This window comes from Typopeltis vanoorti, chromosome 12, assembly GCF_054136105.1.
Source record: "Typopeltis vanoorti isolate ZY-2024b chromosome 12, IOZ_Tvanoo_1.0, whole genome shotgun sequence".
NCBI classification, from domain to species: domain Eukaryota; kingdom Metazoa; phylum Arthropoda; class Arachnida; order Uropygi; family Thelyphonidae; genus Typopeltis; species Typopeltis vanoorti.
In genome coordinates this window covers 67098673-67237118 of record NC_143560.1, presented here as the reverse complement: position 1 = coordinate 67237118, position 138446 = coordinate 67098673, and the positions used below count along the sequence as shown (strand labels likewise).

The 138446-nt window shown below is 36.3% G+C and overlaps 1 protein-coding gene and 1 long non-coding RNA gene across 3 annotated transcripts; both read right to left on the bottom strand.

The window, feature by feature from the left end:
- Nucleotides 1-19280: 19280 nt before the first annotated feature.
- LOC150100861 (uncharacterized) lies at nt 19281-91703 on the bottom strand. 2 transcript variants are annotated; one of them, XR_016549178.1, is made up of 5 exons: nt 91279-91703; nt 82983-83135; nt 64435-64658; nt 27907-28025; nt 19281-19697 (listed from the first exon to the last, which is right to left on the bottom strand). It is a non-coding gene; the product is annotated as an uncharacterized LOC150100861 (long non-coding RNA). The 2 variants fall into 2 exon arrangements; XR_016549177.1 differs by lacking the exon at nt 82983-83135 and having other exon boundaries at nt 91279-91675.
- Nucleotides 91704-111674: 19971 nt separating this feature from the next.
- Nucleotides 111675-128166, bottom strand: LOC150100860 (uncharacterized). The gene is made up of 3 exons (XM_090402118.1): nt 128097-128166; nt 117723-118257; nt 111675-112079 (listed from the first exon to the last, which is right to left on the bottom strand). The coding sequence occupies exons 1-3, from the start codon at nt 128148-128150 to the stop codon at nt 111775-111777; spliced, it is 894 nt and encodes a 297-aa protein (XP_090258244.1). The 5' UTR covers nt 128151-128166; the 3' UTR covers nt 111675-111774.
- Between the last annotated feature and the right edge of the window lie 10280 nt (nt 128167-138446).

The window sequence follows — 138446 nt, the reverse complement described above, 5'->3', positions numbered from 1 at the left end:
GCAGGAAGTTTACATGCTCATTGATTCTTGAAATAAGGTATTTATTACATTCTAATAATAGTCATACGACAACTTTACACATTACATGTAAATGAAAATTATCATAAGATGATATTTGCAACTTACAATATTACAAATTTACATAAGAGTAACAGTTATATAACCATAATTCACACGTCCTACTCAGTAAGAAGTCAATTCTGTTTATTCCAGTTTTGGTGAAAAATATCTAAGGTGTTATTCTTCCTGTGATGATGAAGCTCGTGTAGGATACTTCTGACTTCCAGTTTAAAGGCTGTGAGGAGATTGTCAGCTGCCTTTCCCAGTGAAATTGTTGTGCTGTCTGGTCTTGTGTGTCGGAGATAGAAACTGTATATCACTGCTTTCGTAGTGATGAAGAAATAGTTGCAGACCGAATGGTTTTTCTGACTGTGCGTGTACAAAATTGAGGTGTTCCTCTTCTGAATGAAGATAACCACAGTTTAAGGCTGCCACCTCATGAGACGAACGGATTAATTTGTTGTTAATGGGGAATTCTAAGTAGATATGCCGGAATGTTCCTTCTCGATATTAAAAGAGAGAGCCATCCGGGTTGAATTTCTGTAATATACCATGAGTGGGCAGGGCATTGTGCCACATTCTCCATTAATTATCGGTGTCGGATTTAGTGGCTCTAGTGCAATATGATGGACCCCAGTCAAATCGTGTTTGACGAGATGTTACGGTTTAATCCAGTGAAGTTCTTTGATCAGACTCTTGTATTAATTTGCTATAGATTTTGTTTAGATTGAAGATGTAAGTCTTACATATTGCCAATTTTTTATCAAAAAGATAAGCACTGGATCTTCTGTCTTGAGAGGCCTGAGCCCCACTTCCGTTATGCTATCAGGCATAGCTGCTTGAAAAGCAGTTTCACAGTATGTAGCAAATCGACATGGAGCTTGAGAACCTCATGCCGCGCTAGCTCCATGGAGAAAAGAAAATTTTTCTCTGAGTGATGAGTTTTCCTTCCCATCGTTTTGTGGAAGATGGATTCCATGAGAAATTCAGGAAGGGATGATATTTTTACTTTGTGCTGGATGTGTAAATTCTTTCATCTTTGAAAGATATTTGTTGGACTCATTGGCACGTCGGTGTTATTATTCTTAAGGTGGAGAAAGAGAGAAACCTCTAGTGGCAGAAATGAAAATATATTCAGTGGTGCTGCAATTTCCTGTTGTTGGATATTAAAAAAAAGCGGCTGAGAAATATTATCCTGTGGTGAATGGATATCAAGCTTGGAATAGGAAAGCCAGTTTTTTTGGTGGCATATGATTCGATAGATGGTTGACTGTATTCGTTTGGTAAATTGCACTGGTGGCATGAAAAGCTTTAATGTATGCCACAGGCACTGGTAGCTATTTGATTAACAATCACTGCTCTCTCTCTCTTCTGGAAGCAGAGGCACATATTGGTACCCATTTTTCTTTCTAATACTTGTTTAACGAGTGTATCTGTTTTCTCATCCACGTAAGAGGACGTGTTTTCCTAGGCAAACTCCCAAATATTTCTTTTCCTCTGCCGACCAGTGACCAGACATAGGGAGTCGTTTCGGTTTTTTACACCACACCACAATCCTGTGATATGATGTAAAAAGTTTGGCTCCTGAAGCTGCTTGGTATTATAGAAATATACGCTTGTGTACGCTGTTTATGTATTATAGAAATTCTTCACTTTGTGGGCTATAACTGTAACATGAGCATATGATGTCAGGTTTATGGCATGGTAAGAAAGTTTAGGACGGCATGCTCTAAGGAACATGTTTACTCAATGCAAAAAAGGTTCTATAGCAATTGTGTCAAGAGGACTAGAAAGCGAAAAGCCTTGTTTAATACCTCTACTGTGTGATAGAGATATAGTGAGCCTATTGTTTATTTTCATGCAAGGGTGTGCTTTAGCACATAACATCTTAATTGCTTAAATGATGCCATGTTCAAAACCGAAGCCTTTCAAGCAGGTGGATGGGTAGGTGTGTTCTATGCGGTCGAAAGCGTCTTCCTGATCTTGTGTTACAAAACCCATTTTATCACCATTGGAATTAGCTATGTCTATCAGATCCCTTATGAGATGTAGATCTCATAGATAGATAACTCTGGTCAGGGCCTTAGAAAGGAATTATATCAAGGGTACAAAGTTTCTTTTGGTTCCCTCACCTTCTCCATTAGTTATTCTGTTTTTATGGCTCCTGGACCCACATTTTGACTGCAGGTCCAGGTAAGATGTACTCCCTTTAAGACCTATTATCATTCTTTTTTGCGTACTCAATCACAATACGCTTAAATGCAATCGTATGACTACGTCTGTCATTGGTAGAATCTATGGGTTATAAAAATTTAAGTATAATAATAATCGATTACTAGTTTAAATGCGTGACCGTTAATGACTGTGCAGCTATACAAACTGATCACGCATCACCGAAACGATGACGCATCGTACGACTGTACCGGTTTATAAGACGCATTCTAATATTCAGATAAATTTTAGGCACAAAAACGCGCTTCTTATAACGCGTAAAATACGATAATCTTTTGGAAAAGAAATGCAGGCAATTGTTAATGTTTACAGCGTGATGGAAAGTTCTGTTTTATACTACATCGGTGGTGAGAGTTTTTTTCACATCAGAGAGGATTATATCAGTCGCATCGATGGATGTTGGGTTAGCTTGGTATAAGTTTCTATAGTACTGCGAGGCATATAAGAGGATTTCATCATGATCTTCTATAATCCTTCCACTATCTGTAGCTATAGCAGAAATGGTGGTGCATTCTTTTGAGGGGTTTTTCAGGTGAAAAAGAATAATTTGTGGGTGCATTTATGAAGTTAATGTGCCTGCATCGTGCTCTTAGACTGCGAAAAGATGGCGGTTCGTGTATTAGTGTTTAGTGTCGTGTATTTTTGATGATGATTTATGAATCGGTTTGCTATGTTTTTAGCGATTTATAGTTATGCTTATTCATTAGTGATAGTAGTTAATTGCTCGCTACCATAAACAGTTACTTTATTTTCCATTGTGCTTTATCCAGGTAAGTAATTTGTAATTACTAGCGCGATTCGCTAGGCCTACATTGCTAGTAGACTAACTCAGTCTACAGGACATTTGCTGGCAGGCTTCAAGCCCTGCGGGATCATATATTGCTAGTAGTCCATTTAGGTCTACAGGAAACTTTGCTGGCAGGCCCCCGGCCCTGCAGGATTATTATACTGCTTTTAACCCATCTCTGCTGGCAGGAAATAGCCACTTTGAGATGGACAACATCAAAGATCATATCCAGTTCCTTAACAAGGAGCAGTCTCTAGAAGTGCTCAAACTTATAATAAGCAAATTAGAAACTGACTGGCCAGGATTCATAAAAGAGTACATTCACTCTAATGATGGAGAGGAGGAGGAGAATGAGATCTCTCAAGAGGATCTCATTGCTGCTGTCACCAAACCCCCCCTGTCAAAACATCTCTCAAGGGGAGCACACTTACAAAAGAAGAAGTATCACAGAAGACCAGATGGATGAAGACTCAAGTACATTAGAAGTCCCAAAGAACACCGAAAAGGTACCACCAGTAATACTTAGGGACAAGGACAAATGGACCACTGTCACCACAGCCCTTAGAGAACACAAAATTGCATATTCCTGGGCCAAAAATCAAGATGAAGGTGTCAAAATCCAACCAGCCTCAGTCACCGACTACAGACAGCTAACAAGACTAATGGATAACAAAAGTTTCCCATATCATACTTTTGCTTTACCCAGCGAGAAAAATCTCAAGGTTGTGCTTCGCGGAGTGACCGAGGGGGGTCACCTGTGAAGAAGTCACCACTGATCTCATGAGTCGGAACCTAACACCAGTGAAAGTGAGCAGGATGACCAGGGCAGATAAAAAACCAATGCCACTAATACTCGTAGAAATTGATAAGACACAGAAAGAGATATATGAATTAACAACGATATGTTCCCTCAGAATTTCTACTGAGCCACTGAGGAGGAAGTTGATGGCTGGGCAGTGCCATAGGTGTCAAAGATTTGGCCATGCCCAAAAACTCTGCAAAGCAAATTACAGATGTTTAAAATGTGGCGAGGGCCACCAGACAGTCATGTGCACAAAACCAAGATCCGCTCCAGCTAAATGCGCAAATGGTGGAGGACCTCACCCTGCAAACTACAAGGGATGCATTACACATCCAAATAACCGAGAGTTACAAAAAACTACCCCTCCAACACAATTCAGCGATGCTCAAGCCAGCCGTGCTAGTTATACCCCAGCTCAAACTATCAGTAACCCAACAACTCAAGAAAGGAAACAAATGCCTAAAACTTATGCAGTGGCAGCACGAACAAAGACTACTCCAACTCATGACCATGTAGGCTCAAATCTTACTTCAGTACTAATTGCCTCACTAGCTACCATGTTACAAGAATTCAGTTTGACGAATCCTTCACCTTCCTCCACGAAAAGATTCCTACAAGGTACCCATTCAATTCTGACAGCCCTCAGCAATGAATAGAAGAAAATTCCATCCCAACTCTCTCATGATCACGGCATGGAATGCCAACGGACTCAGCAATAAAATCCTAGAACTACAAGAGTTCTCTCACAGGCATAATCCTGACATAATACTGGTAAACGAAACACATCTCAGGCCAGCTAACAATCCCAAATTACGGAACTATACCATGTATAAAACAGATAGACTAACTGGAAGTGGAGGAGGAACTGCTATATACATTAAAAACTATCTAAGCACAATGTTCTGACCAATCCCCAAACCAAGAACCTAGAGATAACTGGCAGAGAAGTTAATACCATCAACGCTGGAAATATCAAAATCTACGATGTATATAATCCACCCAGCATTTCATTGCTGGTATCCGATTTGGACCCCATTCTCGGCTTCTCCGATTCCATCATCATGGCTGGTGACTTTAATGCCAAACATACAGCCTGGCATAGCTCCATAATTAATGATAAAGGTCGAATTCTAAACCATTATGCAACACAAAATTCTATTGTTGTAACCGGACCTACAGAGCCCACCCATCATAGCCCAACTGGAAGTTCAGATGTACTTGACATAGTTGTCCTCAAAAACATCAGATACCAATACCAGCTGGAAGCAATAAATGAACTTTCATCAGATCACAACCCTATTCTGCTTAAACTTGGCACACAAGAACAATTCTCCCCTCCCCACTCTTTCATATCTTGGGACAAACTCACCAGAATCTTACCTGATCACATTGGCCCAGTTCCTACTATTCACACTAAAGAGGAGATAGAAATGGCTGTAAACAACTTTACCATCCAAATCAAAAATGCAATAAAGGCAGTTACCCAAACCACAGTTTCTCACCCTAGTGGACGGATCCCCGAAGAAATTATGGATTTAATTAGACTGAAAAACAAAGCCAGAAAGCGGTATCATAACACAAGAGCCCCTCAAGATAAAGCAAACTTGAACAAATTAAACAGACAAGTACGGGAAGCCCTCCAGACACATCGAAACCAACAGTGGGAATCTAAGCTAACAAATTTAAACCCTGAGGACAACTCCATATGGAAGTTTATGAGAACCTTCCGCACCAAAAGGCAACTTTTACCCCCAATTCAAACCTCGAAAGGAATAGCTCACAATGATGGGGAAAAAGCAGAGGCTCTAGCCGACAGCTTGGAAAGTCAATGCAACCCCTCATATGAAAATTTGAACATCAATCTCATCTACAAGATTCACCGCCGAGTCAGGCAGGCCATAACAGAACAAAAAGATGATCTAGAATCTCTCACACCCACTTCTCCAACAGAAGTTATAAATATTATAACCCACCTGAACAACAATAAAGCTCCAGGCCCATATGGAATTACGAACAGAATAATCAAACTACTCCCCAGAAAAGCCATTGTATATCTAGTCAACATAATTAATGCCATCCTCAGACTCCAGTATTTCCCTTTAACATGGAAAATAGCAGATATCACACCAATTAAAAAGAGTGGAAAAAACACTCAACTCTCTGAAAACTACAGACCTATCAGTCTTTTGTCTAACCTTGGAAAGATAGCAGAAAAAGTAGTCCTTACTAGACTTCAATCACAAACGGACCAACTACATATAATCCCAAATGAGCAATTTGGATTTAGAAAAAACCATTCCACCGTTCAGCAGATCCACAGGTTGATCGAGTACATTTCCGAAGGCTTCAATCGGAATCTTCATACAGTTGCAGTCTTTTTAGATGCTGCAAAGGCTTTTGATAAGGTGTGGCACCAAGGTCTTCTCTACAAGCTTATCGCATTCAATATACCTATTCAGCTAGTTAAAATAATTCACTCTTACCTCAGAGACAGATACATGCAAGTCAAAATAAATGAAACTGTATCAACCAGACGCAAGGTTCTGGCAGGAGTACCGCAGGGCTCACTCTTGGCCCCCTTGCTGTTTTCTATCTATATTGCTGATATCCCTCAAAACCCAAGCTCAACAATCACTGCATTATATGCTGATGACACTGCATTATTAGCTAGATCTCTCAGCCCAAAACTGGCTATTAAGAGACTCCAAAACATTCACACATTGGAAAGATGGCTAATGGACTGGAGAATTCAAGCCAATCCACAGAAGAGCTCAGCCATACTGTTCACCAGAAAAAAGCCTCAAATCAAGGAAGATATACATTTACTAGGTGTTAAAGTCCCATGGCAGAATACAGTCAAATATCTTGGAGTAATTCTGGATAAAAAAAACTACAATTCACCGACCATATAGAACACATAAGTTCAAAGACGTCTAAAGCAATAGCTGCGCTATTGCTTTAGACGTCTTTGATCAACAGAAAAAGTAAATTAGATACTCAGAACAAACTGCTCATATATACAAGATGGTAATACGCCCAGTCATAACTTATGCATCTCCTGCGTGGAGTCACACTTCGAAGGCAAATATTCAGAAGCTGCAGAGATTGCAAAACAAATGTCTGAGAATGAGTTTAGATGCTCCATGGTTTATCAGAAACTCCCAAATTCACAGAGACGTCAACATTCCCTACATCACAACTCTTCTTCATGAACTAGCTGAAAAGTTCTTCAATAAGACGATTAATCATCCGAACCCACTGATCAAACAAGCATCAGACTACAACGAAGCAGATTTCTACAAATACAAGAGACCCATGTCAATTCTATGCTCGGCTGAAAACAGTTAATCTCGCTGCCCTTTCAGGGCGAGCTTAAAGCTCAATAATTCTCCACCCAAAGAACTTTCTTTTTCAGATGAAGGGGAATATGAAAAGCATTTATGCTTCACCCATCAAGTCAGTACCGTTATGCGCTATGCGTTATCGTGCTCTTATTAGACCTCCTCTAGATGTGAACGTATGGTGGCTTCTTGGACGTTTCAAAACCTCCAAAAACTATATCGCTACTCTCTGATGACAGTAGCGATATAGTTTATGAAGGTTTTGAAATATTCTCTGTCCAGTAGTAAGCTGTTATTAAAAATCCGGTATGTTCCTCCTTTGTTTCCAGGTATGCATACATGCTCAAGAATCAAAATCCAGCTAACAATACTACCGACCTTAACGGATTAGAAAACTCGAAAAATGAAGCATACAACCCCCCCCCCCCCTCTTCACCCTCCAAAAAGAGAATTCCCAGCAGGGGAAGCTGTGCATAGGCACTGCGGAACTGCAGTACCCCCAATTTTTCTCGATATATAAATATATTTATTAATTTATTTATATTTGCTTGTAATATTTAATTTTATCATCAACACTCCTATACAATTGTCTTATTTTGTATAAAAATCCGTCTTGTAGCACTTAGGAGGACGAAGGACGCTAGTAGCACTGTGTTTACCACAGTGTCATATTGCTAGTATTTGCTACGCGCGCATATGCACGTCATAGTGAGATGCGAGCTATTAGCGTAATGCGACACTGTCCTTCGCTAAGTTCCACTATTGTTTATATGCAGTTTGCGCCAATAGTAGCGTTCGTAGTGTTTACTCCGCGCTTTAAATATTTGGACATTACAATTAAAGATATAACATTTGTTATAGTATTTATTTTAGAACATTATTGGGTTATGATAATGACTTTTATTTTTAAGTAATTTTGAATTATACCAAACTGTATAATTTTATCGATAATAAACAATATTTTTTCATGTTTAATTTTTTTTTTTTTAATTTTTACCATAATTTTGATATTTTATCCAAACAGGTATATACTGTACTTACAGTGTGTATGTATATTTCGAAAGTTGCAGCACCCCCACAATTTCAAGCCACGAGCCACCACTGACCACCCCAGTGAACAACAGACATCTTAAGTACAAAGCTTTCAGCAAATACTGAGGATCCAAAATCCAGTACAGCTAACGAAACTCGGCTTTCATAAGAATATATACCTACATCATTTAAAAGCTATCCTAGGGGGAAAAAAAAATGGAAATAGACAAATACCAAACTCACATGAAAAAAATAACGAAGAGCGACAAAATAATACAATAACAAAAGCAGAATCCAGCCAAAGATAAACCAACGGAGTTGCACTAGAGACTCTCTGCCTCCGAACATTCCGAAACCCTCCCGACAGTCAGAGGGGGATGAGGAAATCAAGCTTCCCGAATCTTCAGTTCATGATGAAGATGAAGAAACTGAAAATGTAGGTCTCCCTGACGTTGACGGCCCACTAACAAATGAGCAGCTTCAGTGCATTCTTAAGAAAGTTCCAGGCAAATTAAGAAAACTGTGACAGCAAACGGCTACACTGTCGATATCAATGGTCTTAATACTCAGCAGGAACAACTAAGAATCCTTCTGGAAGGGGAAAAAAAAGGAAGAAATACCAGCTCGGAACAAGAATATACTACCTGATAAACGGATTTGAGATCCAGCGGCGGCGTACATTTAAAAAAAAATTCAATAAAAATTAAGTATAGACTCTGGGGAAAAACCCCATGTTACTCCTCTTAAAACTATTATTATAAATTCGACTATTATAGCCTGTTTTTGTTTAGCAATAATGCCCTATATATATATATATATATACCCCTTGAGTACTGATAGCTAATGTATTTAAATAAGGGTCACTCCTAAACAAAAACAGCCGAATTTATAATAATAATTCAATATAAATTTATCTAACTTCACGAATTTAGAAATCTAATTCTATAGAGCGATAGATCGGTTGGAGAATACGTTATGATATATTCTCCAATGCAAGTGTGTTCTAGTCTCTAAATTTCTTAAGATTTCTGTAATTTCTTGTGTATTTTACGTGCGAGATGTGATAATTAATTTGCAGCAATGAAAGGAAATGTTGTTTATCCGAAGTATCTTCTCCTTGCATGGAATGTATTATTATTATAAGGTGCCTCCATGGAGTTAAAAGATTCATCGCAGTATGTCCATAGTCTTCTAGGTCAGCGTTTCCCAAACTTTTCCGACGGAACACTTCACAAATCCTGAAATTTTCACTGAACACCTTGGTTATCTTGGAATGTATTAATTAATAATTAATCATTAATTAATAATCAATTAAACATAAACATCATTAAATAAATTTGTGCTGATTTTCATTGACATATCCCATTCTGATCACCAAAAATGTATATTATTATAAATACTTATGAGTGAAATGCAGACTTTTTCTCCTGTGTGCTGGTAGTTTTCCCCTCCTTTTGTACATCCTGGAGATCGCTTTGTAGGCTGGAGGTGGATGACTCATTCAGTGCCATAACGAGGGCGTGGCGAAAGAGGCGCCCACCACAGGTGCAACTAGGTCTGGGACGCAAAACGTTAAAAATAAATAAATAGAAATAAAAGTCCACTATTTTATATTGTATTTTTAAATTTTCGGCAATACGCCGCTTTAGACACACAAATTCTGCAACACACTGCAACTCATTTTGATGAGGTCAATAGTAAGTATTTAACATATTGCGTTTAGTAAAATTTAACTTGTTACATTTAAATTTTTCAAAATTTTTGTCATTTTTGGGTTGGGGCACAAGTTAGACACTTGCCACAAGCGCTTCATACCCTCGTTACTGTACTGGACTCACTATCTGTTGCGTTACAAACACCTTCAATAAGAGATTTCTTAATACCAAAATTAAACAAAGTCCCTTGTCTCTTATTCATATTAAAATATAAATCTGCAAGCCTATTACTTTTAAAAAAATAACGGCACTACGATTTCGAAACTTTCACCACACAATACGAACAATTTCTACAATTGCGAAGAAAGTATTCAGTATTACTAGATTTGAGAACCGGATACAGACTACCTTGTTCTTCGATTTTAGTGAAAAATTTTCTTTATACTTCTTTGCTGATTGGTCACTAACATCTGTAACACAGACGTTATTTCATTCAGTTTTGAGAACAGAGGATACGCTGCTCATTGTTATAATCCACTTGAGAGCAATTTTTATGACCGGTCATAAACAGCGGTATTCCCTTTCCCAAATGTTGCAAGGTTTCGATGTGTGAAAATTAACGATAATTCATGAATACTTCCACGTTTAAAAATACACAGCTTGGCCACTAACATTTGCTACACAGATGTTATTAGGCGTTTTGGGTCTGAACTTTTTGACATATTCAAGATTATTATTAATACTCCTCAGAATATTGCCACTATAAAACATTTATTCATGAAAAATGCTTAGAAAACTAAAATGACAAATTCCAAGAGAACTTCTCGCGGAACACTTATTCCCCTTCCACAGAACACACAGTTTGAGAAAAAATTTTCTTTATACTTCTTTGTTCTAGGTAATATCTCTGACTGCAAGTAGCAGAGTGAGAGTAACAGGTATGTTGCTGTACACTTAAAATCTGAATCAATAATTTGGACCTTATGGATGTTTGTAGCGTGTTTACAGAATATGGTACCATAACTTCTCCTGTATATCTTCTGGTTTAGTGCATTTCTTTTGTACAAAAAATTCCATTTTTTGTACAAAATATATATATATATATATGAATATGGTTATGAATAATGGTTATGAATATGTGGATGCAGAAATACAAGGAAGTGATTTGTATGATTTGTTGTGGTTGTGCAGCAGTGTTTCTCAAAGTGTGGTACGCGTACCCCGGGGGTACGCGAAAGGTCTTCAGGGGGTACGTGGCAATTTTCAGCAATGCATAATTAAAGGAGTCATTATATTTTACAATAAACAGTGCAATTAGAGATGACTGGGATAAAACGGCACTAACTAATGAATCACATTAGTTAGTGCCGTTGTACTAACTCTCCAACAGAAACTGCTCTATATAGACCAAGCAAAAGCATATGTTGCCGGTGGAACGTATGGTTTTGCTTGACACCACCCCCGTCGTTAACGTGTTAAAACTAAGAAATATATAGTGAATGTGTTTCGGATATTATGGAATTCGATTGAAGAGAATTAGCATTTCAACTCAACTGCTGAAATGCTAATTTGTCTTTGGTTCGCGCGATCTTTTGTTAATACCACAAATCATATGCAGTTCTTCTCTGCGCTACGTATCTCAAGTCTTGTAAATTACGAAATAATGGGAAAGAAGATGATGCTATTTGGGTAGATGACTTTGACGATGCATACAAAGTAACTGTTCTCGATGCCAAAAGTAGTGATAGCGAGTAGGAGCTTCTTGGTAAGTCGCACCATTTTCAGTTTTTTTCTGAAAACTTTAGTTTCCGAAAATTCCCGCACGTATCTCGCAAAACGATTTTTTAGCTTTACTTTTGGGAAAAAAGTTAGAGTTATATTCGAGTAAATACAGTATTTTTTTAGCTTTCAAATTCTTATGTATGGATCATTGGTTAAAGACTGGATTCATAAAACCCCCAAAAGAGAGCAATATAGCAAATACAAGTAGCTGTAAGCAACAAGAAAACGTTGATATTGCATCTGGATCAAATGAAATTGATGAGTGTCGTCTGACATCTCTAGAGAACCAAAATTTAAAAATAAATCATATTTTTTGTTTACATGAACATATAAATTCAAATAAAATAGATATTTAATTTTAATTAATATTTTAAATTAATTTATTTTTTAATTAATTAGGGGTACTTGGTAATAATGACAATTTAAGAAGGGGTATGCAGATATCTGAAGTTTGAGAAACACTGCTCTACAGGATAGTCTGAAAAGATTGAAAGGTATCAGGTGATATGAGTTAGAGAAGGGTGAGGTTCACTGGAATTTATCAAGAGATATGAATATATCTCGCTATTCTGAGGTTTATAAAAGCTTTTTTATTGCTAATTTTAGTGATTGGCATTATTTGGCTTTTATTTAAATTGGTCTTGCTGACTTCTTATAGAGAATAAAAGGAGTTAGATTATTATTTTTTTAATTTATTTATTTATTGGTATATTTTGGAGGACTTTGTACTGGAGGTTCCAGATTAGAATCACTCTTTCTATTTGTTTCCTATTTAAAGAAAGTGCTGAATTAATTGGTTTCTTGCTTATGACCATGAATTCAGTTTTGCTGATATTTATTCTTAATCCCATTTTTTCATTCTCTTCATTAACTAGTTCGAGATTTTGAAAATCCTGAATAGCAGGGTGCTTTGATTCCTACTGAGTTCCATTCAGGAAAAGATGTCAGGTTCTGGATTAGAACCACTCTTTCTATTTGTTTCCTATTTAAAGGAAGTGCTGAATTAATTGGTTTCTTTCTTATGATCATGAATTCAGTTTTGATGATATTTATTCTTGATCCCGTTTTTTCATTCTCATTAACTAGTTCGAAGAGATTTTGAAAATCCTGAATATGTCAGTGGGGTGCTTTGATTCCTACCGAGTTCCATTCAGGAAAAGATGTCACTTTTGGCTTAGCTATATTCGATTAGAAAAGGCCTCAGTTCGATTCTTGTCATGACTGGAGGAATTTTTATATGTACTTTTTGAATTGAAGGCGAGTTAGCCAATCTCATACGGAGGTAGCAGGATTTTTCTCCAGGAAACTAAGGTTTTTCATCCCGTATACAGACAAATCGGCCCTTCAGAACACACAATTTACAGACAAAAAATACTAGCTGTGGTGGTGGTTGTGGGCAGTAGATGGCGTTGATTGGTAGTAGAGGTTCTGTGTAGTAGTGGAGATGGAGAATTGTACAGTAGGTGTCCTCCCACAATGAGTCTTCGGACTCCTTGGAGGTGTCACGAAAAAAAAAAAAATAATATCTATTCGTGAACAGTGGCTTTTTAGGTCCAGCTAGGAGTGATGTTCCTTTCAGCATGTAATACAGTACTTAAGTCATTCCAATGATTGATAACATATCAGTAAATGTTAGATATCTGGGAATGCATTGTTCATTCTGAGGACATTGTGGATAGAATTTTTTTTTTCAGAATATATTCAGATTACTTGAGTAGGGATTTGTAATCAGAAGATTCTTGAACAATGTGATGATTCTAAAGAATGAAATAGATTGATTGGAGACTGTTAGATACAATTTCCTTTTTTTTGTTGTTCCAGAGCTCTGAGCAGAGCTGAGACTGTCCTTTCTTTTTTTATCAGTTGTCTTTCATAAACTGTAGGATTTTTATTGAAGAATTGCACACATCCTGCAGCAGTATGCAAAATATTGAAATGTTAAAATATTTATTTTAGATCAGCATGTAAAGCACGGCTTGATACTTTTACAATCTAAGTTTTCTGAGATTCGTGAAAGCTAAATATAGTTACCATTGCTATGTGATGCTGTCAAGTAGAAGATTGATGGAATTCAGAGTACCATTCCACTCATCTTGCAGAAATTTTAGACATTGACCTAATGTTAGTTTTCGAAGATGATTGGGTGTCAATGTGCATAATGACATAAGTTATGTCACAAAGTTTCTGTCACAAGTTGCTTAGTACATAAGCACTTATCTAATATCAGCCTCTTATGAGTGGATGAGGAACTTAAAGAGGGGTTTAATATTATTGTTATATTATTATTATATCACACCTCCAGGGAGTCCAAAGACTCATCGAGTGAGGGCACCAACTCCACAACTCTCTGTCTCCACCTACAACGAACCACTCTACTTTCATCATCTACACCAACGGCATCTACCACTGACCACCACCACTAGTATTTTCACAGACAATCAGAAACATCCATGCCCATAGCGGGATTCGAACCCGCAGCCTTTGGGCTGGAGAGCAGATACACTAACCACTCAGCCAACCAGGCCACTCCACTACTCAGTAATATTATTATTATTACTTTTATCAGCACTAGTGGAGGGGCTTCTAAATTATTGTCATGTGCTATCTCAAAAGAGTCCAATGATTCATCATAGGAGTACATCCCACATCACACAATCCACTGTCTACACTACTCAATTCTCCAACTACGTTCCATGCGACTATCCATCATCTACACACCATGCCACCTACTGTCCACATGCAATAGTTTTGTTCTAAAAATTGTGTGATAGAACATACATCAAAGCTTTGCAACTCTATTTCCATAAATATGATGAAAAATTATTTTCATATCTTATATGCTTTTATCATGTCTCCTCTATTCGCCTATCAGATTTTTGAAGCCTATAGATCCTCAATCTATTCTCACAATGAGCATTCCACAGACCTGCCACAATCTTTGTCACTTGCCTCTAGATCCTTTCCACAACTTCATCCCACAGAATCTGGGAGTACTTATCTACTCATCTGTGCATTGTTCAACCACCAAGTAATTTGATATGTTTTGGCTATCTTCGGAATATGCTCTCTAAACTTCAGTTCCCCATACACAATCATCCACAAAACCATCATCTCATCAGTTTCATCAAGATAGTACAGTACACAGGGCCACATTAAACTGACAGCTATTTGCTTTTCCCATATGCTAGTCTGTTTAAGTCTTCCTGCAGGATTTGAGCATCATCATTCTTACCTGTTTACCATCATCAGCAGATAACTGAATATTTCCTATATCATTGAAGTATAAATTAAAACAACAGAGGACCAAGTACTGGGCCCTGTGGTAAATCACTGGTCATCTGACTTCTCCAGACACAACTCCTCCATAAACAACTGTTTAATATCTGTTCATCAGCAGCCATCGAATCCAAATCACCAGGCTCACCATTTGCTGTAATTTATGCAACAGTTCTATATGGAATCCTGTCAAATGCCTTTCCAAATCTATCTAGTATCACTGAATAGCCATTTCTCTTACTCAACTCAGTTTTCATTTTATTATTTAAAAAAAATAAGCAAATTATTAAAGTAAGACCCATCCTTCATAAACCCATGTTGTCCCTTGTACATTATATTCCTATTCACACGGTCCTGGAATCTGTCTTTCAACAATTTCACCAATATCTTAACCACTCCTGAGATGCTGATTGGCCTAGAATTTTTTACTCCTGTTTTTGGATCTCCTTTATGAATTTATAAACTCTTTCCATGCCACTGGAACCTTCCCAGCAATAAGACTTAAAGTTTAGTCAGAAAGCTAATATTCCCTTGCATATTCTCATAATATGGGCCGATATTCTATCTAATCCCATGATTGTTTCCATTGAGGTTTTGCAATATTTTAAGCACCTCAATTTCTTCAACCTCTATTCTCTTATCAGACAATGTTACACTGGCATTGCAACATCTTCCCTTGTATGGTGGTACATCCCTGCAAAAGGCTCACTCAATACTTCAACTATTTCGTTTACTTCTATTACCTCATTACCATCAGCACTCTCCAGTCATTCTCCTGTAGTTATTCCTCCTTTTGCTTTCCACAAAGTGAAAGAACTCATTTCATTTGGCTTAATCAGCTAGCTTTCTTTAATAATTAATTTTGGCCCTCCCTACCATACTGGTCACCCTTTTTTGCATGTGCCTGGTACTGCTCATGGGTATAAACCATAAAGATCCCCTTTTTTTTTCTTTACATTCCCTCTGCAACTCTTGCTTAATGGTACTATTCGTCCATTTAATTGTTACCTGATTTATTCTTCTATGGGTACACATTCTGATACTATTTTCTTCAACCACCCCTGGATTATCTTCCATGCACCACCACTATCTCTTGCATTTGCTGCTATATTAGCAGAATCTAAAGTTACTGACCTGGTTTCTGTTTCCAAAGCAGGTTGCTAGTTTTTGTATATAGCTACAATACAATGTAGCAATTGCTATATGTTTTTTTATGCAGGTTTTGAAAACCTAAGGACCAACACTATTTCTGAAGATTACAATCACAAATTCAGACAAATCAGCTTGTGACAATTTGTACAACTGATGATTTCAAGTAGAAAGCGGGTATATTTTCAAATTTTCGAATCATGTGCAAAGGGGTGATGTCATAGCGCTCAGCAAGATAAAAGGCAAAAGTTTGTACAAATTGAATTGCATCTGAAAGAAGCGCTTTACGTGAAGGAATAAAGTTGCAAACGTAGACGTCTTGTAATTCTCCAAGACATCATCGATGTGATTTAATGTTGGGAAGAATTATTGGAAAACTTGATGAAAGCTGCAGAATTTGAAATCTCACATAATGTTGCATCCAGGCTCTGAGCAACATTTCAGACAAATAGAATGTGTTCCAGATGTTTGCCCTCATAGAAAGCAAGGAAGACACATGAGAGCAGATTTTTGGTTATAACAGCAAAACGTAATCGCTGAACTACAGCAGGTCAGCTTGCAAGTCATCTTCATTCAAGCATAGGTACGCAGATATCTTGACAAAGTGTGGCAAGACGTCTGTGATAAGTAGGCCTATAAGCTTAAAAGACTGTTGGCTGCATCCCTTCATCCACAGCTCATGTTTCCAGTGGTGTTGGACAGGATACCAATGGGCTAATGTTGCAGATGATAGTCATTTTTGTCTTTCCTCTGATTATAGATGACAGTTGATCTGGCATAAAAGTGGTACTGCTTGTCATTACAAGAATATTCTTGAAAGGGATAGCTATGGCAGGGCTGTGGTCTTGGTGTGGGAAGGCATTATGCTTAACATCCTTAGAAATTTGTAACTTTTGCCAGAAATGTATTGCAATGTAATTTATAGGAAATTTAAAACACATTTTTTGTATAATATAATTTATTAGTATGCTGGAAACAAATTAATGTCCATGTTTAGCTATAGTCATGAAAATTTTTTCATATACTGTGAAAATACAGTCCATCCTCAGCTTTTGGACACCAGTGTATATAGCTATATTCAGTCTTCCAAAAGCTATCCTTTCTTAAAACCCAAGTGTATTTATAACAAGGAAGTCTGTCTTGGAACAGTTTTCAGCTTATATGTATAATAATGTTAAGCTGCCTATTAGCTCTAACATCATTGCTTTCTTCGCTTTCTGAACTTCTTCGAGAACACCAAATGTTTGCTTATACTGCAAAGCTAGGAGCAAACAATCCAAATGCCTTTAAAGAATTAAGTTCTGAGGGGAGGGGTCAGAGGTATGGAACACAATGGTGTAGAACTAACAGGTAGGCTAACATTATTATATATTAATAGCACTAAGCTGCCTAACCAACAAATCCAGGAACAAACAGCACAGTACCCTTGAAGATTAAGTTAAGGGAGAAGGAAGTTGGAGACTTTCCTTCATCTATATATACACATCGGTTTTAAGAAAGGACAGTTTATAGTTTACTGAATATAGCAATAAAAAGCTTGATTCTCTATAATAATCAAAAAAAAAAAAAGTGGGGGAAGGAGTTAGGAAAGGTATATATATATATACATGACGTGTTTGACAGTGTTAGCCAGCAGGTAGTCCAGTGATTTTTTTGGTATTCATTTACCCAGCATATAACGGATACTACATTCATGGGCAGAGAATAGACATCCTTCTTATTTTTTTAAAAAAAAAAGGTAATACTAAAAGAGTTAATGAAACAGACATTTAAAGATTTTATTCATTAAAAATGTTTTGTGTGAAAATTCTTAAAATTTGCCAATTCTTCCTCCCTCCCTCCAAAAAAATTGTAATCATTCAACAATATTTGTCACTTACCTGCCTCAAAAACATCTGAACCTTCTCCTAATATAATTAGAATAACACTGCCTTGTTCATGTTCAGAAGCATTTCTTAAAATTATTTAATTACTCTGGATTTAGAGAAAGATGTTGGAAGTTTATTTTGCACTTGGTTAGACTATAATAAATTTAGTTTAATTCTTTATCCAAGTGTAAGCAAACAAAGTTTGTGCCTGAAAATATCTTCAGGACTGAGGTAAGGTGGTACATCCCTTTGCAACTCGTAGCAAAGGTGGACCAAGCTTCGAGTAGGCCAAGCTTCAGGCAATTCATAGCAAGCTCCTTTGCTACAAGTTGCCAAGGGATGTACCACCTTACCTCAGTCCTGAAGATATTTTCAGGCACAAACTTTGTTTGCTTACACTTGGATAAAGGATTAAACTAAATTCATTATAGTCTAACCAAGTGCAAAATAAACTTCCAACATCTTTCTCTAAATCCAGAGTAATTTAATAATAAGGTGGTACACTGGTTGGCAACGTGTATAGGTAAGTATGACTTTCCATTGCTTCTGCCTTGGTATCACCACTCTGGGCCTGCCTCCCACTGACGAGACCTCAATAAAGGTCGAAACCGGTCTGGGTAGTGGTAGTGGCCCTTCCCTTAATGCACAGCGGTAAACATGTCCACAAGGAGATGTGCTTTGCATTATGGGAGATACTGAGACAAGGAGTGATGAGATCTTGGTCCACCTTTGCTACGAGTTGCCAAGGGATGTACCACCTTACCTCAGTCCTGAAAATATTTTAAGGCGCAAATTTTGTTTCCTTACACTTGGATAAAGGATTAAACTAAATTTATTATAATCTAACCAAGTGCAAAATAAACTTCCAATATCTTTGATAATACCAGAACAGTTTGTGAAATGTCAGTTTTTATTTCAGAAACATCAACATGAATCATTAAAACAGCTACGGAAGTCTGAATATGGAAAAGGAAAATTAGCAGGTTTAATCGTTGACTGGCTTCACAAAATGAAAGATGATCTTTTTTAAACAAATGAGAGTGATCTGAGTGCAGGGAATTAATGAAGTCTCCCTTTTAATAAAAGTCTTGTCCAGGTAGTTTTCACAAGACACCAGTAATGTATGTGTAAAATATTTCAACATAAGCATGTTTATTTTTTTAAAAAAGGTAAACATTTTGAGTTATGTGCTGTTATTTCTCACAATATATAAACATAATGACCAACTCGGGAAAATATGTAAAGCTATATACCCAACCAATACTTATTAGCAATGATTAACTTTTATGAAATCAATAACACAGAAATATGTTTTTATTTGGAAATCAACTAATATACATATCGGTATATTAGTTGATCTGTTGTAATCTACACTCCAAGTAAATAATCTAAAATGATTGTTCGAAGCACTGTTTTCAAACGATAGAGTTTTCGAAGCATTTTTACTTTTTCTCCTTTACTGAGGAAAAGTAGAAATCGTTTTGGAGAGTTAGGTACACGAAACGCAACGACGTTCACTTCAGCTCCACTTGAATGTGAGGAGTTATTACCTAGGTTGTTTTTTTTGATCAATTGCTGTTGCTGATCCTAAATCAGTATCTGAAGATATATTGCTGCATGAGGGACCATTTGTTTCTCAAATGCTAAGTTGATCATCCTGTGGTGTGGAAACTTTCAACGTTTTCTTTGTTCACTGTGGTGTTTCTTGATGATCTGAACAAAAGAAAAGTAGCTATCAGCATCACATTTAGAGACATAATGCAACATATAGTAATCCACAATTTACAGTTTTCTTATATCAACCCCATTCACAAACCTTAACACATCAGTGTTAAATGGGCCAAAGTGTAGATTTGCAAGCCAGGTTGTATGGGTGGAGAGCATTTCCAGTTGTCCAATTAACAAACTGTGGATTTGAATTGCACAAACTGTGACACAGATGTGTTCAAATACCTTTTAAATGGCAGATTAATTTTAATGTCCCAAAAGAGATAAATAAACTTCTTATTGAAGGCTGGAAGTGAATTAAAAAAAAAAAAGAATTTAAAAAAAAAAGTGCATGTTTGATCTCTGTAGAGCAGGGTTTCTACATGATGTCAACACTTAGTTCACCCAGTATACTATGCACTAAGTTTGCAGTCTTTCTTTGATTGATTTATCATAAAAAAATAAGCCAGGAATCTCACTCTAAAGAACAAACATGATGTGTCAATTAAATTCAGGATCAAGTATTCGTTTTACAGGGCAATGATCTGACGATGGGCTATGAAACTAATTCACCATATGCAATCAAAAATTGAAACAAGGCATCAAGTATAAATACAGAACTATCATAATAAATGAGGTCAGCATGCACCTTACTCTTACATCTTTAATTATTTTTTTTATCAAAGTACAATTAAATGTATATGATTACTAGCGAGTTTGGAAAATGCACACTGAAATCAATGAATAAATGACATTGGAAAGGGCTTAAATGGCAGATGCAAAGCTGCAGAGAGTTATGAGAAGTAGAGCAGAAGTGTTAGTTTTGCAAAAAGTCCTAAATAGACTGTCTGAATAGGCAAGTGCGTGTGGGGATGTCAGTTTAATGTTGCACAGTGTAAGGTTTTAAAATTTGAGAAGCAAAGATGGGATGCAGAGTACAGGATTAGTGGTGATATTTTAGATGAGGTGGAGGAGATGAAAGAATTGGTGGATAGACACCTGAGATGTCGTGGACATATTTGCTAAAATTGTGAGGACAACATAGTGAATTATGAGAATGATGTGGAGAATACTGATGTGTAGAGATAAGAATGTTTTGATTCCACTGTACAAGGTTTTGATCAGGCCACATGTGCACACATTTGGTCACCAGATTTTCAAAAGAATGATAAGATGTTGAAGAGGATCCAGAGATGACTAAGTTGGTTTTTGGTCTCTGAAATGTGGAATATGAGAACAGATTGAGAGAATGCAAATTACAGAGCCTAATGGATAAAAATTAAGAGGGGAGACATTATCGAGACATATAAGTTGGTAAGGGGTGAGCTGAGATATATCACAGAATATCTGGAGATGGGGAGAATGAGAGGCCATCTCTGGATGTTGTATAACATGGGTGTGAGCATGGGGTTGAGGAGTATATTTTTTGCTGGAATGCGCTGCCTAAGAGTCTGGGGACAGTGAATGCATTTAAATCCAGGTATGATGAGCTGTGCATGTGAGAGGAGAACCTCCTGTGATGAATCTTTTGACTCCATGGAGGTCTGCTGATGATGATCATAATAACAATAATATAAATGAATCAGTCAATGTTTTCTTCATAGTTTGCCAGTCACTCCGAGTTTTCATTCTTGTTTTAAAACTCTTGTATTTTTTTTTTTTTTCTTGAACAACATTTATATAGTTTAACGTACAGTTCATCTCTAAAGGCTGCTCATTTAAAACATTCGTGAAATTTATGAAATCAAAATACAGGAAGTGTATTAAGGATACAATACTTGAACAAATAAAAATTGCAATAACAAATATCTATATTAAGGTAAAAGAACCTGGAGTTCAGCAGATTAATCTACATGCTCCCATTAAATAACTGACTTACTGTTTTGATACTGTAATAAACAGATTTATTTTGGACAAATGATAATGCCACATCTATTTTAAATATATTTATTAATAAATATTCTTGAAACAAATATTGCTAGAAAATAATTTTCCTTCAGTTTATGTACACACACATGCACACAGGGTTTCCATAATTAAAGAGGAGGTGTCGAGCCCTGCAGCAAAAAATGTACTTGACGAAATTCAACAAAACTTGGTGTACACTCTGGAACATGGGGTTTTTATTTACAGAAGATAAAAAATAGTAATAGACGATAAATAGTAAGGGGCTTAAGGGTCAAAACTGTATAACTGAGAGGAGACCTCGACATAGCCTTTAAAGGAATGCAGAGAACCGACTAGGGATTCTGACCTAATGTTCAATCCTCACCTTCTCATGGTGCACCCTGTTGGGTATCTACCTGGATACTGAACGAACAAGGATGGGCTGGCAATTTGGGATTTAGCCGACCAAACTGTATTCTTATTGGCTTAAACCAATATAGAAAATAATGTCAGCTCATTGCTTTATGCGGACGATGTTATCCTACTAAATAAATCCGCTACAAGTTTGCAAGATTCCCTGACTAAATTGAATAACTGTTGTAATAGATATGGTATGAAGGATCAGCATTAAAAAGACAAAGACAATGAAAAGAGGTAGAATGGTTGAAAATGTCACCTGTGTTGTGAATGGGGAACCTGTGGAACAAGTAAAACATTTCAGCTATTTAGGCACGATTTTCACTGAAGATGGTAAATTAAATATGGAAATAGACAGCAGAATCAACAAAGCTGGTATGGTAGGCAGTCAATTGAATAAATTCATATGGAATAAGAGAGAAATTAGTCAGCACACTACATTAGCTGTATACAAGACAGTGTTCAAACCAGTTTTAACTTATGGATCTGAGAGCTGGGTCAGAAGTAAAACACTTGACCAAAGACTAGAAACTGCAGATATAAGAGTCCTGAGAAAGATTAGAGGCATGAACAGATGGCATCAATGGCAATATCATATTAAAAACGAGGATATTAGGAAAGAACTTGACATTGTCAGCTTCCAGGAATGCGTTAGCAGAACTAATCTCAGGTGGTATGGTCACTTAAACAGAATGGGCGAAGAAAGATTAGCAAAACAAGTGTCCTCTGCCAGGTTGGCAGGAAAATGACCCAGAGGAAGACCAAGATATAGGTGGATTGATACGGTACAAAGTGCTTTAGACGATAGAAATATAAGATCTGATAATGTTGGAATCTTGACAAGTAACAGACTGATTTGCAGGAAAATTGTAGATAGGAAGTTAGTAATGATGTATATTTTTCATGTAGTACTATCATATCCTGTACACCCCCTTGAGGGTACATGTCAGGAATTTGATGATGATAATGATGATGAAAAAATAGTATAAAATTCTGCCACCAGGGAACATTTGGAACTATAAGCAGAGGTAGTTTGAGATTAATTAAACTGTAATGGCTAGAAGAGACAAATCATTTTTCGTGTTTGTATAACTTACAGATGTGGTACAATATGTCCTCCTTTAAGATGTTCTAAGAACTGCATTCTGTGAATGACATTTTCTACAGCAATAGACCTGCACTGATTTGCCTCACATGTTGCATTATTCTGTCTTTCAAGGTTGCTAAATCAGGAACATGTCCTTCATACACCATGCATTTCAGATGGCTCCACAACCAAAAGTCAGAGGGGTTGAGATAGGCAAACGAGGTGGCCATGCTGTGGGAAATGTACTACTAATCATTCTGTGTTCTGTGAAGTGTTTTCGTAACATTCACTGTACCGACAATCCAATGCGAGATGGTGCTCCATCCTGCATGTTCAATGAAACAAACTCGACTTGACATCTTCTAAATGATGCAGCAAAAAACCACAATCACACTGTGACTTTTGGCGAGTGTAAAGGGGTCTGATGGAACATAGGAGGATTTTTCACAGCCAAATGCAGCAATTGGGTGAGTTAACTGTTCAAATAAACATGTGCCTCATCACTCCACAAGATCTTTCATGGCCATGCATCATCCACCTCCATTCGAGCTAAGAACATCGGGCAAACTGCAGTTGAGTTTCTGCATCACCATGAAGCAAAGTTTCAGTATGGAAGATCTTCTAGAGGAAAAACTACAACATTTGATGCAGGATTTCCACACAATTGAGAATGGCATGTCCGGTTGCCTTGAATTGCCTGAGCGCTGCTGGACCCATGTGGGTTCCACAATGGCAGTTGCAACTTTGTCAACTAGTTGAGGAATAATTTATTTGCATCCTCGTCCTGGCCTCACTGCTAAAGATCTACTATTTTCAAATTATTAAATCATTTTCTAAGATTTGTTATTGTCACTGGACTTTTTTTTCATATCCCAAATGCTGGAATTCTTGAAGTACGGTATTTGTGTTACACCTTTGTGGACAGTAAAGCTTGAAAAGCAACACACATTCCAGTAAGGTGAGATCCATAGCACTTCAATCTTATCAGAATAATGCAAATCCATATCCACCAACTTGTCAGTAGAAACAGAGAGATTATGCAAACATCAAGTGATTCAAGCGCCAAGCAAAATTTTGTACTTTTTTTTTTTTTTCTGCAAATCAAAATCTCAAGTTCTAGAGTGTACTTACATCAAGTTTGGTTGAATTTTGTCCATTACATTTTTTTGCTACAGGGCTCTGAACAGCTCCTCTTTAATTATGGCCACTCTGTATGTATGCATGTATTTATTTGAAATTTCTTCTTCTTCTTCTTCCTTTCCAGGCTTATAGGCCAAGTGGCCTGTTCCGGACTCAATTCCATCTTTTTAAGGGTCTTCCTCTGCATCGAGTACCTTTTGGGTGGTAATTTAGAATTTGTTTAGGAATTCTGCTTATATTCATTCTTAGTATGAATTATTTGAAATTTGAAAAACAAATAAGGTCTTTGCCTTACACATGGTAAGACAGCAATGATCTATATGTATGACATTGTGAAGAAAATGAATTCAACCTGATATCAAAACTGCAGATGTTAATCTCGCCTCTTTATTTGATTCAGATGTTATGTTCTTAAATAAATCGAGAACAAATCTTCAAGACTAATTAAACTGAATAACTGATTTTAAAAAATTGGCATGAAGATTCAGCAATAAAAAAAAAACAGGAAACAAACGATGAAATTAGGTGCTATTCTCAATAGCAAACGTATAAAAGAAGTAAAATATTTCAACCATTTAGATACTTGTCATGTTTTAGTAATGATAGCAAATTAAATTTGTGGGGAACCACGTGAATAGATTTATGAAAAAGGAGAGAAATCATTCAAAACACTAAACTGCTCAAATTTATTTTAACTTACAGATCTAAAAATTGTAGAAATAAAACATCTGACCAGAAACTAGAAACAACATATGTAAGTTCTGAGAAAAATTAAAAGAGCAAAGAATTTCGTATCAATGGTAGTATCAATGGTAGAATTTTATTATGGAGTAAGATATATGAAACAAACTCGACATTGGTATAGTCATTTAAACAGAATGGGACAGGAAAGGTTAGAAGAACAGGTGTTATAACAGAGCAGCAGGAAAAAGACCCAGGAGAAGGCCATGATTTGAATGGACTGATGCAGTTAACTGAAAGAAAAGATATAATACAGGGTGGCCATAAAATAACTTTCCCTCTTTGGAGGCATCTGTAGCTAAAACCAATAAACGGAATGAGACCAAATTTTATATTAAGACTTTTGAACGAGATGATTTCAGCAAAAAAAAGTATTTAGTACCAAAAGTCACCAATAGGGAAAATTTTAGTGCTGGCAGAGCCGTACGCAGTCAAATATTTGCAGTAAACGCAGGTAAAAAGGATTATGCAAATTTTACTGTGCGTATATGACAGCTGACAGCAGCGCCCCCAATTCCACTTAAAAAAGGGGATTGGAAACGTTCAGGTAGTTATTCGAATGACTGACGAATTGTGCTCAATATGCATCCTACCTTGCCTCAGCATGCTTTACTTGTTGTTTTACCTTAAACAGTGCAATGCCATAGCAGCCCTTTGGAAATTTTGAAGGCTTCAGAACCTGCGTACAGGTCCTATGTCAGCTGTAGCACTAAGAGCTATGAATAAGAAGTTTGAAGAAACTGGATCACTAGGAGTTACACCTGGCAGAGGACGGAAAGCAGTGCAAGAAGAGACAGTAACAGACGTTGCTACTGTGGTGTTTGACGACACAGGGACCAGTACTTGTCCCTGTGTCGTCGAACACAAGAAAGGTCAGCACACTGAAAATCATGTATGTGGTGCAGGGGACCCTGATTCTGATGAATAAAACATTATTTTCTGTGAGTTCAATTATTAAATTAATTTCTGTCTCTCGCAAGTTGTTTTAGTTTAATTATTATTATTATTATCATTGTAATGCGCCACATATCCAGCTGGAATGAGTGATGTGGCTTTCACTTACACCATCGAAATGTTATTATTCCATTTTATCTGCCTTTAATGTAATTATCCACTTGTTTTCGGCTCCGCCAGCACTAAAATTTCACCTATCGGCGACTTTTGGTACTAAATCTTTTTTCGTGGAAATCATCTCCTCATGCCTTCAAAATCTCAATATAAAATTTGGTCTCATTCCGTTTATTAGTTTTAGCTAAAGAGGGAAAGTTATTTTATGGCCACCCTATATAATAGTGGAGTTGTGAAAAATAACATATTAATTTGTAGGAACATTTTGGTAGGAAGCTAATGAAAATGCAAACTTAATAATGTAGTATCACAGTACTGTATAAAGGTGACTGGAATGCATGAAATTCCAATCACCATTCATCATCATCAATTTCCTAACCTTAGTATATGCCCTTTCTTGATCAACAAAACATAATACATATTCATTATAATCCATGATTTCTCAATTATCTGTAAAAGCAAAAGTGCTCATGATAATCCTTATTTGGCTTAAATGCAAATTGTTTTTCTCTCTTAGTTTTTTTTTCTCTTCAGTTTTTTTAAGTCTCTTCTCTTGTATGATTGCATAAATCCCATCTGTAAACACTCAGCAGGGAAATTCATCTATCTCACACTAAGTTATATTTTCTTAGTTTGTACATTGATATAATCATAAATCTACTCTCATTTGGAATGCTTAATTTCAGATGGAACTCACATGGTTCTGACAAGTACTTTTGAATTATGCACCTGACCATTTCTGGTCAAATATTTTCTACTCCAGCTGCCTCGATTAATGATTTGGTTATTATTAATTTCACTTGCCTTACTGTGTTTTATCTCCAATTATCATTACAGCGAAGAATATAAGTGTATGGTAAAGAACAATTGTGTATTTAGGCTTAAGTGCTGATTATAGCTCATATTATGGAATGAAGAATGGGTTAATGGAATGAAGAAATGAATAGAAGGTTTAATGGTTCCAGTATTTCATCTCTGTCACAGATATCATCTGATACACAATATAAGAATGGTAATACACACACACACACACACACACACACAAAAAAAAAATAAGTTGAAGATGTTAGACCACAAGACTAAAGTCCTAAGAGGAGCATCCTCTGAGGTTCTAGTAGATAGCCTGGGCTGTTGAGCAGGAGGTCTAAGAATTACTGTTTCTCTAATCTTAGGAAGTTTCACATAACCATGTTTATTGAAGTTTGGTTAGTTTTTTAAATCTGATGCTGATTAAAAAAAAAAAAAGCATTCATGTTTGTATTTACTGTGATGATATATAGTTGTTTACCCATTTGATTTTGTGCAAAGTAACATCAGGTAAACCTGAATGACCATAACTGAAGTTTGGTTAGTTTTTTTAACTAATCAAACATAACAAGTATATTCTTCACAGTGAATGTTGGAAGATCTTCCAATTTGTCCATAATATGACAAGGTTTGTGTGTGTGTTATTACAATCCTTATACTGTATTCCAGATGAGGTCTCTGTGATAGAGAAAGGTTTCAACCTTTAATTCATTTTTTTGTGCTGTCTTCATTCCATTACACAATAATATGTGGTAAAAAAATATGATACATAAAATATAAGTAATCATTATTTTTGCATCTAAAATTCTGTTTTTACTTTCTTTTTATTACAATATTAATGAAATAAGACAATCATAGGCATTCCACTGAAATTATAATCCCTAAGTGTTGCATTAACAATAGGAATTTTTACCTCCTTTTACAGATAAAACTACTAATTTCATTTATTGCTGATTAAATAATTTAAATGCATGATCTTTTTTTCAGAACTGCTCCTATACGAAAGAGGAATCAAAGCAATTAGAAATTCTCATACAAGACTACTATAATAGTTACGAGCATTCTTACCTACACATAGAGCATGATTTTTTCATCACTATTATCTCCGCAGTGGTTAACACCATCACATGTTAAATCTTGTGATATGCAAAAACTATTCAAAGAGCGAAATTCTTGGCATCCAACAGCTGAAAAAAATGTCAATGCAGTTAATGCTTAATTTAAGAAAAATATATAATACTTTGAGCTAAAGCTATAGAATAACTTCCTGTTTTTTTTTTCAATGAAAAAAAAATCTTTTTTTTTTATTTTTTATTTTTTTTTTTTAGATGGGAGGGGAGAAGACTGTTCCAAAAGACAAAAATAGATGGGATGAAGGAGGAGGCAGTGAAGTTGATTTGGTGAGTTTCAAGATGAACTGTAAAGAGGGTTGTGGTTAGCAGTGGCACTTGTTTTAATGAGTTTGGAGCAAAGTGAAGGAATAATAATGACCAATTAAGCAGAGCATAGTCCATGAAAGTATCTGTAGAAGTGGCAAGGCAGAAACTGAACATCTGTGTGTGAGAGAGGGATCATTAATTAGTTGGAATGCCCTCTTCTGGAAAGAATTGAGCAATCTTAGAGAGGATTTTGGCACCACACCAAATATGGGAGCAAAATTCCATGGTTGGGTGGATTTGGGCTTTGTATAGAGTTAGCAGCTGTGAAGATATGAAGTAGTGTCTTGTGCCAAAAAGTACACTAAGTTTTTTAGCAGCTGCAGAAGCTATAGTTGAAATATGGTTGTGCCAGGAAAGATGGGAGGTGTAAGTCAGTCGAAGAAGAGAAATCTGATCGTGTTTGAAAATCTCAGTATTACTGAGGGTGATAGGGAGGAATATGAGCTCTTTCTTGGGAGAGACAGACAGGACTAAGTTTTGGTGGCACCGAAGTTTACAAGGTTGTCCTTGCCCCACTGGGATATAGCTAGGAGATATGAGTTTAGATCATGGTCATGGTAGATCTTGAGGATTCTAATACTTGAGTACTATTAGTACTCAAGTATTAGAATACTCAAGTACTCCTTGTCATACAAGGTAGAGATGCAAGAGGGAAATGGAGTCAGTGGTTTTGAGGCAGTACGGTGTGAGATAGAGGTGAATAGAATCAAATACTTGGTGGGATGTTGTTATAGACCTGGTAATGTGGATGGTGGTGATAGTGAAATGTATAGTCAAATAAGCCAAGCAAATAAGAAAAGGGTGATCATTATGGGTGATTTTAATTATGGCAATATAGACTGGAATGAAGAGATAGCAACTGGAAGTAAAGAAAATGAGTTTCTTGAGTTTTTGAGGGATAACTACCTCAGACAGTATGTAACAGACGGCACAAGAGGATTAAGGGTCTTGGATTTGGTCATCTCATCGGAGGATGTAATTATCAATGAGGTATCAAATCATCCACCAATTGGTGAAAGTGACCATGAGGTGATTACTTGGGTGGTTGCCAGCAGTGCAAGGACCCCTGTGAAAAAAGGGTATACGTGGAACTACAAGGGGGGGAGCTCAGGAGACAGCTTGCAGGTGTAGCATGGAATGAGGAGTTAGCTGGGAAAGAGATCAATGCAGCTTGGGGGATTTTCAAAAATATTTAGTGGATGCAATGTCTAAATCTATACCACGGGTGAGAAGGTTAAATAAGTTAGGTGTGAGATGGATGAATAAAGAGATTAAGCATGCAATACAGAGAAAAAGGGCATTGTGGAGGCAGCATAAGAGAAGTGGAAGTAACCAATTTCATGAGTTCTACAAAGACCAGGCAAGGAGAGTGACTTGGTTGGTGAGAGTAGCTAAAGAGAGGTATGAACAGCAGTTAGTTAATGAAGCTAAAAAGAATCCTAGGGAGTTCTTTCGATATGTAGCCAGCAAAAGAAAGAATGATTATGGAAGGATGAGATTGATTGGAGGAAATGGTATAAAGACAGCTGTTGCAGAATGTGTGGTGGAGATACTTAATGAGCAGTTCATAAAGATCTTTCAATCTTGTGAATGTGACTTCATGGAGAGATTAAGAGCAGTTGATGATGGGGAGGAGAGACTGACTAAGTGAGCAAGAGGTGTTTGGGGAGTTGAGTAAACTAGATGTAAATAAGGCTGTGGGACTTGATAATATATCACCGCGTATTCTGAAGGAATGTGCCAGAGAGTTGACACCTGCCTTGACATATTTTTTTAATACGAGTCTTGCACTTGGTCAAGTCCCTAAAGAGTGGAAGGAGGGCAAGATTGTGCCACTTCATAAAGGAGGTGATCGAACTCAAGCATCAAACTATAGGCCTATCTCGGTGTCAGGTGTTGTGGTTAAGTTGTTGGAGAAGCTTGTGAGAACTGGGATCCAGAGTTGGGTTGACAGCAATGGTATAATCTTTGATGGACAGCATGGATTTGCTAAAGGGAGGTCGTGTTTTAGTAATCTACTTACTTATTACAATAAAGTGACTGCTTCCTTGGACGGAGGAGAGGGATGCACAGTGGTATACTTGGATTTTGCAAAAGCTTTTGATAGAGTACCTCATGATAAGTTGATAGTCAAACTAGAGCAGATGGGGTTGGATATTAGATTAGTGCATTGGATTGGAGACTGGCTATCTGATAGGTATCAACAAGTTGTGTATGGGAGTGCAATATCCAGGAAAAGGAAGGTCACTAGTGGAGTGGCTCAGGGATCTGTTTTAGGGCCATTACTATTTAATTTGTATATTAATGATATTGGCGAAGATTTGGATGGAGATATTCAGTTGTTTGCAGATGATGCAGAGTTGGGACGAACCATAAAGAGTAGTGAAGATGTTGTGGCCTTGCAAGAAGACTTGAATAAATTGAGTGATTGGGCAAGCAAATGGGGATGTGAGTTCAATGTTGCAAAATGTAAGGTTTTAAAATTTGGAAAACAAAGATGGGATGCAGAATTTATGCTTGGTGAGAATATATTGTTGGAAGTAGAGGAAATAAGAGATCTGGGAGTGATAGTGGATAAGGATCTAAAATTTAGGGGACACATCGCCAAAATTGTGAAGACAACACAAAGACTTCTGGGAATGATGAGGAGGACACTGACGTGTAGAAGTAGGGAGATTCTTGTTCCATTGTATAAGGCTTTGATTAGGCCACACATGGACTATTGTGCCCAGATTTGGTCACCTGGTTTTCAGAAGGATGAAGAGATGTTGGAAAGGGTCCAAAGGCGACTGACTAAGGTAGTTTCTGACCTCTGGAATGTCGAGTATGAGGAAAGATTGAAAAGATGTAATTTGCAGAGTCTAGTGGAGAGAAGGAAGAGGGGAGATATGATAGAGACCTACAAGTTGGTAAGGGGTTGTTATAGGATCAATGGTGGAGAAGTTCTACAGAGAATAGTGGGAGATCAGGGGAGAACCAGAGGTCATACCTGGAACTGTATAAAGAGGGTGTGAGTAGGGGAGTGAGAGGCAGGTTTTTTTCGTGCAGAGTTGTGAATGATTGGAATGCCTTGCCTGAGAGTGTGGTGTCTGCAAGGAGTTTGAATGTGTTTAAGACCCAGTATGATGAGATGTGTGTGAGATAAAAGGACCTCCTAGATGAGTCTTTGACTCCATGAGGTCTTGTTTAATAATAATAATTTGACTATTATAGGTTAGTCAAATGACAAGGCGGAATGGAGTGTATTGTCTTCAGCAAAGCTATGGATAAGATTGAAAGTCTGAGAGAGCAGGTCATTTATATACAAACAGAAGAGAATGGTTAATTAACAGAACCCTGAGGACCCGTGGACATCCTTTCTGGATGTCCATGGGTCACACAGCACAGCAAACACAGCAGCAGGGCATTGGATCCCAGCGATTGTGGTCTGGAAAAAAAAATTGTAAAAAAGATTCAGGAGACGTAAAGCAAAGAATGTGGAAAGAAAAGTAAGGAAAAAGAGGAAGAATGAAACAGGTCAGTACCATCACTGGGAGGTCCCCTCCACAAAGAGGTGTCCCACATGCAGGGGACCAAAGAGGCACATCATTGTCAAGATGTCAGTAAGGATGAAGGTATAAAAATTTCACAGTGGATGCACTCATGGCTTCAGAAATCCTTGCCATAGGAGAGTTATTGTAGGCAAGTGGAAAGTGAATTTTCAGCCTTATTCTAATTGCATTCAAAATGCGTCATCTTATTTTTCCTTGCAAAATTTACATATTATTTCATTTTAAAACATCATCTCATTCAAGTTATTTGATCCCAGGTGGCCACCCAATTAATATAATAAAGAAATTTAATTATTTTCAACCAAGAGATAGTATCTTATATAATCAATTAAGTTAATTACTTCACAGATTGTTTGCTCCTCCAAAAAAAAAAGTTAGTTTGAACAGAGACATGCTCAAAGATATCTTGTAGCTGTTTCCAAAATGTGAAGTAATTTCTATCTATGACAACAGGTCACACTATTTATCTATCACCCTTGTTATAAACTAAAACAAACCTACCCTGCTTTGCAGATTAATTTTGAAATAGTCAAGTATTCTCAAACATTTTATTTTGCATAACTTACAAGTCATCACCATTCTTATAAAAATCAGATACCTTAAATAAAAAAATTTAACAACAGAGAGTTTCATTTATATCACTACCAATTGTAATTATCCCAACACCCTCTTTAACCCTTAAGTAGGTATGCAGTTGTAATGCAGTATGGGCATATGCTTATTTTCACAGTTTACAATGTGAATTAACTTGGTGTAATTATATATTGTAAGTCCATGTGGTTAGCCGAGTGGTTATACGCTCCGCAACCATATGCCTGGGAAAGGGGTGTCCTGCATTCGATTCTTGTCGCTGACGTGAGGAGCTAAGGATCTTTCTCAGACATAGCCAAGTTAGCCGGTCTTGGGCATGGACTGCAGGGTTTTCTCCCCAGTTTATATGGGGTTTTTCCTCCCGCAAAGCAGGCAAGAGTCTTAAGAACACAACGCTTCACAGACAATTACACATGCTTGAGCATGGGGGTAACGACCTGCCTCGTAGTGAGTTATGAAACCCAAAAAATGGGAGGCCAAGGCCCTACATAGGGATGTAGTGTCAAAGAAGAAGAATTATATAGTGAAACATAAATGATGAAAAGGTTTTTTAATAGTGTTATTTAAGAACATTATTTATTGTAAAAACAATTATCTTGCAAGAGTCGAAGACCAGATCACATTATTGACATTGCATGATGAAAAGTAAGTCTGGTTCCATTCCAATTGTTGACCATTTTCTGTTGTTTTCATAAACTTATTTATCCTTCCTATTGAATTATTTTATGGATATTTGATATAAATTCACCCTTTATTATGAACAATAAATTAAAGGAAATGAATGCAAACAACACCTTTTAGTTTCATGAAGTGCAAAACTGAAGGCAGAAGTCAGGGAACAGAATATACTAAAAACGCTGCAGAAAAGAGTTCTGTTAAAAAGAAATCAGGGTGTGTGCTTTCAATGCAGATGGCTCAAGGAATTTGACTGGTGTCTACAAAGACCAAGCTGCATTTTGTAACACAAAAATATCCTTGAATGCTGACAGAAATTCAAGATTACTACAAAGTTTTTAATGCCTTTTTAAAGTCTCATCATGAGACTTCAATTCTCACAAAAAAATGCTGTGACATAGATGTAGTTAAAAATCATCTAGGAAACCAACCTCTAGCTGCTTTCCTAAAGAAGGATGGATTCTAAAATGTTTCAATGCCTGAAGTGTCATTTTTAATATAGCCTATTATAAAGCTAAATTCAATACATCATTTGCTGACTTCAAAAACTTACATGCCTGGTACATGAACAGTATCAAAATGCCATGAATTGTAAAGAATTTTTCAGTTACTGCTGATGTTGTTAAAGAAAAATTAATTAAGGAAATCAGACATTCCATTTGTGAGCCATATTCTAGATGCTGATTCAGATATTTCAAATGAGGAGAAACTCATCATTATATGAGATGCATAGATAAAAATCAGAAGTAACATTTGCTTACCTAATTCCTCTCAAACTCAGCTGCAGTGTACTTTGATAGATGAGAGAGTGAAATGAACAAGTTCTTCTTGTCATGGAAAAACCACTAATTAATTAGCAGATAGTGGAACAGAAGTAATATGTAACATGTTGAAAGTTTTTTTTTTCACTTGGTTAAATTATAAATTAAAGATGCTAAGAAATTATATTCTTAGTTTAATCCTTTATCTAAGTGTAAGCAAACAAAGTTTGCATGTGAAGTATCTTCACGACTGGGCTACTTGTATGTAGAGGCTAATGGCTTAACATTAATTGCTAAGTATCCCATAATGCAATGCACACACATCCTTTAGGGGGGGTGTAATGCTATGCATAATGAGAAGCACCACTACCCAGGCTGGTTTCAATCTTTAATGATATCTCATCAGTGGGAGCCAGACACTTACTTTGCTTATACTTAGACAACGATTAAACCAAAAATATAATTGCTTGGCATCTTTAATTTATAGTTTAACCAAGGGAAAAAACTTTCATCATCTATCTCTTATCCAGAGTAATTTAATAATAAGGTGATAAACCTTTTCACTACTGTATATGGGAAATACACGACTCCTGTATTACTTCAACTTTGGTATCCCTTCTGGATCTGACTTCCACTGATGAGACTGCAGAGTTCAAAAGCGATCTTTTAAGGTCATTCAGTGAGATTAAGAGTGATATTGATAATCATTTGGAGTTTTTCAAGAGGTATCCCTTCACTCTTTAAAATGCCTCAATAAAGGTTGAAACCAGCCTGGATAGTGGCCCTTCCCATAATGCAGATCTTTATACAACCCTAAAGGATGTGTGTTTTGCATTATGGGATACTAAGGCAAATGATGTGAAGTCATTAGCTTCTATATACAAGTAGCCCAGTCATAAAGATACTTCAAACTGTTTGCTTACACTTGGACAAAGGATTAAACCAAAATATAATTTCTTAGCATTTTTAATTTATAACATGCTTGGGAAAAAAAACACAGTAGCTAAATTAAAAAGAGATATGTAGATCTTACAAATTATTGCACATAATTTGAATCTGGTTGTTCTAGATTCTATTATTAGACATATATCCATTTGTTGAAACAGCGGTAAATACATTATGGTGCAAAAAACAGTAACAATAACTACAACAATATATGCAGTACAGATAAAGTTCAGTACTTTTTTTGGAAAAAATTCAAAGGACATTCCCATGGACGAGGTGCATCATGCCATGTAACAAATCACATCTTTGTAGCTGGCATAAATTGGATGAATATGATGCTGCCAAGTCGGTGCAATTGTGCCTAGGTGAAATGGCTATGTGAGGGAACTGAAGGAGATTGAGAGCCATTGTGATAAGATGCCATGTTACAGGCCTATCTGTACAGCAAATTGTTGATAAATTGGGCCATCCCAAGTCAACAATCAGCGATACCATACTGAGATGGAAGTGTTACAAGTGCTAATCACAATGGATGATCCAACACATTCACTAAACATGAATATAGGGTGCTATGAAGGATGATATGTAAAAACTGCCATTCATCAGACATGGTGAATGGCAGTTTTTAGAATGGAACATTAATCTATAAATTAAAGATACCAAGAAATTATATACTTGGTTTAATCCTTTATCTAAGTGTAAGCAAACAAAGTTTGCACCTGAAATATAATCAGGACTGGGGCAACTCCTATGTATAGAAGCTAATGACTTCACATCGCTTGCCTCGGTATCCAATAATGCAAAGCACATATCTTTACGGGTATGTATAATGCTATGAATTATGGGAAGGGTCACTACCCAGACTGGTTTCGACCTTTATTGAGGTCTCATCAGTGGGAGTCAGACCCAAAGGTGATACTAAGGTTGAATGCTGAAGTCATATTTTCACATACGAGTAGCCAAAAGATGTCACACCTTATTATTAAAATTCTCTGGATTAGAGATAGTTGTTGGAAGTTTTTCCACTTGGTTATACTATAAATTAAAGATACCAAGTATATAATTTCTTGGTATCTTTAATTTATAGTCTAACTAAGGGGGAAAAACTTGGAACATGAATCTGCAAAGAAACATTCTGAATCGAGGCTCACAACATTGGTTTCCATGGTAGGACTGCAATATGTAAGTCTCACATTACTCAAACCAACATGTAGTGTCATCTTCAAAGGTACAAAGAAGGTGTATAGTGGGACATGATAGCTTGGAAAGCTGAGTTATGGAGCAACAGATCACACTACACCCTATACTGAAAGATGGACAGCTGTGGATATGGCAGATGCCTGTGTTGGATTCTAATTATGTAGAAAATAGAATAAATGTTGTTTGATTCAGAATCCAACATGATTTTCCGTCATAGGAACTGTGTTTGTAGATATTATTTGTTGTAAATAACATAAATTATAATTGATATTATATAACTACCTTAATTATGTCAAATATTTAATTGCTTAATCAAAGAAATGTGTTAATGGTAAATAGATTCTGTATTAAATGTTATTAAGCTGTTTTATTTATTGTTTTGTCAATATTCTAAGAATTTATATTTGTGATTTAACTACGCATTTATTGAAATGCGATCATTCTATTTATTCCTTTTGTGAAAGCTTAATGTTATGTAATAACTCAATATAGTTGTATAGCGTAATGTAACTTTCGCGAGAATGTTTACGTCTATCGGTTGTCATGGAGACGCGTGAAAATAAACGGGCGCGTGTGAAGGGAGCGTTTGTGGAGAAGAGAGAAAAGAGATACGTAGTTGTAAGTGGAGAGTCGGAACGGAACTTTGGAACTATAAGGTAGCAAGGAAGTAAACTAAAGAAGTAGAAGTAATTAAAAGATTCCTAAGGATAGGAGTTGAGTAGATATTTTTTTATAAGTGAATCTTATAGTTGGCTGAAAGCAAAATCAGCCGTAGTAATAAAAGGAAATTATTGCCGTAATCGGATAATTAGAGAACTGGACATTCAAAGAAGAATACTGAATAAATCCAGTCAGTCTACAATTACGACTTATTTCTATACTACGAAAAAAGGAATTGTACGGAGTTAAACTAGTTGATGAATGAAAAATAAGAATAATTAATGTACCTTATAGTTTTTATCTGGAGTTTTGAAGCGCGATTAATAAGGCTTAGTTATAACCTTGGAGAATTTTTATAAATGTGTTTCGCAAGTATGATAAATACAAATTGAAAGTGTGCTCACAAAATATTGGAAGTACTGAAGATTATTTCTGGTAAGGACAGTCACATTAGTTTATTTCAGTGTATGAAGATTTAAGTATTAGTTCCGTTGCGCTGTTTGTAACATTAACTGTAGCTTACCATCGAGGCTGAGAGTTGAAACTATAGACATTGAAATGATATCTACCGTGGTTAGTGCCTGTTATGAGTTAATCGTAGAGTGTAGCTAAGAGATACATGGAAACTGAATAAATAAGAAATTCTATTGTAATAATTTGAGTAAAGAAACTTTGTGATTCTGAAACTGTGAATTTGTTTGAGAAAGTTTGAAAGATTGGATTAATATGAATGACTTGACTTGATATGCTAACTTGACTGGTTTGTCAGATTTAGAAGTGGAATTTATGTAATTGTTATATAACCATATATTAAATGTTTTGTTTGTTAATTTAAATATTGTGTTTGCCTGAATTTCTTTTTACTGCACCGTTCACAAAAATTCGGATCTAGCGGGAATCCCAGAAGGAAAGAAAATAAATACCATCGGCCTGAATGAGTGAAAAGACTGTTAACTAATTTTGAATTAATCTTACTAATTCATATAGACTTATCTAAGGATAGAGTGGCGCAGTATAATAGAAATTTCTCTACCCTTAGATCAGTGATTAATTTGCAATTAGTTTTCCTTATTTGATGAAAGTGACTTTTAGCAAGATGGCGGATTTAGAACATAACATGAAAATAGAACGTCACGACAAATGGCGCAGTCGGCAGGATGTGATTTAATTGATAGAAAGTAATTTAACAGCTGTAGATTAACAGATTTAACTTGGTAATAATAATTGTGAAATTGCTCCCTGAAAATTTAAAAGGTAAATTGAATAGATCACAATGAACTGGTTGTAATCAGAAATCAGGCAAAGATAAAGTTTTTTTTTGAAATTAAAGGATTATATTATTTGAATTAATACTCCATTTATCACAATGGCTGTTACTTCAATTTCCGAGATGGAAGACAGTGAATTTTTTAGAAGTGTGAATCCCCAACAAGTAGTTCCCCAATTTTCAGGAGAAGACTCTGATGATGTGTTATCTGTTTTTACTTATATTGAGAAACTTAGAGAAACAGCAAGTTGGACAGACTTTCAGTTGTTGGTATTACTTAGAAACAAACTAATTGGTAAAGCTAAAACATATTTTCTTTCATCTCCTGTACTTAAGGAAACATTTGAATACAAGAAGTTTAAGGAAGTCTTGCTATCTCAATTTTGTAAACGGAGGAGTGTTGGATCAAATTTGTGGAAACTACAGAGGATTATACAAAAGGACAAAGAATGTGTTGGTGACTTCTACAATCGATTACTAACTCTCTCTGAAAGTTTAAATGTATCCAATGAAGACAAACCTCATTTGGATTGGGCAGTTTATCAACAATTTAGACAAGGTGTCAGACAAGAACTGAGGGAGACAGCCTATAAGAAGAAGATAACCTCACTAGAGGAATGTCTTATAGCTGTCAAAGAAAAGGAACAGATGATTGGAGACCTTTGCCTTTCATCTAATATTGGCCTTGTAAACATAGTAGAAACAACTGATTGTTCCATAGGAGTAAATAAATCCTCAAAAGAGAGCAGAAAGAAAGAAGATGAAAGGAAAATCATTAGAGAGAATCCTATTGATCAAAACTGTATGTCCGACACAAAAGAACAAACCAACAAGAAATTATTCAAGGAAGTAAAAGACATTGTTCACCAGGAAGTAGAAAAATTGCAACAGCCAATGAAGAATAAATTAGATGAAGTAATGAAAAAATTGACAGAAATGACTGTAGGATTTCAAGAAAATTTCAATCCCACAGCAGAACATATTAGTAAAGTTGTCAAACTGGAGGTTGAGAAGCAAAATAAACCAATATTGGCTAAATTGGATAGAGTAGTGGAAGCCCTGGAGAATGTTCGACAGCAAATTCCCATTGATCCTCAAGCTCAGACAAGGAGAAAATTTCTCAGAGATGATGGAGATCCTCCCAAATGTTTTAATTGCAACAAGATTGGTCACATCGCTAGGAATTGCTACTTTAATAAAAGAAACTACTCTAACAGCAGAAGAAACTCTAATTTTGGACATATTTCTAACAGAACATATAATAAAGCTCAAAATTTCCCTAGATCAAGAGAATTAATGATGAAGGTTACAGGATGTGTCAAAGGTCATAATTGTAACATTCTATTTGACACAGGTTGTAATGCCTCAATCATCAGTAAGCATTATTTCCTAAAGTTAAAAGATAGATTATGGAAGGATGTCACCAATTTAAGGAGACCTGTAAGAATTTCCACTCTTTCTAATTCGAGATCTACAGCATATGAAAAAGTTCGTGCACAAATTTATATACCTGACATCAACCTCTGTGTATATCAAGATCTATTGATAGTCCCTTTCTCTCCTAGCTTAAATGCTCACATAATATTAGGAACAAATTTTATGGAGAAGCATCACTTCTCTTGTGACTTTTCCACAGGTCAAATATCCATATTGAATAGAAGAATACGTGTTAAAAAAAACATTAACTCTGAGTGCACAGGAACAAGGCAACTAACAAGAAGATTTTGTGTGCCTAATCAAGAAGAACAACCTGATAAGATGCAATCATCTATAGACAAACAAGCTGTGAAAAATACTGATTTAAGCTCTACTATACTTGATCAGCCTGTTATTCAACTTGACACTGACTTGACATCAAAACTTCAAGTATCTAATTCTGAGCAAGAGATTTGTACTGAGAATCAATTACCAGCTGAGATTAATTTTACTGAGATATCAGCTTTGCATATCAGAACTAAGAATATGAGAAGAGGAGACAATTATAAGGACTTAAATAATTACAGAAGGAAAACCACAAGAATCAGTCACCAAAATAGAAGTTATACTACAGTCAAATGTAATGACAGTAAGAATCTAAGTAAAGACCGAGAAGTTGTAGAAGATAGTACATGCGTTGTAGAAAACACAGCACGGAGTTTCATCCAAACAAGGTATAACCTAAGACCCCCCCCCAAAAAAAAAAAGGAGAGTAGTAGAAATCTGATTCCACCACCTAAAGTCTTAGAGTGAAAAATTTTTCTTTAAGGAAAAATTTTTCAGAGGAAGAGTAAGCCTTTGTTGGATTCTAATTATGTAGAAAATAGAATAAATGTTGTTTGATTCAGAATCCAACATGATTTTCCGTCATAGGAACTGTGTTTGTAGATATTATTTGTTGTAAATAACATAAATTATAATTGATATTATATAACTACCTTAATTATGTCAAATATTTAATTGCTTAATCAAAGAAATGTGTTAATGGTAAATAGATTCTGTATTAAATGTTATTAAGCTGTTTTATTTATTGTTTTGTCAATATTCTAAGAATTTATATTTGTGATTTAACTACGCATTTATTGAAATGCGATCATTCTATTTATTCCTTTTGTGAAAGCTTAATGTTATGTAATAACTCAATATAGTTGTATAGCGTAATGTAACTTTCGCGAGAATGTTTACGTCTATCGGTTGTCATGGAGACGCGTGAAAATAAACGGGCGCGTGTGAAGGGAGCGTTTGTGGAGAAGAGAGAAAAGAGATACGTAGTTGTAAGTGGAGAGTCGGAACGGAACTTTGGAACTATAAGGTAGCAAGGAAGTAAACTAAAGAAGTAGAAGTAATTAAAAGATTCCTAAGGATAGGAGTTGAGTAGATATTTTTTTATAAGTGAATCTTATAGTTGGCTGAAAGCAAAATCAGCCGTAGTAATAAAAGGAAATTATTGCCGTAATCGGATAATTAGAGAACTGGACATTCAAAGAAGAATACTGAATAAATCCAGTCAGTCTACAATTACGACTTATTTCTATACTACGAAAAAAGGAATTGTACGGAGTTAAACTAGTTGATGAATGAAAAATAAGAATAATTAATGTACCTTATAGTTTTTATCTGGAGTTTTGAAGCGCGATTAATAAGGCTTAGTTATAACCTTGGAGAATTTTTATAAATGTGTTTCGCAAGTATGATAAATACAAATTGAAAGTGTGCTCACAAAATATTGGAAGTACTGAAGATTATTTCTGGTAAGGACAGTCACATTAGTTTATTTCAGTGTATGAAGATTTAAGTATTAGTTCCGTTGCGCTGTTTGTAACATTAACTGTAGCTTACCATCGAGGCTGAGAGTTGAAACTATAGACATTGAAATGATATCTACCGTGGTTAGTGCCTGTTATGAGTTAATCGTAGAGTGTAGCTGAGAGATACATGGAAACTGAATAAATAAGAAATTCTATTGTAATAATTTGAGTAAAGAAACTTTGTGATTCTGAAACTGTGAATTTGTTTGAGAAAGTTTGAAAGATTGGATTAATATGAATGACTTGACTTGATATGCTAACTTGACTGGTTTGTCAGATTTAGAAGTGGAATTTATGTAATTGTTATATAACCATATATTAAATGTTTTGTTTGTTAATTTAAATATTGTGTTTGCCTGAATTTCTTTTTACTGCACCGTTCACAAAAATTCGGATCTAGCGGGAATCCCAGAAGGAAAGAAAATAAATACCATCGGCCTGAATGAGTGAAAAGACTGTTAACTAATTTTGAATTAATCTTACTAATTCATATAGACTTATCTAAGGATAGAGTGGCGCAGTATAATAGAAATTTCTCTACCCTTAGATCAGTGATTAATTTGCAATTAGTTTTCCTTATTTGATGAAAGTGACTTTTAGCAAGATGGCGGATTTAGAACATAACATGAAAATAGAACGTCACGACACCTGGTGAACATCTCTTACCAGAGTGCATAATCCCAACTATCAAATTTGTAGATGGTAGTGTGATGGTATGGTCCTGTTTTTCTTGGTTTGGCTTTGGACCTCTGTTTATGGTTCCATGTATTTCGAAAGCCGAGAGGTATCTGAACATTCTGGACAATGCAATGCTTCCTACTTTGTGGCATTTCATTTCTACAGAGCTAAACATTGTCTCTTTCAGGAAGACAATCATAAGGCTGATGCTTTAACTGCTTTGACTGGGTGAGGTCAAGGGACATCTGTCCCACAACAGTCCAAGACCTCATTACATGCTTACAGGAAGAATGGTCCAAAATTCCCATTGATCACTATTGTGCACTTGTGGAAAGTATGCTCCATAAGATTGCTGCATCATCATCAGAGGAAAAGGAGGCCCTACATCTTATTAAGGTGAGTGCCATGGCTGTTTGTTCCACACACACTATGGTCTCTGTTGATCACTTTCCAAGTAGTGTGTGTGTGTACACAGTCCAAGTGTGTGTATGTGCGTGTGTGTGTACACAGTCCAAGTGTGTGTATGTGCGTGCATGCGCACATGCACTTGAACTGTACACACACACGTCTTTTACCACAATTCATACTATGGGTGAGTAATTTTTTTTTTTTTTTTGTGACCAGTAGATTTAAATGATATTTTTTGGGGGCCTGGTCAGAAGATAAAATTCCAAATGATTGTAGTACAGCTTTCATAGTACCCATCTACATAAGCAGAAATAAACCTGAATGTGATAATTACAGAGAAATTTCGCTGAGTGTTTCACAAGTTTTTTTTTTTTTGCTTGCAGAAGATTTATGCAGGAATATCTGAGAAGAGACTAGAAAAAATTGTGAAAGATATATGGGGAAATGGTGTGACATAAAATCAGGTATAAGACTACAGGAGCTGCCTCCACAGTTATTATCTAAATGGGTCTCATTATGAAAAAAAGTAGTATTAAATCTGATATCAAAAGTGAAGAAGATAATGAGATGATGTTATTCTCCTATATAAATTCTATACAAGTTTGCAGGATTCCTACACTGAATAACTGCTGTAGTAGCAAATTTAGAATTAAAATCAAAAAGAATATAAAAATGGGTAGAACACTGAAAACATTAGCGACAACAAAAGAACTTATAGAGCAAGTAAATCATTTCAACTACTTAAAATTTTTAGTGAATATGGCAAATTAAATATGGAAATAGATAACAGAATAAGCAAAGCTGGTAGAGCTGAGAATCAACTGAATACATTTATAAGGAATAAGACAGAAATTTGCCAAAACAGGAAACTAAATATATATAAGACAGTTTTTAAATCAATTTTAAGTTGCAGATCTGAGACTCGAGTTAAAAATAAAAGAGTCAATCACAGACTGGAGACTACACCACTGCTACGAACGGCTGTATTTTGTGATGCAAACTGATGACATTTAAGAGGAAATTCAGTTCACTATAGTGAAGGATTTTGTGCTTTTACTATTAGCAACATCAAGCTCAAAATAACATTGGTTCTGTGAGCCTTTTCCATAATTCATTATAGCACATCATTTTAATTATACTGGTTCTCACCATAGTGCATGTCTACTGTTACATGCAATATAAACACTGCACTACATAAAGCAAGATAACTGATAGAATATCTTCAACTATTATTCTAGAGCAGGGGTCTTCAACCTTTCAGACAGTGCGGGACACATTAAAAATTTCAACGAAGCCCATGGGCCACTAAGCTATACTGCGGTATTTAGAATTGTAAGATGCTTTCCAGATTCAAAACAAATGCTATGCATTTGATACTTTACATAAAATTCTATAAAATTAAGCAAACTCAGCTTTAAAAGCGTAAGTAGGAGTCGGGTTCATGATAAGTAAATACAATCAATACTTGGAAAAAGATAATTTAATGAAGAAAACATTTATTTTTTACCATGTCAATGGGCAACTTGGCAATGTTTTTCCTTGACCAGCTTGTCGATGTTGGCATCAATGTTGGAAGTTGCTATGCACAGAGTATTCTCGAGATGTGGGTCCGTAATCTAAGTTCTTGTCTTGGACTTCATATGGTTCATTCTGGAGAACTGCTCACATAAGTATGTGTTTCCTAACAAAATGCACATCTTCAAAGCATGCTGCCAAAGATTAGGGAATGCATCCTCAGAAATACAGTTTTTGTTAAATGTAAGCAAGGGCACATTGAATAATTTTTCTCTCAAAGAAGAGTTGTTTTAGAGTTCAAGCAGCTCCATTTATACTGAGCCTGGCATTTCAGCAGCATTGACACTGAATGGCATTGAAAATAAATCTAAAGAAGACTGTTGGTTACGAAAATCACTAAATTTCTATTCGAACACACTTCACAACATTGTCAGTAACAATTCTATTGTTACTGACAATGAGGGAAATGCAAATATATACATATTTCCTATAATAAATAATTTGTTGCTCAATGAAATATTAGTCTGTCTTTTTATATCATTTTAATCATAACATGAAACTTCGCATAAATGGGGCAGCAGCATAATTGGACCAAATTTTTCTAGTCTTGATGTATTAATTAATCAGAATCTGCTGTTTGATGGCTCTGAGGCAATTTTGTGGATATAATGAACATTCCCATGCCTATAACAACATTCTAATAGAATACCACGTTTAGACAAGGTGCTGGGAATGTAAAATGAGTGATCCTAATGGAATTTTCAATAATAGGAGCAAGGATCAAAAAGATGAGCGACAGTGTATGGAAACAGAACGAATTTAAAGAATTTCTATGGGATAAGTACCTCGGTTGGTATGATGGAAGCAACACAAGTTTCGGATGGCTGGATGTGGTTATATTTTCATATGATATTAAGATATCAGCAATGCTCCTCCTGAGTTTAGGGTTATCAACCAGGGAAGGAGTCACAACAGAGAGGAGATATACAGAATTACAAGGTGGGTGACTATGAAAAGCTTCATAATCCACTACGATCAATAACATGAGTTGATGAGCTGTGGGGAAAAGAGGGGGAACTAATTTTCCATCATTTTCATTTACCATTATAAATTTAAAATGAGGATGTAAGTTACTGATTTTTTCTAGAAAGGGAATCTGATCATTTTTTGGATGTAACCAGATTGCAAATACATCATCAATGGAACATACCCTATAAAGAAGGCTGAGGATTACATGAAGAGAACAGAGTTTTCTAGCTGTTCTAAACAGTAGCTGGCTGAGGTAGGTAAGAGAAGAAGGAGCTTTTTTTTTTCCCCTAGCCATTCAGAAAACAGCTAGAAACTGTTCTTTTCATCTGCGCTCAACTTTTTTTTATGCATGTACCACATTGATGATACCAACCATGGGCATCTGCAGAGGGGGCAAATGGGAAAACACACCCCGGATCATGGGATGCTTTGTCTGTCTTAAAATTTTATTACGGGTTGGCCAGATTCGGCCCTCAGCGGGGTAACCATAGAACACGTGTTTCATCTATTGCAGCAATAAAACGTGTTCCTGTTTTTGGTTCATCTTTTTTTGATTTGTGAAAAAAATGTTCATTACTGTTGTGAACAAAGACCAGTCCGTTTTCCCTCTTATCTAGTGAGTCACTGAGTGAAGTGTGAATTGTAAATTTATATAATAAATTTAGTTTAATCCTTTATCCAAGTGTGAGCAAACAAAGTTTGCACCTGAAAGTATCTTCAGGACTGGGGTTAGGTGGTGCAACACCAGAGGGACTCCTTGCAAAGGTGGAGCAAGCTACTATCACTCTTATCTCAGTATCTCCCATAATGCAAAACACATCTCCTTGCGGATATGTGAGCAAACAAAGTTTGCGCCTGAAAGTATCTTCAGGACTGGGGTTAGGTGGTGCAACACCAGGGCAACTCCTTGCAAAGGTGGAGAAAGCTACTATCACTCCTATCTCAGTATCTCCCATAATGCAAAACACATCTCCTTGCGGATATGTCTAATGTTATGCATTAAGGGAAGGGCCACTACCCAGACTAGTTTCGACCTTTATTGAGGTCTCTTCAGTGGGAGCCAGGCCCAAGTGGAGATACCAGCCAGAAGCATTAGCAAGGTCATCTCTACCTATAGGAGTTGCCAAATGGTGTGCCACCTTTTTAATAAATTACTCTGGATTTAGAGAAAGATGGTGAAAGTTTATTTTTCACTTGGTTAGAATATAATAAATTTAGTTTAATCCTTTATCCAAGTATGAGCAAACAAAGTTTGCGTTTGAAAGTATCTTCAGGACTGGGGTTAGGTGGTGCAACACCAGGGAAACTCCTTGCAAAGGTGGAGAAAGGTACTATCACTCCTATCTCAGTATCTCCCATTATGCAAAACACATCTCCTTGCGGATATGTCTAATGTTATGCATTAAGGGAAGGGCCACTACCCAGACTAGTTTCGACCTTTATTGAGGTCTCTTCAGTGGGAGCCAGGCCCAAGTTGAAATACCAGCCAGAAGCATTAGCAAGGTCATCTCTACCTAGAGGAGTTGCCAAATGGTGTGCCACCTTTTTAATAAATTACTCTGGATTTAGAGAAAGATGTTGAAAGTTTATTTTGCACTTGGTTAGAATATAATAAATTTAGTTTAATCCTTTATCCAAGTGTGAACAAACAAAGTTTGCGCCTGAAAGTATCTTCAGGATTGGGGTTATTATAAAATTGTATTATGTATGTTATGTATGTATGTAATATATAAAATATATTATGTATGTGTTTTAGTACTGATGTAATACTATATTCTATAATCTAATTCTAAAAAAAAAAATTTTTTTATTCATATGGGGTTCCCCCCGTTCCTCAATCATCCCTTAGGAAATGTTGAGCCTTCCAATTAAGGGATTTAGTATGTATTTTAAGACTGTAAATCCATGTGTGTGTGTTCATGGGCTGGTGAAAAAATCCTCTACCTCGATATGAGACTGGCTATATGACTCACCTTTAGTTGAAAGAGACCAGATAAAGGTTCCTCACATCATTATTATTATTATTGTTCCGGGCAACTCCAAGGTGTCAACAGACTCATCGAGGGAGGCCCTAACATCATGTCAAGAACAACTATTCGACATTGACACAGTATGTGTCATACCTTGCCTTGAACTCATTCACAGTCGTAGCACCCACAACAGACTCAGGAAGCTTATTCCACTCATTCACCACGCTCCAAGTAAAAAACCTAGCTCTAACACCTTTGTTAACCACGCTCTTGCCCAGCTTCCATGCATGGCCCCTAGTCCTCCAACCACCAGTCATATTTTCAAAAATATCTTCTGGATCAATCTTATAGAAACCCTTCAGTAATTTGAATGTCTCAATCATATTACTCCTCCTTCGCCTATTGTCCAATCTCTGTAACCCACAAATCTTCAACCTATTCTCATAAGGTTCATTCCACAGGCCTGCTATCATCTTGGTCACTAGTCTCTGGATCCTCTCCACTTTCTCCCCATCACGAAGAAACCCTGGTGCCCATAACTGGGCACAGTAGTCCAGATGGGGTGTTATCAAGGCTCGATACAGAGGAACAACAACTTATTTGTCTCGGCATGTTAAAGTATTTTTCAGAAGCCAAGTGATTTGATGAGCTGATTTAGTCACTTTTGCAATGTGCCTCCTAAACTTCAATTCCCTATCCACCAACACTCCCAAATCCCTGGTCTCATCAATCTCCTGGAGTATGGGTCCACCAATGCTATATACTGCTGCTATTCTTTTCACCCCAAAGTGCATAACCTTACACCTTGCCACATTAAATTGACATCCATTTTTCCTAGCCCAGTCCTCCAAACTATTAAAATCATCCTGTAAAATTTTGACATCCTGTGCACTCACAATTGCTCTACCCAACTTTGCATCATCAGCAAACAAGTGAACACTTCCTCTCAAATCCTTTCCTATATCATTGATGAACAAATTGAAAAGTAGTGGTCCAAGGACAGAGCCCTGCGGCACACCACTAATCACAAGCTGTCTTTTAGACTCCACTCCTGAATAAACCACTCTCTGGTATCTCTCCTTCAACCACCCTCCTATCCATCTCACCAACCCTATATCTATCCCCATCTGCTCCAGTTTACTGATTAGGGTTCCATGTGGTATCCTGTCAAAGGCCATGGCAAGGTCCAGTAGTATCACTATAAACCCATTACCCCTATCCAGTTCAGCCGTCACCTTGTTATAAAACTTGAGCAAGTTACTGAGGCATGATCTACCCTTCACAAAACCATGTTGTCCCCCATACAATATCCAATTTTCATCTATCCAATCCTGTATTCTTTTCTTGACTAATTTCTCTAAGACCTTGACAATGATTCCTGATATGCTAATCGGTCGGTAATTTACAACAGCAGCCTTGGAACCATCTTTATGCAGTGGAACTATTTTCCCCTCTTTCCACCCCCTCGGGACTAACCCAGACCCGAGACTTAAATTAAACAAAATGGTCAAGGGTACTGACAATTCTTTAGCTGCTTCTCGCACGACACGAGCTGGTATACCATCCAATCCCATGGATGTAATGACATTGAGGTTATGCAATACACTACTCACCTCCACTTCATTCACCACAGTTCCTGTATAATCTACTGGTTTATTCGTTTCTGCAATGTCACCACCTGGTTGATATATACTTGCAAAGTGCTCCCTCAGTAACTCAACTATATCAACTGATTCAGTTACCTCTATACCATCGGCATTCTTTAAAATCATTCTGCCATGTACATTTTTACTTTTACTTGCTACATATCTAAAAAACTATTTAGGATTCTCTTTAGCCTGCATGGCCAATGTTCTTTCGTAATCCTTTTTTGCTTTTCTTACCACACTTGTTACCCGCTGGCCTGCACTTTATACCGTTCATGTGACTGCCGGTCACCTTTCTCCTTAAATTCCCTCCATAGTTGTGTCTTTTTTTGCAGCTCAAGCTTAATGGTGTTATTCATCCATTTAACTCCTACTTGATTTATTATTCGGACTCTAGGTATACAGTCAGCCATTGCTTCATGCAAACACTTCTTAACTGCCTCCCATGCACTATCAGCTTCTAGTCCTTGCAGTTGTACATGCCATGGCACTGAACCAATCAAACTCCTAAGCTTGTCATACTTTCCAGCCCGATAATTCCACATGTACCCTGTCTTAATTGAAAATTTCACACCTTTAGCCACCTCCCAAGTCAAGACCCTATGATCACTCTCACCGATTGGTGGCAATGTGGTCATATTTGTTACAGCCAAATCCTCAGATGTAATTACTAGGTCAAGCACTCTCTGACCCTTAGTATTTTCCATTACATGCTGTCGCAGATAGTTATCCCTTAATAACCGCATAAAATCCAGTTCCTTCCGTGTGTCCTCTCCTCACTCCAATCAATGCGACCATAGTTGAAATCTCCCATAATAATCACCCTCCTTCCACCCATTTCTTCTATTTGCTTGTGCATACTGTCACCACCATCTTTTCCATCACCTGGTCTATAGCAGCACCCAATTGTATATTTAGTTCTGCTAGCCACAATCTCACACCAAATGGCCTCAAATGTGCTCTTTTCTCTATCCTGCAAATTCAACTTCTATTCTCCTTGGCTGTAGCTCATCAGCTATCATCAACAATACTCCTCCCCCCCCATTTTATTCTCCCTGTCATTCCTGAACACACTATATCCATCACATTCAATCCCACTAGCTATATCATCTACAGTCAGCCATAATTTACTAATAACAATAATCTGTGGTCTGGAAGTGCCAACCATGGCCAAAAACTCTTCCTTCTTGTTCCTAATACTCCTAGCATTAGTGTATACATGAATTTAAGACCCCCATTAGCCTCAACCCTACCTTGATGCCTTATATTAACTATCCCACTCTGATTTGTTGTCCTTATTTGCTTGGGCATATTATATTCATTCATACATTCAACTGCCTCCCTAAGGTCTGTATATCTACCCCCCCACCCTTAATAAATCTAGTTTCCCTGAATTTGCACATCCACTACATTCAGCAACACTTTCTCAAGTCTCCTTACACCGTAACCATTCAAATGCAAGCCATCCATCTTATATAGATCCTTTCGCCCATCGAACTCACTCCACAAATTCCACACCACTCGTCATACATAACCCACGCATAAAGTTATTTGCAATTATGGCCCTCCTTTTAAACATTTCTCTGTCATACCGTGGCAAAAACTCTCGCACTCTTTTCTTTTGCTACCTCAAACAATTCGTTCAGGTCTTCTATCATTTCCATTTTATCTCCTTTCAAATCATTCGTACCTGCCACAACAATCATTTCTTTCACCCTTTCCTTTTGCTCTCTAATAGACTCAGTTACATCCTTTATGGTCACACCAGGTTGGTATACGATTTTGTCAAATCCTCTACTAACACACCTTGTACTAACGAGTCTCCATACAGCATTCTATCCTTCATTTTGTTCATGTTCACACTCGTATGTCTATTTTTCCTGTCATACTTTTTATTATTGGCTGGTTCATTCAGTCGACTTTTGCTCATACGCTGTAGCTGCTGTTTTGCCCTTTGTATTGCACCATTCAACAACGCGATCTCACTCATTGCATCTATCTCATCTTTTTTATTCTCTGTAAAACCATTAATACTATCATTCACACTTTTTATAAAACCATTAATACTATCATTCACACATTAATACTATCATTCACACTCTCACAATTCTCTGGTACAACCTCGCCGTTTCTTATCATATCCCTATTTTCTTCATTCTGAAGTTTGACAAAAAATATCACACTCACGATCCGAAATACACTTCAATTCCTCATTCTCCCTACATTTTTTACACATATTCACTCCTTTATTATCATCTAACCACACTCTGACTGCACTCCGCAAAGTGTACATTTTGCAGATAGTACACTGAATCGTCTCCTTTACATTACCGTTCTTGAAAGAAGATGACGAACCATCATTACTGGCTGCCATTTTCCTTCGTACTGGAGCCATACTTACTAGTAACGTATTTTATCAAATTATAAATTATAAACACCAAAAACACACAAACAGATGCACTAAGATATGCAAGGCAATCAAAACTATGCAATATTAAAGTAAATTTATCAACGATAACTGAAAATAACGCTTATCAGGAGCTTTCACGAACATTACACACTACGAATCCCTCTAGCGGCGACTTCCTGACATAGATTATGTTATAAAACACTTTAGTACACTAACTGCACTAATAAAACTACAATAATATACTAAAATTACACAATTAAATCTAACAAAATATTTAATAAATCAACAAAAATCACAAATCTTTCAGGAGCTCTCTGACAGTACGTCTTTTCACCAGCTAGCCTCGACACCAGTCTCAATGGATGGGAATCAAACCCAGGTCTTTCCAATTAAAAGGCTTCGTCTATACCAACTGAGCTATGCAGGCTCATTGATGTAATTATTTGTCTCCAAGCTTTGCCGCTGCCCCTGGAAAATGTTCTGCAGATGGCACAATACCAAGATTTTTTTTTTTACATCATTAAGCTATCTACCTTCTTATCCCCTCTACCAAGATAAACTTTTGACTTACTTTATCTCTTCTGAATGTCTACCAAGTGCTTTATATTACAAATGTTCTCTCTAATATTTTGAATACTGATAATTTGACTGAGAAGTTTTCAGAACATCAATACTATATCTGAAACTGGCAATCTCATAAGTTTGGTTTTTCTCAGTACAATACTGATAATAGAATCCTTTGGTCAAAGACATGCCTAATCCACAGGAGTCATTTTAAATATAAATGCAATTTCAGAAAGAGAGAGCTCCAAGGTCTTACTGCATTAACCTAACCCCAATCAAAACAGTTATATCCTTACAATGTATATTATTACCAAAAGTGTGAAGATTCTTTGAGAATAAGATGCAACTTTAATTTTTTTTTACATTTTAACAACATTATATCGTTAGTTATGTTTCAATGTATGAGATGCTATCTCTAGCTCATCGCCTGTGCCATGAATATGCCATATTTCATTGGCAGTCTTAATTTCAAGACAAAATATTTGATGTAATTATTATCATTAAACGTTTTTCTTCTGCATTTATGTACTGTTTAGTTATCTATGTCACAAGTGCCATGTCAGTAAAGCTGTGGGACTGGATGGTATTTCACCACGAGTTTTGAGAGAATGTGCTGAAGAACTGACAGCTCTGTTGACCTGGCTTTTCAATGAAAGTCTGGCTACAGGAAAGGTGCCCAGGGAATGGAAGGAAGGTAAGGGCAGTAGCAGACCGGAAGTGTCTAATTATAGGCCAGTTTGTGTGTCATCAGTAGTTGTTAAGATCTTGAAGAAATTAGTGAGGGACCGTATACAGCATTGGGCAGATGAGGGTAATGTTATCTGTGAGAGTCAACATGGATTTGTGAAGGGGCGCTCTTGTTTTAGCAATATGCTAGCCTTTTATGATAAAGTTACAAGAGCAATAGATAAGGGAAAGGCATATACTGCCATTTTCTTAGACTTAGCAAAGGCATTTGACAGGGTGCCACATGATAAGCTGATATTTAAGTTGCAGCACATGAGTCTGGATGTCAGGTTGGTCAACTGGATTCAGGATTGGCTGTCTGATAGGTATCAGAGAGTTGTGTATGGTGGGGCAGTTTCAAGAAAGCAGAAGGTTACAAGTGGGGTCCCACAGGGCTCAGTACTGGAACCTATATTGTTTAACTTTTACATCAATGACATTGTCAGTAGATTGCAGGGGATATTCAGTTTGCAGATTGTTTGCAGATGATGTGAAGCTGGGAAGGGCTATTAGTAATAGTGTAGATGTGGTAGCCCTGCAAGAGGATTTGAATAAGCTAGACAGATGGGCAAATGAATGGGGACATCGGTTTAATGCAGCAGGATGTAAGGTCTTGAAGTTTGGGACACATCAATGGGACACTGCACACTCTATTGAAGGAGCTATACTGGAGGAAGTAGGGGAAACAAGAGATCTTGGGTTGATGATTGATAGAAACCTGAAATTCAGGGGACATATTGCAAAGGTGGTAAAGGTAACCCAGAGGATTGCTGCAATAATGAGAAGGACACTGACTGCAGAGATAAAAGAGTTATCATTCCGTTGTATAAGACCCTGATCAGACCACACTTAGATATTGTTCTCAGATTTGGTCTCCAGGATTTGAAGGGGATAAATTAACCGTGGAAAGGGTACAAAGACAGTTTCAGGACTGTACAATTTTGGTTATGAAGATTGGCTGAGGGAATGTGGACTGCAGAGGTTGGTGGATAGAAGAAGGAGAGGTGATATGATTGAGACTTTTAAACTGATGAGAGGTGGTTACAGGATTGACACTGGGGGAGTTCTTTCGCTTGGTTGAACAGTGGGAAGGAGTGATGACAAGGGGCCATCCCTGGAAGTTACGAAAGGAATCTGTGAGCAAGAGAGTGAGGAGTGGTTTCTTTGCATGGAGGGTGGTGGAACCATGGAATGCATTGCCTGATAGAGTGGTGAGAGCGAGAACGGTCAATGAGTTTGAGGAGTAGTACGAGAGACTTTGTATTTCCTAGGAGGGACCTCCCACAATGAGTCTTGATAGACTTTGTGTTTCCCAGGAAGGACCTCCTGCGATGAGTCTTTTGACTCCATGGAGGTCTGAATAATAAAATAATAATAATAATAAAAACTTAATGATCAGTATACGAGGGGGATGCTGGAAAGTTCTGATAAACACCTAGAACAGATGATATTAAAGCAACTGATATAACCACAAAAAAGAACATCTCTTAAAAACCCTTTAACCCCCATTTTTTATCAACTGTAATCATTTGAAGATATGTTCTTTCTTGTGGTTATATCAGTTGCTTTAATATTATCTTTGTTCTAGGTGTTTATCAGAACTTCCCAGCTCCCCACCTCCCTTGTATGTTTTGAAAGGTAGGCCTTACCTTTTTTCTTGTGAATTCCAAACCTGTGAAAGGCTATTAGCCTATTGGTGTAATATGTTTGATAATCTGGAAATCTTTCCATAAAGACCAACTATGGAACATTTTCAAGCCACTTCAGAACCTTCAATAAGCAGATTTGTGGTTTTGTACCTGCCAACAAAAATGATCTACCACCACTGGCAGAGATAACTTCCTAAGATATCCATGACAATGGAGGGAGTCTATTGTCATGGATATCTTGGACAGCCTGCTGGTTGGAAAATGAATAAGCAATATAGGTCTTCTTGCATTTTTATGATAAAGCGATGAATGTGTTGGATAACAGACTCATACATCATTTGATAACTAATGTAAGACATGTACAAACTGTGGAAGAAGGGAATGGCTAATGTTCTTTCTCAAGAATAGCAGCCATTCCCTTCCTGATACTCTGAGCAATACTAGCAAACTGTATACAATACAAAACAGTGCTCAAGAGAAAATAAAGGTACACCACAGACTACAATCTTTGGCTGCTACTGTCTCATTCACTGTTAATGATATATCAATATAACTAATAAGTCAGTTAAACAGTAGGAACCCAAGTAAATTTATTAAGCGAGTTAAAAAAAATGAATATTTCCTGTTCATCTATATTAATATAATGATGATTGACTGAAAGGGAACATTCAGTTGTTTGCTGGTGATGCAAAGTTCGAGGCTAAAATATGTCAATTCCCTTCAGAAGACTTCTTTAGCTTCTTATACAGAATTTTAGCTTGGACAAATGAGTGGGATTCTAGTTGTAAGCTATTAAGATTTCCACTTTGCAGTGCAAAAGTATTATAGAGCTGTGCACCACTGGTGTAACTGTAATCCAGATCATGAATTTCCTTCCAAAACTGATGGAGATTCAGGATCCAGAAGGGTTGATGTGAATAGTAGCAGAAGGCACATTGCAAAAAGCTACCCAACATATTGCTACTGTGATGAGGAGTACACTGACAAATAGAGATAAAGATGTGGGCGTGTGGCTGTCTAAGGTATTAATTAGACAGGTGGATTACACTCAAACTAGTCACGTTTCACATCACGTGGTCCTGATGCATTTCACCTGAATCTCTCCCTACAGATTACAAATTGTTGTATCCATCAAAGTGAGTACTTCTAATTCAGAAATATTTCTTTGCAATCTAAAATCAGCTGTTCAGTTGTCTGTGAAATTACTCTAAGTTGTAGAAATACTATTCTATATTTTCACCATGTAAAACTGTTTAGATGCATGACAAAAAAAAAAAATAAAGTTTGGTAGTGCTACTTTTTAAAATGGTTTTTTAAAAGCACCATACAAAACTGTTTATATTACTTGATATTTATATTATATTACCTAATAAAACTATTTATTAGAAGAATTGGAAGTGAAAGAATCAGAGGTGAATCAGGTGTTGGTTGGGTCAGATGTTAATAAGGCTGTGGGAATGGATGACATATCACCACATATTCTTAAAGAATGTGAATCACAGTTGGCTATGCCCTTGAATTGATTATTTAATGAAAGTGCGTAGGGTTCCTAAGGAGTGGAAAGAAGGCAAAATAGTACCACTCCACGAGCATAGTTCTAAGACAGAACTCTCCAACTATAGGCCAGTTTTATAATTGAAGTTTCCAATTATAGACCAGTCTGTATAACTGCAGCTGTGATCAAGGTGTTCAAGAGATTAGTTAGGAATAGAATACAGGATTGAGTTGATGGACATAGCATTCTTTATGATGGTCAGGCATGGATTTGTAAAAGGTAGGTCCTATTTTAACAATTTACTTGCATTTTATAAGGTAACAAGTGTGTTAGATAAGGGAGAATCATATACAATGATATTCTTGCTATGCAAAAGCGTTTTATAGATTACCTTATGATAACTTGGTGTACAAGCTGCAGAGGATGGAAATAGAATATATTGGTTAGATGGATTAGAGATTGGTTCTCTGAACGATACCTGCAAGTTGTGTATGAAGGAGGAGTGTCTCAAAAAAGGAGGTATAGTACGCCCACAGATATGAGACTTCTGTGCATGTCAACAGAAGGAGAATCCATTCCGATAATACGATAATCAATCCGTATTGTGGGATGAGTTGTTTATTACACGTCGGAAAATTAACTTCTCTTTCCCATTGTAGTTTTTAAAGTGGTAACTATTTTGCTTGTATAACAGTTGGAAAATGTTACTTATAAAGCACGTGATTTCGCGTGTTGTTGACCAATTCGTTCATTGCTTTATTTCTTTCTCCCCTTCAACATGAATTGACTCTTCTTGGCAGTTTGCGAACTAGAGCTCTCTCTTATGTGGTTGGACTATAACCAGTGGTGTGAAACAGGGATCTGTTCTTGGGACTCTGCTGTTTAACTTGTTTGTAAACAATATATCATGTGGAATGACTTGGGATGTTCAGCTGTTTGCCAATGATGCAAAGTTAGGAAGAATTATAAGTAGCACTGATGATGAGGGTGTGAGGAGTAGATTTTTATTATTATTACCCAAGTCCCCATTGGAGTCAGACTCATATAGGAGATGTTTTTTTATGTAGAGAATTGTCAGTGAATAACAACACATTACCAGAATGTGTTGTTAATGCAAGAAGCGTTAAAGATTTTAAGATTCAGTATGATAAACATGTTTTCAGTTGAATGAACATTCCACAATAAGTCTGCTAACTCCATGGAGGATGCAATAATATTTATGACATAAACAAGAAAGTTCAGCACTTATTTTTTTTTAATTTTTCTTAAAAAAAATATTCTACTGCTGCTGGTTACTATTTCTGAAATAACCTGTGTCTTAGAAATACTAAATAATAATCCTCTCAGATGGAGGAAAAGGCTAAAGAATTACTCTCACTGCTATTGAGAAAGAAAAGAGAGAACACTTCCTCAGAAGTCCCAATAAAGTGCCTCAAGCTATAGTGAAGAATACATCAGCAATGTCATGTTTTGTTTTCAGTTGTTGATTAGCAGACATCATCAACAGAAATATTGATATCTCTTTTACTGTCTGATACAGTATTTATGCCAAAATAATTTCTTAATTTATAATAATCACAGTTTCACTATTTCTTTGCAATCTAAAATCAGCTGTTCAGTTGAATTGATTATAAGTTTTAGAAATACTATGCTATATTTTCACATGTAAATCTGTTTACATGTTAATCATCATGTATACCACATGATGATTACTAAAAAATTATAAATTATTTGATACAATTATCATGGGGAAAAAAAAAAGATTTTAATTCTTTAAAAAAAAATTAGATATGTGTTACATAATTGTTTAAATTTTTTGGGAGATCATCAACTTCTTCAACCTGCAGGTATTTCAGAGAACTTATTTTCAAAATTGTCTGCAAGGCAATTGTTACAAATGTAAATCACATGGGAAAATGTCCATACATTTTAAAAATAGTAGTAAAATGTGTAGCTACTTCTTCAACAATGCCACATATCTAAACTAGGAGAAAATGTCTTTTTAAAGTCTTTGTAGTATTTTCTTTTTCACTGGGTGAATTTATAATGCTCTTTCTTTGTTTTAAAAAGAAAGTGCATGATTATTTTTCGTGCTATTTTTGCTAACAGAACATTTGATTTAATTATAAGAGTGACATTTTACCATTTTTTTCCCAGACAAGAAAAACAAATAAGGCAATAATATTGATAAATCTGTTGTCAATTGTTGCCAATTATCACCTAGCCAAGAAACTAGCATCAACACTCAAGGAGTTGGTAGGTCATTCCCCCTCCTATATTAAAAACACACAACACTTTGTAAACAAAAGCAAAGACATCACACTGGAAAAAGATGATTTGTTAGTCAGTTTTGATGTCTCTGCCTTCTTTGCAAATCCCAATCAATGACAATCCTTCTATTACAAGACAAATTCCCTCCTGATATCACAGTGCTCTTCGCATAAGTACTACATTCTGACTATTTTGTGTGACAAAACATTTTCTGCCTTCAAAAAGAAGGCACAGCCATGGACTCACACTATCCCCCCTATTGCTAACTTTTACATGGAGCATTTTGAGCAATGTGCTCTAGATCAGTGGTGTATTTAGGTATTTCCCACCACTAGGCCTGCAGAAAGTGCCGTCCTTCATGACCTGCCCGTAGGCAGGTTTTGATCCCGACCTCCATTGACTGAAGTTGCCGTAATTGAATCCCACTTGCTTCACATTGCGTAAGTTTCTTCTGGGTGGTGTCATATTCAATTTTGGACGAAGTGGAAATTATTTCCGTCCATCCCTCACGAAGACTTCAACAGGCATCGTCACGAGCTGACCAACGAGTAGGCAAAGGACGTTTGATTACTTTTGCAGAAGTTTCCAGGTGCTTTCTTTGAACACTCCACCAATGTGTTGAAGATGTGAAAAATACGTACAGTTTCTGAAGGACATCAAAAAATGCAGAACAGTATGGACAGGATTCAGCAGTGCAAGTACCAATTAGAGACAGAGAATGTCCAGTGCACGGTGTGAATTCTGCCAATGGATTTATTTCAAGAATTCTTGCTTGCAGTCCAGTGTACTTGCCTGACATGTTACTAGCATTATCATATGCCTGCCCTCTGCAATTTGCTACATCAATTCCAAGCTCGTTTAGTAAAGTCAAAACCGCCTCTTGTAACTCTTCAGATTTGTGACTTACATTAGGAATGAAATGCTGCTGAATCCAGTACGGACAGGATTCAGCAGCGTAAGTACCAATTAGAGACAGAGAATGTCCAGCGCACGGTGTGAATTCTGCCAATGGATTTATTTCAAGAATTCTTGCTTGCAGTCCTGTATACTTGCCTGACATGTTACTAGCATTATCATATGCCTGCCCTCTGCAATTTGCTACATCAATTCCAAGCTCATTTAGTGAAGTCAAAACCGCCTCTTGTAACTCTTCAGATTTGCGACTTACATTAGGAATGAAACCAAGAAACGCTCCACAGGAGTTCCATGTTCTTTCACATATTGCACAATGAAGGACAGCTGATCAACATGAGACAAGTCTGGTGTTGAGTCAACTCTTATGGAATAGTACTTAGCTATTTTAAGTTCTTCTACAATAAATTTGATTACTTTCTCGCCCATTATTTTAATAAATTTCTCATACTTGGTAAATTAAAGATAGGAAACGAAACCTTTTCCTTTTTTCCAGCTTTTTGCAATGTGCTCAGAAAGAAAGGGGATCAAATTCACTAATCCCTATTGCCTTTGTGTCAAGTTACCAACAACAAAACAGTAGCTTTCCGTGCACGTGTCTCGGTCTGTATAGTTATGCAGAATCTGATTACATGCCAATATGCTTGCAGACTAAACTTACAATGAGGAAAAGAAAAATATTTCTCTACTTGTGAGTAGATGCTGCATATAAGGAACATGTTATAATTACAAAAATGAGAGCCTAGATATTTCCACCGCCCTTCAAAATTTGCCGCTCTAGGCCCGAGCCTATATGGCCTATACCTAAATACGCCACTGCTCTAGATCCCTCTTCTTTAAAACCCAAAGTCTGGCTTAGATACGAGGCTATGGGGCCAGATACCTATCTGGCCCCATGGCTGCCAAACATTAGACACTTTCCTCAGCTACCTAAACAAACAACACAAATGCATACAATTCACAATTGAGATTGAAAAGCAGAACACACTTCCTTTTCTAGATACACCTGTCACACATCTTCCTTCTCGCAGTCATTCCTTTACTGTTTACTGGAAACTGACACATATATATCAATGTATATATTGGCATGTATATATACATGCCAATATATACACAAAAATTCCTACCACCACCCAACACAAAAATTTGGGGTCACTAATACACTAAAAAACAGGGCTTTGAAGATTTGCTCTAATGAACAAGCACTTAAAGATGAGTTAAAGGTTATCAGTAATACCTTCCTAAAAAATGGTTACAGCCAAAATACTATCAACAAAATTCTGTACAAGACCTCACTTAAAAACAAGAATAAACAAGACCACAATAAAACTGTAACCATTCCATACATTAATGAGATATCAGACAAAATAAACAGAATACTGCAAAAATACAACCTTAAAGCCACCTTTAAAGCTCCGGCAAAATTAAAGAACTTACTCAACTTATTCAAGGATCCACTCCCTCTGCTGGCCCACCCTAGAGTATACCGTATTCTTTGCAACTGTAATTTGCCCTATATAGGGGAAACGGGATGCACAATTCCAATCAGAGAAAAGGAACATAAACGACACATTAAATATAATAACTATGGTCAAGCTGGTCTTTTTGATCATGCCCTGAACACTTTACATAGAACTGACTGCAAAAACACCTGTTGTTTACATCACACCAAAACATGGTATGAGCATAAATTCAAGGAGGCCTATGAGATTCTTATCACTCACCCTAATCTTAACAATAATGACGGTCTAAAAATCCCAAGCATATGGAAGGCACATATTCTACCCACTTAACCTTTCTCCCTAAGAGTTAATTATAAATAGAACCACAGGTAATCCAGGATCCTAAATCTAATTGGGACATCATGTACTGTAACAAAACTATCTATATGAAAGAATGTTTTTCTGATGTTGTCTTAAGTAGAATATATTCTTGACGTTGTTAATTTCTTTCTTTCATTTAATTATTGTAATTTTTTCCCACTAGAGGTCAGGCCAGTAGAATAACCGTTGATCAAATCACTGTCTCTTCAGCATACTATGTGAAATGTAATTTAGTTTGTCTATATATGTGTGTGTGTGTGTACTCCAGATGATTACCTTAATATGAAGGTCGGAACGTCGGGAAATTAAAATTATTATTTCTAACATGGTTGTAGAGTCCATAATTTGTCTAAAAAAAAAAAAAAAAAAAGGCAAGTACTTTGTTTTCAAAGGGTACTTTGTTTTAATACCGCTAAAAATAAGTCATGAATAACCATCAGCACTTAAGCTTATCAGTTAGATTAAAATTTTGTTTGTTATGAAGTATTCCAATCACCACACCCCTGTCACCACGAATGAACATAGTAACTGAATTACAAATATCTACTTTATTATTCTTTTGTATTTTATACTTTTCGTAGCATGTACTGCACATAGTCACCAGCCTGGTTGGCCGAGTGGTTAGCGTATCTGCTCTCCAGCCAAAAGGCTGGGGGTTCGAATCCCGCCATGGGCATGGATGTTTGTGATTATCTGTGGAAATACTAGTGGTGGTGATGGAGGTGGTGGGCGGTAGATGGTGTTGGTGTAGTTGCGGTTAGTTGTAGTTGGTGGATTGAGTGGTGGAGACAGAGAGCTGTGGAGTAGATGCCCTCCCTCGATGAGTCTTTGGACTCCCTGGAGGTGTCACACAATAATAACAATAACATTTCAGTATCCAAAATCTATAACTTCATTTTACCCATTGAGAAATGAAATGAAATAATTATTCTCTTATCTACCTACATCCATACTATTTTTTTGCTATGTGATTATTCCAACCATTACTCACTATTCTACCTGAGTCCCAGTATTCAGTTGTTTAGGGAATAGCAATCAGCTAAAATTGTTGTAATTTTTACTAATACATTACCTGTTATTGTTCGTACTTAGTCTTATTTTTATGTCATGAAAGTTAGATATGAAGGTTAACATTATTTTCTGACCTTAAAAAAAAGGAAGGAAACTGAACTGCATGAAATAAATTTTCGGTACTTCGGTTTATACAGAATCTTATTTTTTCCTTTTGAATATGTTGTACGAGTAACATCATTTTTTTTTTTACTTTGCTGTTTTGTAATAAAAAATATTATTAATGCTACATTGAAAATTTCTAATCTGCGGAACACACTGCTATAAAAATTTAAATGATAAAGTTTCACTATTGGCAAACTGCATTTTTATTTACTACAAATGGTCTTATAATAAGCAAATTTCAAAAACAGTTGCATTAGGCAGGACTGTGATACAGAGAATGTTCCAAAAATTAAGAAATAAAACATCTCAGAGAAGGATTTAATTAATATTCAGAAATGTCTGGAATATAATTAAGGCATCTTATATATATACATTCTACACAAGACATTTGGAACCCATATCATATCATATCAGTGCTGTGTGGGGGCAAGGGAAAAATGTTCAGGTTAATATTTCATTTATTACTATTATTTATTTATTTTGTGTGTGAAATAATTTACTTTTCAAGTCAATCAAACTTTTGTTCTTGCTTCCACACAATTTCTGAACATTCACACAATCATCAACTGCTATGTCAGTTATGACAACATGTTTCCTACTCATATTTAAGCAAGCTTCATGGTCCATCAGAATATCGCATTTCCTACATACTCACATGCATTCTTTTCTCTTATTCAGCTTCTCTACGTGAATATCCACGACATCTTTCCATGCATACATACATACTACATTCATGGCACTGTAACATATTCACGTTATTATTATTTTGCAAAATAATTTACTTTTCAATTGTAGCATGTTTTCCCCTGATAAAAACTGAGATGTCATGAAAAACAGTGTGTATTATGAGATAACATGGGAATCTTCTGTCGAGGATTACTCTGCAGGTATTCAGAAAACTGCATATTCTAATAATAACTGTAATAACAACAAAATAACAATAAATAATAGCGTAGTGATAATTATAGTAATAGTTAATCTTATTTTGTTTGTTCTCTCTGAGTGGATGAGAATAATAGAATATTACATTATTGTTATATAACTATTGTTATTATCACTATGTTGTTATTATAGAATACAATTTAGATTATGATAGCACAATAAGTTTTCTGAGATAAACTGATTTATATACATGAAAAGAGCCCCTTTAAGTACAATATTACTACTACCACTACCAACAACAATAATGATAATAATAACAACACTATTTTCTATGTTCTGTATTTCTGAAAGTAGCCATATTTCTTGTTTTTCCTTTCAAGTAATGTAAAACTTGAAACTTTATGTGCTAGGACAAACAGTGGGAATTCTTCTAAGTGTTACTTTTGCATTTGCTAGTTGTAGAAAACTGAGGATTTCATAGCTCATCCAGAAAACCTTCCTCGTAAGAACTGTGACCATGAGATTTATTTTATATAAATACCATTTCAAACAAAAGAAAAATTATTCCCATTTCATTCCTTTTTAAAAATTAGGGCTCTTCCTCATGCAAAACAAATAAATCAGCCAGTGAACATGTGTTTCACAGATATTTGTTATGTGGTCCATAGTGATAATAACAAAATCATCCTCAGTGTATGCCTCTAAAGCATATGTGAGGAGAGTGCAGTTTTCTTCAGTTAGAAAACTGGGTTCAAAACTTATGTACTATAAGAACCTTCATCAAGGCTTTTCAACTGAAAATAAATCAGACAGTCTCATACTGAGATGATGGTTTTTTCCTTACCAGGAAGTCGTGTTTTTTCAGCAAAGACAAAGCACTGGAATCAGACACACAATGTACTTCACTCATAGTTGCTTCTGCCATAATTCCAATCAAAACAAAATCACGGCCTTAGTCATCTCAATCATTTTTCCTGATTGAGACAACTAAGCTTGGGTAGCCAACTGGAGAGGGTTGCTGCTTTTTTTACTAAGTAGCTGCAGATTAGAATCCACATACTAGCATAAATGCTTATGAAAATATTTAGGTGGTAGATGAATTTGGTTCTGTAAATAGCATAGTGCAAAGACATCACCCAATTCATTGGAGGCTTGAAAAACATGTTTGGTTTTATCTCGGATGTTAATTACGTACGTGTAGCATTAATATATCATAGATTTCGGTTGTGGACATTAAAAAAAAGTGTTTGCACTTAGAGGGCATGTGTCTGTCCTAATGGTCCTCCCTATTATTATTTCAAATCCTCAAAAAAAAAAGGCACTATTAGCCACTTTGATAGGAATAGTATATTATTCTGTGTGTTATAGAAACAAATTCCTCTTCAAGAGGAATTGGAATGAGTATGGTCAAGCATCTCTCTATCGATATTTGTAATCCAGAAAATAACTATTTTGATGGCGCTGAAAGGGGACATTTTTGTTTTCATATTTCAAAATTTATATATCTTCAACAGTATGGAACACCCTAAAACAAGGGTGAACACATAAAGTAGTTTTACATTCAGGACACCAGATTATTGTCTTCTTTCTGATTTTTTTAAGCAGACAGAACATTTGCATGCTTTAAAAAAAAATGTAGGTGATAAAGTTTCTGGGAAATAGAGTTAGCAGTGCTCAACCAGAAAAATCTGGAAGGATTGCCTGTTTACCTGCTTGCTAAAGGAGCATAAACCTGTAGCAATGTTTTTGAGATTTTTACTCTGTAATCTAGATATGGCAGACAAGCAACATGGCTTATTAAGATGTGACAGGAAAAACTTAAAATTATTAACTTTTTAATGAAGTTATGTCTCATTAATTGGTCAGTCAATTTTCCTTTTCTGCCTGCTCAATCCTTGGAGAAGGATTTTTTTTTTTTTTTTTTGCTATTAAAAACTAATTGCAACAATTTTGTAGCAATTGGTTTTTAATAATTATTCTTAATAATTTAAGAATATACATCCCCTTTCCTTTCAAATTACTTTGAAAATGATAATTATCTATTTTCTGAATGCAAATTCTAAACTTACTTTATAATTTCCAAATGCATGTGCTCCATCAAAAATGTACAAGTGGTGGTTGCAATCAAAGGCAAGTCTTTCAAACCTCAACATAAATCTCTGTAGGATGGAATTAGTCTGGAAAGTAATAACACCTTCTAGATTGTCTTCACCTTCTGAAGTAAATATTTCCTCATCTATTTTTTTATACAGAGGATGATGCAGCTCTCGAAAACACAAGGTTGAGATATGATCTAAAATGACATTTTATATTATACAAATTATTGCTATTTATCTTCTGCTTCTTCTTTAATATTCTATCAAGTACCTTCAAAGATTAATTTATTCAACCAGAAGTGCTGAATGAAATGCATTGTAAAAGATTAATCAAAAATTTACTTCAAAAATTTCATACATCCTACCAAAATTAGAAAATTGTATACTAATCTCTCTTAGTTTGTTCATAATACTAAGGCTAAACTTTTCAAGAATAGAATTCTCAAAACAAAATATCATATATTCTGAGTTTTGGGACCTCGCTTCCTCTCAAAGAACCAATATACGTGTTCTTGATTATATATTGTATATTATATATCAGGGGTGTTTGACCTGTCGATCGCAGAGCGATTTTTGGCCGATCTCTCGTGTATCCCTCCTTACTTACAAATTTAATTAAAACTGAAAATATAATATTTTATTTATCATTATTTTGTATTATTTTTAATTCGCTTTAAGTGTATTGCTATTGTTTATTTATTTTTCATTAAAATTGTCAAATCAGTAATTTTCTTATAAGGCCAAGTAAATGAATTAATTTGGATCAGTGGAAGTCAAACAGCGAGCCGAGTGAATATGATTATACGCAAAGTGTAAAAACTCGATTGTAGCTTAAATATTCCAAAGCACATTACATCGATTTTTTACTTAGGTTAGGTCCCATGTGAATACTGTAAAAAAATAGACTTTGTTTGTCTCGGTATAGTTTTGTATTAGATGTTTTTGTAAATAACTCATTTGAAGCTAACTGTATATACTGCTTTAATAAGAATATGTTAGAGTGTTAAAAACAAAGGCAATGTTTTTGTCGCTGAAGCTTTTCTAATGCATGGCAGCATTAGAAAGATTGTTATTGAAACTTGTATGTATGAGAAAGGCTTGCAGGCTCTAAGCGTAAACATATCCGAAGTCAGTCAGAAAGAGTTCAAACAACATTCCGATGGCCGGCAACTTACAATCAAAAGAAAGTGGAGGAGAACAAAAGGCGTGCCGAACTTGAAACTTAAGATGAAAGACTCATCCGATTCTTTGGGGGTTGCCACACTTCTTGCGAGTTCTCAGATGAGGTCTAATAAAATGGGACTGAAGCAAGCAGAAGGGGTCCCGGTTCCAGAACTGCTGTCAGAGAGGAGGCCACCCGGTCCAGAGTCGCTGTCAGAGAACTGCCCGGATCCACGTTGCTTGAGAGAAGTTTCCCACTTCCAGAAAGGAGCTTCTCGCCGCAGACGAGGTTTCAAATTGCCAAAAGGAAGAGTTCCAACTGCCGGAGAAAAGTTTCCAGGCCACGTTAAGGTCAGTGTGCTGCAGTAATGAAACTGCAGTGTGCTGCATTTTCATTACAATTTGATGAATCAAATGACTTCACTGATATTGCTCAGTTAATGGTATTTATTCACATGGTATTTCAAGATTATTCAAGTAAAGAACTTTTGAAAATTATACCATTATTGGGAAGGACTAGGGGAGAAGACATTTTTTTGGCATTTGATGAATTTGTGAAACAACACAAACTTTTTAAACTAAACTTTTTAAGCTTTTTAAAGCTGTGTCTATTACTACTGATGGTGCTCCTGCAATGATAGGTAATAAATCAGGCTTCATTTCATTATGTAAAAACGATGAAAATATCCAGATTTTTTAACGTACCACTGTATTATTCACCAACAAGTACTATGTAGTAAAAGATTAAACACAAAAGATGTTTTGGATATTACATTTAAAATTGTAAATTCTGTTCGAGGAAAAGCCCTACAACAGCAGTTATTTAAATTACAGGCAGATGATGATAGGGAACTTCTGTTGTACAATAATGTTAGCTGGCTCAGCAGAGGTCAATTTTTAGAAAGATTTCTTGTATTAATTAACAATATAAAAAATTTTCTTGATGAAAAAGGAGATATTTATCCACAATTGAATGATAAAAGATGGTTGTTACACTTATTATTTTTAGTAGATTTCTGTACGAAATTAAGTAATTTAAATTTAGAGTTAGAAGATAGAGATAAAAATTTAATTGACATGTTAAGTTCAATAAAAACTTTCCAACAATACTTACTTTTATTAAAGAAAAATATAAATGACCGCGAATTTAGATATCTTCCATATTTATTAAAATTTTTTGAACAAAATCAAGAAATGCTTTGCTATAATTTAAAAGAATTTATTCGTAAAATAGAATTAGTTGAGAAAAAAATAAATTCAAGATTTAAAGATTTTAATAAAACTGAAATGATTGTATCTTTTATCAATAATCCATTTCAAGAAAACTTGCACATCACAGAAATTTCAAATAAAATTAGTGGACTGTTTAACATAAACCAAGCTGAAGTAGAACTTGAGATAATAAACATTCAGAATAGTTTACATTTAAAATCAATAAACAATGAAGTCATTTGGAAGTATGCACATGAAAAATTCCCAATATTAACTGACAGTGCGCAAAAAATTCTGTCATGTTTCGGATCGGCATACTTGTCAGAATCCGCTTTTTCAAACGTGACCATCATAAAAAATCAATTAAGAAACCAAATTACAAATGATCATTTGGATGATTGTCTGCGATTGGTCACTTCTTCATATCAAATTGACTGTGAAAATATTGCGAGGTCCAAACAATGCCAAATTTCACATTAACTTTTTTTTTTTTTTTTAATCAACCAGCATTTCCTGTCACTTGTGAGTTTGTAATCAATCTATTGTTTTTTCTAACTTTGGTTTTCCAAAATAGAGAAATAAATATTTTATTCCAATATATTTGTTTTTTTTGTTGTATTAAAATAATTAAAAGTGATAAATAAATTTTTAAATACACAAATAAAGTTTTTAGTTGTTTATTGTGCGTAATCAGATATCAGGTTGGGGGAACATGATCTTTAAAGAGAGTAGATCGCCGAATAACTTTTCATAGAAAAGTAGCTCGCTGTTATATATAATATATATAATATACAATAATCATTATATATTCTGCTCTTGAACACACAAAGTTGAAATATGATCTGAAAAGAGATTTTATATCATACACATATTGCTATTTATTTTCTTTAGTATATATTTTATCAAGTACCTTCAAGATGAATTTATTCAAACAGAAGTGCTGAATAAAAGGCATTGCAGAAGATTTACTTTTTATCAAAAATTTCATACATTCTACCAAATTTACAAAACTGCATACTTATCTCTCTTAGTCTGTCCATAATACTAATGTGCTATGACCTTTCATGAATAGAATTCTCTAAAGAAAATATTACATGCTTCATTTCTGGTGCCTCCTTCCTCCCAAAGAACCAATTATACACCATAAATAATTAGAAATTTCTACTCTTAAAGTACAGTGAAACTTGTTCAAAGTGGAATCGCAAGGGACCGAATATATTTTCCACATTAGTCAAGTTTTCACATTATACAAAATTGCAAAAAAAAAAAAAAAAAATTAAAATCCATTAAAATCATATTACATGCCTGTTGCTGAGTGAAAATTGGTAGGGCTGGCTCTTGTAAGTAGGTGATACTTGTAGACCTATGTTATTAAAATAATCATAATAATAACGATTATTAAAGTACTGTATTAATTCTCTATTACACTGCACATTACACGTTTTCAATATATAACTCATTGATATTTCTTCCACAGATCCAACAAAGAAACTTGTTTCCACTTTTTTATGATCATGTCTTTTTGAATGCAGTCCTTAACTGTATACAATAGTAATAGTTCAAGAAGGCTAGAAGAGTTTGAATCAATTGCAAACTGCATTACTTTCCTGATGCAATGAAGGGCCTGTTCATGTGTACGAATTTTCGTCGAAATATCCTGTTCTCTGGCTGCTGCTTCTCCTCCTCCTTCCTCTTCCTCCACATCTTCGTTTTGTGTATTTCTTACCGCTAGTAGAGCTGTAGCAGATTCAAAGTTGTAACGTGTGGCTAGATGGTCATCACTCCAAACAAAGTTCTGTATCACAGAAAAGTTCTTTTCCTCGGTAGAGATTGGATATTGCAGATATTATCTGCCGCATCACTTTCCCTAAACACCCAGCTTTAGCAAAACACTTTTTTACTGTTTCTGCTTTAATTTTCTTCACTGCCAACCCGATCCAGTTCACAGCATCCAGAATCGATAGATTTTGCTAGTGCATAACAGCTATCGGCTTCTTCTACATTCGAAATCAAAGACTGCATCAGAAATCATCTGCAGTGTGATTTGAATGACACCCATATCCATGGGCTGTAATACACTTGTTGCATTTTCTAGGAACCAAGTGATTTTCACATTTGAATGTTACCTTTGGGTGGCAGGTAGCATTGTCAAGAAAAAGGATGATATTTCCATTTTCCTTCTTCATTTTTGCATTAAACATGTTTAACCACTCTTCCATTGTAGCTGCAGTCATCCAAGTTTTTTTTATTGTTTCTCCACATCACTGGTAAATTATTAATTTTCAGGTTCTTGAAACATCTTGGTTTTGCTGCTTTTCCACTTCTCCCACCATATTCCCACACAATACCACTGTAAGTCTTTCTTTGGACATTTTGCCCCCGTACACTTTTCTCCCTTAAACACGTGCGATTTTGTTGTTAATGCCCGAAAAAACCAATGCTTTTTCATCCGCATTGTAAATGATTTTAGGTTCATATGGTGAAATCGATTCTAGCAGCTTTGGTTTCCACTCACTCACTACACTTTCATCCACATCTTTTGATTTCATCCCCACAGACTTTGTTTTCCACACAATATTGTGCCTCTTCTTAAAACTATCTAACCATCCTGTAGACGCATTAAACTGATCATTCCCGAGAGATTTGGCTACTGCGAGAGCTTCACTTAGGACCACTGGACCGGATATGTGAATGTTTTTTGATCTTGCATTCATTAACTACTCCCGCACTACCTCGTTGATTTCTTCATTGCCGGTTACCTTTGCGTTCCTCTTCATTCGACCATTTGCTTGCAGCCACTCGTTCATTATTGTATCCTTTTGTTTAAGTGTGTTGTATACTTGTGTTTTGCGACACTTAAACCGCATCATTATTTCCCGTACCGAGAGTTTATCCTTTTCTTTAGCTTCAATGACTTTGACTTATTTGTTTAGCAACAACGCCACGTACGATTTAGGCATGATGCAAAAAATGAACTGATTGGTTTGTTGAAATTCGGGTTACTGAAATGTTTGGACTTACCAGAAACTGACCAACATTAATTCTTAAATGAAACAGTAAAAGCAACACAAGTGGCAAAACCTAATAAATATAGGTGTATTTTTAAAACACTTTCCACTTTATACAAGTAATTTTTAATAAATTCTTCAAATATTGCTTTCCGTTTCTGCATTGGGCAGATTCTGCATTATACAATTATTTATTTTGTATAATGCAGAATCTGCCTTAATAAATAACACTGTAATGCCTATTCTTCTGGCGGGGACTATATAATTTGTTCACATTGAGCAAGTTTCTGCCTTATTCACGTTCCGCCTTAGACAAGTTTTACTGTATTTATTAATTTTTTTTTAGAAAAAACGGATATAGATTCATATTACACAACACATTATTATATCTTCAATACTAATATCTTAAGAAATGATCCCTGAAACAAATAAATCAAATTGTAGTATAAATAGGCAAATGACCTGCCTTCAGGGAACTGGCTGAAAATTATTATTATTATGTGACACCTCCAGGGAGTCCAAAGACTCATCCAGGGAGGCACCTACTCTACAACTCAATCTACCAACTACAATGAACCGCAACTATGCCAATGCCATCTACCTCCTACTGCCACCACTAGTATTTTCACAGATAATCACAAATATCCATGCCTATAATATATATATTCAAGTTGCTTAATTGGATCACATGAGTACTAAATACTAAGACTGTGGCTGGCAGGGGAAAGCACTGGTTCTGGAGTAATCCTCTGGTTAGACTCCTCAATCTGGGCATCACCTTCATATTTCTGATTTCTCTGAATTCTGATTACTATTTCCTCTCAGTGGTGTACCCAGGGGGGAGGCTAGGGGGCATGGGTCCCTCCAAAAAAAAAAAATTTTCCAAAAATCTTTTCCTAATTAAAATGAAATTTTTTTATTTATGTTGTGTCATGTCTTCTATTTCTATACTACTTATGAATTAGTAGTCACATAAGGTGGGAATACCCTATAGCTCTTGGGAATCACGGCCGCTGTGAATGCAAGGCAAACGAGGTCGTGCTCGGGCAGACCGAGCACCACTTCATTTGCCCGAGCCGGGCCAGAGGAGATCACGGGTTTCATGTATTGCGATCACTGCAGATGCTCAGTCATAGGTCGTATACAATGCGTAGCGTCTATTCTCAAATCGTCTACTCAACTTGGGCCCCCCCCCCCCCCCAGATTAAATCCTGAGTGCATCACTGCTTCCTCTCACCACCTTGAAAGCTAAGACATTTCATCCACACACCACTCTATGAAAGAAAAATCTAGGCTCTCATCTCTTTTTTTGGCCACATTCATCCTCAACTTCCAAGCATACCGTTTTGTAGGTCCCTATCATATCGCCCTCTTTCTCCTAGTGTCTACAGTTCACACATTCTTAATCTACTGTAATATACATTCCACAATCCTAATATCGTTCTTACTACCTCCCTTCATGCCCTCTCAATTGTAGCTGCATTACCTTGAAAACTGTGGGGACTAGATCTACACAATAGCTTTAGGTGAAGCTTTATCAAGGACTTGTTGTTTAAGAGATTCTTGTGCCATAAGAGGTTTCTTTAAACTAACACTAAAAACACAAGGAATGAGTAATAATATTTATTTAAAGCCATATATTTCAGCATAAATACTATAGGCCATAATCAGTGGCGACAACAGTTACTTACAAAGCAGCATGCAAACAATAGACTGATTTGAAAAAGTAAGAGCTGCATGATGTTTTACATAAAGCAACACAAAGATATAACTGAGGAAATATTGCAATATTAATTATTCATTAGTTATAAAATTTAAAAAAATTATTGATGTGCAATTAAAATAAGAGTTTCCCCATATCTTAGAGAGAGAGAGAGAGGGGGGCAATCATTCTGATTTAAGTTCAGATGGTGAAGTAAGGCTTCAGCACTTTCTTTAAACAAATGTTCAAATTTATACTGACATTGACAAAGTAAGAATTTACTGTTGCTAATATAAGGTTGGTGTTCTTGTATTGTTTTCTACAGAGCATCCAGTTTGTCCAAAGTAACAATGATGGCAGTCACAAAGAACTTAGTAGACACCATGAAGAGCTAGAGGAGAAGACAAATTATGTTTTGAAGATGGAATCCATGCTGATAATTTGTTGATAGGAAGAAAAGTAGTCACTAAATTGCATTTCTTAAGAATTCTGGAAATGGGTTCTGAGATGCCAAAAATGTAAGGAATTGGAAGTCGACATACAGTTTCCTTGTTATCAGAGCTAGGATTATAGGAATTAAAAAAGCTGTTGAATGGTCCTTTCTGAGAAGCCATTGAGTTTCATATATCACTTCATGCAGGGATTTATCTTGGGGAGGGGGGGGGGGTCGAGTTGAGCAGGCAATTTGCAAATACATACTATGCATCGCATATGACCTATGACTGAGCATCTGCAATAATCGCTAATTCATAAGTAGTATAGAAATAGAAAACAAAACACAACATATAGAAAAAATGAATTTTAATTAGGAAAAGACTTTTGGAAAATTTTCTAGTTTTTTTTTTCTTTTTCTTTTATTTGGGGGGTTGTCCCCTCCCCATTGGGTGCACCACTGACTTCATGTTTAAGAACTGCTGTAACTGTTGAGATGTAAAGCAAATAGTATGAGTATGCCACAATAAAATTTTTATAATTTCAGTCTCCTGTAATGGATGGTGAGCTGATTGCTGTTGAATGCAGCATCCAGTGAAAGTAAGCTTTTGATAAATGGAAGTAATTAATTCAGCTGATGGCAAGAAGGAGTAGAATATCTAAAAAGGCTAATTTGTTGTCTTCTACAATTCCATAGTAAATTTAATTCATGGATGTAGATTGTTTATATTAGATAAAAACGTAGGTAATGTATCATCATTATGGGGCCAGATAGCAAAAACATTGTCTATATAAGAAACCAAAATTAAAGGCTAAGTGAAGGTGTATGGATGAGAAAAGGATGTCTTCTAAATGTTCTAAATAAAAGTTAGCAAGAGCAATAAGTGTGCTTTCCTTGTGTTTCGTTCAACTTGACTGTAAAACTCATTTTGACAAATAAAATATCCAGAGTGCATAACAATGTCGAATAATTTCACTGTATCCTGTTGAAATGCTTCTGAAAGTAGATGTAGTGTATCCTCAAGAGGAATATTTGTAAAGAGAGATTCTATATCAAAGCTAACAATTATATCAGTGGGTTGTAGGAAAACATTTTTCACCTTATCTGGAAAACTGGAATTTTATTTATAAATGAGCAAGATTTGCAAATCTGAGCTTTCAATAGGTGTGCTAAAAATTTGGCTATTTGGTAAGCAGGTGAATCTATGCCCTGATAATTAGATGAAGAGGAATGTCTTTCTTATTTATCTAAGTAAACCACAGAACCTAGGGATTCTAGAAAAATAAGCTTTAAGTTTTTCTATGGTATCTCCATCGAGGCTTATAACTTTATCTAGTAAAGAGTTCAGTTGTCTGTTGTTGGGATTGTAATCCAATTCTTGGTATATTGATCTATCCGAATAACAAAAGAGCAATTTTTCTTTTATAATGTACAGAATCCATAACAACTGTAGCGTCCCACTTGTCAGAGTTAGTAATAATGAGATGACTGTTGTACCTTAAGGACTGTAATGTTTTCATTTACATGAAATTTCCAAAGTTTATTGGTATCCTCACTAGACAGAATGAAATAAGTTCTGTTCAATGTTGAAAAGGAAATCTTAAGTACTGTGGAGAACTCATGTCCTTTTGAAAGAATAAGGATTTCAGTTAACCAGTGCTTGTTCTTCACCACACTCTTACACTGGTTCTTCCTCTTTGAATTCTATGTGCAGCCTTTGCACATCATAGAAAACTTGCAATAATGCCTTTTAAACTTCAGTGTACTGTCAACATCACTCCCAAATCTCAAATGTTTACTACCCGATTTTCTGGAACAGTATGAGGTGTGCTTTGCTTAGTGACAAAGGAAATGAATTTATGATTTATGACCTAAATGTCAGTTGTGTTTATTAAATAAACAGCTCAAAGAGCATTTAACCACAGTGCAAACTATACTAGAAAGCTAAGGGTCTAGTCTATAGTTGAAGTAATACAATTCCAGAAATTAGAAATAAAACTTCTATTAATAGCTAGTTCACTTTCAGCAGCTCAAAATCGAGTCATTCATTTCTCTAGATATTATAAGCACCAAGAGAAATGAATTATTACTTCAGCTTCGCAAAATGGGGAATAATCTTGAGATCGCAGCATTTTTTAAGAAAGGAAATCCTAGCTTGCAGCTTACCTTGTAACATCAATAATTTTCCAAGTTTACTGGTCTTCTTGGCTAGTTACTATTTTTGCATCCTCATTGGAGTCGGCAGATGCATCGTGAAAGATTCATTCAACTGACAAAAAATCTATCATACAAAATCTTAAAATTCTTAACCCTCCCTGCATTAACAACATATTCCGGTAATTCATTCCACTCACTGACAATTCTCCATGTAAAAGTTCTACTCCTCACACCCCTCTTCACCACACTTTTACACTGGTTCTTCCTCTCTTGAACTGTACGTGCAATGTTTGCACATCATAGAGGACTTGCAATGTGCACTCTAAACTTCAGTCTACTGGCAACATCACTTCCAAATCTCATATCTCATTCACTTCCTGCAGTACAGCACCGTCAATATAGTACAGAGCCTTAAATTCCTGCACACCAAAATATAACACTTTGCACTTAATAATATTAAACTACAACCCCACTTCTTTGTCTAAGTCAAAAGTCTATTCAAATCTTCCTGAAGGGAAATAACATCAGCAGTGCTATTTATAATTCTCCCCAACTTTGCATCATCAGCAACCAACTGAAGATACCCAGCCAGTCCACATGATATATCATTTACAAACAAGTTCAACAGCAGTGGCCCAAGAACAGAAATGCTAGGGCATGCCACTGTTTACTCTCCTTCTTTGAGACACTGCTCTATCATACACAACTTGCTGGTTATCATTCAGAGAGCCAAATCGCCAATCCATCTAACCAGTATACTGTCTATTGCCATCATATGCAGTTTGTTCACTAACTTATCATGTGGTAGTCTATCAAACACTCTCGCAAAGCCCAAGAATATCACTGTATACGATTCTCTCTCTCAACACACTTGTCACAAAATGCATGTAAATTGCTAAAACAAGACTTACCCTTTACAAATCCATGCTTACCGTCATAAAGAATACTGTGTCTATCAACCCAATCTTGTATTCTATTCCTAACCAATCTCTCCAACACTTGACCACAACTACAGTTATACAGATCAGTCTATATTTGGACACTTCTGTTCTCAAATCATTATTATTATTATTACGGGTATCTCCATGGAGTCAGTAGACTCATCGCGGGAGACCCAAACTAGCAAAACAATATCTGTCATATCTCTTCTTGAATTCATTTACAGATGAAGAGCTCACAACAAAGTCAGGCAATGAATTCCACTCATTCACCACCCTCCAGGCAAAAAACCTTGTTCTGACACCTTTGTTTACCACACTCTTCTTTAATTTCCAGAGATGACCTCTTGTTCTTCCATCACTATCACACAGCTGAAACATTTCCCCTGCATCAATCCTATAAAAACCTTTTAGTAATTTGAATGTTTCTATCATATCCCCTCTTCTTCGCCTATCAACCAATCTCTGCAATCCACAAGCTCTCAATCTATCAATGTAGGGAGCATTTTTTATATCACTCACCAACTTGGTCACTCTTCTCTGAACCCTCTCCACAGCCTCCTCATCTCCAAGGAATCCAGGTGACCAGACCTGAGCACAGTAATCCAAATGTGGAAGTATCAATGCTTTATAAAGGGGAATAATAACCTCTTTATCTCTGGATGTCAGTGTGTTCCTCAACAACCAAGTAATCCTATGTGCAATCTTGGACACCTTAGCAATGTGTCCTCTGAACTTCATCTCCTTATCTACCAATACCCCTAAGTCCCTAGCCTCATCAATCTCTTGGAGTACCTTTCCATCGATGTAGTACACAGCTGGTAATCTTTTAATCCCAAAATGCAAGACTTTACACTTTTCCACATTGAACTGACATCCATTTTCTTTTGCCCATTTTACCAGCTTATTTAAATCCTCCTGCAAACTTTCAACATCAGCTTGATTTTTTATTGCACTACACAACTTTGCATCATCAGCAAACAACTGAATATCTCCCTTTAAGCCGTTTCCTATATCATTTATATACAAATTAAACAACATTGGCCCAAGCACAGAGCCCTGAGGCACACCACTGGTCACCTGCCTCATTCTGGACTCGGCTCCTCCATACACCACCTTATGGTATCTCTCCCTGAGCCATTCTCCTATCCATATCACCAATTTAATATCCATTCCTATCTGCTCCAATTTGCGTAACAGTGTTCTATGGGGTATCCTGTCAAAAGCCTTAGCAAAATCCAGAAGTACCACTGTGTAGCCAGTTCCTTTGTCCAACTCTGATGTTATTCTATTATGGATAGTTAATAGATTGCTAAGGCAGGATCTACCTTTAACAAAACCATGTTGGCCTCTATAGAGTATCATATCCTGATCCACCCATTCTTGAATTTTGTCTTTAACCAACTTTTCCAATACTTTTACCACTACTCCTGAGATGGTGATTGGTCTGTAATTCAATACTGCAGTTTTAGAGCCACCCTTATGCAAAGGAACCACTTTGCCTAACTTCCACTCCCTAGGGACCATACCAGAGTTCAAACTTAAATTAAATATCCAGGTAAGAGGGGTTGACAATTCATTTGCACATTCACGCAACACCCGAGCTGATATTCCATCTAAGCCTACCGCAGTGTTTGCATTTAAGTTTCGCAATATATTTAATACCTCTGATTCTTTAGCTTCAATTCTCACATTAGGTATTGCTATAGGTATAGAGATATCCTCACTTGGGTGATAGACTTTTGAGAAGTGATCACTCAGTAACTCGACTATTACATCTGATTTTGTCACCTCAATACCATCAGCACCCACTAAGGTTATCCTTCCGAAGTCATTCTTCCTCTTACTTGCCACATAGCGGAAGAACTCTTTGGGATTACCCTTGATCTCTTTGGATAAGGTCTTCTCATAATCTGATTTAGCTTTTCTTACTATGCTGGTAACCTTCCTAGCTTGAGCCTTGTACTGCTCATGGGTGTCCTGATCGCCCTTCTCCTTGTAAATTCTCCATAACATTTTCTTTTTTTGTAGTTCAAGCTTGATACTACTGCTCATCCATCTAATGCCTGCCTTGTTTGACCTCCTGACCATGGGGACACAATCTGATATTGCTTTCCTCAGATACCCGCTGATTTTATCCTGATTCATCATGATTGTGAAGAGGTATTATTTTGCCTTCTGTCCACTCCTTAGGAATCTTCTCTACTGCAATATTAAATAACCAGGTCAAGGACATGGCTATTTTTACATATATAAAAATACTTGGCATGTCATCCATTTTCACAACTTTATTAACATCTAATCCAATCAACACCAGATACACCTCTGATTCCTTCATTTCCAATTCTCCTAATACTTTCCTCCTTTCTATATACTGCAACAATCAGTTACACCAGATGTACACTGATTAAAGTGCTCATTCCACGATTCTACTATATCCTTTGCATCTGTTATTATGCTGCAATGACTATCCACCTGTGTCAACCTACCATAATTATTTTTTCTCTTGTTTCCCATATAGTGGAAAAATTCTCTTGAATTAACCTTGGCCTGACCAGTCAATCTCTTCTAATACCTTTTCTTTCTTTACCCTGCTCATCGCCGTCCTAGCCTGTGCTTTATACTTTTTACAGATCTGGTTGCCACCAACTGTCTTGTACCTCCTCCACAGCATTTTCTTTTCCAACACAGCTTGCCTGATTTCACGGTTCATCCAGTTCAATCCTACTCTATTTACTCACTTAACCCTTGGTATGCAGTTATACACCGCTTGTGCCAGATATTGCCTCATGAACTTCCATGCACTGTCAACATCTTTTCTGCACAGCTCATCTACCCATTGAATTGATGCTGATATATCTCTGTTACCAGTACGTACGTACGTACGTACACACACACACACACACACACCAGGATTACCTTCTTTTTACATGCCCAACCAATTTGCCTAAACATTTCACAATCAGTATTCTCTACATTCCCTGACCTATAACAGAATCCTATCAGATATACTAGCCTGTTAATTTCAACTTCACACCACACAGATTCAAAATCTGTGCACATATAATATTAATTTCCACACTTTATGACCACAATTCCTCTGCAGTCATTAACAGCACTTCCCTGCCCCCTCCTCTTTTCATCTTCCTATCCTTTGGGTAAATTGTATATCCTTCCATTCTATTCCTGATATCACATCATCCTCAGACAACCAAGTTTCACTTATACCAATTATCTTGGGCATACTGACTCAATCAATGCAATGAACTCAGCTCTCTTATTTCAAATACTCCTTACATTTTGTACACAAACAATCCCTGCCTTTCAGGCCATTCTACCAGCACCAACATTCTGTATTCTAGCTGCTATACCCCTCTCTCTATTCGGTTTGATCACTCCCATTTCCTTGATCCTGACTCTGATTGCCATCCATACCTGTCTCATCCTTACCTTTATGCATTCCATTTGGCTGGTATATAACAGCCTGGCAGAGGCAGCACAAGCACTGCAGAGCCCCCAATTTTTCTCGATATATAAATATATTTATTAATTTATTTATATTTGCTTGTAATATTTAATTTTATCATCAACAATCCTATACAATTCTCTTATTTTATATAAAAAATAATAAAAATCCATCTTATAGCACTTAGAAGGGCGAAGGACACTAGCGGCATTGTGTTTACCACAGTGTTATATTACTACGTCGTGCAAGCATATGCATGTCATAGTAATATGCGAGCTATTAGCGTAACGCGGCACTGTCCGTCACGCCTGTTGTTTATATGCAGTTTGTGCCAGTAGTAGAGTGTTTGTAGTGCTTATCATGTTTACTCCGTCTCTTTAAATATTTGGACATTACAATTAAAGACATAACATTTGTTATAGTTTTTATTTTAGAACATTATTGGGGTTATTGACAATTATGACCTTAGAATTTTTAAGTAATTTTGAATTATACTAAACTGTATATTTTATCAATAATAAACAATATTTTTTCATGTTTAATAATTTTTTTTTTTAATTTTTACCATAATTTTGATATTTTATCCAAACACGTATACACTGTACTTATAGTGCGTATGTATATTTCAAAAGTTGCAGCACCCCCACAATTTCAAGTCATGAGCTGCCACTGCCGCCTGGCAAAGGCACTGCCAATTCTGTTGAACATTCAAATATCCATGCTAAAATCCCATCAATAACTTTTTTTTTATGTAACTTCCAACCCACGAAAGGTTTTTTTTGTAAATCTATGGTACATTCGGATTGTGAGATTTTTTCTCTATTTTTATTAATTTGAAGGATTTTTTTTTTTACCTTATTTTTATTCATTTTATTTATTTTTTTTACCGAGTATGGAAACCTGCTCTACAGATCAAACATGGAACTTTTTTTCATGACACTTCAAAATTCAAATAAGCAGGGTGTGGTCTCACACCCAGCAATGAAATGTATCTCCCACCTAAAGACAATAATAGACACACTAACTCAGGGGTCGCCAAACTTCTTTGACCGTCGACCCCTTCAAGAGTTTCTTGACTTTTTCTTGACCCCCCCCCTCTATTTTGCTATTACGTAATTATAATAGGACAAGCAAAAAAAAAAAAAAATGCTCATGTGAGTTTTTAGATTGTTTATTTTATAGTTCTTCTTAACATTACATATTTGATAGAAGGGATAAATAATATGTAAAATATAAAATTTAATTTAGATAACAAAATAACAATAATACAATCTTCCTTATATATATATATGAAAATAAGACTTAAATAAAAGAGCCAATGGGCTTCACTTCGGCAATGTAACATTATTTAAATGAAGGGGAAACTCTTTGATTCCGATCTTTGAGTTTCTTATTCGGCTTTGAAATAATGTGGGAATTAATATCGCCTTTGTTTAAATAATGAAAATAAGACTTTTATTAATTTAGTATACAATTTACTAACATTATCAATGTGAAGGGTGTGCTTCGTGACTCTTGACAAGATTAGAAATGTTGAGTTCAAAATTAGTAAGTTTCAGCCTTAAATCGCCATGGAATTCTATATCTAGCTTATTTTTTTGTTTTGTTAAAATGGAATTAACATGACTGAAACCAGCTTCAACCATGTACTACGCGCCGGCCGGGCGGGAACCACCGACATCTGTTTACTGGTAAATACGTCATTTTGGCCTACTTGATTGGCCTCCGTAACTATTTTCATGACCTTCCTCCATCTTATAGGTCCTATTCATGTCACTGTTCCCACGATTCACTATTAATTGCGTTGTCATTCAACATGGAGGTAATCTAAGTTAACCAAAATAAATATTACCCATACAATGATGTCTTATATTTTTCTATCGAACCCTGAGCCCGAATCGACCACTTTGGCGACCACTGCACTAACTGCTCAGCCAGATAGGCTGGTCATTCTTATTCCTTAGTTTATTACTTTAGTGCAGTTTAGATTAGTTTAGTTATTTACTAGATTCTTATTTAATTTATGCATAACTCTGATACCTCCTATTCATACACCTAAGTTACATCATTCAATGTAAATGTAGCACTAAGCTCTATATTACTTGTAGCTCTTAACAAAGCAGGCACATATTAGCTGAACAATCTCTTCCATCCACAATCAATAGGATTATTCTTTCAATCATTCTTTTACTTGTAGCATAACAGGATTCTTTTCGGTTGTCTTTGTAATGCAGAGTCATTTTCTTTTCATATTCGGAATAAGCTTTCTGACAACTTTTCTCACCCAAGCTTTGTAATTTTCATAACTGACATCTTATATACACAGTATTCATTTCACATATTTTTCTTGCAAATCATTTGCTTAAGACTGCACAATTTATGCTGACTATTTATTCTTCAGATTCCAAGAATACATTCTGATAATGCATAATTTATGTATTTTTTTACTGCTTTCTATGAATTGCTGAATCCTTCCCCATCCAGCAACTTATACCACTGGATTAGGTCTAACATTCTTCTCAGTTGACAATAATTTCCTGCCTTGCAATTCAGCACATAATTTTATCCGAGAGGAACAATTCTCAGAAGTGACTAAGTATAATGTTGACATGGATAAAGATAATAGTGTGATAGGAAAGGCAGTAAGCATATTGTCAAGGTAGGACAGCGGTGAGATGAGGAAGAGAGCAAGGATTATCAATGATGTGTTAGCGGAAATGTGAAAGGAGAAAGGAGTGCAGTTTGTTAATGTGTGGAATGAAGGACGAAGTGAACTGTATAAGAGTGAGGGCCTGCATTTGAATGGTTCTGGTGTGAGTCATTTGGAGAGACTTCTTCTGCTGCTTGAAGGCAGCGAAGTGAGTGCAGAGAATGAATGTGATCAAGCGGGAAGTGATATGGAAGAATGGGAGAGCAACATAGAAGAGATTGAAAAGGTGGTTATGAATGAAGAAATGAGTGGCATGAGCACAGAGAATGAAAGAACAGATGTGCAAGACAGACAGGGAAACAGGGAGGCTCAGAGTGGACAAGGGAAAGCAGCGTGACAAAGGTTGATGTCCCAACAGAACTTATGCTTGGTGGGGATATATATTGTTGGAGGCAGAGGAAATAAGAGATCTTGGGGTGATAGTGAATAAGGATCTGAAATTTAGGTAACACATTGCCAAAATTGCAAGGACAACACAAAAAATTATGGGAATGATACGGAGGACACTGACTGGCAGAAGTAAGGAGATTCTTGTTTCACTGTATAAGGCCCTAGAGCTTTCTTCCACACATGAACTACTGTGTACAGATTTAGTTACCTGGTTTTCAAAAAGATTAAGAGATGTTGGAAAGGATCCAGAGGAAACTGACAAGGTAGTTTCTGATCTGTAAAATGTCAAATATGAGGAAAGGTTGAGAAGTTACAATTCACAGAGTCTAGTGAATAGGAGGAAGAGAGGTGATATGATAGAGACCTACAAGTTAGTAAGGGTTGTTATAGGATCAATGTTGAAGAGGTTTTACAGAAAATGATAAGAGATAAAGGGAGAACCAGAAGTCATCCCTGGAAGCTGTATAAGGAGGATATGAGCAAGGGGGGAGGTTAAGAAGTAGGTTTTTTTTGCATGCAAAGTTGTGAATGATTGGCATGCCTTGCCTGAGAGGGTGGTGTCTGCAGATAGTTTGAGTGTGTTTAAGGCACAGTATGATGAGTTGTGTATATGACAAAAGAACCTCCTAGATGAGTCTTTGGCTCCATTAGGTCTTAGGATAATAATAATACTCTTTCACATTGCACTTCCAAATTTATAGAATAAATTTTTCTTCCTCATTTATTTTTTCTATCTTCTGAAGAACCTATTATGTGTTTCCTAGAGTATAACCCATTGATCTTCAAATTTAATGAAGTTTCTTCTTTCTCCTCAACAGTACTGAAATGTACTACTTACGTTGAACAACGTTTATTTGTAAATTACTAAAAGAACGATAAAAAAAAAATCTGTTACTGTTTTTTGATGTTGTCAGAAGCATACCCATAGAGTGGAGGTTAATTCCATTCCCACTGATGAATTTTGCATTTCAAACAGCAATTAATTACGTTGGGGAAGAATTTCATTAAAAGCCTCCTAGCTCAGTCAGTATAAATGAAGCCCTTTGGTCAGAAAGATCTGGGTTCAATACCTGTCCATGACATGAGGAATCTTTATCTGGTCTCTTTCAAGTAAAGGTGAGTTTAGCCGGTCATATAGAGATAGAGGCTGTTTTCACCCAGAAACTCGGATTTTTCGTCCCTCAGAACAGGCAAACCGGCCCATGAACACACACGAATCTCATAAAATACATACTCAAAATCATTAGGAGGGCTCAACCAGTCCTAAGGGACAGTTGAGGAAAATTGAGGGGAGAACTACACATGAAAACAACAATGACAACAACAAAGAAAGGATTTCATTACCAAGAAAATCCTTCCCTGATCACAGTAGAAGCCAGAAGTGACTTGAAAACTTCGATGTTTGTTTCCTAGAGCAGAATTTCTGGATTTGGTAAAAAGAAGAAATCCTCAGCCCTTTCCATAGTACATTAGCACTGTAACTCCTCTTGGGTAGATCTAACATTCAAATTTAAAAAAATAAACTTTTATTAAAGCTATATTTTGTATCAGTTTCAAGATTTAACCATGTAGTGCCAGTAAATTTGGCAACTACATATTGTAGAATGGCTACCATAACTCTGAATAACACTACAATACTGTGATTTTTAGCACATCAGTTTGAAAGGTTCTGCATTCCTGATTTTTAGTCTGAAATAAACAAATTATAATTCTTCTAAAAATAAAAGGCAAAGATAAGGTGAATTATTCTAATTCTGATTTTTTTTTTTTTCCAATTGTAGGTGACTTTGTAGGCATTTGCCCACAGAATATTCCTGATGAGTATATTTACAGGGTAGTTCACCACTGCTTTTCCCAATGCCCCAATTTTATCTGGGCTCAGGACTGGCATATGGCTGGGATGTATTCATGACCGTTATCCATGTGTGTTCACAGGGCCCGGTATGCCTATTCGGAGGGATGAAAAACCTGAGTTTCTGGGTAAAAAAACTCGTTACCTCTGTACGAGACTGGCTAACTCACCTTTAGTTGAAAGAGACCAGATAAAGGTTCCTCACGTCACTGACGGAATGAAGTCCAGGTCTTTCTGACCAAAGGACTTTGTCTATACTGACTGAGCTATGGAGGCTCAGGTGAATCATTAAAGTAGCATAATGATGTTAATAATAATAACTTGACAAATAATAATAATAATAAAACTTGCTTACAGGAGAGTTGAAGAGACGTAAGTGTTGTAACCAAAAAAAAAAAAAAAAGGTCGTATAAGTTCCAGTTGGGAATAAGTGTGGACTGATGTTTATAGGACTGGTGTTACTTTAAAAAAAATTGAAAATCATCTTAAGTCTTGAATGGCAGCTACAAAGAGCTGGGTCTGTAGAGTGATTGCCTATCCCATAATTTTCCCCTCGTTCAAATTTCCCCTTGCATCCAAAGCCATTCCTTCCTTGGTTTCTGTTCTCATGCATACATTTACTTCTTCTAGCATCCACTCCTCTTATGCCATGTCTTCCCTCCCCATTTCCCAGTCTTTTACTCTTCTTTCATTCTTCTCTCTCTCTCATAACATACCTCAACAAACACTTCTTCAATCTTGTATCCTTCACCTGTCATCTAAACTCACTACTGTCATACCTGGACAACAAACCAATCGCTTTTCTCTCATCAATAACCTACTGATTTCAATTCTCACATTCTCTTTCCAAACAAAATCATTTCTTCCTATTCACCACCAACTTTCTTCCTCATTTACTCTGCATATCCCAAACCTCCTCACTATGTTTATTTTTTCTCCTGGATTTTTTTAGAAAAAGAATGTTCAGTGCAATGAAGCAGAAGTGAAAGAGGAGGATGAGAAGTTAATTCATTCATATATTTTTAACTAGACATCATAATGGATATTGACCATCAACTACTGATCTGTTTATGTACTTTAAAAAAAAAAGTGGAGGAATGTCAGTAAGTTCAATGGAACTGCCCCTGAAAATAACTTGTTGAAGAGGTATAATGCAGAAACAGCACATCTGTGAGATAGAGATTGGAGTGAGTCTCAGTGAGAAGAATAATTAATTAATTAGACTGTCCTCTTCTACATAACACTGAGCATGTTTGGATAGATTTTTGTGCACCCTCCCATGTGTGAGAACAGTATTCAAGAGTTATGGCAAGTTTGGTTTAAATCCCACTTAAGGTATGAATGTCTGTAAAAGCTTGTTCTGATCAAGCATGTAATAGCTCCTTGAGTTCACAATGCATATCATACATATATATATATATATATAAATGTCAAAATGATATAAAGGTAATAATTCTGTGCTAGAAGAATGACATTTAATGAAACGTGTTATCTGAGATCTGCAATAAAATGAGTCATATGCATCAGGGGAAAACCTATGGCAAACCGTTTTTGCTTACAGAACATGGACAATAGACTTTGAATGTACAACTAACAGATTACGAGGGTTGTTCGATAAGTCTGTGCACAAATGAAGAAAACATAATTTTTTTGGGGACAAACATTTTTATTTTTCAACATAGTCTCCTTTGAGGTCTATACACTAAGTCCAATGATGCTAGAGTTTTTTGATCCAGTCCATATAGTATAATTTGTCCAACTCATACTATACGGACTTCAAAATAGGCAGTTGTTTCGGCAATCACCTCATCATTTGATAAAAATCTCTTTCCCGTCAGCCATTTTTTCATATTTGGAAACAGATAGTAGTCCGAGGGAGCCAAATATGGAGAGCAGAGGGGGTGCGAAAGGACTTCGTAGCATAAATCGAACAATTTTGCAGTCACAATTGCAGAAGAGTGAGCAGGTGCGTTGTCGTGGTGAAAAAGAAGATTCTTTTTCACCAAGTGTCATCATTTTTCTGTTATTTCATTATTTAAATGATCCAGCAAAGACACATAATACACTCTTGTAACTGTCTTGCCCTTTGCTCAGAAGTCTATGAAGATTATGCTATGAGCATCCCAGAAGATGGTGGCCATAACTTTTCCTGCTGAAGAGACGGTTTTCACTTTCTTTGGTGCAGATTCCCCGCTTGCAACCCATTGTTTTGACTGTTCCTTGGTCTCTGGCTGGCAATGATGAATCCATGTTTCATCCACTGTTATGAAATGACACAAAAATTCCTCTGGATTCTGTTGAAACAGCTTCAAGCTGTCCTTGCAACAGTTCACACGATGCTTTTGATCCAGTGTAAGCAAATGTGGCACCCATCTTGTGGATAGTTTCTGTTCATTAACGATATAGGGAAGGATCTAAGTGGAACAGTTCATTTGTTCGCTGATGATGCAAAGTTGGGTAGGGCGATAGACTTTGACATCTTCTGAATGCAGAAGATGTCAAAGTCTTGCAGGATGACTTAGATAGATTGGAGTTCTGGGCTAAGGAGAATGGATGTCATTTTAATGTAGCAAAATGTAAGGTTATGCATTTTGGGGTGAAAAGATTAGCAGCAGTATACCACATTGGTGGAACTGTACTCCAAGAGATTTATGAGGCCAGGGACTTGGGAGTGTCGATGGATAGGGAGATGAAGTTTAGGGGGCACATTGCAAAAGTAGCTAAATCAGCTCATCAACTCACTTGGTTGTTAAAAAATACCTTGACGAGCAGAGACAAGCAAGTTATTGTACCTCTGTACCAAGCCCTGATAAAACCTCATCTCGACTAGTGTGCCCAGATTTGGTCACCTCGGATCCTTCTTGATGGGGAGGAGGTGGAGAAGATCCAGAGGCAAGTGACTAAGATGATAGCAGGTCTATGGAATGAACCATATGAGAACAGGTTGAAGATTTGTGGGTTGCAGAAACTAGTTGATAGGCAGAAAAGGGGAGATATGATTGAGACATTCAAATTGTTAAAAGGATTCTATAGGATTAATTCAGAGGATATTTTTGAGATCAGGACTGGTGGTGGGAGAACTAGGGGACACCTATGGAAGCTGGGCAAGAGTGTGGTTAGCAGGGATGTTGGAGCTGGGTTCTTTACTTTTAGAGTGGTAAATGAGTGGAATAAGCTGCCAGAGTCTGTTGTGGGTGCTATGACAGTGAGCGAGTTCAAGGCAAGGTATGATAGATACTGTGAGAATGTCGAATAGTTGTGTGGACATGATGTTTAGGGCCTCCCTCGATGAGTCTAAGGACTCCCTAGAGATGCCCGAAATAATAATAATAATAAAAAAATAAGTTCTCATATGTAAATGCTCATGTAAAATATTATACGCAGTCATTTGAGATGCCCACAGCCTTAGCAATTTCATGCACTTCACTCTTCTATCATCCATCACCATATCATGGATTTTTTCAATAATTTCTGCAGTAGTGACCTCAACAGGGCATCCAGAATGTTCAGCATCACTTGTGCTCATATGGCCACTTCGAAAGTTACTAAACACTTATAAACCATTCTAATCGAAGGTGCACAGACTCACCATAATGTTTATCAAGCTTAGCTATGGTTTCCTGAGTCATTTTCCCTTTCAAAAAGTAATGTTTAATCACTACACGAAATTCTTTCTCATCGATTTTTCACAAATCACAGTACTTGATCAATTCAAATGAACCAAACACAAAGTAATAGATCTATCTGACTGAAACTCAGTGTGTGATCCTCCAACAGTTGCCAGCAACTAAAAATAACCTCGATACATACTGGTGGTGCCATCTCTTAGACTTTGCATGGACTTATCGAACAGCCCTCGTACTATCTGAAAAAGAATGGAAACCCTATTCAAATTAAAACAGATTCAAAGTCGATTTATTTAGCTGTAAATGAGCAGTTGGTATATTACAGCCCTGAACACATGATACCAAGAGAAAATTATCATATTAATAAATAAATACGGATGTCACTCATGTAAATAAATAATTTATTTTCATAAAACTTTTGGCTATGTTTCACAGCTGTTTTCAATATAGCAAAAAGATATAAAGATAAAAATGAACAATAATTAAAAGCAAAAATTCTATGAAAATAGTATATTTATGTAATAACATCTGTAATTATTATTTTTTTATTTTCATCTGCAATAATATCCTTATCAACATCTTTATTAAAAAATAAAGTAATAATATCTGTAATAATATCTTTTCTTAAAAAAGGAATGTGTTCCTAGAGTAATAGGGTAGGAGCAAAATGGATGTGTAATCTTATTAAGCAAGAGATTCATACGAAAAGGCTGATGTGGAAGGAATACCGTGTGCATAAGAATGATGTCCGCTATGAAAATTATAAGCAGCCAGTCAGAGGAGTCACGACTATTGTATGGAAAGATAAATTTGAGTATAAAGAGAAACTAGCTCTGCTAAAGACAACCCAAAGAATTCTATCATTATGCTGCACGTAAAAGAAAAATGAATATGAAAGAATAATTCTACTGGATGCAGATGGTGCAAGGGTGACAGATGCAGAGAGATTGTTCAACTAATGAGTATCCATTTTGCTAAAAGCTATCAACCTGGTGTATGCAACATAGAGCTCGCTCCAACCTCTTCACTGGATGAAGAAACTCAGGTGTACGAGGAGGAAGTATTAGTGCTGTTGCCCAAACTGAATAAGTATTGGGTAATAGGAACTGATGAGATAACTGCATGGATGCTAAAAGAGCTGAACTGGCTATTCCTTTGACTAAGCTATATAACTTGAGTCGCTGAACAGGGAAGATTCCACAGGAGTGGAAAGAATGAATGGTAATCCCATTGCACAAGGATGTTGCAAAGACCAATGTATCCAATTATAAACCAATCAGTATCTTAGGAGTAGTGGTGAAGATTTTGGAAAAGTTGGCTAGAGCTCACATTCAGATGGGATCACAGTGAATCTCTATTTTGCAACGAGTAACATGGGTTTACTAAGGGAAGGTCATGTTTTAGCAACTTGCTCTGCATTTCATAATAATGTTATCACTGAGTTAGACAAAGGGAATGGATACATGATGATACTTTTGGATTTTGCTAAGGCTTTTGACAGAATACAGCCTGGAAGACTGTTGCATAAACTGAAGAATATGGAACTGCAATATAAAATATTAGCATGGATAAGAAGATGGCTGGCTGACAGATATCAAAAATTATTATATAGGGAGGGGGAGGATGTGAGTCTGCAAAATTTAAGGTAACCAGTGGTACACAAGGATCAATCTAGTCCTTGGTCCACTGTTATTCAATCGGTTACATTAATGACATCGGTAAGGATTTGACAAGAGACATACAGTTATTTGCAGATGATTCAAAGATAAGTAAGGTAATCAGGAATGTGGCTGAATAGGCTAGAATTCTGGGCATGAGAAAATGGATGTCAGCTTAATGTCAGTAAATCTAAAGTCATGCACTTTGATGTGATTAGATATTCAAAGCCGTATTATATTAGTGAGATTATGCTAGAAGAAACTGATCAGGCTAAAAATCTTGGAGTGATAGTTGATAGGAAGTTGAAGTTCAAAGGCCATGTAGCAAAGCTTGCAAAAACAACTCAGAGGATAATTGCAAAGCTGAAACAAACTTTTACATATAAAGATAAGGATGTCATTTTAACTCTTTACAAGGCCTTGATAAAATCTCACTTTGACTATTGTACTCCGGTCTTGTCTCCTAGTTTCCATGATAAATCTGGTACAGTAGAGAGAGAGAGAGAGAGAGAGAATGTGTGTTAAAAATGATATCAGGATTGTGGAATATTGATTATGAAGAAAGATTAAGAATTTGCTGAATGCAAACACTAGCAAACAGGAGAAAGAGGAGAGTGATATGATTGAGACTTACAAACTTCTGAAAGGTTCATAGAGGATTTCAGTTGATGGAATTTTTATGGAGGATGGGAAAAGGACGAAAGAGCATTCTTGGAAGTTGAGAATGAATGCTGTCAAGAAAGGGGTGAAATCTAAATTTTTTTCTCATAGAGCAGCAAGTGATTGGAATGAATTGCCATTTGATGTTGTATGTGCAAGCAGGGTGAATTAATTCAACACCCATCCACTCACAGATTAGGTAACTGTAGATCAAACAAAACCTTGTCTGTAACAAAGATGGGATGCAGAATTTATGCTTGGTGAGGATATATTGTCAGCGGTGGAGGAAATAAGAGATCTGGGGTGATAGTGATTAAGGATCTGAAATTTAGGGGACACAGCCAAAATTGTGAAGACAACACAAAGGGGCTTCTGGGAATGATGCTGACACTAACGTGTAGAAGTAGGGAGATTCTTGTTCCATTGTATAAGGCTTTGATTAGGACACACAGACTATTGTGCCCAGATTTGGTCACCTGATTTTCAGAAAAATGAAGAGATGTTGGAGAGGGTCCAGAGGCGACTGACTAAGGTAGTTTCTAACCTCGGGGAGAACCAGAGGTCACCCCTGAAAACCGTATAAAGAGGGTGTGAGTAGGGAAGTGAGAAGCAGGTTTTTTTCATGCAGAGTTGTGAATGATTACAATGCCTTGCCTGAGAGTGTGGTGTCTGCTGAGAATTTGAGTGTGTTCAAAGCACAGTATGATAAAAGGATCTCCCAGACGAGTCTCTGACTCCATGGGATCTTGGGTAATAATAATAATAATAACAACAAGTACAACAGCTGGTGCGTGTTGTATTTGGCATCCTTCAATGAATCCCTGATTCCCTAGAGGTCTCTCTTAATAATAATAATAATAATTTCTTGGCAAGTATAATTTAATTTAGTTGAAGTGAACATTTGCATTTGAACAACTCCCAGTTTTCATTTGATTTTGTATTTTACAGATGAATAGTTAATGAAAATACTGACAGACTGTGCATCTGAGGAAGTGATTTTTAATGCAAAGTTCAGTACCTGAAATAATGCTAACAGGCTGACTGCTCTCAGATAATTTTTTTTTGGGGGGGGGGGATAACAATTTTTAGTTCACTGATGAAATGTGCAAATGTTGCCTTCCAGCCTTTAAAGATGATGGTTTAGATTATGACCAAAGAAACTAACACTTGGCCTGTGCATTATACCTGTTCATTAACTGTGTGCGTTCACCATTTGGTTTTTCCCATTCTGAAGGATAAAAAAATCTTCTCATTCCCGTGTTCTACCGACTGTGCTCGGAACACTTCACAATACTGCATCTCACCCTAATTCCAATGTATGTTGACACACGCAAAGGAAACTTTTGTCCCCGACTGTTTATGTTGAGCAATGGGCTAAAAGATGCTTCAAGAGCTCTGTGTCCTCTGACTGGAATAGTGAGGAATGCAACTGATAGCAGTAATGTGGGTGATTGATCACTTTGAAACCAAGACGTTGCCAATCCGATCGCATGTAATCGAAAATACATGGAATCCTTTTCGAATTATACGGCGGCAATTTTAATCTCTATTACATTTCATCTGCATTCTAATTAATGTGACCAGAGTAGTTTTTTTTTTTCCTAATGTATTGTATCGATATAAAGATTGTTCACAACAAGGTGTTCAATAAGAAAGACCAGAGACCTCTCTTGTGCAAAGCTTTAATAACAAAACTAACGAAGTGGCAAAGAGCCGTATTTTAATTTCTTAAGTTCATAATTATTGATTGTAAAATCAACAGTTGTATTTCATTGATATATTAGAAAAGTGTGAGGAAGACACAAATTTCGACTCGTAAGCAAGGAATACATTTTGATACTTACCGTACGGTACTTGTTTCTATCGGCAAATGTTTCATTTCTACATAACAGTAAACTTAACATCCGACCATCACCAGTCTTATCTTCGAAAGGCAAGCTGCTCACATCAGCACACATTGCGAATTGATTAACACCCATCCACTCACAGCTACCTAATCCGTGATTTAGATTTACCGGATTAGGTAACTGTACATCAAACAAAATATTGTCTGTAAATTCAATTACATTCCCCCCACCCCTCTCGTACATAATATAACCATAGTTTAGACATCCACAGTAAAAATTAATCAGTTGCATCTTTTGTGCCAAGCACCAGGAAATATAACATAGATGCATGTTTTATAAAAAAGATTATAACAAATCGTAAAAAAAACAGTTTTTGTTGTACTTAAATAATAGTAACAAACATAAAAATTGACTTTTAAGGACCAGCAATTTCAACCATTAGCTGCCTGATAAACCAATTCTAAATAAATTTTTTAAAGTTCATTTGAATTATAAATGCCTATTTATATGCTTTTTATGAAACTAAATGAATAACATATTTATTTTTAAATATTTCTTACTACGTCTTTAATGCATCCATTATATATATATATATATATATATATATATATATATATATATATATATATATATATATATATATATATATATATATATATATATATATATATATATATATATAGGGCCGACGGAAGCGGTATGTCGGGATGCAGAGTATATGGGCGCCGCTACGAAGGGGACGCCGCCGCCGCCAGGGCACGGTTCATAAGTTCATTATTAAGAAGCAAATTTTTATCATAAAAACAAAAAATTCTTAGAAGCCGGCTATTTACAATTTTGCAGCGAGAGCAGACTAAATGCTTGCCTGCAGATGTTGTGCCTACTGCAGTCTATCTAAAGTGAAAAGTGAACGGTTTTTATGCGCAGAAACGAATTTTCGTACAAAACATTTGTTGCTGAGATGCGTACCAGTCATATGGTACGCATCTCAGTAAGCTACTGACAGCAGCGCAATACGGACTATCATTTCGTCTCTGTGTCGTGTTGTATAATAAGTTTTTGTGGGTATAAAATAGAAATGGAATCAAAAATTTTTAAAAAAGTTATCCGGTGCACAAAATCGTAAGCGTCATGCTGCGAAAGAAACAGATATTAAGAAACAAACTGGGACTCTTAAGAAATTTGTTAAAATATTCTGATGCAGATTGTAACCAACATGATACATCAGAAATCAGAGTTGAAGAACCGTGCACATCATCCAGTTTGCATGAAAGTACTATAGCAACTATTGAACAAGATAACAAGACGCATAATTTAAGTGAAAAACAGTTAGGAGAGTTATTTCGTAGTTGACCACGAAACTAATACCTTGTTATCTCTGTAAATTTAGAAGATCCAGGTGAATGGGAAAATATTGAAGAAAAATTACTAGTTGTTTTAATTGAAATGGGGCCTGTTCAAAAGAAAAATATAATATATCCCAGAGATACAGGTCGTAAATTTGGCGACATGTATCATAATAGAAAAATGGAAAACGGGGAGCTCGTGCCAAGAACATGGCTCATTTATTTCGAAACTTTAAATTCTGTTTTTTGCTTTTGTTGCAAACTTTTCGCACCTACTGAATCAAGTAGTCTTGTAAAAGGTTATAACTATTGGAGAAATGTAAGTACAACTTTGCATAGACATGAGACTAGTTTAACTCACATGAAAAATTTTTAAAATGGAAGGAACTTAATAAAAATTTAAAAAACAAAACTACTATTGATTGCCAGACTCACAGCATGTAGGAAATGTTAAAGAAACATTGGGCGAGTGTTTTAGAATGCTTGATTGAAATCAAAATTCCTTGGTAGCCAAAATTTAGCTTTTCGCGGATCATGTGATGAATTATATGAAAAGAATAACGGCAATTTTTTAAAATTAGTCGAACTGTTTGTGAAGTTTGATCCCGTTATGGAAAATCATGTTGAAAAGGCCCTACAACGAAACAATAGAGTACACTATTTGAATAAAGACAGTCGAAATGGAATATTGGAAACTTTAAGTAACGCAATCAGGGATACAGTTTTATTATCAATTCGAAAATCTAAATATTATTCCATAATTTTAGACTGCACACCTGATGCAAGTAAAATAAAACAAATGACCATTATTATTCGCTTTGTTTCCTGTGACAATGGAATAATCAAGATCAGAGAAAACCTTTTTTAACGTCCTCTTAAACGATTCAGCGATGATTTCTAGGCCGGAACAGGCCATGCTATGCCTAAATCCTTGATACACATGATGATGATGAGGGAAAACCTTTTCAGGTTTTGCAGCTATATCAGATTCAACAGGACGTAGTTTTTGTACAATAATAATGGAACAAATGGAACATTCCCATTGAAGACATGCGAGGTCAAGGGTATGACAATGGGGGCAAATATGAAAGGGGAAAAATATGGGCTCCAAAATTGCTTTTGAACAAAAATCCTCGAGCTTTTTACCGGCCATGTGCTGCTCATACTAAATTTAATCATTAACGATGCAGCCAAAGCGAATGCAGATACAATTAGTTTCTTTGCAATTATTCAAGAAATATACAATTTCTTTTCATTCTCTTACAAACGTTGGGCAATCCTTTTAAAGTTTGTAAAAAATTTAACATTGAAACAGCCATCAGAAACACGATGGGAAAGTAAAATTAATGCAATCCCCTCTACGATATCAGTTTGAAGAAATTTACGATGTAGTTTTTGAAATATTAAATAATGAAAATTTCAATAAAGAAACTCAGCACGAAGCACAAACATTATGTGCTAAAATAAAGGACAACAAATTTATATGCTCTCTTATAACTTGGCATGATTTACTTAACAGAATAAACCCTGTGAGTAAAATGCTTCAAGACAAAAATATGAACATTACACTTGCTTTAGAATCTATTGAAAACTTAAAAATATCCTTACAAGAGTATCGATCAGATACAAATTTTAAAGAAGTTCTAAAAACGGCAAAAGAACTTAGTGAAGAGATGGATAGAGGAGAAGAATTTAAAGCTGGTACGGATGTTCGACGACGAAAGAAGACACGACAATTTGACTACGAGCATCATGACGAAACGCCACAATCGCCAGAAGATAAATTTAGAGTGAATGTGTTTTATACACTTCTAGACGTTGCAATGTGTTCGTTAATAGAACGTTTTGAACAACTAAAAACATATTCTGATAATTTCAATTTCTTGTATAGATTACTACAAATTAATAACGAAGATTTACGAAAAAATTGTGACGATTTAGAGATTCTCTTGAAGGACGGCGACAATAAAGACGTAAATGTAATAGAACTATATGACGAGTTATGTGCTTTCCGGGATATTTTTCGGAATTATAATTTAAATATTCAAAACCCTTTCGATAATCTTAATTTTATTGTGTCCAATAATTTATCTTTCCCTAACTTTTCAATTGCTTTAAGAATACTATTAACCTTACCTGTTAGTGTAGCGAGCGGAGAACGTTCCTTTTCCAAGTTGAAATTGATTGAAACCTACTTAAGAACAAGTATGTCACAAAAAGGGCTTGTTAGTTTGGCGTTAATGGCAATTGAAAATGACATATGAGCGGAATTAGACCTTAAGAGCATTATTTCTAATTTTGTGAATAGGAAATCAAAAACCTTAAAATTTTAATTAAAAAAATTTCAAGTACAGTATATTTATGTAATTTAATTTATTTTCTGTTATTCTGTAAAGATGCTATTTTTTGTATACTTATATTAAATGTTCTAATTATTTCTGAATTCTTTTCTTATTTTCTCATCTATCTTGAGTTTCTTTTATTTTCCTAAAAGATAGTTCCACTTATAAAAATTATTTAAAAAATTTTGCAAATTACTAAGAATTTAGTAACTTTTCTTTATATATAAATATGACAGAATGATCACTGACTAGGTTAACATACATAGTTTTATGAAGAATTAAATGACTAGAACCGAGATTTAAGTAAAAAGGTTTTAATATAAACACACTACTAGTTTCGGCCTGTAACAGCCTTCTTCAGGTGACATTATAAAAGAAAAAACACTAAACATTGAGGGTTAAAAGACTATGAACAACACAGACAGTCTTTATACATAATTAGCATGAAAACGTTGTAATTGTATTTGAAGCTGTTCTTTCGTTTGTTGCATTGTTGGGAGAGTGCGTGTTTGCTGCATCACGTGAACGCCAGTACATGATTACAGCTGAATGACTATCTGGGAGGTTGTAGCTTAAGTTGTTATTTAGATGAACAGGATTGAAGATGATTTCTCTAGATTCCACAATTTTTCTCTCTATTTCGTCACTGCAACGGAAGATGTTAGTAGATTTTTCCCAACAGACTTTGTGACTTTGGTTATCATCATTAGGATTAGCCGAGAAAAGGATATGACTTGATAATGCACTCGCTCGCTGTCTCTTGTAAGTAATATCCCTCATGTGTTCATCCATACGCATTTCGACAGATTTGTCTGTCTGCCCGAAATAAGGAATATCGCAGTCACATAATATTTTATATACACCAATACACCAAGGTATTTGAGTTGATGATGACAAGGTTTTGGGTGGCTAATTAAGGAACGGATCTTTGGAAGTGGAGTGAACAAGGTTCTGATATTGTATTTTCTTAGAACCTTTGCTAATTTGTGTGAAACAGTACTTATGTAAGGAATAGATATATTGCCTTTGAATCTATTTGTTTCTTCTGAGTGATGTCTAGGAGGATTAAGAAGGAATTTGTCAAGGATTTTCTTGGAATATCCATTAACTTCGAAGAAGTTTTCAGATGGTTTATTTCTCTAAGCAGTTCATTTGGGTCATCAAGAAGAGAACGGGCTCTATGTTTATATTTTTACTGTTTATATTAAAACCTTTTTACTTAAATCTCGGTTCTAGTCATTTAATTCTTCAAAAAAAAATATATATATATATATACGTGGGTGGTCTGAAAAGTTCTCGACCATAGATGGCAACACTATCGGCAGATTTTTTTTTTCTAAGTTGGTACATCTGTCATAAGCATCCGTGTGAAATTGCAAGTCATTCTATCAAGTAATTTGTTTTATACAGCTGTCTGAAGCAAATATATCCCTTGGAAAATATCCCAGTCTGTATCCCTTGAAATGGATAAAATTGAGTATCGTGCGGTAATAAAATTCTTTATAAAAGAAGGCTTAATGCCAAAAGAAATTCATTCAACGTTCATAAAAGTTTATGGGCACTCTTCTCCTTCGTTTTCGACAATTAAGACATGGGCTGACGAGTTGAAACATGGCCGTACAAGCCCTGAAGATGATCCACGTGAAGGACGTCCAAAAAATGTAACAACACCAGAAATCATTGATCAAGTGCACGGTATGGTATTGGGTGACTGGCGAGTCAAACTGCATGGAATTGTTGAGACTGTGGGCATTTCAAAAGAACGTGTAGGATATATTTTGCATGAAGAATTGCAAATGAAAAAGCTTTGCGCAAGATGGGCGCCGCTCGCTCACAGTAGATCAAAATCGCACTCGCATGAAAATCTCTCAACAGTCTTGGAACATTTTAGCAAGAATAAAACTGATTTTGTGCGTCGATTTATTACTATGGATGAGACTTGGATTCACTATTACACACCAGAATCCAAACAGCAATCAAAACAGTGGAAAGAAGCCGGTTGTTCAGCGCCAAAGAAGACAAGTCGGTTTCACTAGCAGGAGAGGTTATGATATCGGTGTTTGTGGTGTTTTCGTGTTTTTTTTTTTTTGTTTGTTTGTTTTGTTTTCATCGATGTTTTTGTTTATTAATTATCTATAAAAGTGTAAAACAATAACCGGGGAATATCATTCCGATCTTTTAACCAGACTAGACGAAGAAATTCGTGCGAAAAGACCTGATTTGCAGAAGAAAAAAATCATCTTTCATCAGGAATGCACCTGTCCACAAAGGTGTTTTGGTAATGCGAAAAAAAGATTCGTTTTTTTCATTGTTAGACAGAGAACTTTTTCTATCAGATTATCTATTATATCGATGCAGATGTTCTTAGGGATCTGTTATTTCATCCACTTTCTTTCTCATATTGTGTGTTATGATCCATCGAGTCGTTTCAGACTCCTGGCGACTCCATGAACAAACACTCTTCATTCCGATCTGTCCCTGACCATGTCTTTCACAACCTCCAAGCGCACTCCAGTTGCTTCTTTAACTCCATCCACCCATTTAATTCTTGGTCTTCCTCTCCTCCTGCCTCCATCAACTTTAGCAAGCATCATCTTCATCTTCTTCAGACTGTCATTCGCTCGCATAATATGTCCGAAGTATGACAATTTTTGCTTGATGATCAGTGCTTCAACGGAGAAATCTGGCTTTATTCTGTCTATTACTGATTTATTGGTTTGCTTTGCAGTCCATGGTATTCTTAGTAAGCGTCTCCAAACCCATAATTCAAATGCATCTGTCTTTCTTCTTTCACTTTTTCTCAGGTTCCAACTTTCACATCCATACAGCACCACAGGGAATACCATTGCTTTCACGATTCTGATTTTTGTTGTGAGGCTAATATCTTTATCTTTAAAGATCTTGCTTAAATTTGTCATTGCTTTTTTTTCCGAGTAGTAATCTTCTTCTAACTTCTTCGGAACAATAACCATCTTTATCATTTCGAGATCCTAGGAACACAAAATTGTTAACTGCTTCCATTTTCTCCCCATCTACTTCAAAATCATTAAGCTCACCTGTTGCCATAACTTTTGTCTTTTTGAGGTTAAGTTTAAGACAATATTTAACACTTTCTTCTTTAACTTTCATAATAAGTTCCTTCAAATCTTCTTTACATTCTGCTAGTAAGGTGGTATCATCTACTTACCTCAAATTATTAATATTTTTCCCACCAATTTTAATTCCAACTGAAGACTCCTCCAGCCCTGCCATTCTTAAAATGATCCCTTCAAAAGTGGTATATTTACTTGCATGAGAAATCAATGCTATAGTTCTGTAATTTTCGCACTCTCTTGCATCTCCTTTCTTCAATAAAGATATATAAACTGATTTTTTCCATTCTCTAGGCCATGTAGTTGTGATCCAAATTTGCTGACATAGAGCTGTTAAAATTTTAACTGACTCTTCTCCCAGGGCTTTGAGCAGCTCAATGGGTATTCCATCTCCTCCTGGTGCTTTCTTACTGGATATCTGTTGCAGTGCTCACCTCACATTACTCTCCACTGGTACTGGTCCCTGTGTATAATTCTGCTCTTAAAATTTCTCAGTAATTTTGGAGTCGTTTCTGAAAAAGTCTTCTGTATACTCTTTCCATCTTTCTTTGATGTCTGCAGCTTCTGTAAGATATCATTTGTGTTTACTTTTCAATATTGTCACCTTTCCACTAAACTTTCCTGTTAGTTCTCTGATCTTTTTGAAAAGATCTCTTGTTTTTCCTTTCTTGTTTTGGTCTTCTATTTGTTGGCATTCCTGGTTAAAGTATTTTTCCTTGTCTCTTCTGGCTTGTTGCTGAAACTCTGCATTCAAATGCTGTACTTCCTGAAAATTTCATTTTTTTCATTTGGACTTCTTACAAACTATTGGGATATTCTTCTTTGCTTCTATTTTAATTATATCTTTAATCTCTTCCCATAGTTCATCTGGTTCTCTTTCACACAAATTGAGCGTGTTGAATCTGTTCTGTATGCTAATATTGTATTCAGCTGGTATGTTTGCAAGATCATATCTGATAGACATTTGTGATGTTTTAAGTTTCCGTTATTTCACATGTATCGTAGCCACTAATAACTCATGGTCTGTTCCACAGTCTGCACCTGGAAATGTCTTGACAGGCTGAATTGCACTTCTCCATCTTCTTTTTCTAAGTAGATAGTCGATTTGATTTCTGTGTTGTCCATCAGGTGATACCCATGTGCAGAATCTTCTTTTGTGCTGTTTAAAGCAGGTGTTAGCAACAAACAAAGTATGCTCTGCACAAAACTCAACTAGTCTCTTCCGTGCAGTGTTTCGAATACCTAAAGAAAAACGACCTGTTATTCCTTGGTCGTCAGTCTCTCCCACTTTTGCATTCCAATCTCCAATAAGTAGCTATAAATCTCGCTTTGGTGCTACATCTATCACTTCTTTTAACTTGCCATAAAATTCTTCAATGTCTTCTTATGATGATGCCTCTGTAGTAAGTGCATAAACCTGAATGATGGTCATATTCATTAGATGTTCACTCACTCTGAGAGAAATGATTCTGTCATTCACTGGATTATAACCCAATACATACCTAGCCATCTTGAGTAACAAAGATACTCCATTTTTTCGACTTGTCTCATGTCCTAAGTAATATACCGTATAGTCCCCTGACTGAAAATGGCCCATTCATGTCCATCTAAGTTCACTTATTCGCAATATATCCAGCTTCTTGCGCTCCATTTCCATTTTTATTATTTCCAGCTTACCTTGGTTCATACTTCTAACATTCCAGGTTCCAATCCTGTGGTTTTTCATATACATACTTTATCATATATATACTGTATATACACTGTTTTAAAACACCTATTTGGATACTTAGTTGTGATAAAAAAAGCGTTTTAATTACATTTCTAGTACCGAGTAGGACCAACTTTAACTTGAATGACAGCAACTACCCTTCGAGGCATGGTTTTGACCAATCTCTGATATGTCGCAACAGGAATATTCCTCCATTTATCATGAAAAACTGTCCATATTGCTGATGCTGGCCACCGTGGTCTGAAGCGAATTTATGCGTTCTAATTTGTCCCAAAAATGCTCGATGGAGTTGATGGAGCACTGTAAGCACATGAAGCATTAAGTTTTCCTGGATGTCTAGGTAGCCATCAGACGTCATGCTTTTGGGCACGTCCACCAGTGGACTGAGTCCTGTCCAATTGAAACACCCCCATACCATTACCGAGCCTTCACCAAACTTGACAGGTGGAATGATGCAGACTTGCCTGAACAGTTCCCCGGGTAAACTTGAGATCCAAACACGATCATCAGAGTGATTCTTCGCTCTACAGAACCCTTTCCCAATCAACTACAGTTAAGGAACGATGTGTAAGACAACAGCAGCTCTGCCATGGAAACGCAAGGTATGCAACTCCCCGTGGACAGTTCTAGTACTAACAGATGTCCAAGCAGGAATTTCCAGGTTGACTGCGAAGTTCGTCGCTGATGATGTAAAATGCTCGAACGTTCTGAGACAGAGCTAGCCAATCTCAGTAAATGAGTGTCTGTGACCTTCCAGGGCGTTTTCTTGCTATGGTAGCACCATCAACTTTCCATGGATGACTTAAGCAATAATGGATTTCGGTGTACTGAGGCAAGGGGAGAAAGATCACTGATGTGACACCCAACTACCATCCCACACTAGAAATTTGTCAGTTCAGCTGAACTTAGCACTTGACATCGAGTACAGTGCAAACATCCCACCTTTTATTACTAGACTTACATAGATACTCCCTGAATATTTGCATGTGGTAAGATCCGAAAATTTCATGGCACACATGGTGTCCAAATACTTTTGTTAACATAGTATATATATATATATATATATATATATATATATATATATATATATATATATATATATATATATATATATATATATATATAAACAAATTTCTTTCACTTATTACTTTTCATTTCCCCAGCTACTAATTCTAAAGAAATCACAAATTTTCCCAATCTTGAAATAATGCTTTCGCATTTCGGGTTGTGTTTAAGACCCTTCTCAAAATTCTTGAACTGCTAAACTTACACTTACACTAGAAACAACTGCTCAATAACATATACAGTATATCAGTTATGAAATTGTTTTTGATTTCCTTCATTACTGAGGAAGGCTTCCCAACCCATGTTGTGTCTATCTCCCATGGTGACCCAATCTCACTTGGGATGAATGTATATGGATGAATAAAGGACATCACAAACATCCATGCCTAAGGTGGGATCTGTAAGCTATTGGCTAGAGAGCAAATTCGCTAACCACTTGGCTAACTAAGCATTACTAATAGCAACACAAACTATCAATAAATGAAGTCTTCTCAAGAGAGAGAGAGAGAGAGAGAGAGAGAGTATAGCACCAACTACCGTCATCTCATCTCCCTAAATCCTAACACTCATATTATAATCCACAATACTGTGAATTCACTGGTCGACTGTTCTTGAGATGAAAATATATAACTCCTAGTTTCCATGATGGAAATTCCTACTTGTTCAAATCATAGGTCGAATAGCTCGAGAACCGGTCGAAGAAAGGCTTAGAAAAGACTCCACTAGTCGGCATCTAAAATTGAATTTATAAGAGTCTTTTTTTATATACAGGGTGTTCGGGATAAATTTGACATATTTATAATTAATTATATTTTTCCGTAAGTTACATGTATTAACACACACTTCTCAAAGTTTGGACCCTTCTTCATTCATATACAAGATGTCAGAAAGGATGGATAGCTGGAACCCACCTGAATCATGGAAGAGAATAACTTGTATCATGATGATTCGTGCCCGCCATCAAAATAAGGATATTACGACTGCTGCCCAATGCTCTCTGAATACAGTAAAAACAATCAGGCATGAACTAGAGACTTGCAATGGTGATTACGAGGATGTAGCAAGAAGAAAGATCCCTAGCAGACGATCTGATTGCGTTCGTACAGCAGAATTCCTCGCAAATCTGCAGGAACAGGTGTTGAAGAACCCTGGCATTGGAATTCGGGCTTTGTTCGTGGAGTTGCTAACTGTAGTCAAGCCCTGGATAACAAGGGTAGCCAATGGTAGGCCGTATGTATGGCAGCAGGATTCGGCCCCTTGCCACACCTCTGGGAAAAGTCAAAAATGGTTGTCTGAAAATTTCTACGACTTCACCAGTCCAAATGTTTGGCCTCCAAACTCCCCAGACCTTAACCCCATGGATTATTTTGTATGCGGCGCAGTTGAAAAAGACACCAATCGCACTTCCAGTAATACAAAAGCCCAGTTAATTGATAAAATTAAAACAGTTTTTGCGGCCGTTCCCAGGGAGACTGTAGCATCAGCTTGTTCGAGGTTCCGAAGCAGAATTGAAGCTGTGATCGATGCTAATGGTGGTTATTTTGAGTAAATCTTGTTGATAGTATTGTAATTAACTCTGCCTGTAATGTTTTTTTGTCAATTCATTAAATTTAATAGATACAAAGAAGATTTTCTTTTTCCTTACGAAACTGTCAAATTTATCCCGAACACCCTGTATATATTTGCCTAACAGCGAAGATGCAATATTTGCTATGTTCCAGCAGCGCAGTTTTAAGCGAACTATCAGTTGAATAAAAACATTCTATTTCTCATTGAATCGACTTTAAGACTTTCATGCTTCTTAAAATGTTAATATTCATGGAACAGTCTACTGTTTGGTTTTCTGATCTACATGAAGTTTTCTCTAGATTTCTATACATCATCTGTGTGTATTTTAGGTGCTAGGTGTGGATAATTAATTTTGCAGCAATAATAAAGTGAAAGTTGCATATCCTGTGGATCTTCTGCCTGTATGGAATGTATGTCCGTAGTCATCTAGGTTATGTGTTTGACTGCAGGTAACAGAGTCAGTGTTCAGTGCATATCTGAAAATGCCTTTGCTTAGCGTACAGGTCATACAGGGTGGTGCAATCTAATAAGTATGCTAGTGTACACCTAAAAGCTGAATTAATAATTTGGAACTCGTGGAACTTTGTAGTGAGTTAACAGAATGTTAACTCAATGCAGTATTGTATCAGAACTTCTACTGTACATCTTCTTCTTCTGGTTTAGTGTATTTGTTTTGTACAAAAAATCCCATTCGAATTGTAGTATATATATGGATATGAATATATGGATGCAGTAATATCAGGAAATGATTTGTTGTTGTACAGAATAAACTGAAGAGGTTGAAGGTGCCTGATATGATATGAGTTGGAAGAAAGTGAGTTTCATTGAAATTTCTGAATTGTGATATGAATGCTTCGCGCTATTCTGAAGTTTAATGAAAGCTTTTTAATTGGTGATTTTAGTGACTTGCATTATTTGGCTTTTATTTATTAAAAACGGTCTCGCCAACTCCCTGTAGAGTAACAAAAAGGCGTTAGCTGATTTATATTTACTTATTTTTCGGAGTATATTTTGGAGGACTTTGTACTTCAAGTTCAGGATTAGAACGTCTCCAATGATTTTGATTCCTACCGAGTTCCATCCAGTAAAAAGATGTCACTTTTGGGTTAGCTATATCTATTTGTGAACAGTGGCTCTTTAGATACGGCTAAGAATGGTGTTCCTTTTAGCATGTAATGCAGTGCTTAGTCATTCCTATGATAGATATCATATCAGTAAAAGTTAGTTAGCTGGGAATATTTAGATGCATTGTTCATTCTGAGGACATTGTGGATAGATTTTTTTTTTTTTTCAGAATATATTCAAGATTATTTGAATAGTGATTTGTAATCAGCAGATTCTTGAACAAGGCGATGATTAAAGAATGAAATAGGTTGACTGGAGACTGCTAGATACAATTTACTTTTTTTTTTTTTTTTTGTTCCAGAGCTCTGTGAACAGAGCTGAGAGTGTTTATTTTTTGCATAAACTGAATGTAATTTTTGAATAAATTAAGTATCTCCACCTCTATTTTCCCATCAGTCAATGTCATACCGGCATTGCAACATCTCCACTGCACGGTACATCCCTGCAAAGTGCTCACTCAGTAATTAAACAATTTAGTTTGCTTCTATTACCTCCCTACCATCAGCACTTCTTAAAGCCATCCTTCTATAGTCATTCCTCCTTTTGTTTTCCACATAAAGAAAGAACTCTCTAGGATTTCTTATGGCCTAATCAGCTAGCTTTCTCTCATAATTAGCTTTGACCCTCCTTACCATACAGGTCACGTTTTTTGCCTGCCTCTTGCACTACTCATTGGCATAATGATCACATTTTACTTTATATTCCCTCCACAAATTTTCTTTACATGCAACTTCTGCTAAATTATGTTATTTATCCATTTAATTCCTACTTGATTTATCCTTCTGACTCTAGGTACACATTTTGATACTGATTTATCAAACACTGCACCTCCCTCCCATGCACCACAAGCATCTCTCTCTCTCTCTCTCTCTCTCTCATGCGTTTGTTGCAATATTATCAGAAGAACCTAAAATTACTAACTAAAATTATCACTGAAATCATTCTTCATCACAAGCGACTAAATTAGAAATGGGCTGGACATATATCGAGAAGAGACGATGAGCGATGGACCATCATTCTAACAAACTGTATTCCAGAAGAAGGGAAACGAGGCCGAGGACGTCCTGAAAGAAACGTCCTCAAATTTTGTTGGGAAAAATTGGTCAACCATTTCCAAAGATATGCGGATCGTCCAGCAGTGGACAGAAAATGGCTGAAAACAAGAAGTAGAAAAAAAAAAATATATATATATATATACATATATAGCCCTATATAACCTTATATAGCCCTATATATTATATTTTATTATAAGGGGATCTTCCCCTTATAATAAAATAACTGCTTTCTCAAGCAGTTGCTCCAGTTGTATATAGCTACAATACAATGTAGCAATTACTATCGAGTTTTTTACACTAGTGTCCAAAGCCTAAGGACGAACACTAGTTTTGAAGATAATATGTACTAGATAATATGTGGCAATATGTACAACTGACGATTTCGAGTAGAAAGCGGGAAGATCCCCTTATAATAAAATATAATATATTTATATAATAATCTCCATATAATATAAAAAGATAAGCAGAAATTAGCTGAAAGTAGCCCCATGAGTGTCGAGTCTTCAAAATTCGAGTCATGAGAATTCAAGAAGAACTGGCCTACCAGCTCGGAAGGCGGGTTTGGGCACCATAGGTGCCGGGGGAAGCCCCCCCTAGTGTATATATATATATATATATATATATATATCTATATATTTTTTTTCTTCTTCTTTTCAGCCATTTTCTGTCCACTGCTGGACGATCCACATATCTTTGGAAATGGTTGACCAATTTTTCCCAACAAAATTTGAGGACGTTTCTTTCAGGACGTCCTCGGCCTCGTTTCCCTTCTTCTGGAATACAGTTTGTTAGAATGATGGTCCATCGCTCATCGTCTCTTCTCGATATATATGTCCAGCCCATTTCCAATTTAGTCGCTTGTGATGAAGAATGATTTCAGTGATACGAGTCTGGCTTCTTATCCAGATGTTTCGCTTCTTATTTTTTAATGTGATGCCTAGCATTAGCCTCTTCATTTTTCTTTGAGTTGTTGCTAGTTTCTTTATCAGTTCTTTTGTTAGAGACCAAGTTTCACAACCATGTGTAATGACTGGAAGTATACACTGGTTAAATGTCTTCTTTTGTAAACAGAGTGAGACATCATTGTTTTGAAAAATGCTTTTCAAAATAATGCTTTTCTGAATGCACTCCAGGCAACTTGACCTCTTCTATTTATTTCCTTTTGAAGTCCACATTTTAGATCAATGAGATGACCTAAGTATGTATAGGAACCGACTCTTTCCAAGAAATTGTTTTCTATTATTTTATTATGTGTTTTGGTGTTACAAAATGAATAAACATGATTTTTGTTTTTTTCTCTTTTTATTTTTAGACCGACTTTTCTACTTTCGTGATATAGGTCTTCTATCATTATATTAAGGTCTCCTGAAGTGTTTGCAAAAATTGCATCCGCATATCTTAGGTGTGTTAAGTTTCTGTTATTAATTTTTATACCAAGGTTTGTGGAGTTTATATTATTAGATATTTTTTGAAAGACTGCCGTTGGGTAATAGAGAGTATCCTTGTCGGACACCATTTTCAATTGACATTTTATTGCTACTCGTGTGAAGTTGGATTGTTGCTGTTGCAGTGTGGTATATTTCTTGGAGGAGTTCCAGATATTCTCCAGGAACTCCGTGATTCTGGAGTGCTTTGATTATTGCATTAGTTTTGATGGAATCAAATGCTTTTTCATAATCAATTAAAGGCTAAATAAAGAGGCAATTGGTTTTCTTCTGTTTTTTTCTATTATTTGTTTTACTGCATGAATATGATCAAAAAGCCTTTACAGAATCCTGCTTGTTCTGTAGGTTGATTTGCGTCTAGAAGAGGGGGTTAACCCTTTTGTTATTACTTTTGTGATAATTTTATACAGACTAGAGAGAATACTAAATTGGTCTATAATTCTTTACTTCTTCTTTGTCTCCTTTTTAAACAGTATCAGAGTAGCATTTTTCCAGTATCCTGGTGTCTCTCCCTCTTCTAGGCAGCGCCTCCTTATCCACTGGGCTAAATGGGCTATAGCCCAAGGGCGCCATTGATCCAAGGGCACTTAAGAACCGAGTATGTTGATTATCAATGCAACAATATTATAGATATTGTTGAATTAAATAAAAATGTGCAATGTCGATATATTTTAAAATATTTTTCTTTGCAATGAAAGTTATTTAATTATGTGTATTATTTAATTATTGTTCAATCCAATGTGATTAAGGCGCCAAAGTTTTTTAGCCCAGGGTGCTCAAACTTATTAAGACGACCCTGCTTCTAGGCATAGGTTTAGTAAGTTTGTGACGTGGTGAATTATGTTGTTTCCTCCCCATTTAATTATATATATATATATATATATATATATATATATAACATTTTGAATTTTTTCTAACCAAATCAGCTGAAGAACACACACACAAAGAGAGAGAGAGAGAGAGAGAGAGAGAGAGAGAGAGAGAGAGAAAGAATTAATAAAAAATAATAATAAATCTGATGAGTGAAGAATTGAGTAACGGATTATAGTAATGAATGCTCTTAGGCATCATGAAGATTATTGATAGCAATAGTAATAATAGTAGCAATTCCCAGTGCCTGTTTAGCAGACTCCTGTTTTATTGCTAATATTACTAACATCATTTGAAGTCTTTCTTCTGCTAGATCAGCAGAATGAAGTTTTTAGTTATTTAAATTCATATGTTTATTTCACGTACAGTTATTTTCACTAACTTTTTTATAGCGTAGATTTTTTTAAAATCCTTGCGGTTTTAATATGACTTATTTTGTGAGCGAATTCTTCTTTGAAAAAGATATCTATTATCTCATGTGGATGGAATTTTTCCTCAAGAAAGCCAATGATCAGGCTTTTTCATAAAAGAATGTTTGAAGTTCCTCTAAAATCCTACAAGTATATGAATCTACAAACAGTTCCATTAAAATTATATTGAGAATACAGTTATAAAAAATAAAAACGCTGTATTTACAGAGTCCGAGACTAGGGCTACTGAACCAAGGACGGGTTCGGCTAAAGAAGAGAGTCCAACAGAAAGAGAGTGTATGTAAAGTAAGAATCGGGTCGCTGAATGCGGGTACGATGAATGAGAAGAGTAGGGAGATAGTGGACATGATGAGAAGAAGGAAGCTGAAGATCTTGTGCGTGCAGGACACAAGGTGGAAGGGCAATAAAGCAAAGGAGCTTGCAGAGGGATATAACCTGTTTCATAGCGGTGTGAATGAGAAGGGAAGAAACGGAGTTGGAATTATCATCGATAAGGAGCTGAAGGGTGGAGTCTGCAAGGTGTGCCGGAAGAATGATCGGATTATGAGCTTTAAGCTTGAGATTTGGAGGTAGTGTGGCTACGCCTCACATGTAGGTTGTGATGAGGAGGAGAAAGAGACATTCTGGAGAGAACTTGACCAAGTAGTAATGGGAGTTCCATGATGGTGAGAGAGTGATCGTCGGAGCAGATCTGAATGGGCATGTAGGAATGTGACGAAGCGGTGAAGAAAGGGTACATGGGGGTTGGAGTAGTGGTGAAAGAAATGAAGAAGGTAAAAGAATAATAGAATATGCTGTGGCCTTCGATCTGGCTAGAGCTAACACGTGGTTCAAGAAGAGAGTTGGGCATCTGATAACGTATAAGAGCGGGGATAGAATGAGTCAGATTCACTATATTATGTGGTGTAGGAAACATCTGAAGGAGGTGAAAAACTGTAAAGTGATTAATGGAGAAAGTGATTAATGGAGAAAGATAGCAGCATAGCACAGATTGGTTGTGGTAGACTGTGCGGAAAAAAGGGGGGAAAAAGAATAGACGGAAGTGGCGGATACAGAGGAGAATAAAGTGGTGGAAATTGGAAGAGGAGGGCCCAAGGAATAAGTTTAAAGAAAAGGTATTGAAAGAAATGAAGTTACCAGAGGATGTGGAAGAATGGTGGGACGTTAATAGTCGGAATATTAGAAAAAATTGGAGAAGAGGTGCTTGGTATAGCATCAGGAAAGGGACCGCTTGAGGAGAAGGAGGCATGGTGGTGGAATGAGGAGGTGTGCAGTTGGAGATCAAGGAAAAGAAAGAGGCAAAGAAAAAATGGGACATGACTGGAACTAGAGCCGACAAGGAGGCATATAGATTAGCGAAGAAAAATGCAAAGAGAGCTGTGGCAAGGGCATTTGATGAGGTTTATGAAGAACTGGAGAGAAACGGTGGTGAAGCTCAGTTGTTGAGAATAGGGAAAGCCAGAGATAAGGCCTCGAAAGACATAACATCAGTCGAGCAGATAAAGGATGCCTCAGGAGTAGTATCACAGATACTACTCCTCATGGAAAGAATATTTCCGTAAACTACTGAATGAGGAGAATCCGAGAGAGAGGTGTGAGGATGGAGAGGCAAACGAGAGACCGGTGTAAGACATAAGTAGAGAGGAAGTGGATTGAGTACTAAGAAAAATGAAGATTGGAAAGGCTGCGGGGGGCAGACCAGTTACCTGGGGAAGTGTGGAAAAGTTTGGGAAGTGAGGGCGTGGATATGTTATGGGATCTAATGAGGAAAATAGCCCAACAGGAAAAGATACCAGAGGAATGGAGGAAAAGTATTCTCGTCCCAATCTACGAAGGAAGAGATGTTCAAGACTGTAGCAACTATAGAGGGATCAAGCTGATGTCACACACATTGAAGATATGGGAAAGAGTAATTAAAGGAAGAATATGGCAGGAAACGAAAATTGGTGAGGAGCAGTTTGGATTTATGCCAGGAAGAGGGACAACGGATGCGATATTTGCGATAAGGCGATTGATGGAGAAATATAGAGATGCAAGTGAATCTGCACATGGCGCTTATAGACCTGGAAAAGGCATACGACAGAGTGGCCAGTCAGGAGGTATGGAGGTGTATGAGGAAGAAGGGGGTGTCGGAGAAGTACGTGAGGTTGGTGAAGGAGATGTATGAGGGAACAGAAACTCAGGTCAGGTCTAGTGTCGGCATGACAGAAGGGTTTCCCATTGTCGTAGGGCTACACCAAGGGTCAGCTCTGAGCCCCTACTTCTTTGACCTGGTCATGGATGTACTAGTGGAGGATGTCAAGAAGGAGGCACCATGGAGCATGCTGTTTGCCGACGACATTGTTCTATGCGAATCATCCCGAGAGAGGCTTGAAAATACCTTGGAAGAGTGGAGAAAGGCATTAGAGAAGAGAGGCATGAGAGTTAACCGGGTGAAGACTGAATATATGTCAACGGGGAGTGACGAGGATATGGTCATACGACTCCAACTTGAATTTCAGGGAAGAAATTCAAGTACCTTAGGTCGGTTGTCGAGAGGAATGGTGACTTGGATGAGGAAATACAGCACCGAATAACATGCGATTGGATGAATTGGAGGAAGATGAGCAGGGTCCTTTGTGACAAGAGAGTGAGTTCTAAGAGGAAAGGAAAGCTGTATAAGATTGTGGTGAGGCTGGCGATGCTCCATGGTGTGGAGACGTGGCCTATAACCAAGGCACAGGAGAGGAAGATGGAGGTAGCAGAGATGCAGATGTTGAGATGGATGAGTGGTGTGACAAAGAAGGACAGGATAAGGAATGACTACATCAGAAGGACGGTTAAGGTGAGACCAATTGGCAAGAAGATACAAGAAAGTAGGCTGAGGTGGTTTGGACATGTAGAGAGGAAGGGTGAGGAGTATGTTGGTAAATGAGTGGAGTATATGGAGTTGGAGGGAAAGAGGAAAAGAGGCAGGCCCAAGCTCAGGTGGAGGGATAAGGTGACAGACGATCTTAGGGAGAAAGGATGGAGTCCGAAGGACGCCCTGGACCAGAGAACGTGGAAGAGGAAGGTTAAAGATCGGTGCGCCGATCCCGTTTAACATGAGGTAAGGCATAGTGAAAGAAGAAGAATTACAGAGTCCGAGATGTGTCGCCTGTTACTCCTCCGTGTACAATTTTCCAACGCCGAAACCTCTGGCTGGAAATACCATTCTTCGTTTCTTTAAAGTTTTCGCTTTGCAATGTATTTATTTCTGTCAGCATCATCCAATCATGATTTTAAAAGTTCTCTGAATGAAGGAAAATACACCAGAAAGAGTCACAGTAGTGAATTGACGTATTTGCTCACAACTTCAAACCACAACGAATAGAAGTTTCACTAAGTTTCGAGCGCATCTTAATGAAACTTCAGTTTACCGGTTGTCCGGTTTTTGTTCTTTCTTTCCTGCCCCATTTTTTTTTCTCTATAACATTAAAGAGACTATCACACTTAACATATTGTATTTAGCATATGATTCGCACATAAATACCAAGTAATGGTCGGGTCTTGTTGACTCTTCTCTTAATATCCAAACTGTATTATTCTCTTTCAAAGAAAACAGTCAAGCAGTATCATACAGTTCGTTCATCTTATACAATGGCGAAGTCACTCATACATGCTAACGGACTGCTTTTCTTTTTCAACTCTTTTAATAGAACTACTTTTAATTTAAAATTTAATGAACAGAAACAAGATTTCTAATTTTTGAAAATCATGAATTGCACACTGATTTAACACTAAAGTTAAGTTACATGGGTGTTACATTCCATTAGGCTTAACACGCAAGGGAAAAATAAAGATTCATATTTTTTTGGGAAAAAACTACGAAGAAACAGAAATGAAAATAAATAATTTACTAACTACATTAAATATTCATTTTAATTTTCAGTTGTTTTCATCATTTTCCTGAGTAGGTGCGTGCGCGCGCGCACGCACGAATGTGTGTGTGTCTTCAAAGTACCTTTGATAATGCTAGATGAACAGACAAAACATCGGGTTGTAAATATTTATTTTAATTAGTAAATTATTTACTTTCATTCCTGTTTCTACGTACTTTTAATTACAGAAACTTCAACATGAATCGCTAAAATAGCTACCGAAGTCTGAATATGAAAAGAATGTTTCTAAAAACAAACGAGTGTCCTGAGTGCAGGGGATTAATAAAATCTCAATTTTAAAAGTCTTGTCCAAGTAGTTACGTGCTGTTATTCCTCGCAATATATAAACATAATGAACAATTTGGGAAAAGTTGAAACGCTATATACCAGCGAATACTTATTAGCAATGATTAACTTTTAGGAAATCAAGAACATAGAAATATGTTTTTATTTGGAAATCGTCTAACATACACATCGGTTTAGTTGCTGCAGTGCTGTAATTTACACTCCAAGTAAACAATCATTTTAATGAAGCATCTCTCTCAAACGATAGATTTTTCGAAGTTTTTTTTCTTTTCCTCCTTTACCGAATCGTTTTGGAGAGTCAGGTACACGAAACTCAACACCGACGTTCACTTCAACTCCACTTGAATTTGAAGAGTTATTACCTAAGTTGTTTTTTTGATCAATTGTTGTTGCTGATCCTATAACGGTATCTGAAGATATTTTGCTGCAGGAAGGAACGTTTATTTCTAGAATACTAAGTTGATCGTTCTTTGGTGTGGAAGTTTTCAACATTTTCTTTGTTGAGTGTGGTGTTTCTTGAATATCTGAATAAAAGGAAAGAAGCTATCAGCGTCACGTTTAGAGACATAATGCAACATATGGTAGTGCACAATTTACATTTGTCTTATATCAACCCCATTCACAAACAGCTGAAAGTCCTTAATACATCAGTATTAAGTGGACCAAAGTGTAGATTTGCAAAGCAGGTTGTATGTGTGGAGAGCATTTCCAGTTCTCCAGTTAACAGGCTGTGAATTAGATTGCACAACCTGTGATACAGAGTTTGTAAATACTCGTACCAGATTAATTTTAATGTACCAAATGAGACCAAGACTTCTTCTTGAATGCTGGAAGCGAATTGATCAAAGTGGCATGGTTGATCTCTCTCTCTCTCTCTCTCTCTATATATATATATATATATATATATATATATATATAGAGAGAGAGAGAGAGAGCAGGGGTTCTGGATGATGTCTACACTTAGTTTACCCAATATACTGTGCACTAAGTTTGCATCTTTACTGACTGTATTGTCTTCACTGCCTGATTTATTTATCATAAAAAAATAAGCCAGGAATCTTACTCTGAAAAACAAATATGGTTTGTCAATTAAATTAAGACAGGCTCGGTATTCATTTTACAGGGTGATGATCTTACGATGGGCTACGAAAATAATTTACCACATGTAATAAAAAATTGAAACAAGGTATCGGGTATTAATACAGAACTATCATATTAAAAGATTTCAGCATTCACCTTACTCTTACATCTTTAAGTATTTTTTTTATCAAAGTGCAATAACTAAATGTATATGATTATATACATTTAGTTATTGAAATCGATGAATAAAGATGACTATCCTTTATGCCTTTACAGATTAATGCTAAGGGTTAATGTCATAATTTGTTAACAGATATTTGTGTCTCTAATTGAAGATATAATGCACAATGAAAATAACTTATAATAACGCCTAACGTCTAAGGTCCAATCCAGTGCAAAGCGCTCGATGCCAAGATGTGTGCAACACGACTTCGTTCGGTGTGCAATTCGCTGAAAGATTCATATATTTTCTTCAGGAATGAGTAGGTACACCGAACAAAATGATTGTTGAAGTCGACAGCAATTAGAGCATATATACCATAATGTTGTGCTACTTTTGCTTTCTGCAATTACAGCAACAAACAACAGCAACACTTAATACAAATTCTTTACAAATAAATAAATAAATAAATAAATAAATAAAATAAAAAAGAAGTGCAGTCGTCCGTCAACGCTGTTTCAAAGGCATCATAGACTTTTGGATAACAAATGCAGTTTTCCTTTCCCTTTTCAAGCAATTATATTTACTGTACTGGTACTACGTGTATATAGTGTTTTGACATTTATCAATAGTACATGCTGATTATACAAAAATGTCAAGTCACAGGTACAGATTAATCACACCTAGTCAAGAATGTAAAATGAAAGGAACGTGGTTAAAATACTAAACTTTTCTTAGAAAAAATGATTATTGATGTTCTACCAAAACAGTTGCAAATTAAGGTACAAAGACCAGAAGTAATTACTGCTTCTTCTTCAATCCTGAAGGGACTATACCCTTAAGACATGAGTCCCTTGCTTAAGGTCACGACGAATTAATGCAGCCGGCATGTCGCACCTCTCCTGCATCCCCTAAGGGTAAGTATTTATCCCTGCGGATCTGTATCCACGGAACTAGTTCTGAGGGACGAAACACCCTAGCTTCCGGAAGAAACAATGCTCGTCCCACCCTGTGAGACTGGCTAACTCACTAATTGATTGAAAAGACCTCTGATAAAGGTTCCTCACGTCATAGATGGGGTTTGAACCCGGGTCTTTTCAACCAAAGGGCTCATTTATACAAACTGAGCTACAGAAGCTTATATTTACTGATTAGAAAAGAAATATTAATCTTGTGTTGGTTGGGCATGACATAACTGCAGTTAGCAGAAAATAACATCGTCTGCACATGCACACATTACAGTTCCAAACAAAATGGCCGTGCAGATGGAAAACTGGAAGCAAACAGGAATAATACTGTTTTCTATATGCAAAGGAAAAGGTCAAAGATTCACATTCGATAATGCAACATACAAGAAACATCTGTCACTTTTATGTTTGCTCTTATGGCCATTTTGTTTTCATTATTAAGTTGATATGCGTTCTACTTGTCATGCAATTTCATTTGTACCTTCATTTAAAAGCCTGTTATTCGACTCATCGACACTAGCCACATCATGTAGCAAAAATATCAAGAATTTGCGGAGAACTGGTATTTCTAGTGTCGTAAGTATCCGTTTGTAAAAATTTCTGAGTAAAAATTTTAAAGAAATAAAAATTATTTTTAATAAAGAACTTAATTTTATTATTAAGAATTAAATTATGAATATAATTTAATTTTTATTGCAACAATTAATATCTTTGATGTTCACCCATATAAAAATTACATCTTTTTCAAAGAAGAAATAATTTGATGTTTGGTTAAATCTGGGGGATAAATTTTATGCCAGAAACTATTGTGTCGAATATAATATAAAAGGTTGGACATCGCTAATTAAAAAAACATTCACACACACGTCAAGATATTTAATTCAAAAGCATCCAGTCGACTAAAATTTAATTTAACGAACAAAATTTTTTTTGAAACAACAACAAAAGAAAAAAAAAAGACAGAAATTAAACCTACAGTATATGACTAAAGAATTCGCTGAGAGATTCGAGATTTTATAGTGACATATAGAGATCATTATTGTTAACAGAGTCAATCAAATACGCAGTTAGATAGCAAAGCACTTTTTTTTTTGTCTATTTGAAGGCGGTAACAAAATTAAATAATAAAAATAATGATAAAACACAAAAATATGTGATTGTTAATGTCGAGTACTTTATTTTTTCGCCGGAAGTAATTCTATTAACTATGGAACTCGCTTCATATTTGCAACTTGAACATTCCCCACTGATATTTCAAGATAAAAAGTGTACGTGCTGATATTAGAGCAATTAAGCATATAGAATATCTGTTACTGTACTTGTATTCTGATACCAGATGCTGTAACACAACTAAGTAATAAACTGACTGATAAACAGCTGTGTAAAGTAGGTTTCTGTTAGAAGAAACCTTAAAAAAAAAAAAAAAAACTGATAACGCCTTTTAATTTAATAGATATTTAAATAAATATATTTAAATAAATATATTTAAATAAATATATTTAAATAAATAAATAAATAATGGTGAATATACCAACTTTAGTAGTTTTTTTCTTTTCTCCCAGATTTAAATAGTATTTATTTGATCTTCAGATTGATTAAGTGTAAATTATGTAGTACTCTAACAGTCTCCCCATTTCCTGAAACAAGGCATGAAGTTTTCATTCCAGATAGTATTCAATATACTTCTCGCATTGGAATTTCTATAATCGACACTTTCATTCGTAATATGAAGCGAGTTCTGGTGTCTCTTCAGTTTTTAAAAAAGGAACAAGAAGTGGAGAACCATATCTTGATAACATGATAAAGGGAGAACTTTGCAATACGACGTTACGTTTGATAAGAAAATATTAGTGGATAAGACAGAATGAGACACATTTCCATGGAGAAGCTGATTACCCCATTTTATCGTTTCTGTTGACCACACACAAACGCACGCACGCACGAACACACACATACACAATGATAATCTTTAGAGTGGATCTGTCTGTTTTTTTTTTTTTTTGGTGAATAAAAGTTTTCAGTCACACCTCGTACTTACCTTTTTTTTTTTTATGTGAATCCTCCCTACGAAAGGGTTAAAACCCAATCTTACTGGTACCGTGGTTTTTTTAAGTGTTATATAATCAGGAAACTGGAGGTCAATTATGGAATGTTTTTCAAGCTCCTTCAGGCTTCCCACAAGTTTGAAAATTATAGGCAAACGGAAATACCGACAATAATTCAGAATCACTTCTAGCTTTACAACTTTTTTTGAGTTTTAGCTTGCAATTTTAGCCATTATTTTCTTTTCGTGCAATATTCTTACGATTTAGAATCACTCTATATATTAAAATTGAGCCTCCGCAGCTCAGTCGGTATAGACGAAGCTCTTGGGTCAGAAAGACCTGGGTGCGATTCCCGTCCATGAACATGAGGAACTTTTATCTGGCCTCTTTTGACTAAAGGTGAGTTAGCCGGTCTCATACAAAGTTAGAGGGTTTTTCCTCCCGGGAACTCGGGTTTATCGCCACTCAAAACAGACAAACCGGCTAGTAGAACACACGCAATTTAAGTCAATAATACTCGGAGGCATAGGGGAAACTGCCTTATCCTCCTATTGCGGTTGAGAAGTCCAAGGGTACTTGGAAGGTTATGGACGTTTATGTGCCTGTTAAAGGCACTGATGGATATATATATTAAAATTAGAAAATAACTAATTTATTTGTAAAGGCACCACAAGTTTCGTCTTTCTAGAAAACTTCATCGGAAAAAAAAGAGATACACGAAAACATTACTTAGGTACATCACTAAAGATTTAAATTATAAAATTTCTCGAATTCTACCAGTTTCATCTAAGCCAATTACAGGGCAAAGTATGCCGAAATTGCATATTGAAATAATTTTGCTCTGAGGGAGTAAAATTTAAAATGTGGGAGTTATGATGTATATAAAAAGATGTCGAGGAGATTCATTTTGTTTCAATCAGATTGATTTGAAATGATAATTTTGGATACACTTGACGAATTTTCCCTCAATCAACTTTTCGAATGGCGTAAATCTTTCGCAGACATTATATTGGATCTCGCGAAAACAATCGCAAATTCCAAATATCCAAAGTTCAAACTCTGAACAATTTCGAACCGTGTTGTATGAAAACATTATAAGAGCCGACTATATGTATGGTTATTTGGTCACGTGCATGAACTAGAATGCAATAATTTTAATTTCTCAACCAGTTGTTTATTTTTTATTTATTTATTTATTTTTAGCCGAATTCTGTTCTTATTGCAAAACGATCTGAAATGATAATATTTTTCCCCCCAATATAATGTGACTATTTTTTATTGGCAAAAAGGATTCGATCTGATGGTAATAATCATTCTTGGCTAGATAGCATGATCTGGATTCGAATCTCGTCTGGGCTGCGAAGAGCCTTTATAACGGTTCTTTTATCTGAAGGTAAGTTAGCCTATCTCATACAGGGATAGCAAGGATTTTTTTTTCCTTCCCTTTCTTTTTTCATCCAGCAAAACAGACAAATCAACCAGAATAACACAATTTAGAGCCATAACGCTCTGGTTTGTTGCTTGCTTCGACGGTAATTCCAAACAACCACAATAGTTGCGATAATGAACAGTGTCACTATAAAGAATGCAATTACAATCTTTGCCATTTATGATTATCTGCAGTTATTTCCTTACTATTTTTTTAAAGTAAATTCTCGTGTAACATTTCAGCCTTTGCACAGTCTTGAATCATATTTCATATCCATCGCTTTCTATGAACAGGTGAACTCTCCAGAAAGGGGCACTATTGTTGATGAAATTGTTCAAATATTGAATAAACTAGGGATGTGCACCATGGAGTACTTTTTTTTTTTTTAATATACACGCAAACCGAAGACTTCTATTTAATTTTTCAATTGTTTTCTAAAACTGAGACTACATATATTTTGTCAAATTTTATTTAAAAAACATTACCTTGCAGTGTTGGCTTTTGTATGGATCTACGTAGTAATGGATGATACACCCAAGAGTCTTCTCCGTAATCTAAGTTCTCCAAACTGTCAGAAGTGGTTTCCTCTTCGATATGAAAGTGATCTTTTTTCCTAGAAATATCGCTACTATCTCTCTTTGGAGGAATAGAGCTACAATTTTTGTTCTCAATGAAGGAATCTTCCTTATTCTTACCAATTAGAGCAACTGATTTCTTACGTGGACTAGATGTGTCTATTTTTTCGCTTTCGGATGCGTAAGGTTCCTTGTCATTCCACTGGATGCTTTTGAAAGGCGACGCCACTTCCTTTCTCCAAGAGTCTTTATCTGAAGAATCATTGGAACTACTTGCCATTTTTTTGTAAAACTCATCCATTTTTAAACAGATATCACAACTTCTTTTTCTTTTATGTAAGAATGGAGAAAGGCTAATTCTTTTGCTACTACGAGAACTGTCCTTTCGGCTTTTCTTCCGGTCAGTAAACTTTAAATGACCATTATAACTCTTATTCCATCTTTCCTGAAAATGAGATATTGGACATTTTAGCACATGAGGATGAATTCTTGGCTAAAATAGCTATGCAACAAGAGTTTCAGTCTCTCTCTCTCTCTGTTTTGAGAAATTTGGCAAGCCTGCTATTCAAAAAAAAAAAAAAAAGAAGAAGAAGAAGAAGAAGGCAATACAATAATGTGCAGAAGGAATCGATGCGAGTTTTTTGGATGTGCGGAGTGAGTTTGAGGAAAGATTGGATTTGTATAAGAGACGGCCTACACCTGAATGCATTTGGTGTCAGGAGTCCAGAAAAACTAATAACCGGTATGAGACCTAACACAGAGAGTCAGAGAAACTAAATTATAAAAGGGAGGAATGGTGCGAATGCGAGTGTAAGAGCGACAATTTTATATAACTGTGTTAATGACAGGAATGGGTTGTCATGGAAACGATTTCCACTTTGTGTTCGTCTGGTTCGGACCCATGAAATGTATGCAAAGATGTCTATATGTGTGTAAGGCATTAGAGAAGAATAGAGATCTGCAAGCTGTCCAACTGTGTCAGGCAGACTGCAGACAAGAGTATACAAAAGAACAATCAGGTAGATTATTATGTCTGTACACGAATGCTAGGAGTGTCAGAAAGAAAGGGGTAGAGTTTGTTGCCTTAGTCAATATGTTACGACCTCAGATTGTAGGCATTAGTGAGACCTGGCTATCAGATATACTAACTGGTATTGAGTGTAAGGGATACAGTATTTTTAAGAAAGATAGAGAGGATAAGAGAGGAGGGAGGATGCTGCTAATGATATCGAATGACTTGAATCCAGTTAGAGTTCGGACCTATGATTGTAGTACTACTACTACTACTGACAATATTTCATGTGGCAGTGAGTTTGAAGCCATCTGTGTGAGGTGGAAGCTAACAAGAACAATTATATAGTGGGGTGTTAATACAGACCTGGTGGATCGGTTGCTAGTGATGAAGAAATGCATCACCAAATAGAAAAGATGAGGGCGAAAAGAGTAATCATAATGGGAGACTTTAATTATCAAATATTGATTGGTAGCAGTAGAATCTCATGAGAAAAATGAAAATGCATTTATTGTGATGTTGCGGGAAACTTCCTCAAGCAGCATGTGACAGAAGGAATTCGAGGGCAAAGAATATTAAATTTGATTATAATGTCAGAGTGCGTTTCGGTTAAAGAAGCAACTATTCTGCGTCCGGCTGGGGAGGAGATCATGCAGTACTCACTTGGAAAGTGACTAAGTTTATGAATGTTCCATTCAGAAAAGGTTACATGCTTAACTACAAAGCAGGAAATTATGACCAACTGAGGAGTATGCTGAGTTCAGTGGAATGGGATCGATTGCTAAATGGAAAGAATATTGATACTGCATGGGAAGCATTTAAACAATACTCAAATGTTGCAATATCAGAATGTGTCCCGAGAGTTCGAAGAATAAATAGGGTAGGAGTCAAATGGATGTGTAATCTTATTAGGCAAGAGATTCGTAAGAAAAGGACGATGTGAAAGGAATACTGTGTGCATAAGGATGATGTCCGTTATGAACGTTATAAGCAACAGGCTAAAATAGTTACAACTATTGTACGGAAAGCAAAGTCTGAGAATGAAAAGAAACTGGCTCTGCGTGCTAAGGACAACCCACAAGAATTCTGTCGATATGCTGTAAGTAAAAGAAATAATGAATATGAAAGAATACTCTTCTAAATCCAGATGGCATGAGGGTTAAAGATGCAGAAGAGGTTGTTCAGTTAATGAGTGTCATTTTGTTAAAAGCTATCCATCCGGTATACGCAACACTGAGCACACTGTTACCTCTTCACTAGATGAAGAAACGCTGGTGTATGAGGACGAGGTATTACAACTGTTCCACAAATTGGATAAGAATTCAGCAATAGGGACTGATGGGATATCAGGACATGTGCTAAAAGAGGGTTCAGCTGAACTGGTCATTCCTTTGACTGGGATTGTTTAATGAGTCTCAGAATAGGGAAGATTCCGCAGGAATGGATAGCATGTATGGTAATTCCATTGCACAAGGGTGGTGCAAAGACCGATGTATCCAACTATCGACCAATAATATCTCAGGAGTGGTGGTGAAGATTTGGAAAAATTGGTCAGGGCTTGCATTCAGAAATGGGTTGACAGTGAATCTCTACTTTGCAATGAACAACATGGGTTTACTAAGGAAAAGTCATGTTTTAGCAACTTGCTCTGCATTTTATAGTAATGTTACCATTGAACTAGACTAGGGGAATGGATACACCATGACACTTTTGGATTTTGCAAAGGCTTTTGACAGAATACAGCATGGATAGATTGTTGCATAAATTGGAGAAAATGGGTTTGGGTTATACAATATTAGCATGGATAAGAGGATGGCTGACTGACAGATATCAAAAAGCGCTATACGGGGGATGTGAGTCTGCAAGATTTAAGGTAACAAGTGGTATACCACAAAGATCAATGTTTGGTCCACTGTTATTCAATCTGTACACTAATGATATTGGGAAGGATTTGACAAGCGACATCCAGCTATTTGTTGATTATGCAAAGATAGATAGGTAATCAAGAATGCTGCTGATATGCAGTTGATTTGAATAGGCTGGAATTGTGGGCATGGAAAAATGGATGTCAGTTGAAAAATGGAAAAATGGCGTGATTAGATATCCAGTGTCGTATTATATTGGTGGGATTATGCTAGAAGAACTGATGAGGCTAGGGGTGTTCGAATCTTAGTAGATAGGAAGTTGAAGTTTATGAACAATGTGCAAAGGTTGCAAATACAACTCAAAAGATAATTGCAATGGTGAAACGAACGTTCACATGTAAAGATAAGGATGTTATTTTGCCTCTTTACAAGGCCTTGATAAGGCCTCACTTGGACTATTGTGCGCAGGTCTGGTCTCCCAGTTTCCGTGGTGATTCTGATATATTGGAGAGAGAGAGAGAGTACAAAGGAGGGTGTTTATAATGCTATCAGGATTGTGGAATACTGATTAGGAGGACAGATTGAGAATTTGTAGACTGCAGACACTAGAAAACTGGAGAAAGAGGGGTGATATGATTGAGACTTAAAAACTTCTGAAAGGGTCATACAGGATTTCAATTGATGGAATTTTTCAATTTATGGAGGATAGAGAAAGGACAAGGATCAGCTAAAATGCACAACTGATGGACTCTTATAATACGGGTTCTGTTCTGAACTCAATTGGCGTCGATTACTACTGATATAAAAGGAGTTAGTGAATTTATTAATATCATATATAAACCATAGATTTTATATCAACATATGTATCAGAAAACACTAGACAAGAACTTTGAAAATTATATCGCTGGCTTAGAACAACATCGAAACTAGTATGCAAAATTTTTGAGAGAAGTTTTCAATTACATGAGGCCATTTCCGGTATTCTTATATGTCCAGAAATATACAGTCACGCAGTTTCCATTAATCCACTGAAAAGATAAACCAACACGACAAAGATATAAAGTACATAACAATTACGACCAGAGACCTCTCGCAGTAGGAAGCAAATACAAAGGAAAGAAGACAAAAATATTCAAATTTTGTTCTGCTCCTAAAAATAAAAAAACGAAAAATAACATAGTATAACATTATAAGCCGAGTTAGACGTACGCGCACACGCACACACACACACACACACACACACACACACACACACACACACACACACACACACATATATATAGATAGATAGATAGATAGAGAGAGAGAGAGAGAGAGAGAGAGAGAGAGAGAAAGATATTTAATGACTAAAAAACCGAAAATTAATTAAAAGTTTTAATGATTTGATTTGAATAGGCTGGAATTTTAAAAAATACAATTAGTTTCGGCTTTTAACAGCCTTCATCAGGTATTTTTTAGGAAGAGGAAACAATAATAAAAACTGAAGATTCTTAAAAACTGAGAAGCACAGATAAATTGCAATACATAATTGAAATAAAAAACATTGTATTAACATTCAAGTTGTTCTTTCTTACGTGCCATTGTTTGTTGTATGCGTGGTAGCAGACTCTCGAGAACGCCAGTACTGAATAACAGCAGTATGGCTATCAGGGATGTTATAGCTTAAATTGTTGTTTAAATGTTCAGGATTAAGGACGATCTCCCTGGATTCAACTATCTTTCTTTCAAATTCATCATGGTAGCGGAAAATGTTTTCAGATCTATCCCAGGAAATTGGGTGACCTTGAAAATTATCATGAGGATTGTTAGAGAAGAGAATATGGCTGGATAAGGCACTAGCATGTGATCTTTTATAGGATATCTCTCTTTTATGTTCCTCCATACGAAGTTCAATAGACTTATTAGTTTGACCGTAATAAGGAACATTACAGTCACATCATAGTTTATATGTGTCAGGATATTTCAGATTGTGATGCCTAGGCATCCAATCTTTCAGATTGGATAGCTTATAGAAGATCGGATTTTTGGAAGTGTAGTAAACAACGTCCTGATGTTGTTCTTCTTAAGGACTTTAGCCAATTTTTAGGAGACCGAACTGATGTATGGGATTGAGATGTTACCTTTAAAATTAGTAGTCTCTGTATTGCGGTGTCTAGGAGGATCTATAAGAAATTTCTTAATGGTTTTTTTTATAATATCCATTCTGTTCAAAGACATGTGAGAGATGATTAATTTCTTTTTGAAGTTCATCTGGATCGTTTAAAAGAGAGTGTGCTCTGTGTCCCAAGGTGGAAATAGTTTCGAGTTTTTGTGGTGGAAAATGATGAGAAAGATTGTGAAGATATCTATTAGTATGCGTTGGTTTTCTTTACATAGAGATTCTAAATTTTACAGAGCAGCGTGAGAGTTTTATATCCAGGAATGGTAGGGAGTTTTCATGTTCTAGTTCGGCTGTGAATTTTATATTTGGATGTTGGTTATGAAGATGAAGAAAATCCATGAGAGAGTTTTTGCCGTGACTCCATATGATAAAAACGTCATCGGGAATATTTTCTTTATGTATCTTCGGGACTCTATAAATACGTGGTATAAGTACAATTTATCTGTGTTTCTCAGTTTTTAAGAATCTTCAGTCTTTATTATTGTTTCCTCTTCCTAAAAAATACCTGATGAAGGTTGTTAAAAGCCAAAACTATTTGTGTTTTTTATCATTAAAGCTTTTAATTAATTCTCGGTTTTTTAGTCATTAAAATATCTTTCTAAATGTATCAAAGTAACCGAGTCAATGCTCATGAATACATATATTAACATATATTATACCCAAGGTAAAAAACTTTCTACATCCATCTCTCATCCTGAGATTTTTATTTAATAAGATCAAAGCACCTTATGGTAACTTGTGTTGGTAAAATATTTATAAGCTCTGTATTACTTAAAACTTAGTATTTCTTAGCCTGGCTCCCACTGATAAGACCTCAATAAAGGTCGAAACCGGTCTGGGTAGTGGCCCATTGCCTTTAATACATAGCATTATACATCTGGGGTGCTTAAGGGTTAAAGCTGTATAACTGAGAGGCGACCTCCACATAGCCTTTAAAGGAATGCGGAGAACCGACCAGGGCTTCTGACCTAATGTCCAATCCTCACCTTCTCGTGGTGCACCCTGTTGGGTATCTACTTTGATACTGAACGAACGAGGATGGGCTGGCAATTTGGGATTTAGCCGACCAAATTGTATTCTTATTGGTTAAACCAAAATAAAAAAAAATGATGGTACATTATACATCTCCTCCAGGAGATGTGCTTTGCATTAAGGGTAAATATTAAGAATAGTGATCAGAGCTTATTCTACTTTACCACGAGTTGCCTTGGACTTGCACTACGTGCAGGGTCAGCTAGACTTGCGACACTTGCAGGCGCAAAGTTGACTGACTTGTCTGTTTGCTTATTTGGGAAATGGAGTAAAAAAAAACAGGTTTATATTTAAAATAACTTGGTATCTTTAACACACACACACACACACACACACACATATATATATACACATATACTCCTATATATATTTGATGCAACAGATTTACTGGACTAAATGACATAATTAAAGAAATTTAATGACTGGAAGCCGAGAGATACCAAAATAGAAAAAATGCTATTTATTGTTTGAGCGCACAACTAGTTTCGTCTACTTAGAAGACTTCATCGGATTCATAATATGAAAAGTGAAATACAAAAATATACATTACCAGAGAACAACAGCTATAAATTAACTTGCAAAGGTACTGCTGACATTTGAAGACGTTCTGGATGCCATAGAATTGTTGGGCACGTTCATGTCGACATAATCTCGCTTACGCCAAATCTGGATAGTTGAAGAGTGAAAATCAATTGTATAATTAACGGAAATTGTCCTCAATATGGTCCATCTTAATACTAACCTGAACTATAACCTATCTGCCACTCGTCAAATATCGAGTTTTTGCATACAGGAGCTCATGACCACGTGAAGGTGCCCAACAACGCCTTCAAATGTCAGCAATATTTTTGCAAGTTAATTTATAGCTGTTGTTCTCTTGTAATGAATATTTTTGTATTTCTCCTTTCATGTTATGCACCTGATGATGTCTTCTAAGAAGGAGAAGCTAGATAAAGTTATTAGATGTGCATTTAAATAATAAATAGTATTTTTTCTATTTTGATATCTCTCGGTTTCCATATATAAATACAGAGTGGTTCAAAATTCCACGTACAAACTTTGAGGCTTTTGAGGGGAGGTAGGGAACATCAAAATCAGCCATATTCACATAAGAAAGCATGACCTGAAACGCCACCAGAAGGCGATAGGTGGCGCTGTTCGCCAGCGCTCCAGGTGAGCAATTGAGGGTACCTCATTCAAGCATTCGACGACGTACGAGGAACATGCGTCGTTTTACGAACACTGAGATGACAGACATGCACCTTGTTTACGGGTTAGCTGACAGTAATGGACGAACCGCTGTACGAATGTGTCGCGAAAGGTACCCAAACAGACATGTACCGCATCACCAAATATTTGCGCATTTGCATCAGAATTTGTGTGACTATGGATCATTCAGGAATTGCAGGCATGAGAGTGGGCGGCCACGATCGATGCGAAATCGCGCCATGGAAGAGGAGGTGTTGCATGCGATGGACAATAATACAGAGACAAGCACACGTGCCATTGCCTCAGCTATAGGAGTATCTCGATCCAGTGTATTGCACCCCGAGTCCTTGCATCCATTTCATCTGCAATGGATCCAGTTACTGATGGCCGAAGATTATCCTCGACGTGTGGAAATCGTGCAGTGGTTTCTGCAGAAAAGTGCCATAGACCTGGATTTTTCAACGTGTTTTGTTCAAGGATGAAGCTTCGTTTTCCCGTGAAGGAGTCTTCAATCACCATAATGCTCATGTGTGGGCCCATGGGAACTCACACGCTGTGCGATAACATGCTGCGCAACAACGCTTCGCCATTAATGTATGAGCAGGTATAGTCGCTGACCGTTTAGTCGGTCCACACCTGTTACCACCCCGACTGAACTCCCAGAAGTATCTGACCTTTCTGGAAGAAGTTCTGCCGGATTTTCTGAACAATGTTCCAATGACTATGCGTCGGAAGATGTTATTCCAACACAATGGGGGATCCAGTCCATTTTGGCATTTCTGTGCATCAGTGTTTGGACAGGTCTTTTGGGGCTCAATGGATTGGGCGTAGTGCACCTGTCGCATGGTCCCCACGCTCACCTGATTTTTCAAGCATTGATTTCTTTCAGTGGGGAACCCTTAAAGCCTGTTGCCTCTGACATGGACCTCGTGGCAAGAATCGCCATCGCCGCTGCTAATATCCGGGAAACTCCAGGTATTTTCGAAAATGTACGGCAACCAATGCGTCGTCGGTGTCAGGCAAGCATCACTGCTAATGGTCGTAACTTTGAGCATCTGATGTGAAACCATATTATGCATCCAACTACTATTGAACTGTTCAGTTACGCCTAATAAAATTTTTTACACAACTTACTGCTTTGTGTTATTTCTGTATTTTTGTGTCCCTGTTAGTACCCTCCGGTGGCGTTTCCAGTCATGCTTTCCTATGTGATTATGGTTGATTTTGATGTTCTCTACCCCCCCCCCCTCAAAGTTTGTACGTGGAATTTTGAACCATCCGTAATATATATATATATATATATATATATACATTACAGCAAGGAAAGCAACGGGAAACCATAATGCTCATAATCATTTCCCTAGTATGGTAGCTTAAAGCTATCCACCACCAGTCGTATGGCTGAGGGAATAGAATATATATAAACAGGAAAAAAACAGCCATGGCTCCCATCTTAATAAGATGTAGGATCTCCTTTCACTGCGATGACTGCAGCAATCCTACGGGGCATACATTCCACAAGTTATGATAACGATCAATGGGAAATGTGCACCATTCTTCCTGTAGGCATGTAATGAGGTGGTGGACTGTTCTGCGAGTTTTTTATTCGGTGAGTGTAATGGGTCTTCCACTGAGGGTGGCACTTGCAGTTGACTTCCATCTCAGTATGGGCTCACTGACTGATGACCTGGGATGGCACAGTTTGTCAACAATTTGCCGAACATATAGACCTTCAACATGGCATCCTACCATAACACCTCTTTCAAATTCCCTCCTCGAAGCCATTTCACCCCGGTCCGATTGCACTGATTTGGAAGCATCATATTATTATTATTATTATTTTCGGGCTACTCCAGGAGTCCTTAGACTCATCGAGGGAGGCTCTAAACATCATGTCCACACAACTATACGACATTCTCACAGTATCTATCATACCTTGCCTTGAACTCGCTCAGTGTCATAGCACCCACAACAGACTCTGACAGCTTATTCCACTCATTTACCACTCTAAAAGTAAAGAACCCAGCCCTAACACCACTGCTAACCACACTCTTGCCCAGCTTCCATAGGTGTCCCCTAGTTCTCCCACCACCAGTCCTGATCTCAAAAATATCCTCTGAATTAATCTTATAGAATCCTTTTAGCAATTTGAATGTCTCAATCATATCTCCCCTTTTCCGCCTATCAACCAGTTTCTGCAACCCACAAATCTTCAATCTGTTCTCATATGGCTCATTCCATAGACCTGCTATCATCTTAGTCACTCGCCTCCGGATCCTCTCCACCTCCTCCCCATCAAGAAGGAACCGAGGTGACCAAATCTGGGCACAGTAGTCAAGATATTCTTCCACTTTATACTGGCTACAAACACGTGACTCGTTACATGGCACGATGCACCCTGCCCATGGGGGTTTCCTTTGACATCTTTCCAAGCAGTATAAGTCATATTCTTCTGGTTCCCATCTGCCGTACGGCCGCGGGAGGGTAGCTATATGCTACCATTCTAGGGGGAGATGATTATGAGCAAGGTGGTTTCCCGTTGCCTTCCTTGCCGTAAGTATTTATGACTGTAACCTGTATGTTCACTGGGCCGGTTTGCCTGCTTGCGGGATGAAAAACCCCAGATAAACTGGCGGAAAAAACCCTGCTGCCCACGCCCAAGACCGGCTAACTTGGCTATGGCTGAGGAAGATCCTTAAGCTCCTCACGTCGTGGACGGGAATCGAACCTAGGACACTCCTTCCCCAGACATATGGTTGCGAAGCGCAAAGCCACTAGGCTAACCGCGCGGACATAAGTCATATAGTAAATAACAATTCCAATGAAAATACTTGAAAATTTTTATAGTACCAAATGGAGCAGTTTGGTTACTCTTAACACCAGAACAGTACTACACTTTTATATTCCATCCGCATTTATTAAACATTAAAAGAATAATTTCGGTAGTAATGTCGGTTGACTAAATGACACATTTATGTGAGAGATAAAAATACAAAACTACTTACATTCACTTTCAGAGATTTTAATTCTTTTAGTAGCCATTTTTCGTTTCTAAACATTCGTTCATCTAAGTTGGAGATTTCCTAACAAATGAAAGTGTAAACAGATGGAGGTTCAATTAACAAATATGACAAATGAATAAAGGTTTTGGGAAACTATTCCTTAAAAAATAAATAAAAATCCAACATTTCCATCCCCTCACCCCAACACACCCGTTCCTTAGAATGGGTAAAGTCTTCTGATTAGGGGATTACGACGAATTAATGCAACCGGCGTGTCACTCTTCCGTTGCATACCCTAAGGATAAGTATTTATTCCTGTAAATCTATGTGTTCACATGGCTGATTTGCTTGTTCTGAGAGACGAAAAACCGGAGGTTTCTGGGAGAAAACACCTTCCACCTCTGTTTTTATTTTATTTTATTTTATTTTATTTATTTCTTTATTTTCTGTTTTCTCTCGTCATGTAAAGTATATAATTGCAATGCTCTTAGTTTTTAAGATATATTAGCCTCACACAGTACTTCAGAAGCATTTTAACTTTTGAAGTACTTTTGATAGTCAGTAACAATTTTGTTTATCTTTGTCCCGTCGATTTTCTTAGAATATTTCATCAGGCTCAATAATTTTCTTAGAACTAGCCACCGTAGTGTAGACGGTGAATGGTTGTATTATACATTGCACTAGCTCAGTGATGATATAAATGCCGAAGAAGGAAGAAAAAAAAGCTATAAAACTGTCTACAAAAGCTCGTTTATGCGAGTAACAGATGGCATGATTGCTTAAGCGACAAGAGAAAGAAAGAAAGAAAGAAAGAAAGAAAAAATGCCTACTGTTTTGCCTTCTTTGTACCGATGTACTACTTCAGTGGCAAAATAAGGTATCAATGTACATCTTCAGGGATAAAATAAAATAAAATAGGAATTTTAACCACCTTACCGGCCATTAAAGATCAAATACGTACCCTCAAAAGCTTCGTATCCATCATAAATTTCAATGTAATATCAATGGTAATACAATTTTAATATGCACTTCGTCCATGGAAATGTGGAAGTATATATACGTCTTGGCCGGTAGCGTGGTTAAAAGAGTAAAAATAACATATATTTTATTCTGTGTAATAGTATTTGTAGCCCAAACTGAAATTTATAGATATTTGCATTTATGAATATTTAACATATTCTGAAAGCACACTACTGTGTACGTACATAGAAAGAGGCGAAAAAAAAAATTATTTAATGCTGAGGTTGAATATGATTTGTAGCTTTTTGTTATCTGTGTGATCTAACAAAATTTAGACTCTTCTTTATTTGATAGACATACTTGTTATAAAAGTTGTCCTAATTGGGAATTCAGTTAATCGTTTTTTAGTAAAATTACCTTTCAATTAATTTTTCAATTTTTTCCCATCATTTCTCTTGTTTCAATTTATTATGATGTTGCAATTAACTGCCTTCCCACGAATTTCTTTCTTTCTTTTCCTTTTTTTTTTTTTTCAATGAAAAGTCGTTGGCGAATTGTTTTCTCGATGCATCTCCTACCCCCCCCCCCCCCCCGTTCTGTTAATTATCTGCAATATCATTCAGTGCTGGGATAGATTCACATATCTAAAACGAGACACTAATAGTTGTTCGTAGAATTAATGATTCCTGAACCAAAACAGAAAACCAGTAATTTAGAATGAGGAAATTATAAATACGCCTGAAATACAAACCTTAAGAGGTGAAGAAAATGAATTAAAAAAAAAAGCATAAAAGGAAGTGTAGCATTCCATCACGATTGACTTATGGGCAAGAAATAATGCCACCACACGCAATTATCATGCAGAGAGACAACTAGTAATACAATCACAAAGGACAGCTAATCCGTGAATAGGAACTATAGTATTTAGAAACTACATACTCTAGAGGGATGAGGTCATGCAGAAGACCTTAGCCTGACCTGACCGTCACTTCCAGTAGACGTGCAACGTTGTTAAATGGCTTTTTCCCTACCGGTGTACGTGTATATCAAAACATCATTACGCCTGGATCTTAATAAACTCACTTGTATTGTGTTATATGCATAATCACAGAATTCATTCACCTGGCGCAATTACCGTAAAATGATATTAATACTCACGTAGAGAATTTTTTTTTAATGACCAGCTTATTAGCATAATGAAACACCTGGATGACCTGAACTATATTTTGTCGTGTTGTCATCACGATTAAATACAATTCCTACCGTTGCAGCTTTATGCTCATGACTTGAAGAAACATCTACTGAGATAGTAAACAGAAGTTAAACTTTGTGGTAATGAAGTTACCTCTTTTTTTAACCAACCTGTAGGTTTAAGATTAATGAGTTATTTATGAATTAAATTTTTAAAATTAGAAAGAGCAACATATCAGACTCATCTGGATAATATGAAGATCGGGATGATGGTGATATTTAGTACAAATTTTAAAAGTGACTCGAAAAATGATGTCAGATTGAAAAACAATGCGGGAGGGTGAAAACCAAATACATTAGTGAAGATATATCAAAAAGTAAGAAAATATCTGAATTATATATAGTATATAAGTAAAGAATAGTTTGACATCCCATAATATCAAACTATATCTAATTTATTATTTTTTTCTAATTAAAATTAATTAAATAATAATCCGTTAATCTTAAGCCTACAAGTAGTAAAAAGGAATAGTTTTTTATCATAAAACTTAGTTCTTATTTATTTATTTATTTTTTAAAATAACTCTTCTGATGCAGGCCAGTCAAGAGCAAAGATTCCTGCAACATATTCGCTCTTGGGAGAAGGGAAGAAAAAAAATAATCAAGGAGCTCTTGGATAGCGGAGGGGCAAAGGGAAATAAAGTTGGAGGTAGTTAGTAAAAGGACAGTGTTAAGTGTGGATAAAAACTCCCTCGTATACAAATAATTGTAAGTGCTGCCAAAGTGCAATCGGAAGCATATAAAAGACTGGATTCCAATCCCGTCTAGGATTTAAAAACATTTATAGAAGCAGTTCAACTGTTTCTATAAATGTTCGATTTCATACGCAGTTAGCACGGTTCTGCCTTTCCTGTTTTAAAAATAAACAAACCAATCAAGGAACATGAGACATTAACAGTATATCAAGGGAAAAGATTGTCCTCTCGTAGTAGAATTAATTTAATGAAAATATACGTGATTTAGTCGTAACGTGTGCTGGACATAATACATTAATTAAAGACGAAATGACGTTACGGAATTTGATTGAAATACATATTAAAGTACAAAATTAAATTCCGAAACAGCAGAAAATATTGAAGCATGTAGTACATAATTAATATTCAGTGTAATCAATAATTTTTTACTTGATTAATGTGTATTTAGTGACCATTATAAATACAAGTACGGAAAGATTTGTAAACGATGTCATTGAAAGGTATACTTTGTAATCGTGTGTGTAATAACAACTTTTCGTTAAAAAAAATGTCCAGCTTTACAAAATGTCTAAATATTCTTTGTGTGTGTCACTATAAGCTAATGATACGGCACTACTAAGAAGGTACATATAAAACAAAACGCCAATCAACTCACTCAGGTCAGTTATTTGTTATGCTTAACACGATTTCCGTAAACTAATCTCCAATTGATCGCTAAACCTTAAAAGAATTTCCTATGGACTAAATACGCAGAAAACATTACGAAACGCTGAAATACTTTCATATCAAAAAACAGGAAACGTACAACTCAGCACTGCAAAGTCCTATACACGATACTAAGTATGTTACCGGTACTTAATAGAGAAAAACAAGATTAGCGACTCTAAGAATAACTCTAATGAGAGCGTCACTGGCGCTGCCCAAATAGACTTTGGTCTTGTTATAACATGGTAATTATTACTATCTGATTTAAGCCAAAATTAAAGTTTCTTCAGTGTTAAATATTAAAATAAGTGCTGTTAGTTTGACGATTTATCAAATAAGTGACCCTAAAATTATAAAATAATTCTCAATCGTAATTATGCAACTTTTATGTGAATTTATATGTTATTATCATAAATGGACTCATAGCATTCATTTTTCAACTAGATGTACTATTAACAGTTTTCCTAATATATAAAGGCCTGCTTGGTCGAGTGGATTAGCGTACATACTTTCGAAACAATAGACGGGGGGGGCAAATCCTGCCGTGGGCATAGAAGTTTATACTGGAAGATGAATTTCATCGCGCGGTATGGACACATGGTCCCACTTATTCCAGTCCTGAAGGGCTTTAAAAAAAAAAAAAAAAAAAATCTGCATTTAGTCTCTAGGCAGGTCCGCAACTGAACCCAGCAACTGAAAAAATGGCCCGTAGAAACTAACACTCAGACAATAAATTATAGCATCGTTTAGAGACACCACGAGATGGCAGCAGTTGTCTGAATGCCGAATTTTCCTTCCCGGATGCGTATGAATTGAATTCATTCACACCCATGGGACAGCCATCATATATCAATATTACATTAACTGTCCTAGAGTCAAATATTCATGTGTCGTGTCCTATCTAGGAGGTTAACTGGTTGACTACGGGCATCACGACACGTGGTGGGGACCCTATCTTTTCAACATATTGTCGTAAGTATTCATGGCTGTAAATCCGTGCATGTTCACGGGGCCGGTTTGCCTGTTTTGAGGTTCGCCCACGTTTCACCCGGAAACGTGGGCGAACACCCACGTTTCCGGGTGAAAAAAATCTTCTACATCCGTATGAGACCGGCCAACTCACTTTTAGACGAAAGAGGCTGGTAAAGGCTCCCACATCATAGACGAGAATCGAACCAAGGTCTTTCTAGTGGCGAATTCTGCATGCTTGCTGCGCCAGCTCATTAATTGAGAAAGAAGTGATATTTATTTGTTAATAAATGCATGCAATTATAAGCATTCCATTTAGACTTTTATTTTTGTAGACAGAAGACGTCTTAAGCTTGCGCGGCAATAATTGAGATTTGCGTTGTGTATCGAAGGCCGATGCTTGCTCGTCTAGTCAAAGCTACCTTGGCTAGGTCGGTTGTAGGAGCTTACCGGTCCTCGCTTCAGCACTGAGATTTCATGCGCGCGCATAGCCATTTTCGCTCCCTCCACGCCCTCTACCCCTGTTGCTTAAACACGGGCCATACGCAGTCAAAGTAGCTCTAGCCAGTGAGCTTCAGCCAGCCTTTATAAGTGGGCGTGTTGCTTGGGAAAATTAAGTTACAACCAACTTTTTATGACAATGTTATTGGCCAGTTCATAAAGAAGAACCGTAGAGTAGAATTTGTATTCAAGTAGCTAAATTGAAAAAGACAGACTATCATTTGTAAAATAAATGTTGTATTTGTATGATTAAATGTACATAAATTTCTAAACAGGTAATCCTCGTATAACGCGGTACTTATACAACACGGTCTACAAATTGTAATAACCTTTTATCTTTTCATGTTTTTCACCGCACGACTTAAAAATCAAATTTTATCTTCGTTAAATTTGTGTCTGCCTGTATCCCGCATGTAATTATAAGTAGCGAATTTATATTAGGGGAAATACCCTTTAGCACGCATGCACCTCAATTGTTTACCGTATAACACGTTTATTGTTGAAAATTGCCCTCGTTTCTGCCAGGAAAGTGCATTAAAAATCACAAGTGTGTTCATCTTAAGCTGAGCACTTTATTTTCTGGTGAGTTACTACAGTATGTAATGCTTGCTTTTTGTGTAAAAAAAAATTTTATAGTAATGGCCACAAACTGCAACGAAAGGGAAAAACCAACATTGAAAACAAAATTAATTTCTCTCGAAGAAAAATATTCAAAACCTTGAATCGGTTGAAAAATGGAGAAAAACCAGAAGTTTTTGCAGGGACTTTGAATTTAAATGAATCAACAATTCGAACAATCTAACAAAATGAACATAAAATCCGAGAAAGTGTTTATTGCTGGGTCAACGATAAGTGCAAAGCGCGTTGCTCGCGTACGTGATATTCTAATGGAAAAATGGAGAGAATTCTCTAATGATTTCGATAGAAGATTGCACCTCAAAAGAAAATTCCAATGGATGGAAATCTTATTAAACAAAAAACTCTCAAAGTTCATAAACATTTATAGTGTAGACCAGGTGTTCAATGCGGATGAATCCGGGTTATATTGGAAAAAAAGTGCAAAAACGCACCTATATTTCGAAAAATGAAAGATCAGCTCCTGGATTCAAAGTTTCCAAAGATAGAATTACTCTGCTGTTTTGTAGTAATGCATCAGGTGATTACATGACGAAACCAGTGTTTATTAACCAATTCGCAAATCCTCGTGCTATGAAAGATTAAAATATGCACTATTTTATTTTGCTTAAAACATTTATGCATTATGTGCAATGAAGTTTAAGTACAATTTGTAATTTTTATACTTTTATGCTATGTATTTGTTTCATAGTTTATATGTTTTCTTAACTTACATGAATTACCTGAATTAAATAAAAATATTTTTTTTGTTGGATATGTCATTGTTGTTTATATAATTAAAAAAAAACGATTTCGGAACCTACTTTTTCTATGTGATCTGAGACTCGCATAACGCGATTTATATAACTCGGCATTTCTGCGAAACCTAACAGCCGCGTTATACGAGGGTTGCCTGCACTTAGTTTTAAATGGTCAGTAATTCATTATTCCGCTAATCAGACTACAATCACGCCTTTCATTCTCTGAATGATAACAAGAGCAAGCGTGAATTTCAAGGCCAGCATTCGCCCCTGGGTCTTTCCTATCAAAAAAAAAATAAATAAAAATACACTCCACCCTCTTATTTACTACTCTCTTGTGCAATTTACAAGGATGGCCCCCAGTTCCTGTCCAGTTCCTTTTGTTCCTCCATCTAAAAATCTCTCCCATATCCATCTGCTAAATATCTCTCAACAGTTTGAACATCTCTATCATATCACTCCTTTGCTTTTTCTCTGTCAAATTCTGCATATCAAATAACTTTGATCTATCCTCATAGATAACATTCCGCAGTCCTGAAATCATATTTGTTAACGACCTCTGTACCCTCTCAAGAAGATCTTCATCTCCTCCAAATCGCAGTGACTAGAGTTGAGCACATTATTTCAGATGTCATGATCAGAGACTTATACAATGGAATCAATACAATTTTATCTCTGTTAATTAATGTTCTTAGTACTGCAGCAATCTTCCGAGTTTTCTTCACAACGTTTAGAACTTAACCTTTGAACTTTCGACTTTCGATCCAACATGAAGCACCAAGATCCCTTGCTTCCTCTTTTTCCAATATAAATCCAGATATGGCGTATGCATCCCCCCCATCTGCAAATCCCAAAGTGCAAAACTGTACTTAACGATAAACTGCAAGCTTATTCATATCCTTCTGTAAAGCTCTCACATCAATAATGTGCTCAACCTTCCCGCTCTACACATCATCCTTAAACAACTGAATATCTACCTGTATTCCAGGTGAACAATAAAGATTGAACAGTAGTTCAAGTACAGAATCCCGTGGAACCCCACTAGTAACATTCCTTTTCTTTTTCTTCCCCCATACACAACCCTTTGATATCTATCAGACAGCCAATTGCCAATCAACTTTACAACCTAATATCCAAATTCGATACGTGTCAAAAAAAAAAAAGAGTTAGTTAACGCCTTTTTATTCCCGTATAGGGAGTAGGCGAGGCCACTTTAGCCCTATCTAACTTTTGGAGAATGAGTGGGCAGTTCAATCTCCACTGGTAGCCAATCAGAGATAGCTGGCCCAAGGCTATCACTAATTAAATAGCCCGCAGTGAAGATACGACGCCATCTGGTGGTCCCTAACCCTAACACAATATTTTTAATGTCTGAAATAGTGTGGGTTCTACGGTCGATTTTCTTGAGTTTACAGGACGAAAAACTCTAGTTTCCGGGAGGAAAAACCCGCTTACCCGTGTCAGAGATCGACTAACTCGGGAACCGGTCGAAAAAAGGTTTAATAAAAGTTCCTCTAGTCGGCGACTAGACTTGAACTCGAAACCTATCTTCAGGCGGTTTAGTGCTGAGGAGTGCAAGCACCACTTCCACTGAATTTTATATCCGCTGAGATACACAGGCTGCCTTGCCTCGATATGTGTTGCAGTTTAAATATCTGTTTATCATATAGCATACTGCCCAATGTTTTGAAGTATCGGAAAAAAAAATACAATGTATGCAGTTTTCTCATCAACACTCTTGTTACTTTATTAGAAACATTAACCAGATAACTGAAACAAGGTTGTCTCTTAATAAATCCGTGCCGACCTTCACAGATATCCTCGTCTGCCTAAGGCTGTATTTGTGCTCTTACCAATTTTTCTAATATAAAACATAATACAATTACAACATAAAAAAAAATTAAATTACAACATAAAATTACTCCTAACCCTCCTTCCACTCCCAGGGAACTTTCCCAGTTGTAAGGCTTTCATTATACAAACGAATTAATGGCTGTTAATTCTTTAGTACATTCCCTTAAGACACGTTAAATTTCATCCACTTCTACCGTCTCATTGATATCCAGACCACTTCATTCACGTCTAATCCTTCAACCGTCTCGATCCCCTTTGGTATAAAAGTTGCTTTACCAGAATGAAATATTCTAATAAAGCATTCAATAAACAGCTGTACTATATCTTTCGCGTTGGTCACTCATCCATCTGTTTCCGACAAAGACCATTCCTTCACAATCATTCCTTCTCTTACTGGCCACATAATGAAAGCATTCCTTGGAATTGTTCCTTAAATGTAGTGCCAGTCTCCTCTTATATTCTAATTTTCCCCTCCTTACTATACTAATCACCATTCTCGCTTGAACTTTATATTCCTTATGCAACTGTTCATCACTACGCACTTATTACTTTTTTTCCATAACCTCTTTTTCACCTGAAATTCTTTTTTTTTTTTTTTTGATATCCTTAGATACAATTTTTGATATTCCATTTTTTTATTCTTCTCATAGTATACATTTTGCCACTGCTGTTAACAAATAGTCCTTAACTAGCTTCCATGCATAACTGATCTCTGTATCTACTATTTCTTATCCATTGGTACGTTCCCATTGGTTTCTAAGCTATTAAAATCCCGTGTCTTATCATTTTATATGAGTTCTTTCGTTTTAGGACTTTCGCATGCCATGCAACCCTAAGGTCTATAATACATGGTCATTCTTACCAAGCGGAGACATGTATAACATTTCAGTCGCATTCTGAAGCTGTGACCCAATCCAAAACTCTTGATCGTCGTCTTCCCTTCAACACATGCTAAGAAATTCGTCCCACCAGAATTTAAAAAACTGAGTTGCCTTATTACCAAGTAAGAATCTTGTAATAATACAATACAATACAAGGCACATCTCTTCGCCTACCAAACGCAATACTCCGTTTTTCTCCCCTATCCTGTCAGAAAATAGTATATTCGTCTACCTCTGTTGCTGTTTAGGACACCATCTTCTGTTAACCATGTTTCAATAATCCCAATAATCATTTGAAGAGACTGAGTCGATCAAAGTCACAAACATATTCCCTTTTTTCCATCATGCTCCTAGCATTTGCATATAGAAAACGATGGGCATTCCCAGTTCTCTCCATATAGATAACAACTGTGTCAGTATTTCAATGGCTCCAAAGCATTCACTTTCTGCTCTAGTCTCCAATGTACTCCATGATACCCCGTCTCCTAAAACATCTCCACAAGAAGCCATCCCTCCTAGTCTCAACCCTATCTACTCTAATTTCCCTACCCAAACACTTCCACTTGCTCCGAGAAGAGCTGCCTCTTCAAACGCTTATGTTTTACCATATTCAGTTTCAACCCGTCTCTCTCGCATACAGCTCTCTTCTGTCATCAAATGCACTCTAACAATCAACGTATTCTAGACCTCACTTTCCTACACATTCTTGTAATCATATCATTCATCATCATCACTCCTCTATTCAACCCCACAATGTCAAAACAAAGCAGTACACTTACTATCCTTCTCCACCCTTCCTCATACTTTTCTTCTTCTTCTTCAAGTGTCATCCCCCAGAAGGAGGTTGGCAACCATGTCACAGAACTTTTTTTTCTTTTGCTGCTCTGGAACATTTATGGTAATTCAAGATAGTTTAATCCTTAATGTCTTCAAACCACATTCTCCTGGGTCTACATCTTGGGAATGCCTTCTTGTCTAGTTCGTTCTTTAATTATTTTCATTAATGTTCTTTTCATTTTTGCTTTCTTTAAAACATCTTCATTTTTCATTTTATCTGTCCATGATATTTTCAACATTCTTCTGATAGTCCACATTTCGAAAGCTTCTAATTTTTTCTCTGCTTCTTTATTTAGAGTCCATGTTTCACTGTTGTAAAGAAGA

Coding starts and splice junctions, on each gene's coding strand:
- LOC150100860 (XM_090402118.1), bottom strand. CDS start 128,150: ATGTTTAGAAACGAAAAATGGCTACTAAAAGAATTAAAATCTCTGAAA. Junction 118,258..128,096: donor TAAAATCTCTGAAAGTGAAT/GTAAGTAGTTTT, acceptor TCTCATTTTCAG/GAAAGATGGAATAAGAGTTA. Junction 112,080..117,722: donor ACAAAAGCCAACACTGCAAG/GTAATGTTTTTT, acceptor CCTTTTATTCAG/ATATTCAAGAAACACCACAC.